The following is a 109,655-nucleotide window of genomic DNA, read 5'->3' on the forward strand; positions in this document are numbered from 1 at the left end:
AACAAAAGGAGAAGAATAATACATATTCATAAATAGAAAAAAATTTCTTGTGATGAGACCTCTTAAGATTTATTCTCTGAAACAATGTTCATCTATAATGTAAAGCAGTGTTAATTACCTCTGTCATGTTGTTTATAATTTAGTAGTTATTCATCTAGAGCTGAAAGTTTGGTGCTGGGAAAACTGGACAGCTGCATATAAAAGAATGAAATTAGAATATTTTCTCAAACTATATACAAAAATAAATTAAAAACAGATTAAAGACCTTAATGTAAGACCAGAAACCATAAAACTCCAGAAGAATACATAGACAGTGCACTCTTTGACATGTCTTAGCAATATTTTTTAGAACTTTCTCCTCAAGCAAGGGACACAGAAAAATAAAACAAATGGAACCTAATTAAGCTTAAAAGTTTTTGTACAAAAGGAAAGACAATCTACTGAATGGAAGAAAATATTTGCAAATGATATGACCAAAATGCGTTAATATTCAAAATAAACAGTTCATATAACTCAATTAAAAAAAAATAAACCTGATTTATGAAAGGGCAGAAGAACTGAATAGATGTTTTTTCCAAAGAAATTATACAGATGACAAACAGGCTTAGTATCCTTTTTTTAAAAATTTCCCCAGGTATCTTATTTAAAGTCTTTTCACTCATTTTTTATTTTACTTATTGGAGTCTTCTTTTTTTTTCTTAATTAATCTTGTCTGGCTAAGTGAAAGAAAGTGAAAGTGAGAGTCACTCAGTTGCATCTGACTCGTTGTGACCCAAGGGAATTCTCCAGGCCAGAATATTGGAGTTAGCCTTTCCCTTCTCCAGGGGATCTTCCCAACCCAGGGATCCAACCCAGGTCTCCCACATTGCAGGCAGATTCTTTACCAGCTGAGCCACAAGGGAAGCCCAATAACACTGGAGTGGGAAGCCTATCCCTTCTCCAGGGGATCTTCCACACCCAGGAATTGAACAGGGTCTCCTGCATTGCAGGCAGATTCTTTACCAACTGAGCTATTCAGTTTAGTCGCTCAGTCGTGTCCAACTCTTTGCCGTCCCATGAATTGCAGCACGCCAGGCCTCCCTGTCCATCACCAACTCCCAGAGTTCACTCAGACTCACGTCCATAGAGTCAGTGATGCATCCAGCCATCTCATCCTCTGTCGTCCCCTTCTCCTCCTGCCCACAATCCCTCCCAGCATCAGAGTCTTTTCCAATGAGTCAACTCTTCGCATGAGGCGGCCAAAGTACTGGAGTTTCACCTTTAGCATCATTCCTTCCAAAGAAATCCTGGGGCTGATCTCCTTCAGAATGGACTGGGTGGATCTCCTTGCAGTCCAAGGGACTCTCAAGAGTCTTCTCCAACACCACAGTTTAAAAGCATCAATTCTTCGGCACTCAGCCTTCTTCACAGTCCAACTCTCACATCCATACATGACCACAGGAAAAACCATACCCTTGACTAGATGGACCTTTGTTGGCAAAGTAGTGTCTCTGCTTTTGAATATGCTATCTAGGTTGGACATAACTTTCCTTCCAAGGAGTAAGCGTCTTTTAATTTCATGGCTGCAGTCACCATCTGCAGTGATTTTGGAGCCCCCCCAAAAAACTGAGCTATTAAGGTCTGGCTAAGTACTTCCAAATTTTGTCTTTTTTAAAAATCTCACTCATTTTTTGGTTAATTTTTTTCATTGTTTTTGTTTTCTGCTCTGCACCCCATTATTTCCTTCCTTTTGCTTTGAGTTTAGTTTATTCTTTTTGTACTTCGTTGATTCAGTTCAGTTCAGTTGCTCAGTTCAGTCAACTCTTTGCCATCCCATGAATTGCAGCACACAAGGCCTCCCTGTCCATCACCAACTCCAAGAGTTCACCCAGACTCACATCCATCGAGTTAGTGATGCCATCCAGCCATCTCATCCTCTGCCATCCCCTTCTCCTCCTGCCCCCAATCCCTCCCAGCCTCAGAGTCTTTTCCAATGAGTCAGCTCTTCGCATGAGGTGACCGAAGTATTGGAGTTTCTGCTTCAGCATCATTCCTTCCAAAGAAAACCCAGGACTGATGTCCTTTAGAATGGACTGGTTGGATCTCATTGCAGTCCAAGGGACTCTCAAGAGTCTTCTCCAACAACACAGTTCAAAAACATCAGTGCTTCAGTGCTCACCAATTCTCACATCCATACATGACCACAGGAAAGACCATAGCTTTGACTAGATGGACCTTTGTTGGCAAAGTAATGTCTCTGCTTTTGAATATGCTATCTAGGTTGGTCATAACTTTCCTTCCAAGGAGTAAGCATCTTTTAATCTCATGGCGGCAGTCACCATCTGCAGTGATTTTGGAGCCAAAAAAAAAAAAAAAATCTGACACTGTTTCCCCATCTATTTCCCATGAAGTGATGGGACCAGATGCCATGAGCTTCGTTTTCTGAATGTTGAGCTTTAAGCCAACTTTTTCACTCCCCACTTTCACTTTCATCAAGGGGCTTTTTAGTTGCTCTTCACTTTCTGCCATAAGGGTGGTGTCATCTGCATATCTGAGGTTATTGATATTTCTCCCAGGAATCTTGATTCCAGCTTGTGCTTCTTTCAGCCCAGCGTTTCTCATGCTGTAGTCTGTATATAAGTTAAATAAGCAGGGTGACAATATACAGCCTTGACATACTCCTTTTCCTATTTGGAACCAGTCTGTTGTCCCATGTCCAGTTCTAACTGTTGCTTCCTGACCTGCATACAGATTTCTCAAAAGACAGATCAGGTGGTCTGGTATTCCCATCTCTTTCAGAATTTTCCACAGTTTATTGTGATCCACACAGTCAAAGGCTTTGGCATAGTCAATAAAGCAGAAATTGATGTTTTTCTGTAACTCTCTTCCTTTTTCCATTATCCAGCGAATATTGACAATTTGATCTCTGGTTCCTCTGCCTTTTCTAAAACCAGTTTGAACATCTGGAAGTTCACGGTTCACGTATTGCTGAAGCCTGGCTTGGAGAATTTTGAGCATTACTTTACTAGCATGTGAGATGAGTACAATTGTGCAGTAGTTTGAGCATTCTTTGACATTGCCTTTCTTACATTAAATTATTTGATTTTTTTTAATTTTAGAGATTTTTTAGTGTAGTCTTTTTTAACTATCGACTGAGAGACTAACACTTTCATTTTCTTTCCATTTTATCTGCCTGCAAGGCAGAAGATTGGGGTTCAATCCCTGGGTCGGGAAGATCCCCTAGAGAAGAGAACAGCAACCCACTCCAGTGTTCTTGCCTTGATGATCCCAAGGACAAGAAGAGCTTGACAGGCTACAATCCATCAGGTTGCAAAGAGTTGGACATGACTGAGTGACTAACATTTTCACTTTCTTTTATAACTATGAACTTCCCTCTTAATACTGCTTAGACATAGATGTAATAATCCTCAGTCAAATTCTAGCATGTCATAAAACTGTACACTATGACAAAATGGGATTTACCCCTGGGATACAAGGTTGATTCTATATACACAGATCAATCAATGTGATACAATATAACAGAATGCAATATTTAAAACAAAAAGATCACCTCAATAGGTGCAGAAAAAGCATTTGACAAAATTCCACATCCATTCAGACTTTAAAAAAAAAGAAAAATTCCAAACAAAATAGATATAGAAGGAACTAAACACAATAACTAAACACAGGCAGGACTTTCCTGGGGGCTCAGACAGTAAAGTGTCGGTCTACAATTCAGGAGACTCGGGTTTGAGCCCTGGTTAGGAAGATCCCCTGGAGAAGGAAATGGCAATCCACTCCAGTACTATTGCCTGGAAGATCCCATGGACAGAGGAACCTGGTAGGCTACAGCCTACAGGGTCACAAAGAATCAGACATGACTGAGCCACTTAACTTTCACTTTCACTTTTCAAACACAATAAAGGCCATATGTGAAGAGCCCACAGCTAGCATTATAATTAATAGGAAAAAGCTTCTTCTTAAAGATCCTGAAAAAGGCAAGCATGCCCACTCTCTCTCTTTTATTCAACATAGTCATGAAAGTACTGGCAATAGAAATTACACATGAAAAAGGTAAAGCTCTCCAAGTCACAGTGGAAAAGTAAAATTGTTTCTATTCCCAAATTGCGTATTCTACATGTAGAAGACCATAGACTTCACCAAAAAACTTCTAGAACTCATAAATGAATTATATAAATTTTCAAGATAAAAAACCACAAAAATCAGTACCATTTCTTTACAATAACAGCAAAATATCTAAAGAAGAAATCAAGAAAACAATCCTATACATTTAACCAAGGAGATAAAATATCTATATACTGAAAACTACAAAGTATTGATGAAAAAATTTAAGAAGACACAAATAAGTGGAAAAAATATGCACATGGATTGGAAGAATTGATAGTGTAAAATGGTCATATTACCCAGAGTAATCCAAAGATTCAATGAAATGCCTATTAAAATCTCATGGCATTTTACATAGAAATAGAAAAATCAATGCTAAAATTTGTATGAAACCGGAAGACATCAAAGAGCCATAGCAATCTAGAGCAAGAATAAAATGGAAGTGTTTTATTGATTTCTTGATTTCAAATTATACTAATCCAAACAATATGCAGCTGTCATGCAAACTAACATATAGACCAATGAAACAGAATGAAAGGTCCAGAAATGAGCACATGCATATAAGGTCAACTAATTTTTAGCAATGGGGAAAGAACAGTCTTTTCAAAAGTGTTGGAAAAACTGTACATTCACATGAAAAAGCATTAAATCGAAAATAATACAATCTACCTGTAAATGGCAATGGCAAATGTGATGGATGTTTGTCCATATAAATGATGTAGTCATTCAGGATGATAATAGTATGTATGATAGAGATAAGAGGCAGAAATAAAATCTGTGAAATAATCTATGAGAAGCAAATTGAAAATTAGTCTACTCACCTTTCTAGAACACAAACACAAATTTTCTTAATTATTCTGACATTTAGATAAATGCAGAATATTTTTCTTTTGTTTTCCAGTGATCAAAACAGAGAGAGCAGGTGAGTAATATTTTTCTTTAGTGAGCCCCAATGATTATCAGATTCTTTGAGATATTGAGATGAGAGGTGTTGAGGCATTAAGATTTTCAAATGAGAAGTACTGATGTATGGACCCTGCAGTCACTGCTATTTGTAGAATCTTTTGCAAAGCATTCTAAATTTTAGATACCTATTGCAATTTCTCGGAGAAGGCAGTGGCATCCCACTCCAGTACTCTTGCCTGGAAAATCCCATGGACGGAGGACCCTGGTAGGCTATGGTCCATGGGGTCGCCAAGAGTCCGACACACGGAGCGACTTCACTTTCACTTTCACTTTCATGCATTGGAGAAGGAAATAGCAACCCACTCCAGTATTCTTGCATGGAGAATCCCAGGGATGGGGGAGCCTGGTGGGCTGCCGTCTATGGGGTAGCACAGAGTGAAGCGACTTAGCAGCAGCAGCAGCAGCATTGCAATTTCTGATACAGAATTTCCTTGAAGCACTCATTTTAATTTTTCCAAATCTTTGAGGAGCCTACTACTACTACTACTAAGTCGCTTCAGTCGTGTTCGACTCTGTGCGACCCCATAGATGGCAGCCCACAAGGCTCCCCCTTCCCTGGGATTCTCCAGGCAAGAACACTGGAGTGGGTTGCCATTGCCTTCTCCAATGCAGGCAAGTGAAAAGTGAAAGTGAAGTCTCTGAGTCTTGTCTGACTCTTAGAGACCCCATGGACTGCGGCCCACCAGGCTCCTCCATCCATGGGATTTTCCAGGCAAGAGTACTGGAGTGGGGTGCCATAAAGAGGCTAATAAATTTCTTTTTGGTGGCTATTACTTTAGAGAAATCCTTTTTAACTGACATTCTCAAGAAATCTTTATTAACATCTCTAAATATCAAAGTTTTAATTTCTCCTTTGTCATTCTGTCATTATTGAATGTGCCCATTTACAATTTGTCAGACGACCTTGCTTTGGGAACTTGTAACACCAAACTGAATAATTTATCTGCTTCCTAATTGTATTGATTGAATTCAATCTTTCTTACACAGGTTTGTCAGGAAATTGCTCGGAAGCAAAAGAAGGTAAGTTTCATTACCCTTTTTACATCTACTTATTCACTACTGCTATTTTTTTACCTTTTCAATTTTTCCCTTGGACTTTCACCTTCCACTGCATTCTTTCATGATCCTAGGCATATTGCTAAGTCGCTTCAGTCATGTCTGACTGTTTGAGACCCCATGGACTGTAGCCCGCCAGGCTGTCTGTCCATGGGCTTCTCCAGGCAACAATACTGGAGAGGGTTGCCATCTCCTCCTCCAGGGGATCTTCCCCACCCTTGGTTCAAACTCATGTCTCCTGCATTGGCAGGCAGGTTCTTTACCATTAGAGCCACCTGGAAAAATTTCTCTCTCAGATTGAAGCTTGCATGTGCTCAATCATGTCCAACTCTCTGTGACTCCATGGACTGTAGCCTGCCAGGCTCCTCTGTCCCTGGAATTTTCCAGACAAGAATACTGGAGTGGGTTGCCATTTCCTACTCCTGGGAATCTTCCTGGCCCAGAGACCTAACTCGTATCTCCTCCATTGGTAGGTGGATTCCTTATCACTGTGTCACCTGAGAAGGCGTACAAATATATTTAAATTTGTCTCTCAGTTTGAAGCCTACACAATTTTTAAATGTACCTTTCTTCCACACATTGCCTTCTTTTTTCTTCACACCTCCTCTGATTCTGACATTCCACCTCTATCTTTCACTTGATCCTTGTGACTGCATTTGACCCACCAAGAGAATCAAAGATAACCTCCCCATCTGGATGTCTTTAGCTTAATCACATTTGCATAGTCCCTTTTGCTATGTAAGGTAACATACTCCAGAATCCAAGGATTAATTAGTATGTCAGAATTTTTAGAAGACCATTATTCTTTCTATCACAAAATATACTTCTGCTCATTCTCAACAGTATATGGAGATGTTTTATAGATTTTGTGCTTTACTCTCTGCAAATTTTAAATTCTATTTCCTTTTGCTGTTTTGATTGGGTGCCATAAAAAGTCTCTGCAAGTTTTCTTTCCTAATTTAGTCCTCTATGGCTAAATTAAATTAACCAACCATTCATTGGCCAAACATAGCTGATGTTAAAAAACATGTTTTTGTTTTTTTGAACAAAGAGACAACTCTTAAACTCCTACAGATGGGAGAAGAAAAATGAAAGTGGATTATTTGGGGATGCAAGGGGTCAAAAAATGAATATTGAATTTAACTGTACATGTCTATATTTTGTTTTTCAGAAAAATTTTCATGGAAAGATATAACTTTAATTGTGTTTGGAATCGGAATAATTGTCCTAATAATAATAATTGCATTTCTCTGTTATTGCATAAAAAGATACAAAGAACGGGGTAAGATATAAAAAATCAATGCAATAAATTATAACAAAGCCCAACAAAATAATTGGGAAAATAAAAATAAGGAAAGAGTAATATCAATTTTTTCCTGTGTTATTTAGGTAAAAAAAAAGAGATTCCCTGGGAAGGAAAAAAATTCCCCCACTCTCCTTTTGTTTTTTAGCTAGTCTAATAATTAAGTTGACACAGGTAAATTAGCAAGATAAAAAAATTAATTTTGTCCATACAGAGATCTCATAGGTGTAAAAACTAAGAAGTCATCAAAGTAGGATTTTATATACTTTTTAAACAAAGAAAATAAATTTGTGAAGAAATGACAGGGTAAAAAAACCTGAGGCTTTGGTACTAATTAATGAGGAAGAAATTATTTTGGAAATATACATTATCATATTTTGGAAATACACATTATCATATTTTCTCATTTTTAAATTATTCTTATTCTGATCAAAACTTACTTGTTCAAGAGGTATAATTTCTTCATATATTGTCATATAAGGTTAACTAAATTTTTGATGTGAACTTTGCATTCATACTTATAAATCTCATTTATTCCATAATAATTCTTTTCTCAGGTTTATAGGATGTTCTAAATAAATTTCATGTAAATTTGGCCAAGGCCAATAAAATATCAAGCTTTACTTAATTTAGCTATTAATGAATATATTTTTGAAAAACTATGAGAATTGAAAACAGTAGGATTTAAAAGCTTTACACACATCATAATGACTGAAAATAGTTTTTCTGAAAATTATTAAGCAACTATATAATCATATAAAAAACTATAACATTTTGACTTTTTTATAACATAAAATATTGATTTAATATTATGCTTCTGCTCTCTATTCCCCATCAATCTAAGAGGCCTAATGAAAGATTCCCTTCCCTTTCAGGTTTTTACCAAGGACACTCAGGTAAGATTGAAATATTAATCCCCCCAATAGAAATAATTAAATTACTTAAGCATAAAAATAAGATAATATTATAAACTATAACTTGGTGCTAGTGATAAAGAATCTGTGTGCCAATGTAGGAGACACAGGAGACCAGGGTTTGATCCCTGGGGTTTGGAGAAGGGAATGTCAACCCCCTCTAGTATCCTTGCCTAGAGAATTCCATGGACAGAGGAGTCTGTTGGGCTACAGTCCCTGAGGTCGCAATGAGTCAGACACAACTGAGCACATTTTCCTCCTTTCAGAGTTTATTTATGAAGATTTGCTTATTAGTTACTAAAGCTTCCATAACAAATTGGATAGGTTAAGTAACAGAAATTAATTGTCTTATAATTCTGGAGAATATAACTCTGGGATCAAGAGACAGTAGTGTCCAACAATCATAGTTGTGCACATTATTGATTTGCCACAAAACGAACATACCTATGTCACCAACAGTGAGATCAGGAATAGAACATCAACACACACAGAAAGCTTCCTTCTTGCACCTCCCAATTATAGCCCCCTTATCCACAAAGAACCACTATTCTGACATCTATTAGCACTATAGATGATTTTTTTAAACCATCATAATTTAGTGCATCTATAGAAATAAAAATGTCAGAAAATGAATTTCATGTATATAAGGTCAACTGCTAGATGAATAGTGACATTTAACTGATATATAGAAGAGACATACATTTGTAATAGAGTGTAAATTAAGAATTTTATTATATTCTTTGTGTTTTTCAAATATTCAACAGTATGAGTTGTTTGTATATTTGGAAAATTAAGCCTTTGTAGGTTCTATCATTTGCAAATATTTTCTCCCAGTCTGTAGGTTGTTTTTCATTTTGTTTACCAAAGGAAACTTTGTGACTGCAGCCATGAAATTAAAAGATGCTTACTCCTTGGAAGGAAAGTTATGACCAACCTAGATAGCATATTCAAAAGCAGAGACATTACTTTGCCAACAAAAGTTCGTCTAGTCAAGGCTATGGTTTTTCCTGTGGTCATGTATGGATGTGAGAGTTGGACTGTGAAGAAGGCTGAGCACCAAAGAATTGATGCTTTTGAACTGTGGTGTTGGAGAAGACTCTTGAGAGTTCCTTGGACTGCAAGGAGATCCAACCAGTCCATTCTGAGGGAGATCAGCACTGGGATTACTTTGGAAGGAATGATGCTAAAGCTGAAACTCCAGTACTTTGGCCACCTCATGAGAAGAGTTGACTCATTGGAAAAGACCCTGATGCTGGGAGGGATTGGGGGCAAGAGGAGAAGGGGACGATAGAGGATGAGATGGCTGGATGGCATCGCTGACTCGATGGATGTGAGTCTCCGTGAACTCCAGGAGTTGGTGATGGACAGGGAGGCCTGGCATGCTGCGATTCATGGGGTCACAAAGAGTCAGACACAGCTGAGCGACTGATCTGATCTTGCTGTGCAAAAGCTTATAATTTTGATTAGAGAGATACAGGTTGGATCCCTGGGTCAGGAAGATCCTTTGGAGGAGGAAATGGCAACCTACTCCAGTATTCTTGCTGGGGTAATCCTATGAAAAAAGGAGCCTGGCAGGCTGTAGCCCATGAGGTCACAAAGAGTCAGACATGATTGAGCAACTGAGCATGCATGCATCTATTTGTTTATTTTTACTTTTATTTCCTTCTGGAGATTCTCTTGTGGCTCCACAGTAAAGAATCTGACTACCAATTAGGAGAAATGTGTTCAATCCCTGGGTTGGAAAGATCCCTGGAGAAGGAAATGGCAACCCACTTCAGTATTCTTGCCTGGAAAATCTCATGGGCAGAGGAGACTGATGGGCTACAGTCCATGGGGTCATAAAAGAGTCAGACGTGACTTAGCAACTAAACAACAGTGCTCTTGATGGTACACACTTATTGTTAAAATCCCTATTTATTTGTCTTAGGAAACTGATCTAAGAAAATATTGCTATCATTTATGTCAAGAATGTTTTGCCTATGCTCTTTTCTAGGAGTTTTATGGTGTCAAGTCTTATATTTAAGTATTTTAGGCATTTGGATTTTCTTTTTGTGTATGCTGTTAGGGTATGTTCTAACATAACTGATTTACATGTGACTGTGTAGCTTTCCAAAAAGGCTGTCTTTTCTCTATTGTATATGCTTCCTTGTTTTATCAAAGATTAACTGACTATAGGCACATGGGTTTATTTCTGGGTTCTTAGGCATATGGGTTTCTTTCTGGGTTCTCTATTCTCTTCCATTGATCCATATGTCTGTTTTTCTGCCAATATCATACTGTTTTGATTACTGTAGCATTGTAGTATTGTCTCTGTTATGGAAGGCCTATGCTTCCAGCTTTGTTCTTTTGCTTCAGTATTGCTTTGGCAATTCTGGGTCTTTTGTGGGTCTATAAACATTTTAGGATTATTTTTTCCTAGTTTTGTGGAAAAGGTCACAGCAATCAAAAAATGGGAATAAGAAAAAAAGTAGGCATAGGACCTAAATAGATATTTATCCAAAGAAGATATACTAATGGCCAAAAAGGAACAAGAAAAGATGCTCAATATTGCTAATTATTAAAGGAAATACAAATGAAAGCTATAGTGAGGTATCACCTCACACTTGTCTGAAAGGCCATCATCAACAAGTCTACAGATAATAAATGTTGGAGAGAGGGTGGAGAAAAGGAAACCTCATGCACTGTTAGTGAGAATGTAAACTGTAGCAACCACTATTGAAACAGTATGGATTTTCCTTAAAAACATAAATATAGAGTTGTCATATGATCCAGCAACCCCATTCTTGGGATAACTGGAAAAGAAAAAAATTCTAATTTGAAAAGTTACATGTACCCCAATGTTCATGGTAGCACTATTTACAATAGCCAAGACATGGAAGCAACCCAGTTCAGTTGGGTTCAGTCACTCGTTTCCAACTCTTTGCAACCTCATGGACTGCAGCACACCAGGCTTCCCTGTCCATCACCAACTCTTGGCGATTACTCAAACTCATGCCCATAGAGTCAGTGATGTCATCCAACCAACTCATCCATTGTCATCCCCTTCTCTTCCCCCCTTCAATCTTTCCCAGCATCAGGGTCTTTTTTAATGAGTCAGCTCTTCCTAGCAGGTGGCCAAACTACTGGAGTTTCAGCTTCAACATCTGTCCTTTCAATGAATATTCAGGACTGATTTCCTTTAGGATGGACTGGTGGGATCTCCTTGCAGCCCAAGGGATTCTCAAGAGTCTTCTCCAACACCACAGTTCAAAAGCATCAATTCTTCAGCACTCAGCTTTCTTTATAGCCCACAACTCTCACATCAATACAAGAATACTGGAAAAACCATAGCCTTGACTAGACAAACCTTTACCCTTGTGCAAGCAGATTTTAATCTGTTTTCCACATCATTACTATGGTACTTTCCATTTTATTTTTTAGCTCAACTTTTGCAAACACCTGGTAATGTTTGTTCTTCAAGCACTCTGCTACTTTGCCTGTTAGAGATTTTTTTCCCATTTCCACTCTATCATTTTGTTTCTTTTGCCTTTTACTTTCTCTTATTCCTATTTCGTTTCCAACATGTCATACTATGTTTCTACTTTCAGGTCTACTCCATGTTCTGTTTCATTCTTTCCCCTTCTCCCTTTCTCTTCCCTTCCTTCATTCTCTTTCCTTTTGCTTATTATCTTCACTTTGTGCTTCAGAAGTATTCTGTATCTTCATGATCAGGTTGTTGAATAACAGATTAAAGGATCCACTGCCACGATCATCAGGGTCATTTTCTGGATAAAAGCTCCAAAATTTTCTTCTTTACAATCTGTTTGATTCTAAGTTGATATGTCCCTATCTGGGCACATTATATTCTTTCAACTATCCTGAGAGAGGAGTGCATATTTCCTCTCTAAAGTTTATTCGTTTTCCCATAATCATTCCTAAGAAAATATCTATAAAAGCCATCAGAGAACGTCATTTTCAATTAGTTCCCTGATCCTGGGTTTGAGTAAAATCCCATCTATATATTTTTCAGAAAATATGACACTGACAACAACCTATGATTATTCCGATTGAATAATCAACTAAATAAATTAATATTTCTCTATGTTTTTCAGATGCGGTAGCAGTAGAAAATGGTAAGTTCCATTAGCCATTTTACACTGTGCACATAGTCTTTGGATCTTCTGTCCTTGTTGCCTTGTTCCTTGTTGTTTTACTGTCCTTGAAACAACATGTTCCTTATATGCTGTATGACTTAAATTTACATTATTGTGCCTTATTTTTTCTCACTCCAAATGAAGTCAACAAAGTTGTTTCCATTTGCACTTAAACACTATGGCATTTAAATTATTCATGCTACAAGTTGTTCTCTGTTAAAAAATAGACATACATGAACCATATTTGATAATGAATTCCATTAATTATACACTTCTGAATTTCTGGAATTTTTAAGTGGAGGAAATATGCACTTTGTCTAAAATCTCAGAGAATTTGCTTTTTAAACCACTATACAAATTAAGTAAAGTTTATTTTACCTCTTATTGCAGATGTGTAGAATTAATTACCTTCTATTAGAAGGAATATTAGGTAATAAATAATCTTTTGTTCTCAGTGAGTAACATCAGTAAAAGATAAAAACTGAGGAAACGGGAAAAAGTACTAATTGGACAAATTATGGGGGGAATGAACTCTTACTTTTCATCTCTATTTTTTTGAAGACATGGGTTCATAGTATCAATACTGAGTATTAAGCTGATGAAAATTTTTGAGTGGAGGTTTCCCTGCAGAAATAAAATGGCCATGGGAAATTTGAACAAACTATAATTCAATAATTTCCTTGTATTGAGCTAAGAACACTTATGTGAGATATAATAAAAGTTTATGTGTACAATGCAATGTTGTTTATTATAGATACAATGCTGTACAGAAAATCTCTAGAATTTACTTCTCTTACTTAACTGAAACTTCATGCCCATTCATTAATAATTTCCTATTTGACCATCAGCCTGGCCCTTGACAATCCTCACGTCACATTTTTATTCTATGAATTTGACTGTTGTAGCTACTAGATTTATGTGGAATCATGCTGTGTTTGTCTTTTTGTGGCTGGTATATTGGCTTATAAATTACTTTTCTTGTGGTTTTTGTATTAGATTTCTTTTCTTCTGTGGTTTTGGCATTAGGATGATGCTGGCCTCATAAAATGAGCTTGAAAGTTTCCTCTCCCCTTCTTTTTTGAAAGAATTTGAGAAAGTTTGGCATTCAGTTCAGTTCAGTTCAGTAGCTCAGTTGTGTCCAACTCTTTGCAAACCTGTGAACCACAGCACGCCAGGCCTCCCTGTCCTTCACCAACTGCCAGAATCTACCCAAACCCATGTCCATTGAGTTGGTGATCCCATCCAACCATCTCATCCTCTGTCGTCCCCTTCTCCTCCTGCCCTCAATCTTTCCCAGCATCAGGGTCTTTTCAAATGAGTCAGCTCTTCATATCAGGTGGCATTAGTTTTTCTTAAATATTTCATAGTAAAAGTACAAAGAAAATAGAGAATTCTGAAAGAATCAAGAGAAGAGAGAAACCCATATGCAAGAATACCCTCATAAAGCTATCAATGGATTTCTCAGAAGAAACTTTGTAGGTCAGAAGAAACTTGGGTGATATACTCAAACTACTGAAAGAAAAATAACTGCCCACCAAGTATATTATATCTCCAAAACTAAACTCCAAAAATGAAAAAGAAAGAAAGAGTTTGCAGACCAAAAAGCTGACTCATAACCCCTAAACCTGCTTTACAAGAAATGTTAAATGAAGTTTTTCAAGTTGAAATGAAAGGATATTAATTAGTAACATAACATTTGAAAATATGAAGCTCACTGGTGAAGTTATGTAATCAAATTCAGAATACTTTGATATTGCAATGGTACATAAATCACTTTTACATAAATGGTACACAGATCACTTTTAACTCTAGTTTTAAAAAAGTTAAAAGACAAAACTGTTTAAAACAAATAAAGAAGCAAACAGATAGCTAGTGGGAAACTGCTGTATAATACAGGGAGCTCAGCCTTGTGCTCTGTGATGAACTAGAGGGGTGGGATAGGGGCTAGGAGGGAGGCTCAAGAGGGAGGGGATATGTGTATACTTATAGCTGATTCACATTGTTCTACAATAGAAGCCAACACAATATTGTGATGCAATTAGCCTCCAATTAAAAATGAATTAAAAAATAATAATTTGTTAATAGATATGCAATGCATAAACAGGTAAATTGTGACATCAATAACATAAAATAGAAGAATAAATGGAAATTTTCTTTCAAACTTATACAAAATCAACTCAAAATGGATTAAAGACTTGAATTTCAGACTTAAAACTATGAGAAGAAAATCTCTTTGACATTCTTTGACATTAGTCTGGGCATATTTTTTATATGACTCCAACAGCACAGGCAATAAAAATTTTTTGAAAACAGACCAATGGGATTTCACCAAAAGCTTCTGCACAGCAAGGGAAATGACCAACAAAGTAAAGAGACAACCTAGAGAATAGAAGAAAATATTCACAAACCATGTATCTGAAAGGGTTAATATCCAAACTATATAAAGAATTCAACTCAATAGCAAAAACCAAATAACTCAAAATGGCAAAAACCAAAAAACCATTTTACTCAAAACAGCAAAAACCAAATAAGTCAATTAAAAATGGACAAAAATATTGAATAAACATTTCTCCAAAAAGACATACAAATGGCCAATAGGTTTGTAAAACAAATTTTTTAAAATGTTCCAAATCACTACTCATCAGTTCAGTATAGTTCAGTCACTCAGTCGTGTCCGAATCTTTGCAACCCCATGGACTGCAGCACGCCAGGCCTCCCTGTCCATCACCAACTCTCGGAGTTCACTCAGACTCATGTCCGTTGAGTGAGCGATACCAACCAACCATCTCATCCCCTTCTCCTCCCACCTTCAATCTTTCCCAGCATCAGGGTCTTTTCCAATGAGTCAGTTCTTCGCATCAGGTGGCCAAAGTATTGGAGTTTCAGCTTCAACATCAGTCCTTCCAATGAATATTCAAGACTGATATCCTTTGGGATGGACTGGTTGGATCTCCTTGCAGTCCAAGGGACTCTCAAGACTCTTCTCCAACACCACAGTTCAAAAGCATCAATTCTTTGCCACTCAGCTTCAGGGAAATGCAAATAAAAGCCACAATAAACTATCACCTGATAGCTGCTGAAGGGGCTTCCCTGGTGACTCAGACAGTATGGAACCTGCTCGCAATGGGTGAGACCCAAGTTCAATCCCTGGGTCGGGAAGAATTCTGCAGAAGGGAATGGCTACGCACTACAGTATTCTTGCCTGGAGAAATCCATGGACAGAGGAGCCTGGTGGGCTACAGTCCATGGGATCGCAGAGTCAGACACCACTGAGCAACTAACACCATCATAGCTGCTGAACAGCTTTATCAAAAAGACAAAAATTCAAAAAGAAAAAAAACGAAAAGTTTGGCAAGATGTGGAGAAAAGGGAACACTGTTGCTAAGAATATAAACTGATACAGTTATTGTGGAAAATGCTATGTAATTCCTTCAAAAATTATAACTAAAATTACCATATGATCCAGCAATCTTACCTCTGGATATAAATCCAAAGCAAATATAATCAGCCAAAGATCTAAATAGACATTTCTCCAAAGAAGACATACAGATGGCTAACAAACACATGAAAAGATGCTCAACACCACTCATTATCAGAGAAATGCAAATCAAAACCACTATGAGGTACCATTTCACACCAGTCAGAATGGCTGCGATCCAAAAGTCTACAAATAATAAATGCTGGAGAGGGTGTGGAGAAAAGGGAACCCTCTTACACTGTTGGTGGGAATGCAAACTAGTACAGCCACTATGGAGAACAGTGTGGAGATTCCTTAAAAAACTGGAAACAGAACTGCCTTATGATCCAGCAATCCCACTGCTGGGCATACACACTGAGGAAACCAGAAGGGAAAGAGACACGTGTACCCCAATGTTCATCGCAGCACTGTTTATAATAGCCAGGACATGGAAGCAACCTAGATGTCCATCAGCAGATGAATGGATAAGAAAGCTGGGGTACATATACACAATGGAGTATTACTCAGCCATTAAAAAGAATACATTTGAATCAGTTCTAATGAGGTGGATGAAACTGGAGCCCATTATACAGACTGAAGTAAGCCAGAAGGAAAAACATAAATACAGTATACTAACGCATATATATGGAATTTAGAAAGATGGTAATGATAACCCTGTATACGAGACAGCAAAAGAGACACTGATGTATAGATCAGTCTTATGGACTCTGTGCGAGACGGAGAGGGTGGGAAGATTTGGGAGAATGGCATTGAAACATGTGAAATGTCATGTATGAAACGAGATGCCAGTCCAGGTTCAGTGCACGATGCTGGATGCTTGGGGCTGGTGCTCTGGGACGGCCCAGGGGGATGGTATGGGCAGGGGGGAGGGAGGAGGGTTCAGGATGGGGAGCACGTGTATACCTGAAATTTTTTTAATTAAGAAAAAAAAAAAAAAGAATACTGGAGTGGGTTGCCATGTCCTTCTCCAATGCATAAAAAAAATAAATAAATAAATGGCAATAAATAAATAAATAAATCTCCTCAATTATTAAAAAAAAAATTAAAAAAAAAAGAGATATCTACACTCCTGTGTTCACTGCAGCATTATTCACAAAAGCCAAGATATGAAAACAACTTCTGTGCTCAGCAATAAAAGAACACATAAATATATGGAATGTATATATCGAGAATAGATATATAGAATACTATAGAATGTTATTGTATTCTATTGTAATATAGAATATTGTAGAATATTATTTCTTTCTAAAAAAGAAAGAAATTGTCATTTACAATAACATGTATAAACCTAGATGACATTTTACTAAGTGGAAATAAGCCAGAAACATAAATATAACACATGATCTCACTTATACTTTTTAGTTTAAATCAGAATGGCAAAAATGTATTGCTTTGATCTTCCAAATCTTATGAACTACAAACCCAAATATGACACAAGAAATTTTAAAAATTGTTTTCACCAGCCTTCTCAACCCCAAAGGGGGTTAAAAAGTAGTAATGTAAAATGTTAAGGTCAAGTTGCCTTACCTTGTTGTTCACTCTCTAAGTTATGTCCAACACTTTGTGATCCCATGGCCTTCAGCATGCCAGGCTTCCCTGTCCTTCACCATCTCCCAGAGTTTGCTCAAACTCATGTCCAATGAGTCAGTGATGCCAACCAATGATCTCATCCTCTGTTATCCCCTTCTCCTCCTGCCTTCAATCTTTCCCAGCATTAGGATCTTTTCCAATGAGTGGGCTCTTTGTATCAAGTTGCCAAATTATTGGAGCTTCACCTTCAGCAGCAGTCTCTCCAATGAACATTCAGGGTTGATTTCCTTTAGGATTGACTGGGTTGGTCTCCCTGTAGTCCAAGGGACTCTCAAGAATCTTCTCCAGAACCACAGTTTGAAAGCATCAATTCTTCAGCACTCAACCTTCTTTAGAAGAGCCTACTGGTGGCTCAGACACTAAAGAATCTTCCTGCAATGCAGGAGGCCTTGGGATTGATCCCTGTGTCAGGAAGATCCCCTGGAAAAGGGAATAGCAACCCACCCCAGTATTCTTGCCTGGAGAATTACATGGACATAGGAGCCTGGCAGGCTTCAGTCCATGGGTCACAAAGAATTGGACATAACTGAAAGAGTAACACTTTCAGCCTTCTTTATAGTTCAACTCTCACATCTATACATGACCACTAGAAAAACCAAAGCTTTGACTGTACAGACCTTGGTTGGCAAAGTGATGTCTCTGCTTCTGTTAGGTCCTTGCTGTTTCTCTGTGTGTGTGTTTGGGAGGGGTGGGGGGTGGCGGTGGGCATGTATATATATGTATATATACATTTTGTTACTCTAGGAAATCTCATTAATAACATGCCTCAAAAGTCTAAGGCTAGCTCTAAGATTCTTCTGAAACACTTTTCAGTATCATAACACAAGAATTATTTAAACCTTCGTATCTCTAGATATCAAATGATGTTCTTTAAATTGTAGTGATATGTTCAATGGAATAGATTTTAGAAATCTACCTCTTTAATTATGGAATGGATGTGACAAAAATGTTGCAGAAAAAAACTATTAGAAGAAGAGCTTTGTTGCAGCTTCTTTATAATGTTCATATATGTGTGTTTAGATATTTTCTCTCAGAGAGGAGGTGGCACACTAAAAGCATGGTTGCTGAGAAGCAAAAACTCTCTCAGAGAACCCATTTCTTCCTCTCTCCTGGATTCAGCACCCATGTGATTGCCTTCAGATAATTTCACTTACCCATGAGTTAAAAGAATACACAGAAGAACTATACAAAAAAGATCTTCATGTCCCAGATAATCACTATGGTGTGATCACTGACCTAGAGCCAGACATCCTGGAATGTGAAGTCAAGTGGGCCTTAGAAAGCATCACTACGAACAAAGCTAGTGGAGGTGATGGAATTCCAGTTGAGCTCTTTCAAATCCTGAAAGATGATGCTGTGAAAGTGCTGCACTCAATATGCCAGGAAATTTGGAAAACTCAGCAGTGGCCACAGGACTGGAAAAGGTCAGTGTTCATTCCAATCCCAAAGAAAGGCAATGCCAAAGAATGCTCAAACTACTGCACAATAACACTCATCTCACATGCTAGTAAGGTAATGCTCAAAATTCTCCAAGCCAGGCTTCAGCAATATGTGAACCGTGAACTTCCTGATGTTCAAGCTGGTTTTAGAAAAGGAAGAGGAACCAGAGATTAAACTGCCAACATGTGCTGGATCATGGAAAAAGCAAGAGAGTTCCAGAAAAATATCTATTTCTGCTTTATTGAATGTGCCAAAGCCTTTCACTGTGTGGATCACAATAAACTGTGGGAAATTCTGAAAGAGATGGGAATACCAGACCACCTGACCTGCCTCTTGAGAACTCTGAATGCAGGTCAGGAAGCAACAGTTAGAACTGGACATGGAACAACAGACTGGTTCCAAATAGGAAAAGGAGTACGTCAAGGCTGTATATTGTCACCCTGTTTATTTAACTTATATGCAGAGTACATCATGAGAAACGCTAGACTGGAAGAAGCACAAGCTGGAATCAAGATTGCTGGGAGAAATATCAATAACCTCAGATATGCAGATGACACCACCCTTATGGCAGAAAGTTAAGAGGAACTAAAAATCCCCTTGATGAAAGTGAAAGTGGAGAGTGAAAAAGTTGGCTTAATGCTCAACATTCAGAAAACGAAGATCATAGCATCCGGTCCCATCACTTCATGGGAAATAGATTGGGAAACAGTGGAAACAGTGTCAGACTTTATTTTTCTGGGCTCCAAAATCACTGCAGATGGTGACTGCAGCCATGAAATTAAAAGATGCTTACTCTTTTGGAAAGAAAGTTATGTCCAACCTAGATAGCATATTGAAAATCAGAGACATTACTTTGCCAACAAAGGTCCATCCTGTCAAGGCTATGGTTCTTCCTGTGGTCATGTATGGATGTGAGAGTTGGACTGTGAAGAAGGCTGAGCGCCGAAGAATTAATGCTTTTGAAATGTGGTGTTGGAGAAGACTCTTGAGGGTCCCTTGGACTGCAAGGAGATCCAACCAGTCCATTCTGAAGGAGATCAGCCCTGGGATTTCTTTGGAAGGAATGATGCTAAAGCTGAAACTCCAGTACTTTGGCCACCTCATGCGAAGAGTTGACTCATTGGAAAAGACTCTGATGCTGGGAGGGATTGGAGGCAGGAGGACAAGGGGATGACAGAGGATGAGATGGCTGGATGGCATCACTGACTCGATGGACATGAGTCTGAGTGAACTCCGCGAGTTGGTGATAGACAGGGAGTCCTGGCGTGCTGTGATTCATGGGGTCACAAAGAGTCGGACATGACTGAGTGACTGAACTGAACTGAACTGATGAGTTAAAAGAGAAATTCAAATACAACAAGGTTACAAATTAATCACTGGCACTAAAGAGGCACCCAGAAACCTGACAATGTATTACCTATCCAAAAGTGTTTCAGTATTCCCTTATACAGTGTTTGTGGCAACTTTATACAATGTAGCTACTGCAATCATGAGAATGGATTTATACATGTAAAAACAGCCAATGACCATACTAAAGCTAACAAACAGGACAACAGAAGCCTAAATATTGCCAAAGGGATCAAGAATATTTTTTACAAATTAACCACCAGAATATTTCTGAAAATTTTGTCAATTAATTAAATTGATTGCATTTCCCCTTTTTTCATTTACTATAGAATATGTGGGCAATATTGACTTCTGAACCAATTTGTGTGTGTATGTGTGTGTGTGTGTGTTTATCTGAAACTGGATAGGATTCATTTTAGATATGAACTTTTCAGTAAATTTTCATTCTTTTTGTAGTTCTGTCTCATGAAGCTAACATTTATCTTTCCTTTTTTTTTTTTTTTTTTTAGAAGAACCTTGGAAAGAACTAGCTAACATTTTTGTTCTCATTACTCTTGATACCCTTTAAAATGACTGGTTCATCATTTAATATTGCCTGACTTCTTGTCTGAATGTCTTGTGTTGGCTTGCCTCCTCCTCAAGTCTACTAGTTCCACCCCAATATTTTGGTGTTTAATTTCTCTCATTTTAATTCTGATCATTTATGTTTCTCTACCTTCTCTACTTTTCCATTTCTTCTTTTTTCACTTCATACCATGCCATCCCTTTAAAGACTGGTTTCTCTTCTCTTACAAGGACTTCCCATGGTGTCATTAGGAAGCTGGTAACATAAAAGGCATGAGGCTGAGAAGGTTTCTATTCACATATATATTCTTGGAAACCATACATACATAGTATCTTTGTCAGCTATTTCAAGTTTGAGGATACTTATGACACAATCAATACTTCTTTTAAAACATAAATGATGAGAGAAGACAAAAAATGCTGGGTTAATCTTCTCTATTCATTGCCCTTTCAAAATCTAAATAGTCAGATCAGATCAGTTGCTCAATCGTGTCCAACTCTGCGACCCCATGAATCACAGCACGCCAGGCCTCCCTGTCTATCACCAACTCCCGAAGTTCACTCAGACTCATGTCCATCGAGTCAGTGATGCCATCCAGCCATCTCATCCTCTGTCGTCCCCTTCTCCTCCTGCCCCCAATCCCTCCCAGCATCAGAGTCTTTTCCAATGAGTCAACTCTTCGCATGAGGTGGCCAAAGTACTGGAGTTTCAGCTTTAGCATCATTCCTTCCAAAGAAATCCCAGGGCTGATCTCCTTCAGAATGGACTGGTTGGATCTCCCTGTAGTCCAAGGGACCCTCAAGAGTCTTCTCCAACACCACATTTCAAAAGCATCAATTCTTCAGTGCTCAGCCTTCTTCACAGTCCAACTCTCACATCCATACATGACCACAGGAAGAACCATAGCCTTGACAGGATGGACCTTTGTTGGCAAAGTAATGTCTCTGCTTTTGAATATGCTATCTAGGTTGGTCATAACTTTCCTTCCAAGGAGTAAGCATCTTTTTATTTCATGGCTGCAGTCACTATCTGCAGTGATTTTGGAGCTCCGAAAAATAAAGTCTGACACTGTTTCCACTGTTTCCCCATCTATTTCCCATGAAGTGATGGGACCGGATGCCATGATCTTCGTTTTCTGAATGTTGAGCTTAAGCCAACTTTTTACTCTCCACTTTCACCTTCATCAAGAGGCTTTTTAGTTCCTCTTAACTTTCTGCCATAAGGGTGGTGTCATCTGCATATCTGAGGTTATTGATATTTCTCCCAGCAATCTTGATTCCAGCTTGTGCTTCTTCCAGTCTAGCGTTTCTCATGATGTACTCTGCATATAAGTTAAATAAACAGGGTGACAATATACAGCCTTGACGTACTCCTTTTCCTATTTGGAACCAGTCTGTTGTTCCATGTCCAGTTCTAACTGTTGCTTCCTGACCTGCATACAGGTGTCTCAAGAGGCAGATCAGGTGGTCTGGTATTCCCATCTCTTTCAGAATTTCCCACAGTTTATTGTGATCCACACAGTGAAAGGCTTTGGCACATTCAATAAAGCAGAAATAGATGCTTTTCTGGAACTCTCTTGCTTTTTCCATGATCCAGCACATGTTGGCAGTTTAATCTCTGGTTCCTCTTCCTTTTCTAAAACCAGCTTGAACATCAGGAAATTCACAGTTCACATATTGCTGAAGCCTGGCTTGGAGAATTTTGAGCATTACCTTACTAGCATGTGAGATGAGTGTTATTGTGCAGTAGTTTGAGCATTCTTTGGCATTGCCTTTCTTTGGGATTGGAATGCAAACTGACTTTTTCCAGTCCTGTGGCCACTGCTGAGTTTTCCAAATTTCCTGGCATATTGAGTGCAGCACTTTCACAGCATCATCTTTCAGGATTTGGAATAGCTCAACTGGAATTCCATCACTCCCACTAGCTTTGTTTGTAGTGACGCTTTCTAAGGCTCACTTGACTTCACATTCCACGATGTCTGGCTCTAGGTCAGTGATCACACCATTGTGATTTTCTGGGTCGTGAAGATCTTTTTTATACAGTTCTGTGTATTCTTGCCATCTCTTCTTAATATCTTCTGCTTCTGTTAGGTCCATACCATTTCTGTCCTTTATCGAGCCCATCTTTGCATGAAATATTCCTTTGGTATCTCTGATTTTGGCCTTGGAATACAGAATGAAGCAGGGCAAAGACTAATAGAGTTTTGCCAAGAGACTGCACTGGTCATAACAAACACCCTCTTCCAACAACACAAGAGAAGACTCTATACATGGACATCACGAGATGGTCAACACCGAAATCAGATTGATTTATATTCTTTGCAGCCAAAGATGGAGAAACTCTATACAGTCAGCAAAAACAAGACCAGGAGCTGACTGTGGCTCAGACCATGAACTCCTTATTGCCAAATTCAGACTGAAATTGAAGAAAGTAGGGAAAACCACTAGACCATTCAGGTATGACCTAAATCAAATCCCTTATGATTATACAGTGGAAGTGAGAAATAGATTGAAGGGCCTATATCTGATAGGTAGAGTGCCTGATGAGCTATGGAATGAGGTTTGTGACATTGTACAGGAGACAGGGATCAAGTCCATCCCCATGGAAAAGAAATGCAAAAAAGCAAAATGGCTGTCTGGGGAGGCCTTACAGATAGCTGTGAAAAGAAGAGAAGCGAAAAGCAAAGGAGAAAAGGAAAGATATAAGCATCTGAATGCAGAGTTTCAAAGAATATCAAGAAGAGATAAGAAAGCCTTCTTCAGCGATCAATGCAAAGAAATAGAGGAAAACAACAGAATGGGAAAGACTAGAGATCTCTTCAAGAAAATCTAAATAGTATATGATATTATTCATTGGTCAAGTGTGAACTTGGACATCACTCTTACACTGTACTTGAACATAGGAACAAAGTGTTCCCAGGTATCTAAATATATTACTGAAGGTTTCCTGTTTTATTTTTAACAAAATCCAACCTTACTAATTGTTCTTTATACTTTTTTATTATTTAAATCATAATATTTATTAATACTTTATTAATTATTTTCTCTATCTTGATAGAGATCTTCTAATTTTAAAATTTGGAAGATTGGTAATGTGAATATTTCAAAGCTTTTTTGTTTTGTTTTGTTTGTTTTGTTTGATTTTTTGTTTTATTTTATTTTAAACTTTGCAATATTGTATTGGTTTTGCCATATATCAACATGAATCTGCCACAGGTATACATGTGTCCCGCATCCTGAACCCTCCTCCCTCCTCCCTCCCCCCTCCCCGTACCATCCCTCTGGGTCATCCCAGTGCACTAGCCCTAAGCATCCAGTATCGTGCATCAAACCTGGACTGGCGACTCGTTTCATATATGATATTTTATATGTTTCAATGCCATTCTCCAAATCATCCCACCCTCTCCCTCTCCCACAGAGTCCAAAAGACTGTTCTGTACATCAGTGTCTCTTTTGCAGTCTCGTATACAGGGTTATTGTTACCATCTTTCTAAATTCCATATATATGTGTTAGTATGCTGTATTGGTGTTTATCTTTCTGGCTTACTTCACTCTGTATAATAGGCTCCAGTTTCATCCATCTCATTAGAACTGATTCAAATGTATTCTTTTTAGTGGCTGAGTAATACTCCATTCTGTATATGTACCACTGCTTTCTTATCCATTCATCTGCTGATGGACATCTAGGTTGCTTCCATGTCCTGGCTATTATAAACAGTCCTGGATGAACATTGGGGTACACGTGTCTCTTTCAATTCTGGTTTCTTCAGTGTGTATGGCCAGCAGTGGGATTGCTGGATCATAAGGCAGTTCTATTTCCAGTTTTTTAAGGAATCTCCACACTCTTCTCCATAGTGGCTGTACTAGTTTGTATTCCCACCAACAGTGTAAGAGGGTTCCCTTTTCTCCACACTCTCTCCAGCATTTATTACTTGTAAATTTTTGGATCACAGCCATTCTGACTGGCGTGAAATGGTACCTCATAGTGGTTTTGATTTGCATTTCTCTGATAATGAGTGATGTTGAGCATCTTTTCATGTGTTTGTTAGCCATCTGTAGGTCTTCTTTGGAGAAATGTCTATTTAGTTCTTTGGCCCATTTTTTGATTGGGTCATTTATTTTTCTGGAATTGAGCTGTAGGAGTTGCTTGTATATTTTTGAGATTAGTTGTTTGTCAGTTGCTTCATTTGTTATTATTTTCTCCCATTCTGAAGGCTGTCTTTGCACCTTGCTTATAGTTTTCTTTGTTGTGCAGAAGCTTTTAATTTTAATTAGGTCCCATTTGTTTATTTTTGCTTTTATTTCCAATATTTTGGGAGATGGGTCATAGAGGATCCTGCTGTGATGTATGTAGGAGAGTGTTTTGCCTATGTTCTCCTCTAGAAGTTTTATCGTTTCTGGTCTTATGTTTAGATCTTTAATCCGTTTTGAGTTTATTTTTGTGTATGGTGTTAGAAAGTGTTCTAGTTTTATTCTTTTACAAGTGGTTGACCAGTTTTCCCAGCACCACTTGTTAAAGAGATTGTCTTTAATCCATTGTATATTCTTGCCACTTTGGTCAAAGATAAGGTGTCCATATGTGCGTGGGTTTATCTCTGGGCTTTCTATTTTGTTCCATTGATCTATATTTCTGTCTTTGTGTCAGTACCATACTGTCTTGATGACTGTGGCTTTTAGTAGAGCCTGAAGTCAGGCAGGCAATTCCTCCAATTCCATTCTTCTTTCTCAAGATTGCTTTGGCTTCGAGGTTTTTTGTATTTCCATACAAATTGTGAAATTATTCGTTCTAGCTCTGTGAAGAATACCGTTGGTAGCTTGATTAGGGTTGCATTGAATCTATAAATTGCTTTGGGTAGTATACTCATTTTCACTATTTTAATTCTTCCGACCCATGAACATGGTATATTTCTCCATCAATTAGTGTCCTCATTGATTTCTTTCACCAGTGTTTTATAGTTTTCTATATATAGGTCTTTTGTTTCTTTAGGTAGATATATTCCTAATTATTTTATTCTTTCCCTTGCAATGGTGATGGAATTGTTTCCTTAATTTCTCTATTTTCTCATTATTAGTGTATAGGAATGCAAGGGATTTCTGTGTGTTGATTTTATATCCTGCAACTTTACTATATTCATTGATTAGCTCTAGTAATTTTCTGGTGGAGTCTTTAGGGTTTTCTATGTAGAGGATCATGACATCTGCAAACAGTGAGAGTTTTACTTCTTCTTTTCCAACTCGGATTCCTTTTATTTCTTTTTCTGCTCTGATTGCTGTGGCCAAAACTTCCAAAACTATGTTGAATAGTAGTGGTGAAAGTGGGCACCCTTGTCTTCTTCCTGACTTTAGAGGAAATGTTTCAACTTTCCACTGTTGAGGATAATGTTTGCTGTGGGTTTGTCATATATAGCTTTTATTATGTTGAGGTATGTTCCTTCTATTCCTGCTTTCTGGAGAGTTTTTATCATAAATGGATCTTGAATTTTGTCAAAGGCTTTCTCTGCATCTATTGAGATAATCATATGGTTTTTATTTTTCAATTTGTTAATGTGGTGTATTACATTGATTGATTTGCAGATATTGAAGAATCCTTGCATCCCTGGGATAAAGCCCACTTGGTCATGGTGTATTATCCTTTTAATGCGTTGTTGGATTCTGATTGATAGAATTTTGTTAAGTATTTTTGAATCTATGTTCATCAGTGATATTGGCCTGTAGTTTTCTTTTTTTGTGGCATCTTTGTCAGGTTTTGGTATTAGGGTGATGCTGGCCTCATAGAATGAGTTTGGAAGTTTACCTTCGTCTGCAATTTTCTGGAAGAGTTTGAGTAGGATAGGTGTTAGGTCTTCTCTAAATTTTTGGTAGAATTCAGCTGTGAAGCCATCTGGACCTGGGCTTTTGTTTGCTGGAAGATTTCTGATTACAGTTTCAATTTCTGTGCTTGTGATGGGTCTGTTAAGATTTTCTATTTCTTCCTGGTTCAGTTTTGGAAAGTTGTACTTTTCTAAGAATTTGTCCATTTCTTCCATGTTGTCCATTATTGGCATAAAGTTGCTGATAGTAGTCTCTTATGATCCTTTGTATTTCTATGTTGTCTATGGTGATCTCTCCATTTTCATTTTTAATTTTATTGAATTGCAATTTATTTACATAATTATCAAAACATCAGCCACAAATCTCATTAAATATTTTTGGAAGAATTGTGTATCTTAAACGAAGTTAAAAAATATCTCTCCATACTGAAAACATTAAGTAAAGGACACAAGCACTATTGTCTTGCAAGCTTTCAAAAGAAAACCTAATAGATTCATTCAAACTTTAATATTCTTCCTTTCTTATAACAATTCAAATTACATTCTTGCTTTGGAGGAATGTATCTTAGAAATATACGACTTTAATGAATATAGCTAATATAGATTAGCTATGACAACCTAAACAGTGTATTGAAAAGCAGAGGCATCCGTGTACTGACAAAGGTCTATATAGTCAAGGTTATGATTTTTCCAGTAGTCATGTATGGATGTGAGAACTGGACCATAAAGAAAGCTGAGCACCAAAGAAATGACGCTTTCAAACTGTGGTGCTGGAGAAGTCTGCTGAGAGTCCCTTGGTCTGCAAATAGATCAAACCAGCCAATCCAAAAGGTAATCAATCCTGAATATTCACTGGAAGGACTGATGCTGAAGCTGAGGCTTCAGTATTTTGGCCACCTGATGCAAAGAGCTGACTCACTGGAAGAGACTGTGATGCTGGGAAAAATTGAGGGAAAGAGGAGAAGGGAGAAACAGAGGATGAGACGGTTGCATGGCATCACTGATTCAATGGACTTGAGTTTGAGCAAACTCGGGGAGATAGTGATGGACAGAGAAGCCTGGCGTTCATGGGATTGCAAAGAGTCAGACATGACTTACCAACTGAACAACAACAATGAATATAATAAATCTCACACGACTATGGCCACAAATTCAGTTTGGCACAAATACATGCCTTCTCTGTATTCTTCCTCACTATTTAATAAGTACCTGTCTTGTGCATGTGTGTACATTTCCATTTTAAAGTGAAAAAGAATGTCCCAATGAAAGAAGAATGGCTGATATTGTACATCCCAAAAGAATTCCCACCCTAACTCTCCTTAATGGTTTCATTTCCTAATTTAGTTTCTTTTGCACTAAGGGGTGGAATGATGTAAAATGACACTGTCTCTGACTGATGAGGTATCCTTTGCAACCTTATGGCTCCAGTTTTCACAAATATGGGTCAAGTTGTACCACGGAGTAAACTATGAAAGGAATCCCATTTTTGTTCTCCTTTTTTCCCAACAATATGCTTTTATTTGGAATTAATTTTTATTTCTTCCTTTTATTTTTCAGGGAAGAGTGAACAGAAAAGAGGCAAGTACCAATAAGTTTTCCGTTGTGTACTTTGCTATTCTCTTATCTATTTCCTGTACCTTTGAAACTCTTAATATTGAAAGTTCTGCTGATCAGCTGCCATATGTCAAACAGTGACATGTTTTTACATGATTTTATGGCAGTATCTTAACTTTCAACTCAGTTACCTAAGTGTCATTTGCAATTCAGTTCATGCCATTATTACCTCTTTCATATTTCTATCTATATCAAGAAGGCAAGGCCCCTGAACAGAATTTTAGCATCAAGATATGTGTCAGATTTGAGTAAAGTTCTGACCTGTCAGTTTTCCCCAAGATAGGCTTTTTCAATTTCGATCTCTCTTCATTTCCACATAACATCTCTTTTCTATTCCTCTTCTACCCTATTTGCTTTGGAAGGATGAGTTTTTCTTCACAGTAATGTATATGAGATTACATTATTCTCCCCTTTTTTAAGTTAGGAAGTATATCCTAAAAGACATCTAAATTTAGGAAGGTTATAACTTGAGAGGCAGAGGTGAGTATTAATAGATATTTTAGTCTAGTGAACACAGGAGAGATGTGGGAAAGACCACACAGTGGATTAACACTGCCAGGGAGCTTTCCTCCAAAAGTAGGACAAGGAACAATGTGCACAGTGCCAACACCTTGAAACCTATAAATCACAAGGACTCCCAAACACTGTCTTTTAACAAAATGTCAATTTCTATAAATGAGCTAATCTCTTGAAATTTATACGAAAGCTTTATAAGTGACTTCAATATAGCCCAGAGTCACATTATAGAAAGAGATAAAATTAGTGCTTAAAGTACAGTCTTCTAACACTTTGCTTTGATTATATGGTATAATCACAGCATTTGTTTTCCACCATTGACTCAGTGCTGAAGATTATATTTCCCCCAAATACACAAATCAGTCATCTACATCAATTTTTCCATTTATTTTCTGTTTGTAAAAGATTTGTTTGCTGAAAATTCTTGATAATGAAAGTGGAGAAGTATGGAAAGAATTTGGTTAGAACCATGTCATTCAATTTTTTTTTACTTTCAGAAGTAAATGATAAAATAAGAAAGTATAGGCTTTCAAAGCTAATTTGGAAGTCCTTCTATTGACCACTAATTTATCCCAGTTTTATTAAGTGTAAACAATCAGAAACCAACAGACTTGCAAAAACATTGTACCCAAACATATAGTCATTAATTTTCTCAATGGCCGTGGCATCTTGTAAAAATACCTTTTCAGGACTTATACATGTGTTTCGTGGCTCAGACATAAAGAATCTGCCTGCAGTGCAGGAGACCCGGGTTCAGTCCCTGGATTGGGAAGGGAGCAGCAACCCACTCCGGTATTCTTGCCTGGAAAATTCCAAAATGGATAGAAGAAACTTGTGGGCTACAGTCCATGGGGTTGTAAAGAATCAGACCCAACTAACACTTTCACTTTCACCCTAATCATACAAATGACATTTTCTGTTATAGATATCTTGTTTAATCTGAAATAGTCAGAAATATTTGAAAACTAAAAATCAATTTTGGTAAACTACTACCAAAATAAAATTATTGTTGCAAAATTATTTTATTCTTTTATCAAACAGGTATCTTGGTTTGAAATACTTATATCCTGTAAAACTCTCCATAAATAAAACATGTATGATATGAAATCCTGGTTTTTATTCTTCCTACACATTTCCCATGGTTCTTTTATTAAGTCAATTGAGAAATTGATTCCCTTTCTTAACTTTTCCAAGTGCTTCCTTACTATATTTTTTCTTTCTTTGTTTTATGAGCAAGGGGGGTGTTTTTGTTTGTTTTTTTTCCTTAAATTACATTCTTCCTACCAATTTTACATAAAGTGAGAACATTCGAAATATTTCCTTTTTTGTTTGCTGGTGTTCTTTGACATCTACATGAGTTTTTTTCTTTCTTTAATTAATTAATTTATTTTAATTGGAGAATAATTACAATATTGTGGTGATTTTTGCCATACATCAACATGAATCAGCCAAAACCTTTCATAATTACTTCAGTATTAAATGAGTAACTTCTTTCTGACTTTTTAATGGATATATTTCCTAGAAATATTTTTCTTTGTTTTGTTTCCTTCCTTTGGTATATTCTTGGGCTTCTATCTTCCAAACAATTACCAAATTTTCCTCATAAGCTTGTTGACATGAATGGGATTAGACTTAGAAGAATGTGGTTTTCTCCATTTAATAGAAAGCTTTCTTTAGCCTGGGCTCTCCAAATGCCTTCTGAGATGGAATACCCATTGTTTTGTACTTGATATTGTTCCTGTTTTAAGGGAAGACTTCAGACTTCCAACCTGGTGAGAGAGAAAACTTTTCCTTTTGATTTACACACTTTGTCTATCACTGATATCAGGAGTAAACGTAAGACTTGCTAGTCTACTTCTCTTGACCACACCCTCAAGTGATCCAATGTATGTAAATATTTTGCCAGATATGGCCTAGTTATTTTCTTTTTTCTTTTTTTTTTTTCTTTCTTTTTTAACTTATTTATTTTAATTGGAGGCTAATTACCTTACAATATTGTAGTAGGTTTTGCCATACATTGACATGAATCAGTCATGGGTGTTCATATGTTCCCTATCCTGAACCCCCCTCCCACTGCATTCCCCATCCCATCCCTCAAGGTCATCCCAGTGCACCAACCCAGAGCACCCTGTCTCATGCACCAAAACTGGACTGGTGACCTGTTTCACATATGATAATATACAGGTCTCAGTGCTATTCTTTCAAATCATCCCACCCTCGCCTTCTCCCACAGAGTGCGAAAGACTGTTCTATATATCTGTGTCTCTTTTGCTGTTTCGCATGTAGGGTCATCATTGCCATCTTTCTAAATTCCATATTCATGTGTTATTATACTGTATTGGTGTTTTTCTTTTTGACTTACTTCACTCTGTACAATAGGCTCCAGTTTCATGCACCTCATCAGAACTGATTCAAATGTATTCTTTTAATGGTTGAGTAAATAGGAAAAAGAGTACGTCAAGTCTGTATACTGTCACCCTGCTTATTTAACTTCTATTCAGAGTACATCATGAGAAACGCTGGGCTGGAAGAAGCACAAGCTGGAATCAAGATTGCCTGGAGAAATATCAATAACCTCAGATATGCAGATGACACCATTCTTATGGCAGAAAGTGAAGAGGAACTAAAAAGCCTCTTGATGAAAGTGAAAGAGGAGAGTGAAAAAGTTGGCTTAAAGCTCAACATTCAGAAAACGAAGATCATGGCATCTGGTCCCATCACTTCATGGGAAATAGATGGGGAAACAGTGGGAAAAGTATCAGACTTTATTTTGGGGGGCTCCAAAATCACTGTAGATGGTGACTGCAGCCAAGAAATTAAAAGACGCTTACTCCTTGGAAGGAAAGTTATGACCAACTTGGATAGGATATTGAAAAGCAGAGACATTACTTTGCCAACAAAGGTTCGTCTAGTCAAGGCTATGGTTTTTCCAGTGGTCATGTATGGATGTGAGAGTTGGACCGTGAAGAAAGCTGAGCGCCGAAGAATTGATGCTTTTGAACTGTGGTGTTGGAGAAGACTCTTGAGGGTCCCTTGGACTGCAAGGAGATCCAACCAGTCCATTCTGAAGGATATGAGCCCTGGGATTTCTTTGGAAGGAATGATGCTAAAGCTGAAACTCCAGTACTTTGGCCACCTCATGTAAAGAGTTGACTGATTGGAAAAGACTCTGATGCTGGGAGGGACTGGGGGCAGGAGGAGAAGGGGACGACAGAGGATGAGACGGCTAGATGGCATTACGGACTCGATGGACGTGAGTTTGAGTGAACTCCGGGAGTTGGTGATGGACAGGGAAGCCTGGCATGCTGCAATCCATGGGGTCACAAAGAGTCGGACACGACTGAGTGACTGAACTGAACTGAATATTCTATTGTGTATAAGTACCATAGCTTTCTTATCCATTAATCTGCTGATGGACATCTAGGTTGCTTCCACGTCCTGGTTATTGTAAACAGTACTGTGATGAACATTGGGGTACACGTTATCTTTTAATTCTTGTTTCCTCGGTGTGTATGCCCAGCAGTGGGATTGCTGGGTCATATGGCAGTTCTATTTCCAGTTTTTTAAGGAATCTCCACACTGTTCTCCATAGTAGCTGTACTAGTTTGCATTCCCACCAACAGTGTAAGAGGGTTCCCTTTTCTCCACACCCTCTCCAGCATTTATTGCTTGCAGACATTTTGATAGCAGCCATTCTGACTGGCATGAGATGGTGCCTCATTGTGGTTTTGATTTGCATTTCTCTGCTAATGAGTGATGTTGAGCATCTTTTCATGTGTTTGTTAGCCATCTGTATGTCTTCTTTGGAGAAATATCTGTTTAGTTCTTTGGTGCATTTTTTGATTGACTCGTCTGTTTTTCTCGAATTGAGCTACAGAAGCTGCTTGTGTATTTTTGAGATTAATTCTTTGTCAGTTGCTTTGTTTGCTATTATTTTCTCCCATTCTGAAGGCTGTCTTTACACTTTGCTCATAGTTTCCTTCATTGTGCAAAAGCTTTTAAGTTTAATTAGGTCCCATTTGTTTATTTTTGCTTTTATTTCCAATATTCTGGGAGGTGGGTCATAGAGGATCCTGCTGTGATTTATGTCGGAGAGTGTTTTGCCCATGTTTTCCTCTAGGAGTTTTATAGTTTCTAGTTTTACATTTAGATCTTTAATCCATTTTGAGTTTATTTTTGTGTATTGTGTTAGAAAGTGTTCTAGTTTCATTCTTTTACAAGTGGTTGACCAGTTTTGCCAGCACCACTTATTAAAGAGATTTTCTTTTCTCCATTGTATATTCTTGCCTCCTTTGTCAAAGATAAGGTGTCCATAGGTGCGTGGGTTTATCTCTGGGCTTTCTATTTTGTTCCATTGATCTATATTTCTGTCTTTGTGCCAGTACCATACTGTCTTGATAACTGTGGCTTTGTAGTAGAGTCTGAAGTCAGGCAGGTCAATTCCTCCAGTTCCATTCTTCTTTCTCAAGATTGCTTTGGCTATTCGAGGTTTTTTGTATTTCCATACAAATTGTGAAATTATTTGTTCTAGCTCTGTGAAAAATACCGTTGGTAGCTTGATAGGGATTGCATTGAATCTACAGATTGCTTTGGGTAGTATACTCATTTTCACTATATTGATTCTTCCGATCAATGAACACGGTATATCGGTATATTTCTCCATCCATTAGTGTCCTCTTTGATTTCTTTCACCAGTGTTTTATAGTTTTCTATATATAGGTCTTTTGTTTCTTTAGGTAGATATATTCCTAAGTATTTTATTCTTTTCGTTGCAATGGTGAGTGGAATTGTTTCCTTAATTTCTCTATGTTCTCATTATTATTGTATAGGAATGCAAGGGATTTCTGTGAGTTAATTTTATACGCTGAAAATTTACTATATTCATTGATTAGCTCTAGTAATTTTCTGATGGAGTCTTTAGGGTTTTCTATGTAGAGGATCATGTCATCTGCAGTGACAGTTTTACTTCTTCTTTTCCAATTTTGATTCCTTTTATTTCTTTTTCTGCTCTGATTGCTGTGGCCAAAACTTCCAAAACCATGTTGAATAGTAGTGGTGAAAGTGGGCACTCTTGTCTTGTTCCTGACTTTAGGGGAAATGCTTTCAATTTTTCACCATTGAGGATAATGTTTGCTGTGGGTTTGTCATATATAGCTTTTATTATGTTGAGGTATGTTCCTTCTATTCCTGCTTTCTGGAGAATTTTTATCATAAGTGGATGTTGAATTTTATCAAAGGCTTTCTCTGTGTCCATTGAGATAATCATATGGCTTTTATTTTTCAATTTGTTAATGTGGTGTATTACACTGATTTGTGGATATTGAAGAATCCTTGCATCCATGGGATAAAGCCCACTTAGTCCTGATGTATGATCTTTTCAATGTGTTGTTGGATTCTGATTGCTAGAATTTTGTTAAGGATTTTTACATCTATGTTCATCAGTGATATTGGAGTGTAATTTTCTTTTTTTGTGGCATCTTTGTCATGTTTTGGTATTAGGGTGATGGTGGCCTCATAGAAGGAGTTTTGAAGTTTACTTTCCACTGCAATTTTCTGGAAGAGTTTGAGTAGGATAGGTGTTAGCTCTTCTCGAAATTTTGGTAGAATTCAGCTGTGAAGCCGTCTGGACCTGGGCTTTTGTTTGCTGGAAGATTTCTGATTACAGTTTCAACTTCCGTGCTTGTGATGGGGCTGTTAAGATTTCTATTTCTTCCTGGTTCAGTTTTGGAAAGTTGTATTTTCTAAGAATTTGTCCATTTCTTCCATGTTGTCCATTTTAATGGCATATAATTGCTGATAGTAGTCTCTTATGATCCTTTATATTTCTGTGTTGTCTGTTGTGATCTCTCCATTTTAATTTATAATTTTATTGATTTGATTTTTCTCCCTTTGTTTCTTCATGAGTCTGGCTAATGGTTTGTCAATTTTATTTGTCCTCTCAAAGAACCAGCTTTTGGCTTTGTTGATTTTTGCTATGGTCTCTTTTGTTTCTTTTGCATTTATTTCTGCCCCAATTTTTAAGACTTCTTTCCTTCCACTAACCTTGGGGTTCTTCATTTCTTCCTTTTCTTGTTGCTTTAGGTGTAGAGTTAGGTTATTTATTTTACTTTTTTCTTGTTTCTTGAGGTATGCCTGTATTGCTATGAATCTTCCCCTTAGCACTGCTTTTACAGTGTCCCACAGGTTTTGGGTTGTTATGTTTTCATTTTCATTCATTTCATTCGTTTCATTCATATTTTGATTTCTTTTTTGATTTCTTCTGTGATTTGTTGGCTATTCAGCAGAGTGTTGTTCAGCCTCCATATGTTGGAATTTTTAATAGTTTTTCTCCTGTAATTGAGATCTAATCTTACTGCATTGTGGTCAGAAAGGATGCTTGGAATGATTTGAAGCATTCTAAATTCAAATTCTTTGAATTTGCCAAGGTTAGATTTATGGCCCAGGGTGTGATCTACCCTGGAGAAGGTTCTGTGTGCACTTGAGAAAAAGGTGAAATTCATAGTTTTGGGGTAAAATGTCCTATAGACATCAATTAGGTCTAACTGGTCTATTGTATCATTTAAAGTTTGTGTTTCCTTGTTAATTTCTATTTAGTTGACCTATCTATAGATGTGCATGGGATATTAAAGTCTACCTCTATTATCACGTTATTGTTAATTTCCCCTTTCATACTTGTTAGCATTTGTCTTACATATTGAGGTGCTCCTGTGTTGGGTGCATATATATTTATAATTATTATATCTTCTTCTTCGATTGATCCTTTGATCATTATGTAGTATCCTTCTTTGTCTCTTTTCACAGCCTTTGTTTTAAAGTCTATTTTATCTGATATGAGTATTACTACTCCTGCTTTCTTTTGGTCTCTATATGCGTGGAATATGTTTTTCCAGCCCTTCACTCTCAGTCTGTATGTGTCTCTTGTTTTGAGGTGGGTCTTTTGTAGACAGCATATATCGGAGTCCTGTTTTTGTATCCATTTAGCCAGTCTTTTCTTTTGGTTGGGGCATTCAACCCATTTACATTTAAGATAATTATTGATAAGCATGATCCCATTGCCATTTACTTTGTTGTTTTGGGTTTGAATTTATACACCCTTTTTGTGTTTCCTGTCTAGAGAAGATCCTTTAGCATTTTTGAAGAGCTGGTTTGGTGGTACTGAATTCTCTCAGCTTTTGCTAGTCTGTAAAGCTTTTGATTTCCCCTTCATATTTGAATGAAATCTTAGCTGGGTACAGTAATCTGGGCTGTAGGTTATTTTCTTTCATCACTTTAAGTATTTCCTGCTATTCCCTCCTGGCTTGAAGAGTTTCTATTGAAAGATCAGCTGTTATCCTTATGGGAATCCCCTTGTGTGTTATTTGTTGTTTTTCCCTTGCTGCTTTTAATATTTGTTCTTTGTGTTTGAGCTTTGTTAATTTGATTAATATGTGTCTTGGGGTGTTTTGCCTTGGGTTTATCCTGTTTGGGACTCTCTGGGTTTCTTCTACTTGGGTGATTATTTCCTTCCCCATTTTAGGGAAGTTTTCAACTATTATCTCCTCAAGGATTTTCTCATTGTCTTTCTTTTTGTCTTCTTCTTCTGGAACTCCTATGATTCGAATGTTGGGGCATTTAACATTGTTCCAGAGGTCTCTGAGATTGTCCTCATTTTTTTTAATTCATTTTTCCTTTTTCCTCTCTGATTCATTTATTTCTACCATTCTATCTTCTACCTCATTAATCCTATCTTCTGCCTCCATTATTCTACTGTTGGTTCCCTCCAGAGTGTTTTTGATATCATTTGTTGCATTATTCATTATTGATTGACTCTTTTTTATTTCTTCTAGGTCCTTGTTAAATCTTTCTTGCATCTTCTCAATCCTTGTCTCCAGGCTATTTATCTGTGATTCCATTTTGTTTTCAAGATTTTGGATCATTTTTATGATCATTATTCTGAATTCTTTATCAGGTAGAATCCCTATCTCTTCCTCTTTTGTTTGGTTTGGTGGGCATTTATCATGTTCCTTTACCTGCTGGGTATTCCTCTGTCTCTTCATCTTGTTTATATTGCTGTGTTTGGGGTGTCCTTTCTGTATTCCAGCAGTTTGTGGAGTTCTCTTTAATGTGAAGTTTCCTCACTGTGGGTGGTGTTGTACGGGTGGCTTGTCAAGGTTCCCTGGTTAGGGAAGCTTGTATCAGTGTACTGCTGGTGGAGCTGGATTTCTTCTCTCTGGAGTGCGATGACATGTCCAGTAATGAGTTATGAGATGTCAATGGGTTTGGAGTGACTTTGGGCAACCTGTATATTGAAGCTCAGGACTATGTTGCTGTGTTGCTGGAGAATTTGCATGGTATGTCTTGCTCTGGAACTTGTTGGCCTTTGGGTGGTCCTTGGTGTCGGTGTAGGTATGCAGGCGTTTGATGAGTTCTTATCGATTAATGTTCCCTGGAGTCAGGAGTTCTCTGGTGTTCTCAGGATTTGGACTTAAACCTCCTGCTTCTGGTTTTCAGTCTTATTCTTACAGTAGCCTCAAGATTTCTCCATCTATACAGAACCATTGATAAAACGTCTAGGTTAAAGATGAAAAGTTTCTCCACAGTGAGGAACACCCAGAGAGGTTCACAGAGTTACATGGAGAAGAGAAGAGGGAGGAAGGAGATAGAGGTGACCAGGATGAGGTGAGGTGGAATCAAAAGAGGAGAGAGCAAGCTAGCCAGTAATCACTTTCTTATGTGCGCTCCACAGTCTGAACCACTCAGAGATGTTCACAGAGTTATACAGCGAAGAGAAGATGGAGGAAGGAGACAGAGGTGACCAGGAGGAGAAAAGTGGGAATCAAAAGGAGAGAGGCAGATCCAGCCAGTAATCAGTTCCCTAAGTGTTCTCCACCGTCTGGAACACACAAAGAGATTCACAGAGTTGGGTAGAGAAGAGAAGGGGGAGGGAGGAGAGAGAAGTGACCTGGTGGAGAAAAAAGAGAGTCAAAGAGGGACAGAGCAGTCAAGCCAATAATCTCATTCCCAAGTAAAAATGGGACTGAAGATTGGGTTCTTAAAGGTACAAAATTGATAACAAATACCAAAAAGCAAAGATTTAAAATCTATAGTAGAGGTTGGATTTTCAAAAACACAATCTTAAAGGGAAAAAAAGTCACAAAAATTATAATATATATATATAAAGTTTGCTTTAAAAAATAGGGTCTCTCCCTTTTTTTGGCATAGTAATAGTAGGTTATAAAAATTAAAATTAAAGGAGTAATAGGGGGACTTAAAATTGAAAATTTGTTTTTTCAAGTTAAAGAAGAATAATAAAAATAGTAAAAATATATCTGTGACTTTCTCTGGTGTTGTTGTGGACAGTGTGGGGTCAGTTCATTTTCGGATAGTTCCTTCATCTGGCTTATATTTCTCAAAATCTATAGGCCCCTTCCTATGTAGTTGGTACTAACTACAGGGTTTAATCTATTGCACCTGTCACTTCCAAGAGGGTCCCTCTGTTTTAGCTTCTTCTGTTTGCTGGTCTCTTCAGTGTCTAATTTCCGTCCTGACACAAGGGGGCGGTGGTGGACACGTTTTTAGGCTCACTTGTTCAGCCGTGCTGTGGGGAGGAACACTGCAAACAAGTAATACTGGCTTGTGCTCACAGTGTCTTGGCCACACTGGGTTTGCTCCTGCTCACAGCATCTGGTCCCATCACTTTATGGGAAATAGATGGGGAAACAGTGGAAACAGTTTCAGACTTTATTTTGGGGGGCTCCAAAATCACTGCAGATGGTGACTGCAGCCATGAAATTAAAAGACTCTTACTCCTTGGAAGAAAAGTTATGACCAACCTAGATAGCATATTGAAAAGCAGAGACATTACTTTGCCAACAAAGGTCCATCTAGTCAAGGCTATGGTTTTTCCAGTGGTCATGTATGGATGTGAGAGGTGGACTGTGAAGAAAGCTGAGCACCAAAGAATTGATGCTTTTGAACTGTGGTGTTGGAGAAGACTCTTGAGAGTCCCTTGGACTGCAAGGAGATCCAACCAGTCCATTCTGAAGGCAATCAGCCCTGGGATTTTTTTGGAAGGAATGATGCTAAAGCTGAAACTCCAGTACTTTGGCCACCTCATGCGAAGAGTTGACTCATTGGAAAAGACTCTGATGCTAGGAAGGATTGGGGCAAGAGGAGAAGGGAACGACAGAAGATGAGATGGCTGGATGGCATCACTGACTCGACAGACATGAGTCTGAGTGAACTCCAGGAGTTGGTGATGGACAGGGAGGCCTGGCGTGCTGCGATTCATGGGGTCACAAAGAGTCGGACACGACTGAGAGACTGAACTGAACTGAACTTAATGGCGTGTGTGCTTTCCCTGTCTACACTGCTTAGGCTCTAGGTTGCTCTGCCAGGATCTGTCTGAGGCCAGCCCTGGGTTGTATGAACTTCCCAGATCTAAGCCACTCAGGTTCAGGTACCTGGGAAGTCCTCAGAGGTGGAGACTCGGTTGTGCCTGCGTTTTGTGCTCTTCCCAGGTCCGAGCGGCTCAGGTGACCAGGTGTTTGGTGAACGTGGTCACTGCGACTTATCGCCTGCCCCGTCCCTGCTGCTTGGTTTTCTGGGTGTGCAACCAGTGCACCTTCTCAGGCAGATGTTGACTGTCCAGAATCCCAAGAAGTCTTGGTTAGCAACGAAGCCTGCTTGCAGTTTGGTAGATAATGCCTCTCTGGGGCCATGATTATCCCCTTCCGGCTCTGGCTGCCTTTGCCTGCCTGTCACCAGAGGAGGATGGGCCAGTGTGTAGCTGGCTAGCTCTGCTCAGATCTTTGTTCTGTGAGCGGGCCTGGCAGTGTCTTAGGTTAGGGCTTTTCACATGGTAGCTATCCCACAGTCTGGTTTGCTATCCCAAGTTGGTTCCCTCACATTGCCCTCGGGGCATTCAGGCCTGGTCCTTACTCTAAGCAATGCAGCCCGTGCCTCGCTGCCCCGCCCCTGCTTGCTAGTGGCGGATGCAGGCATCTGCGCTGCTTCTTCACTGGGGGAGTTACCATTGGGCACGTAATCTGTGGGTTTTAATTATTTATTTATTTTTCCTCTCAGTTATGTTGCCCTCTGTTGTTCCAAGGCTCACCATAGACTCGGCAGTGAGAGTCTTTCCTGGTGTTTGGAAACTTGTTTCTTTTTTAAGACTCCCTTCCTGGGATGGAGCTCTGTCCCTACCTCTTTTGTCTCTCTTTTTATCTTTTATATTTTTTCCTACTTCCTTTTGAAGACAATGGGCTGTTTTTCTGGGTGCCTGAAGTCCTCTGCCGGCATTCAGAAGTTGTTGTGTGGAATTTACTCAGTGTTCAAATGTTCTTTTGATGAATTTGTAGGGGAGAAAGTGGTCTCCCCATCCTATTCCTCCACCATCTTAGTAAATTATATTCTTATATTCAAAATGAAGAACATCTCAATGAATTATCCAATACTACAGATTAAGAAAGTTTTGAAATGAGCAAAATAAACCCAAAGCAATTCAGAAAAGATAAATAGTAAATATAATATGAGAAATCAATGATATTAAAAGCACAAAAACAATAAAGAAAATTAATGAAATTAAGTTTGTTCTTTGAAATAACAATGCAACTGATCAACCTCTAGCCAGACTGGTGAGTATTTAAAAAAAAAAAAAAACCCAGAAGACACAAATTACCAAGTTTCTGTTTTTATATGGAAAATGGCAAAAGATTCAAAGTACTGAGGAAAGGGAACAAATAATGTCAAAGGAAAAGTTAAGCAGAAATGATAGAGTAAGAAGGAATAAGAAAGAAGTATAAGACAGCTGAGGCTATTTGGGGATTTAGAAAGTCATGGCACCCCACTCCAGTACTCTTGCCTGGAAAATCCCATGGATGGAGAAGCCTGGTGGGCCACAGTCCATGGGGTCGCTAAGAGTCGGACAAGACCCAGCGACTTCACTTTCACTTTTCACTTTCGTGCATTGGAGAAGGAGATGGCAACCCACTTCAGTGTTTTTGCCTGGAGAATCCCAGGGGCGGGGAGCCTCGTGGGCTGCCGTCTATGGGGTTACTCAGAGTCGGACACGACTGAAGTGACTTACCAGCAGCAGCAGTACTTACTAATCCATCCGTGGTGGAATATAAGGCTATGTTATTGTAACACAGTGGAAATTAATGTTACTGAAAACAGAAAAATCAGTGGTTGTTAATTTCTTCTTCTTCACCCTCAACTTGCTACCTTTACCCTTGTGAAAGCAGATTTTAAGATTTTAATCTGTTTGTTTCCCACATTATTAACATGGTACTTTCCATTTTATTTTTCAGATCAACTTTTGAAAACACCTGGTAATGTTTGTTCTTCAAGCACTCTGCTACTTTGCCTGTTAGAGATTTTTTCCCCTTGTTTCCACTCTCTCCTTTTGTTTCTTTTGCTTTTACTTTCTCTTACTCCTACTTCGTTTCCCACATGTCATACTAGGTTTCTCCTTTCAGGTCTACTCCAAGTTCTGTTTCATTCTTTCCCCTTCTCCCTTTCTCTTCCCTTCCTTCATTCTCTTTCCTTTTGCTTATTATCTTCACTTCTGAAGATACTTCTGAAGAATACTTCTGAAGAAGTATTCTGTATCTTCATGATCAGGTTGTTGAAAAACAGATTAAAGGATACACTGCCACGATCATCAGGGTCATTTTCTGGATAAAAGCTCCAAAATTTTCTCCTTTACAATCTGTTTAATTCTAAGTTGATATGTCCCTATCTGGGCACATTATATTCTTTCAACTATCCTGAGAGAGGAGTGCATATTTCCTCTCTAAAGTTTATTCGTTTTCCCATAATCATTCCCAAGAAAATATCTATAAAAGCCATCAGAGAAGGCCATTTTCAATTAGCTCCCTGACTCTGGGTTTGAGTAAAATCCCATCTATATATTTTTCAGAAAATATGACACTGACAACAACCTATGATTATTCGGATTGAATAATCAACTAAATAAATTAATATTTCTCTCTGTTTTTCAGATGCAGTAGTAGTAGAAAATGGTAAGTTCCATTAGCCATTTTACACTGTGCACATAGTCTTTGGATCTTCTGTCCATGTTGCCTTGTTCCTTGTTGTTTTACTGTCCTTGAAACAAACATGTTCCTTATATGCTGTATAACTTAAATTTACATCATTGTGCCTTACTTTTTCTCACTCCAAATGAAGTCAACAAAGTTGTTTCCATTTGCACTTAAACACTATTGCATTTAAATTATTCATGCTACAAGTTGTTCTCTATTAAAAAATATACATACATGAACCATATTTGATAATGAATTCCATTAATTATACACTTCTGAATTTCTGGAATTTTTAAGTGGAGGAAATATGCACTTTGTCTAAAATCTCAGAGAATTTGCTTTTAAAATCACTATACAAATTAAGTAAAGTTTATTTTACCTCTTATTGCAGATGTGTAGAATTAATTACCTTCTATTAGAAGGAATATTAGGCAATAAATAATCTTTTTTTCTCAGTGAGTAACATCAGTAAAAAGTAAAAACTGAGGAAATGGAAAAAAGTATTAGTTGACAAATATGGGAGGAATGAACTCTCACTTTTCATCTCTATTTTTTTGAAGACACGGGTTCAGAGTAGCAATATTGAGTATTAAGCTGATGAAAATTTTTGAGTGAAGGTTTCCCTGTAGAAAGAAAATGGCCATGGGAAATTTGAACAAACTATAATTCAATAATTTCATTGTATTGTGCTAAGAACACTTATGTGAGATATAATAAAAGTTTATCTGTACAATGCAATGTTGTTTATTATAGATACAATGCTGTACAGAAAATCTCTAGAATTTACTTCTCTTGCTTAAATGAAACTTCAAGCCCATTCATTAATAATTTCCTATTTGACCATCAACCTGACCCTTGACAATCCTCACTTCACATTTTTATTCTATGAATTTGACTGTTGTAGCTACTAGATTTACGTGGAATCATGCAGTATTTGTCTTTTTTGTGGCTGGTATATTGGCTTATAAATTACTTTTCTTGTGGTTTTTGTATTAGATTTCTTTTCTTCTGTGGTTTTGGCATTAGGATGATGCTGGCCTCATAAAATGAGCTTGAAAGTTTCCTCTCCCCTTCTTTTTTGAAAGAATTTGAGAAAGTTTGGCATTCAGTTCAGTTCAGTTCAGTCGCTCAGTTGTGTCCAACTCTTTGCGAACCTATGAACCACAGCACACCAGGCCTCCCTGTCCATCACCAACTGCCAGAGTCTACCCAAACCCATGTCCATTGAGTTGGTGATCCCATCCAACCATCTCATCCTCTGTCGTCCCCTTCTCCTCCCACCCTCAATCTTTCCCAGCATCAGGGTCTTTTCAAATGAGTCAGCTTTTCACATCAGGTGGCATTAATTTTTCTTAAATATTTCATAGTAAAAGTACAAAGAAAATAGAGAATTCTGAAAGAATCAAGAGAAGAGAGAAACCCATATGCAAGAATACCCTCATAAAGCTATCAATGGATTTCTCAGAAGAAACTTTGTAGGTCAGAAGAGACTTGGATGATATACTCAAATTACTGAAAGAAAAATAACTGCCCACCAAGTATATTATATCTCCAAAACTAAACTCCAAAAATGAAAAAGAAAGAAAGAGTTTGCAGACCAAAAAGCTGACTCATAACCACTAAACCTGCTTTACAAGAAATGTTAAATGAAGTTTTTCAAGTTGAAATGAAAAGATATTAATTAGTAACATAACATTTGAAAATATGAAGCTCACTGGTGAAGTTATGCAATCAAATTCAGAGTACTGTGATACTGCAATGGTACATAAATCACTTTTACATAAATGGTACATAAATAAATTTTAACTCTAGTTTTAAAAAAGTTAAAAGACAAAACTGTTTAAAACAAATAAAGAAACAGATAGCTAGTGGGAAACTGCTGTATAATACAGGGAGCTCAGCCCTGTGCTCTGTGATGCACTAGAGGGGTGGGATAGGGGCTAGGAGGGAGGCTCAAGAGGCAGGGGATATGTGTATACTTATAGCTGATTCACATTGTTGTACAGCAGAAACCAACACAATATTGTGATGCAATTAGCCTCCAATTAAAAATGAATTAAAAATAATAATTTGTTAATAGATATGCAATGCAAAAACAGGTAAATTGTGACATCAATAACATAAAATAGAAGAATAAATGGAAATTTTCTTTCAAACTTATACAAAAACAACTTAAAATGGATTAAAGACTTGAATTTCAGACTTAAAACTATTAGAAGAAAACCTGGAGAAAAATCTCTTTGACATTAGTCTGGGCATATTTTTTATATGACTCCAACAGCACAGGCAATAAAAATTTTTTGAAAACATACCAATGGGATTTCACCAAAAGCTTCTGCACAGCAAGGGAAATGACCAACAAAGTAAAGAGACAACCTAGAGAATAGAAGAAAATATTCACAAACCATGTATCTGAAAGGGTTAATATCCAAACTATATAAAGAATTCAACTCAATAGCAAAAACCAAATAACTCAAAATGGCAAAAACCAAAAAACCATTTTACTCAAAACAGCAAAAACCAAATAAGTCAATTAAAAATGGACAAAAAATTTGAATAAACATTTCTCCAAAAAGATATACAAATGGCCAATAGGTTTGTAAAACAAATTTTTTAAAATGTTCCAAATCACTACTCATCAGTTTAGTTCAGTTCAGTCACTCAGTCATGTCCAAATCTTTGCAACCCCACGGACTGCAGCACGCCAGGCCTCCCTGTCCATCACCAACTCTCGGAGTTCACTCAGACTCATGTCTGTTGAGTGAGTGATGCCAACCAACCATCTCATCCCCTTCTCCCACCTTCAATCTTTCCCAGCATCAGGGTCTTTTCCAATGAGTCAGTTCTTCGCATCAGGTGGCCAAAGTATTGGAGTTTCAGCTTCAACATCAGTCCTTCCAATGAATATTCAAGACTGATATCCTTTGGGATGGACTGGTTGGATCTCCTTGCAGTTCAAGGGACTCTTAAGAGTCTACTCCAACACCACAGTTCAAAATCATCAATTCTTTGTCACTCAGCTTCAGGGAAATGCAAATGAAAACCACAATAAACTATCACCTGATAGCTGCTGAAGGGGCTTCCCTGGTGACTCAGACAGTACGGAACCTGCTCGCAATGTGTGAGACCCAAGTTCAGTCCCTGGGTTGGGAAGAATCCTGCAGAAGGAAATGGCTACCCACTACAGTATTCTTGCTTGGAGAAATCCAAGGACAGAGGAGCCTGGTGGGCTACAGTCCATGGGATCGCAGAGTCAGACACCACTGAGCAACTAACACCATCATAGCTGCTGAACAGCTTTATCAAAAAGACAAAAAATTCAAAAAGAAAAAAATGAAAAGTTTGGCAAGGATGTGGAGAAAAAGGAACACTGTTGCTAAGAATGTAAACTGATACAGTTATTGTAGAAAATGAAATGTAATTTCTTTCAAAAATTATAACTAAAATTACCATATGATCCAGCAATCTTACCTCTGGATATAAATCCAAAGCAAATAAAATCAGTGTCTCAAAGAGATATCTGCACTCCTGTGTTCACTGCAGCATTATTCACAAAAGCCAAGATATGAAAACAAGTTCTATGCTCAGCAATAGAAAAACACATAAATATATGGAATGTATATATCAAGAATAGATATACAGAATATTATAGAATGTTATTGTATTCTATTGTAATATAGAATATTGTAGAATATTAAGAAAGAAATTGTCATTTACAATAACATGTATAAACCTAGATGACATTTTACTAAGTGGAAATAAGCCAGAAACATAAATATAACACATGATCTCACTTATACTTTTTAGTTTAAATCAGAATGGCAAAAATGTATTGATTTGCTCTTCCAAATCTTATGAACTACAAACCCAAATATGACACAAGCAATTTTAAAAATTGTTTTGACCAGTCTTCTCAACCCCAAAGGAGATTAAAAAGTAGTAATGTAAAATGTTAAGGTCAAGTTGCCTTAACTTGTTGTTCACTCTCTAACTTATGTCCAACACTTTGTGATCTCATGGTCTTCAGCATGCCAGGCTTCCCTGTCCTTCACCATCTCCCAGAGTTTGCTCAAACTCATGTCCAGTGAGTCAGTGATGCCAACCAATGATCTCATCCTCTGTTGTCTCCTTCTCCTCCTGCCTTCAATCTTTCCCAGCATTAGGATCTTTTCCAATGAGTCGGCTCTTTGCATCACGTTGCCAAATTATTGGAGCTTCACCTTCAGCAGCAGTCTGTCCAATGAACATTCAGGGTTGATTTCCTTTAGGATTGACCGGTTTGATCTCCTTGTAGTCCAAGAGACTCTCAATAATCTTCTCCAGAACCACAGTTTGAAAGCATCAATTCTTCAGCACTCAGCCTTCTTTAGGAGAGCCTACTGGTGGCTCAGACAGTAAAGAATCTTCCTGCAATGCAGGAGGCCTTGGGATTGATCCCTGTGTCAGGAAGATCCCCTGGAGAATGGAATAACAACCCACCCCAGTATTCTTGCCTGGAGAATTACATGGATATAGGAGCCTGGCAGACTTCAGTCCATGGGTCACAAAGAATTGGACATGACTGAATGAGTAACACTTTCAGCCTTCTTTATAGTCCAACTCTCACATCCATACATGACTACTAGGACAGCCAACAGACCTTGTACAGACCTTGGTCGGCAAAGTGATGTCTCTGCTTCTGTTAGGTCCTTGCTGTTTCTGTGTGTGTGTGTGTGTGTGTGTGTGTGTGTGTGTGTATGTATATATACATTTTGTTACTCTAGGAAATCTCATTGATAACATGCCTCAAAAGTGTAAGGCTAGTTCTAAGATGCTTCTGAACCACTTTTCAGTATCATAACACAAGAATTATTTAAATCTTCATATCTCTAGATATCAAAGATGTTCTTTAAATTGTAGTGATGTTTTCAATGGAATAGATTTTAGAAATCTACCTCTTTAATTATGGAATGGATGTGACAAAAATGTTGCAGAAAAAAACTATTAGAAGAAGAGCTTTGTGGCAGCTTCTTTATAATGTTCATATATGTGTGTTTAGATATTTTCTCTCAGAGAGGAGGAGGCACAGTAAAAGCATGGTTGGTGAGAAACAAAATCTCTCTCAGAGAACCCATTTCTTTCTCTCTCCTGGATTCAGCACCCATGTGATTGCCTTCAGATAATTTCATTTACCCATGAGTTAAAAGAGAAACTCAAATGCAACAAGGTTGCAAATTAATCGCTGGCAGTAACATTGTGAAAAGAGGCACCCAGAAACCTGACAATGTATTACCTATACCAAAAGTGTTTCAGTATTCCCTTATACAGTGTTTGTGGCAACTTTATACAATGTAGCTACCGCAATCATGAGAATTTATTTATACATGTAAAAACAGTCAATGACTATACTAAAGCTAGCAAACAGGACAGTTCAGTTCAGTTCAGTTCAGTTGCTCAGTCGTGTCCGACTCTGCAACCCCATGGACTATAGCACACCACACCTCCCTGTCCATCACCAACTAACAGGACAACAGGAGCCTAAATATTGCCAAAGGGATCAAGAATAATTTTTACAAATTAACGACCGGAATATTTCTGAAAAGTTTGTCAATTAATTAAATTGATTGCATTTCCCCTTTTTTCATTTACTATAGAATATCTCTGGGCAATATTGACTTCTGAACCAATTTGTGTGTGTGTGTGTGTGTGTGTGTTTAGCTGAAACTGGATAGGGTTCATTTTAGATACGAACTTTTCAGTAAATTTTCTTTCTTATTGTAGTTCTGTCTCATGAAGCTAACATTTATCTTTCCTTTATTTTTTTTTTTTTTTAGAAGAAGAACCTTGGAAAGAACTAGGTAAAATTTCTGCTCTCATTACAATTGATCCCCTTTAAAATGACTGGTTCATCATTTAATATTGCCTGACTTCTTGTCTGAATGTCTTGTGTTGGCTTGCCTCCTCCTCAGGTATACTAGTTCCACCCCAATATTTTGGTGTTTAATTTCTCCCATTTTAATTCTGATCACTTCTGTTTCTCTACCTTCTCTACTTTTCCATTCCTTCTATTTTCACTTTATACCATGCCATCCCTTTAAAGACTGGTTTCTTCTCTCATGCAAGGACTTCTCGTGGTTTAATTAGGAAGCTGGTAGCATAAAAGGCATGAGGCTGAGAAGGTTTCTATTCAGATATATACTGTTGGAAACCATCCATACATAGTACCATACATAGCTGGTGTTCTTTGTCAGCTATTTCAAGTTTGAGGATACTTATGACACAATCAATACTTCTTTTAAAATATAAATGATGAGAGAAGACACCAAAAATTCTGGGTTAATCTTCTCTATTCATTGCCCTTTCAAAATCTAAATGGTATATGATATTATTCATTGGTCAAGTGTGAACTTGGACATCCCTCTTCCACTGTACTTGAACATAGGAACAAAGTGTTCCCAGGTATCTAAATATATTACTGAGGGTTTCCTGTTTTATTTTTAACAAAATCCAACCTTACTAATTGTTCTTTATTCTTTTGCAATTTATTTACATAATTATCAAAACAGCCACAAATCCCATTAAATATTTTTGGAAGAATTGTGTATCTTAAATGAGGTTAAAAAATATCTCTCCATACTGAAAACATTAAGTGAAGGACACAAGCACTATTGTCTTGCAAGATTTCAAAAGAAAACCTAATAGATTCATTCAAACTTTAATATCCTTCCTTTCTTATAACAATTCAAATTACATTCTCGCTTTGGAGGAATGTATCTTAGAAATATACGACTTTAATGAATATAGCTAATATAGATTAGCTATGACAAACCTAAACAGTGTATTAAAAAGCAGAGGCATCAGTGTACTGACAAAGGTCTATATAGTCAAGGTTATGATTTTTCCAGTACTCATGTATGGATGTGAGAACTGGACCATAAAGAAAGCTGAGCACCAAAGAAATGACGCTTTCAAACTGTGGTGCTGGAGAAGACTGTGGAGAGTCCCTTGGTCTGCAAGGAGATCAAACCAGCCAATTCAAAAGGAAATCAATCCTAAATATTCACTGGAAGGACTGATTCTGAAGCTGAAGCTTCAGTACTTTGGCCACCTGATGTGAAGAGCTGACTCACTGGAAGAGACTGTGATGCTGGGGAAAATTGAGGGCAAGAGGAGAAGGGGGCAACAGAGGATGAGATGGTTGCATGGCATCACTGATTCAATGGACTTGAGTTTGAGCAAACTCCAGGAGATAGTGATGGACAGAGAAGCCTGGCGTTCATGGGATTGCAGAGTCAGACATGACTTACCAACTGAACAACAACAACAATGAATATAGTAAATCTCACACGACTATGGCCACAAATTCAGTTTGGCACAAATACATGCCTTCTCTGTATTCTTCCTCACTATTTAATAAGTACCTGTCTTGTGCATGTGTGTACATTTCCATTTTAAAGTGAAAAAGAATGTCCCAATGGAAGAAGAATGGCTGATATTGTAGATCCCAAAACAATTCCCACCCTAACTCCCCTTAATGGTTTCATTTCCTAATTTAGTTTCTTTTGCACTAAGGGGTGGAATGATGTAAAATGACACTGTCTCTGACTGATGAGGTATCCTTTGCAACCTTATGGCTCTAGTTTTCACAAATATGGGTCAAGTTGTACCACGGAGTAAACTATGAAAAGAATCCCAATTTTTGTTCTTTCTTCGCTACAATATGCTTTTATTTGGAATGAATTTTTGTTTCTTCCTTTTGCTTTTCAGGGAAGAGAAAACAGAAAAGAGGCAAGTACCAATAAGTTTTCCGTTGTGTACTTTGCTATTCTTATCTATTTCCTGCATCTTTGAAACTCTTAATGTTGATACTTCAGGTGATCACCTGCCATATCTCAAACAGCGACATGTTTTTACATGATTTTATGTCCGTATCTTAACTTCCAACTCAGTTACCTAGTGTCATTTGCAATTCAGTTCATGCCATTATTACCTCTTTCATATTTCTATCTATATCAAGAAGGCAAGGCCCTTCTGTGAACAGAATTTTAGCATCAAGATATGTGTCACATTTGAGTAAAGTTCTGACCTGTCAGTTTTCCTCAAGATAGGCTTTTTCAATTTTGATCTCTCTTCATTTCCACATAACATCTCTGTTCTATTCCTTTTCTACCCTATTTGCTTTGGAAGGATGAGTTTTTCCTCACAGTCATGTATACAAGATTACATTATTCTCCCCTTTTTTAAGTTAAGAAGTATATCCTAAAAGACATCTAAATTTAGGAAGGTTATAACTTGAGAGGCAGAGGTGAGTATTAATAGATATTTTAGTCTAGTGAACACAGGAGAGATGTGGGAAAGACCACACAGTGGATTAACACTGCCAGGGAGCTTTCCTCCAAAAGTAGGACAAGGGACAGTGTGCACAGTGCAAACACCTTGAAACCTATAAATCACAAGGACTCCCAAATACTTTTTAACAAAATGTCAATTTCTATAAATGAGCTAATCTCTTGAAATTTATACGAAAGCTTTATAAGTGACTTCAGTATAGCCCAGTCACATTATAGAAAGAGATAAAATTAGTGCTTAAAGTACAGTCTTCTAACACTTTGCTTTGATTATATGGTATAATCACAGCATTTGTTTTCCACCATTGACTCAGTGCTAAAGATTATATTTCCCCCAAATACACAAATCAGTCATCTACATCAATCTTTCCATTTATTTTCTGTTTGTAAAAGATTTGTTTGCTGAAAATTCTAGATAATGAAAATGGAAAAGTATCATTTTTTTTACTTTCTGAAGTAAATGATAAAATAAGAAAGCATAGGCTTTCAAAGCTAATTTGGAAGTCCTTCTATTGACCACTAATTTATACCAGTTTTATTAAGTGCAAATAATCAGAAACCAAAACTAAAAAAAAAAAAACTAAAAATCAATTTCTGTAAACTATTCCCAAAATAAAATTATTGTTGCAAAATTATTTTATTATAAAAGACGCTTAATTTTGGAAGGAAAGTTATGACCAACCTAGATAGCATGTTGAAAAGCAGAGACATTACTTTGCCAACAAAGTTCTGTCTAGTCAAGGCTATGGTTTTTCCTGTGGTCATGTATGGTTCAGTTCAGTTCAGTCGCTAATCCTGTCTGACTCTTTGTGACCCCATGAATCACAGCACGCCAGGCCTCCCTGTCCATCACCAACCCCCGGAGTTCACTCAGACTCACGTCCATCAAGTCAGTGATGCCATCCAGCCATCTCATCCTCTGTCGTCCCCTTCTCCTCCTACCCCTAATCCCTCCCAGCATCAGAGTCTTTTCCAATCAGTCAACTCTTCACATGAGGTGGCCAAAGTACTGGAGTTTCAACTGTAGCATCATTCCTTCCAAAGAAATCCCAGGGCTGATCTCCTTCAAAATGGACTGGATGGATCTCCTTGCAGTCCAAGGGACCCTCAAGAGCCTTCTCCAACACCACACTTCAAAAGCATCAACTCTTCGGCGCTCAGCCTTCTTCACAGTCCAACTCTCACATCCATACATGACCACAGGAAAAACCATAGCCTTGACTAGATGGACCTTTAAGTCTCTGCTTTTCAACATGCTATCTACGTTGGTCATAACTTTCCTTCCAAAAGTAAGCATCTTTTAATTTCATGGCTGCAGTCACCATCTACAGTGATTTTGGAGCCCAAACACATAAAATCTGACACTGTTTCCACTGTTTCCCCATCTATTTCCCATGAAGTGATAGGACCAGATGCCATGATCTTCGTTTTCTGAACATTGAGCTTTAAGCCAACTTTTTCACTCTCCTCTTTCACTTTCATCAAGAGGCTTTTTAGTTCCTCTTCACGTTCTGCCATAAGAGTGGTATCATCTGCATATCTGAGGTTATTGATATTTCTCCAGACAATCTTGATTCCAGCTTGTGCTTCTTCCAGCCCAGCATTTCTCATGATGTACTCTGCATAGAAGTTAAATAAGCAGGGTGACAATATACAGCCTTGATGTACTCCTTTTCCTATTTAGAAGCAGTCTGTTGTTCCATGTCCAGTTCTAACTGTTGTTTCCTGACCTGCATAGAGATTTCTCAAGAGGCAGGTCAGGTGGTCTGGTATTCCCATCTCTTTCAGAATTTTTCACAGTTTATTATGATCCATACAGTCAAAGGCTCTGGCATAGTCAATAAAGCAGAAATAGATGTTTTTCTGGAATTCTTGCTTTTTCCATGATCCAGTGGATGTTGACAATTTGATCTCTGGTTCCTCTTCCTTTTCTAAAACCAGCTTGAACATCAGGAGTTTCACAGTTCATGTATTGCTGAAACCTGGCTTGGAGAATTTTGAGCAGTACTTTACTAGCATGTGAGATGAGTGCAATTGTGAACTAGTTTGAGCATTCTTTGGCTTTGCTTTTCTTTGGGATTGGAATGAAAACTGACCTTTTCCAGTCCTGTGGCCACTGCTGAGTTTTCCAAATTTGCTGGCATATTGAGTGCAGCACTTTCACAGCATCATCTTTCAGGATTTGAATTAGCTCAACTGGAATTCCAACACCTCCACTAGCTATTAAACAGGTATCTTGGTCTAAATTTGAAATACTTATATACTGTAAAACTCTCCAAAAATGAAACATGTATGATATGAAATCCTGGTTTTCATTCTACCTAGACATTTAGCATGGTTCTTTTATTAAGTCAATTGAGAAATTGATTCCCTTTCTTAAATTTTCCAAGTGCTTCCTTACTATATTTTTTCTTTCTTTGTTTTTTGAATAGGGAGGTTGTTTTTGTTTATGTTTTTTCCTTAAATTACATTCTTCCTACCAATTTTACATAAAGTGAGAACATTCAAAATATTTCCTTTTTTGTTTGCTGGAGTTCTTTGACATCTATACGAGTTTTTTTCTTTCTTTAATTAATTAATTTATTTTAATTGGAGGATAATTACAATATTGTGGTGATTTTTGCCATACATCAACATGAATCAGCCAAGACCTTTCATAATTACTTCAGTATTAAATGAGTAACTTCTTTCTGACTTTTTAATGAATATATTTCCTAGAAATATTTTTCTTTGTTTTGTTTCCTTCCTTTGGTACATTCTTGGGCTTCTATCTTCCAAACAACTACCAAATTTTCCTCATAAGCTTGTTGACATGAATGGGATTAGACTTAGAAGAATGTGGTTTTCTCCATTTAATAGAAAGCTTTCTTTACCCTGGGCTCTCCAAAGTGTCTTCTGAGATGGAATGTCCATTGTTTTGTACATGATATTGTCCCCATTTTTAAGGGAAGGCTTCAGACTTTCAACCCGGTGAGAGAGAGAACTTTTTCCTTTTCGTTTACACACTTTGTCTCTCACTGATATCAGGAGTAAACGTAAGACTTGCTAATCTACTTCTCTTGACCACACCCTCAAGTGATCCAGTGTATACATATTTTTGCCAGATATGGCCTAATTATTTTCTTTTTTTTTCTTTTTTCTTTTTTAATTAATTCATTTTAATTGGAGGCTAATTACCTTTCAATATTGTAGTGGATTTTGCCATACATTGACATGAATCAGTCATGGGTGTACATGTCTTCCTTATTCTGAACCCCCCTCCCACTGCATTCCCCATCCCATCTCTCAAGGTCATCCCAGTGCACCAGCCCTGAGCACCGTGTCTCATCCATCGAACCTGGACTGGTGATATGTTTCACATATGATAATATACAGGTTTCAGTGCTATTCTCTCAAATCATCCCACCCTCGCCTTCTCCCACAGAGTCCAAAAGACTGTTCTATATATCTGTATCTCTTTTGCTGTTTCTCATATAGGGTCATCGTTACCATCTTTCTAAATTCCATATACATGCGTTATTATACTGTATTGGTGTTTTTCTTACTGACTTACTTCACTCTGTACAATAGGCTTCAGATTCATCCACCTCATTAGAACTGATTCAAATGTATTCTTTTTAATGGTTGAGTAATATTCCATTGTGTATATGTACCAGAGCTTTCTTATCCATCCCTCTGCCGATGGACATCTAGGTTGCTTCCATGTCCTGACTATTGTAAACAGTGCTGCGGTGAACATTGGGGTACATGTGTATCTTTCAATTCTTGTTTCCTTGGTGTATATGCCCAGCAGTAAGATTGCTGGGTCATATGGCAGTTCTATTTCCAGTTTTTTAGGGAATCTCCACACTGTTCTCCATAGTGGCTGTACTAGTTTGCATTCCCACCAACAGTGTAAGAGGGTTCCCTTTTCTCCACACCCTCTCCAGCATTTATTGTTTGTAGACGTTTTGATACCAGCCATTCTGACCGGTGTGAGATCGTACCTCATTGTGGTTTTGATTTGCATTTCTCTGATAATGAATGATGTTGAGCATCTTTTCATGTGTTTGTTAGCCATCTGTCTGTCTTCTTTGGAGAAATGTCTGTTTAGTTCTTTGGTGCATTTTTTGATTGGCCCGTCTATTTTTCTCCAATTGAGCTGCAGGAGCCTCTTATGTATTTTTGAGATTAATTCTTAGTCAGCTGCTTCGTTTGCTATTATTTTCTCCCATTCTGAAGCCTGTCTTTTCACCTTGCTTATAGTTTCCTTCATTGTGCAAAAGCTTTTAAATTTAATTAGGTCCCATTTGTTTATTATTGCTTGTATTTCCATTACTCTGGGAGGTGGGTCACAGGTGGAGGATCCTGCTGTGATTTATGTCAAAGAGTGTTTTGTCTATGTTCTCCTCTAGGAGTTGTATAGTTTCTAGTCTTACATTTAGATCTTTAATCCATTTTGAGTTTATTTTTGTGTATGGTGTAGAAAATGTTCTAGTTTCATTCTTTTACAAGTGGTTGACCGGTTTTCCCGGTACCACTTGTTAAAGAGATTGTCTTTTCTCCATTGTATATTCTTGCCTCCTTTGTCAAAGATAAGGTGTCCATACATGCGTAGATTTATCTCTGGGCTTTCTATTTTGTTCCATTGATCTATATTTCTGTCTTTGTGCCAGTACCATACTGTCTTGATGACTGTGGCTTTGTAGTACAGCCTGAAGTCAGGTAGGTTGAGTCCTCCAGTTCCATTCTTCTTTCTCAAGATTGCTTTGGTTATTCGAGGTATTTTGTATTTCCATACAAATTGTGAAATTATTTGTTCTAGTTCTGTGAAAAATACGGTTGATAACTTGATAGGGATTGCATTGAATCTATAGATTGCTTTGGGTAGTATACTCATTTTCACTACATTGATTATTCCGATCCATGAATATGGTATATTTCTCCAACTATTGTGTCATCTTTGATTTCTTTCATCAATGTTTTATAGTTTTCTATATATAGGTCTTTTGTTTCTTTAGGTAGATTTATTCCTAAGTATTTTATTCTTTTCATTGCAATGGTGAATGTAATTGTTTCCTTAACTTCTCTATTTTCTCATTGTTAGTATATAAGAATGCAAGGGACTTCTGTGAGTTAATTTTATATTCTGCAAATTTACTATATTTAGTGATTACCTCTAGTAATTTTCTGGTGGAGTCTTTCTGTTTTCTATGGAGAGGATCATGTCATCTGCAGTGACAGTTTTACTTCTTTTCCAATCTGGATTCCTTTTATTTCTTTTTCTGCTCTGATTGCTGTGGCCAAAACTTCCAAAACTATGTTGAATAGTAGTGGTGAGAGTGGGCACCCTTGTCCTGTTCCTGACTTTAGGGGAAATGCTTTCAATTCTTCACCATCAAGGATAATGTTTGCTGTGCATTTGTCATATATAGCTTTTATTATATTGAGGTATGTTCCTTCTATGGCAACCCACTCCAGTACTCTTGCCTGGAAAATCCCATGGGCGGAGGAGCCTGGTCGGCTGCAGTCCATGGGGTCATGAAGAGTTGGACACAACTGAGCGACTTCACTTTCACTTTTCACTTTCATACACTGGAGACGGAAATGGCAACCCACTCCAGTGTTCTTGCCTGGAGAACCCCAGGGATGGCGGAGCCTTGTGGGCTGCCACCTATGGGGTCGCACAGAGTCGGACATGACTGAAGCGACTTAGCAGCAGCAGCAGCATGTTCCTTCTATTCCTGCTTTCTGGAGGACTTTTGTCTTAAATGGTTGTTGAATTTTGTCAAAGGCTTTCTCTGCATCTATTGAGATAACCATATGGTTTTAATCTTTCAATTTGTTAATGTGGTGTATTACATTGATTGATTTGTGGATATTAAAGAATCCTTGCATTCCTGGGATATAGCCCACTTGGTCGTAATGTATGATATTTTTAATATGTGGTTGGATTCTGTTTGCTAAATTTTGTTAAGGATTTTTGCATTTATGTTCATCAGTGATACTGACCTGTAGTTTTCTTTTTTGGTGGCATCTTTGTCTGGTTTTGGTATTAGGGTGATGGTGGCCTCATAGAATGAGTTTAGAAGTTTACCTCCCTCTGTAATTTTCTGGAAGAGTTTGAGTAGGATAGGTGTTAGCTCTTCTCTAAATTTTTGGTAGAATTCAGCTGTGAAGCCGTCTGGTCCTGCCTTTTGTTTGCTGGAAGATTTCTGATTACAGTTTCGATTTCCATGCTTGTGATGGGTCTTTTAGGATTTTCTATTTTTTCCTGGTTCAGTTTTGGAAAGTTATACTTTTCTAAGAATTTGTCCATTTCTTCCAAGTTGTCGATTTTATTGGCATATGGTTGCTGATAGTAGTCTCTTATGATCCTTTGTATTTCTGTGTTGTCTGTTGTGATTTCTCCATTTTCATTTCTAATTTTGTTGACTTGATTCTTCTCCCTTTTTCCTTCATGAGTCTGGCTAATGGTTTGTCTATTTTAATTATCTTCTCAAAGAACCAGCTTGTAGCTTTGTTGATTTTTGCTATCATCTCTTTTGTTTCTTTTGAATTTATTTCTGCCCTAATTTTTATGATTTCTTTCCTTTATTAACTGGGGGGTTCTTCATTTCTTCCTTTTCTAGTTGTTCTGGGTGTTCACTTCAGTTCAGTTGCTCAGTCGTGCCTGACTCTTTGCAACCCCATGAATCGCAGCACGCCAGGCCTCCCTGTCCATCACCAAGTCCCGGAGTTTACTCAAACTCATGTCCATTGAGTCAGTGATGCCATCCAGCCATCTCATCCTCTGTCGTCCCCTTCTCCTCCTGCCCCTAATCCCTCCCAGCATCAGAGTCTTTTCCAATGAGTCAACTCTCTTCGCATGAGGTGGCCAAAGTATTGGAGTTTCAGCTTTAGCATCAGTCCTTCCAAAGAAATCCCAGGGCTGATCTCCTTCAGAATGGACTGGTTGGATCTCCTTGCAGTCCAAGGGACTCTCAAGAGTCTTCTCCAGCACCACAATTCAAAAGCATCAATTCTTCAGCACTCAGCTTTCTTCACAGTCCAACTCTCACATCCATACATGACCACTGGAAAAACCATAGCCTTGACTAGATGGACCTTTGTTGGCAAAGTAATGTCTCTGCTTTTCAACATGCTATCTAGGTTGGTCATAACTTTCCTTCCAAGGAGTAAGCGTCTTTAAATTTCATGGCTGCAATCACCATCTGCAGTGATTTTGGAGCTGAAAAAAATAAAGTCTGCCACTATTTCCACTGGTTCCCCATCTACTTCCTATGAAGTGATGGGACCAGATGCCATGATCTTAGTTTCCTGAATGTTGAGCTTTAATCCAAGCTTTAGCTGTAGAGTTAGGTTATTTATTTGACCTTTTTCTTGTTTCTTGAGTTAAGCTTGTATTGCTTTGAACCTTCCCCTTATCACTGCTTTTACTGAGTCTCATAGGTTTGGGGTTGTTGTGTTTTCATTTTCATTTATTTCTATGAATACTTTGATTTCTTTTTTGATTTCTTCTGTGATTTGTTGGTCATTTAGAAGCGTGTTGTTTATCCTCCATATGTTGGAATTTTTAACAGTTTTTTTCCTGTAGTTGATATCTAATCTTACTGCATTGTGTTCAGAAAAGATGCTTGGAATGATTTCAATGTTTTTTTAATTTACCAAGGCCAGATTTATGGCCCAGGATGTGATCTATCCTGGAAAAGGTTCCGTGTGCACTTGAGAAAAAGGTGAAATTCATTGTTTTGGGGTGGAATGCCCTATAGATATCAATTAGGTCTAACTGTTCTATTGTATCATTTAAAGTTTGTGTTTCCTTGTTAATTTTCTGTTTAGTTGATCTATCCATAGGTTTGAGTGGGGTATTAAACTCTCCCACTGTTATTGTGTGACTGTTAATTTCCCCTATCATACTTGTCAGCATTTGCCTTACATATTGCAGTGCTCCTATGTTGGGTGCATATATATTTATAATTGTTATATCTTCTTCTTCTATTGATCCTTTGATCATTTTGTAGTCTCCTTCTTTGTCTCTTTTCACAGCCTTTATTTCAAAGTCTATTTTATCTGATATGAGTATTGCTACTCCTGCTTTCTTTTGGTCTCAATTTGTGTGAAATATGTTTTTCCAGCCCTTCACTTCAGCCGGTATGTGTCCCTTGTTTTGAGATGGGTCTTTTGCAGACTGCATATATAGGGGTCTTGTTTTTGTATCCATTCATCCAAGCTTTGTCTTATGGTTTGGCCATTCAACCCATTTACATTTAAGGTAATTATTGATAACATGATCCCATTTCATTTACTTTGTTGTTTTAGGTTTGAGTTTATACACCCTTTTTGTGTTTCCTGTCTAGAGAAGATCCTTTAGCATATTTGAAGAGCTGGTTTGGTGGTGCTGAATTCTCTCAGCTTTTGCTTGTCTGTAAAGCTTTTGATTTCTCCTTCATATTTGAATGAGATCTTTGCTGGGTATAGTAATCTGGGCTGTAGGTTATTTTCTTTCATCACTTTAAGTATGTCCTGCCATTCCCTCCTGGCCTGAAGAGTTTCTACTGAAAGATCAGCTGTTATCTTTATGGGAATTCCCTTGTGTGTTATTTGTTGTTTTTCCCTTGCTGCTTTTAATATTTGTTCTTTGTGTTTGATCTTGTCCGACTCTTTGTGACCCCATGAATTGCAGCACGCCAGGCCTCCGTGTCCATCACTAACTCCCGGAGTTCACTCAGACTCACGTCCATCGAGTCAGTGATGCCATCCAGCCATCTCATCCTCTGTCATCCCCTTCTCCTCCTGCCCCCAATCCCTCCCAGCATCACAGTCTTTTCCAATGAGTCAACTCTTCGCATGAGGTGGCCAAAGTACTGGAGTTTCAGCTTTAGCATCATTCCTTCCAAAGAAATCCCAGGGCTGATCTCCTTTATAATGGACTGGTTGGATCTCCTTGCAGTCCAAGGGACTTCCAAGAGTCTTCTCCAACACCACAGTTCAAAAGCATCAATTCTTCGGCACTCAGCCTTCTTCACAGTCCAACTCTCACATGCATACATGACCACTGGAAAAACCATAGCCTTGACTAGACGAACCTTTGTTGGCAAAGTAATGTCTCTGCTTTTCAATATGCTATCTAGGTTGGTCATAACTTTCCTTCCAAGAAGTAAGCGTCTTTAAATTTCATGGCTGCGGTCACCATCTGCAGTGATTTTGGAGCCCAGAAAAATAAAGTCTGACACTGTTTCCACTGTTTCCCCATCTATTTCCCATGAAGTGGTGGGACTGGATGCCATGATCTTAGTTTTCTGAATGTTGAGCTTTAAGCCAACTTTTTCACTCTCCACTTTCACTTGTCCATAGGTGCATGGATTTATCTCTGGCCTTTATGTTTTGTTCCATTGATGTATATTTCTGTCTCTGTGTCAGTACCATAGTGTCTTGATGACTGTGGCTTTGTAGTAGAGCCTGAAGTCAGGCAGGTCAAATCCTCCAGTTCCATTCTTCTTTCTCAAGATTGCTTTGGTTATTCGAGGTATTTTGTATTTCCATAAAAATTGTGAAATTATTTTTTCTAGTTCTGTGGAAAATACCATTGGTAGCTTGATAGGGATTGCATTGAATCTATAGATTGCTTTGAGTAGTATACTCATTTTCACTATACTGATTCTTCCGATCCATGAACATGGTATATTTCTCCATCTATTAGTGTCCTCTTTGATTTCTTTCACCAGTGTTTTATAGTTTTCTATATATAGGTCTTTTGTTTTTTATGTAGATAGATTCCTAAGTATTTTATACTTTTCATTGCAATGGTGAATGTAATTGTTTCTTCAATTTTTCTTTCTCATTATTTTCTCATTATTATTGTATAGTAATGCAAGGGATTTCTGTGAGTTAATTTTATATCCTGCAAATTTATTGTATTCATTGATTAGTTCTAGTAATTTTCTGGTGGAGTCTTTAGAGTTTTTTATGTAGAGGATCATGTCATCCACAAACAGTGAGAGTTTTACTTCTTCTTTTCCAATTTGGATTCCTTTTATTTCTTTTCCTGCTCTGATTGCTATGGCCAAACTTCCAAAACTATGTTGAATAGTAGTGGTGAAAGTGGGCACCCTTGTCTTGTTCCTGACTTTAGGGGAAATGCTTCAATTTTTCACCATTGAGGATAATGTTTGCTGTGGGTTTGTCATATATAGCTTTTATTATGTTGAGGTATGTTCCTTCTATTTCTGCTTTCTGGAGAGTTTTTATCATAAATAGATGTTGAATTTTGTCAAAGGCTTTATCTGCATCTATTGAGATAATCATATGGCTTTTATTTTTCAATTTGTTAATGTGGTGTATTACACTGATTGATTTGCAGATATTGAAGAATCCTTGCATCCGTGGGATAAAGCCCACTTGGTCATGGTGTATGATCTTTTTAATGTGTTGTTGGATTCTGATTGCTAGAATTTTGTCAAGGATTTTTGCATCTATGTTCATCAGTGATATTGGCCTGTAGTTTTCTTCTTTTTTTTTTTTTTTTTGGCATCTTTGTCAGGTTTTGGTATTAGGGTGATGCTGGCCTCATAGAATGAGTTTGGAAGTTTACCTTCCTCTGAAATTTTCTGGAAGAGTTTGAGTTGGATAGGTGTCAGCTATTCTCTAAATTTTTGGTAGAATTCAGCTGTGAAGCTGTCTGGACCTGGGCTTTTGTTTGCTGAAAGATTTCCAATAACAGTTTCAATTTCCGTGCTTGTGATGGGTCTGTTAAGATTTTCTATTTCTTCCTGGTTCAGCTTTGGAAAGTTGTACTTTTCTAAGAATTTGTCCATTTCTTCCACGTTGTCCATTTTACTGGCATATAATTGCTAATAGTAGTCTCTTATAATCCTTTGTTTTTCTGTGTTGTCTGTTGTGATCTCTCCATTTTTGTTTCTAATTTTATTGATTTGATTTTTTCTCCCTTTGTTTCTTGATGAGTCTGGCTAATGGTTTGTCAATTTTATTTATTGTTTCAAAGAACCAGCTTTCGGCTTTGTTGATTTTTGCTATGGTCTCTTTTTTTTCTTTTGCATTTATTTCTGCCCTAATTTTTAAGATTTCTTTCCTTCTGCTAACCCTGGGGTTCTTCATTTCTTCCTTTTCTAGTTGTTTTAGATGTAGAGTTAGGTTATTTATTTGACTTTTTTCTTGTTTCTTGAGATATGCCTGTGTTGCTATGTATATCCCTTAGCACTGCTTTTACAGTGTCCCACAGGTTTTGAGTTGTTGTGTTTTCAAAACGTGTTTTCATTTTCAATCATTCCTATGCATATTTTGATTTCTGTTTTGATTTCTTCTGTGATTTGTTGGTTATTCAGCAGAGTGTTGTTCAGCCTCCATATGTTGGAATTTTTAATAGTTTTTCTCCTGTAATTGAGATCTAATCTTACTGCATTGTGGTCAGAAAAGATGTTTGTAATGATTTCAAGAATTCAAAATTCAAATTTTTTGAATTTACCTAGGGTAGATTTATGGCCCAGGATGTGATCTATCCTGGAGAATTTTCCATGTGCACTTGAGAAAAAGGTGAAATTCATTGTTTGGGGCTGAAATGTCCAATAGATATCAATTAGGTCTAACTGGTCTATTGTATCATTTAAAGTTTGTGTTTCCTTGTTAATTTCTGTCTAGTTGATCTATCCATAGGTGTGAGTGGGGTATTGAAGTCTCCCACTGTTATCGTGTTATTGTTAATTTCCCCTTTCATACTTGTTAGCATTTGTCTTACATATTGAGGTGCTCCTATGTTGGGTGCTTATATATTTATAATTGTTATATCTTCTTCTTGGATTGATCCTTTGATCATTATGTATTGTCCTTCTTTGTCTCTTTTCATAGCCTTTGTTTTAAAGTCTATTTTATCCGATATGAATATTGCTACCCCTGCTTTCTGTTGATGTCTATTTGCGTGGAATATCTTTTTCCAGTCCTTCAGTCTCAGTCTGTATGTTTCCCTTGTTTTGAGGTGGGTCTCTTGTAGATAGCATATATAGGGGTCCTGTTTTTGTATCCATTTAGCCAGTCTTTGTATTTTGGTTTGGCCATTCAACCCATTTACATTTAAGGTAATTATTGATAAGTATGACCCCATTGCCATTTACTTTGTTGTTTTGGGTTTGAGTTTATGCACCCTTTTTTGTTTCCTGTTTAGAGAAGATCCTTTAGCATTTTTGAAGAGCTGGTTTGGTGGTGCTGAATTCTCTCGGCCTTTGCTTGTCTGTAAAGCTTTTGATCTCTCCTTCATATTTGAATGAGATCCTTGCTGGGTACTGTAATCTGGGCTGTAGGTTATTTTCTTTCATCACTTTAAGTATGTCCTGCCATTCCCTCCTGGCCTGAAGAGTTTCTATTGAAAGATCAGCTGTTATCCTTATGGGAATCCCCTTGTGTGTTATTTGTTGTTTTTCCCTTGCTGCTTTTAATATTTGTTCTTTGTCTTTGATCTTTGTTAATTTGATTAGCATGTGTCTTGGCGTGTTTCACCTTGGGTTTATTCGATTTGGGATTCTCTGGGTTTATTGGACTTGGGTGATTATTTCCTTCCCCATTTTAGGGAAGTTTTCAACTATTATCTCCTCAAGTATTTTCTCATGGTCTTTCTTTTTGTCTTCTTCTTCTGGAACTCCTATGATTAGAAAGTTGGGGCGTTTAACATTGTTCCAGAGGTCTCTGAGATTGTCCTCATTTCTTTTAATTCGTTTTTCTTTTTTCCTCTCTGATTCATTTATTTCTACCATTCTATCTTCTACCTCACTAATCCTGTCTTCTGCCTCCATTATTCTACTGTTGGTTCCCTCCAGAGTGTTTTTGATATCATTTACTGCATTATTCATTATTGATTGACTCTTTTTTATTTCTTCTAGGTCCTTGTTAAACCTTTCTTGCATCTTCTCAGTCCTTGTCTCCAGGCTATTTATCTGTGATTCCACTTTGTTTTCAAGATTTTGGATCATTTTCACTATCATTATTTGGAATTCTTTATCAGGTAGAATCCCTATCTCTTCCTATTTTTTTTTGGTTTGGTGGGCATTTATCCTGTTCCTTTACCTGATGGGTATTCCTCTGTCTCTTCACCTTGTTTATATTGCTATGTTTGGGGTGGCCTTTCTGTATTCTGGCAGTTTGTGGAGTTCTCTTTAATGTGAAGTTTCCTCGCTGTGGGTGGGGTTGTATGGGTGGCTTGTCAAGGTTCCCTGGTTAGGGAAGCTTGTGTCAGTGTTCTGCTGGTGGAGCTGGATTTCTTCTCTCTGGAGTGCAATGACATGTCCAGTAATGAGTTATGAGATGTCATTGGGTTTGGAGTGACTTTGGGCAACCTGTATATTGAAGCTCAAGGCTATGTTGCTGTGTTGCTAGAGAATTTGCATGGTATGTCTTGCTCTGGAACTTGTTGGTCCTTGAGTGGTCCTTGGTGTCAGTGTAGGTATAGAGGTGTTAGATGAGTTCCTGTCAGTTAATGTTCCCTGGAATCAGAAGTTCTCTGGTGTTCTCAGGATTTGGACTTAAGCCTCCTGCTTCTGGTTTTCAGTCTTGTTTTTACAGTAGCTTCAAGTCTTCTCCATCTATACAGAACCATTGATAAAACATCTAGGTTAAAGATGAAAAGTTTCTCCACAGTGAGGGACACCCAGAGAGATTCACAGAGTAACATGGAGAAGAGAAGAGGGAGGAAGGAGATAGAGGTGACCAGGATGACATGTGGTGGAATCAAAAGAGGAGGGAGCAAGCTAGCCAGTAATCACTTCCTTATGTGCGCTCCACAGTCTGAACCACTCAGAGATGTTCACGGAGTTATACAGAGAAGAGAAGACGGAGGAAGGAGACAGAGGTAACCAGGAAGAGAAAAGGGAGAATCAAAAGGAGAGACAGATCCAGCCAGTAATCAGTCCCCTAAGTGTTCTCCACCCTCCAGAACACACAGAGATTCACAGATTTGGGTAGAGAAGAGAAGCGGGAGGGAGGAGAGAGAGGCGACCTGGTGGAGAAAAAGGAGAGTCCAAAGAGGGAGAGAGCAGTCAAGCCAGTAATCTCGCTCCCAAGTAAAAATGGGTACTGAAGATTGGGTTCTTAAAGGTACAAAATTGATAACAAATACCAAAAAGCAAAGATTAAAAATCTAGAGTAAAGGTTGGATTTTCAAAAATACAATATTAAAGGGAAAAAAATCACAAAAATTATAAAATATATATATATGAAGTTTGCTTTAAAAAAATAATTACTTTTTTGAAAAAGTAATAGTAGGTTACAAAAATGAAAATTAAAGAAGTAACAGGGGACTTAAAAATTAAAAAAAAAATTTTAAGTTACAGAATGATAGTAAAAATATATCTAAGACTTTCTCTGGTGTTGTTGTGGACAGTGTGGGGTCAGTTCATTTTCGGATAGTTCCTTGATCCGGCTTATATTTCTCAAGATCTATAGGCCCCTTCTTATGTAGTCAGTACTAACTACAGAATTTTAATCTATTGCACCTGTCACTTCCAAGGACGTTCCCTCTGTTTTAGCTTCTTCTGTTTGCTGGTCTCTTCAGTGTCTAATTTCTGTCTTGACACAAGGGGGCGGTGGTGGACACTTTTTTAGGCTCACTTGTTCAGTCGTGCTTGGGGAGGGACACTGCAAACAAATAATACTGGTGTGTGCTCGCAGTGTCTTGGCCACACTGGGTTTGCCCCTGCTCATGGCGAGTGTTCTTTCCCTGTCTACACTGCTTAGGCTCTAGTTTGCTCTGCCAGGATCTGTCTGAGGCCGGCCCTGGGTTGTACGCACCTCACAGGTCTAAGCCACTCAGATTCAGGCACTCGGGTAGTTCTCAGAGGCACAGACTCCGCTGGACCTGCTTTTTGTGCTCTTCCCAGGTCTGAGCAGCTCAGGTGACCAGGTGTTTGGTGAACATGGCCACTGTGACTTATCGCCTCCCCTGTCCCTGTGGCTCGGTTTTCTGGGTGTACAACTGGTGCACTTTCTTAGGCGGATGTTGACCGTCCAGAATCCCAAGAACTCTTGGTTAGCAATGAAGCCTGCTTGCAGTTTGGTAGATAATGCCTCTCTGGAGCCATGATTGCCCCTTTCCAACTCTGGCTGCCCTCACCTGCCTGTCAATGGAAGAGGATGGGCCGGTCTGTAGCTGGCTAGCTCTGCTAAGTCCTTTGTTCTGTGAGCGGGCCTGGCAGTGTCTTAAGTTAGGGCTTTTCACATGGTAGCTATCCCACAGTCTGGTTTGCTATCCCAAGTTAGTTCCCTCAGATTGCCCTCGGGGCATTCAGGCCCGGTCCTTACTCTAAGCAATGCAGCCCACGCCTCCCTGCCAGCCCCCGCTTGCTAGTGGCGGATGCAAAAGTCTGTGCTGCTTCTCCACTGTGGAAGTTACCACTGGGCATGTAAACTGTGGGGTTTAATTATTTATTTATTTTTCCTCTCGGTTATGTTGCCCTCTCTGGTTCCAAGGCTTGCCACAGACTCGGCAGTGAGAGTGTTTCCTGGTGTTTGGAAAGTTCTCTTTTAAGACTCACTTCCCGAGAAAGAGCTCTGTCCTACTCTTTTGTCTCTCTTTTTATCTTTTATATTTTTTCCTACCTCCTTTCAAAGACAATGGGCTGTTTTTCTGGGTGCCTGATGTCTTCTGCCGGCATCCAGAAGTTGTTTTGTGGAATTTACTCAGTGTTCAAATGTTCTTTTGATGAATTTGTTGGGAGAAAAGTGGTCTCCCCATCCTATTCCTCCCCCATCTTAGTAAATTATATTCTTATAATATGAAGAACATATCAATGAGTTATCTAATACTACAGATTAAGAAAGTTTTGAAATGAACAAAATAAACCCAAAGCAATTCTGAAAAGATAAATAATAAATATAATATGAGAAATCAATGATATTAAAAGCAAAAAAACAATAGAGAAAATTAATAAAACAAAGTTTGTTCTTTGAAAAAATAATGCAATTGATCAATCAGACTGGCAAGTATTAACAAAAAAATGAGAAGACACAAATTACCAAGTTTCTGTTTTTATATGGAAAATGGCAAAAAATTCAAAGTACTGAGGAAAGGGAACAAATAATGTCAAAGGAAAAGTTAAGCAGAAATGATAGAGGAAGAAAGAATAAGAAAGAAGTATAAGACAGTTGAGGCTATTTGGGGATTTAGAAAGTCATAGTACTTACTAATCCATCCGTGGTGGAATATAAGGCTATGTTATTGTAACACAGTGGACATTAATGTTACTGAAAACAGAAAAATCAGTGGTTGTTAATTTCTTCTTCTTCACCCTCAACTTGCTACCTTTACCCTTGTGAAAGCAGATTTTAAGATTTTAATCTGTTTGTTTCCCACATCATTAATATGGTACTTTCCATTTTATTTTTCAGATCAATTTTTGCAGACACCTGGTAATGTTTGTTCTTCAAGCACCCTGCTACTTTGCCTGTTAGAGATTTTTTCCCTTGTTTTCACTCTCTCCTTTTGTTTCTTTTGCCTTTTACTTTCTCTTACTCCTACTTCGTTTCCCACATGTCATACTAGGTTTCTCCTTTCAGGTCTACTCCAAGTTCTGTTTCATTCTTTCCCCTTCTCCCTTTCTCTTCCCTTCCTTCATTCTCTTTCCTTTTGCTTATTATCTTCACTTCTGAAGATACTTCTGAAGAATACTTCTGAAGAAGTATTCTGTATCTTCATGATCAGGTTGTTGAAAAACAGATTAAAGGATACACTGCCACGATCATCAGGGTCATTTTCTGGATAAAAGCTCCAAAATTTTCTCCTTTACAATCTGTTTAATTCTAAGTTGATATGTCCCTATCTGGGCACATTATATTCTTTCAACTATCCTGAGAGAGGAGTGCATATTTCCTCTCTAAAGTTTATTCGTTTTCCCATAATCATTCCCAAGAAAATATCTATAAAAGCCATCAGAGAAGGCCATTTTCAATTAGCTCCCTGACTCTGGGTTTGAGTAAAATCCCATCTATATATTTTTCAGAAAATATGACACTGACAACAACCTATGATTATTCGGATTGAATAATCAACTAAATAAATTAATATTTCTCTCTGTTTTTCAGATGCAGTAGTAGTAGAAAATGGTAAGTTCCATTAGCCATTTTACACTGTGCACATAGTCTTTGGATCTTTTGTCCATGTTGCCTTGTTCCTTGTTGTTTTACTGTCCTTGAAACAAACATGTTCCTTATATGCTGTATGACTTAAATTTACATCATTGTGCCTTACTTTTTCTCACTCCAAATGAAGTCAACAAAGTTGTTTCCATTTGCACTTAAACACTATTGCATTTAAATTATTCATGCTACAAGTTGTTCCCTGTTAAAAAATAAACATACATGAACCATATTTGATAATGAATTCCATTAGTTATACACTTCTGAATTTCTGGAATATTTAAGTGGAGGAAATATGCATTTTGTCTAAAATGTGCTCAGAGAATTTGCTTTTTAAACCACTATACAAATTAAGTAAAGTTTATTTTGCCTCTTATTGCAGATGTTTAGAATTAATTACCCTCTATTAGAAGGAATATTAGGTAATAAATAATCTTTTGTTCCCAGTGAGTAACATCAGTAAAAGGTAAAAACTGAGGAAATGTAAAAAAGTACTAATTGACAAGTTATGGGGGAATGAACTCTCACTTTTCATCTCTATTTTTTTGAAGACACGAGTTCAGAGCAGCAATACTGATCATTAAGTTGATGAAAATTTTTGAGTGAAGGTTTCCCTGTAGAAAGAAAATGGCCATGGGAAATTTGAACAAACTATAATTCAATAATTTCATTGTATTGTGTTAAGAACACTTATGTGAGATATAATAAAAGTTTATGTGTACAATGCAATGTTGTTTACTATAGATACAATGTTGTACAGAAAATCTCTAGAATTTATTTCTCTTGCTTAACTGAAATGTCATGCCCATTCATTAATAATTTCCTATTTGACCATCAGCCTGGCCCTTGACAATCCTCACTTCACATTTTTATTCTATGAATTTGACTGTTGTAGATACTAGATTTAGCTGGAATCATGCAGTATTTGTCTTTTTGTGCCTGGTATATTGGCTTATAAATTTCTTTTCTTGAGATTTTGTATTAGATTTCTTCTGTGGTTTTGGAATTAGGGTGATGCTGGCCTCATAAAATGAGCTTGAAAGTTTCCTCTCCCCTTCTTTTTTGAAAGAATTTGAGAAAGTTTGGCATTAATTATTCTTAAATATTTCATAGTAAAATACAAAGAAAATAGAGAATTTTGAAAGGATCAAGAGAAGAGAGAAACCCATATACAAAAATACCCTCTTAAAGCTATCAATGGATTTCTCAGAAGAAACTTTTTAGGTCAGAAGAGACTTGGATAATATACTCAAACTATTGAAAGAAAAACAACTGCCCAACAAGTATATTATATCTGGCAAAACTAAACTCCAACAATGAAAAAGAAAGAAAAAATTTGCAGATCAAAAAGCTGACTCATAACCACTAAACCTGCTTTACAAGAAATGTTAAATGAAGTTTTTCATGTAGAAATGAAAGGATATTAATTAGTAACATAACATTTGAAAATATGAAACTCACTGGTGAAGTTATGCAGTCAAATTCAGAATACTGTAGTACTGCAATGGTACATAAATCACTTTTACATAAATCGTACATAAATCACTTTTCACTCTAGTTTTAAAAAAGTTAAAAGATAAAACTGTTTAAAACAAATAAAGAAACCAACAGATAGCTAGTAGGAAACTGCTATAACACAGGGAGCTTGGCTCGGTGCTCTGTGATGAACTAGAGGGGTAGGATAGGAGCTAGGAGGGAGGCTCAGTAGGGAGAGGATATGTGTATACTTATAGCTGATTCACTTTGTTGTACAGCAGAAACCAACACAATACTGTGATGCAATTAGCCTCCAATTAAAAATGAATTAAAAAATAATAATTTGTTAATAGATACTCAATACAAAAACAGGTAAATTATGACATCAATAACATAAAATAGAAGAATAAATGGAAATTTTCTTTCAAACTTATACAAAAATCAACTCAAAATGGATTAAAGACTTGAATTTCAGACTTAAAACTATTAGAAGAAAACCTAGAGAAAAGTCTCTTTGACATTAGTCTGGGTATATTTTTTATATGACTCCAACAACACAGGTAATAAAAAATTTTTGAAAACAGGCCAATGGGATTTCATCAAAAGCTTCTGCACAGCAAGGGAAAGGACTAACAAAGTAAAGAGCAACCAAGAGAATGGAAGAAAATATTCACAAACCATGTATCTGAAAGGGTTAATATCCAAACTATATAAGGAATTCAATAGCAAAAACCAAATAACTCAAAATGGCAAAACCCAAAAAACCATTTTGCTGAAAACAGCAAAAACCAAATAAGTCAATTAAAAATGGACAAAAAATTTGAATAAACATTTCTCAAAAAAAACATACAAATGGCCAATAGGTTTGTAAAACAAACAAAAATGTTCCAAATCACTAATCATCAGTTCAGTTCAGTTCAGTCGTTCAGTCACGTCCAACTCTTTGCAACCCCATGGACCGCAGCACGCCAGGCCTCCTTGTCCATCACCAACTCCCAGAGTTTACTCAAACTCATGTCCATTGAGTCAGTGATGCCATCCAACCATCTCATCCTGTCATCCCCTTCTCCTCCCACCTTCAATCTTTCCCAGCATCAGGGTCTTTTCCAATGAGTCAGTTCTTCATATCAGGTCCCCAAAGTATTGGAGTTTCAGCTACAACATTAGTCCTTCCAACACTAGTCCTTCCTGGCCCAGTTATTTTCAATTTCCAACCATAGTTATGAATCCTCTTTCATTTTTATTTTTACTCATTTGATTGTTAATTTGCCAAATCGCTCTTCCTTTTGGATCCTATTTTTTTTTTTTCACTCAAATGTCATTGATAATAAATCACTAAAGTCTAAAGTTATGTCCTGAGATAATTACACAGTTCTTTTTAATATTCTAGCACAAAATTATTTATAATTCTATATCTCTACATATCACATGATAGTGTTCTTCAGATTGTAGTGATATTTTCAGTAGAATGGGTTATAGAGATGTACCTCTTTAATTACAAAAAGAACATGACTTGAAAATGTCGCAGAAACAATCATTAGGAGAGGTAGAGCTTTGGTTGCAGCTTTATAATGTTCAGAAAACCTGTCTTATATTGTGTGTTTAGATATTTTCTCTCATAGAGGAGTAGAAACAGTAAAAAGCATGGTTGTTGAGAAACAGAATCTCTCTCAGAAAACCTACTCCTTTCTCCTGGATTCAGCACCCATGTGATTGGGTTAAGTTTCATTCATGCATGAATTAAACAGAAACTCACATACAACAAGGTAGAAAATTAATTGGTGGCAATAACAGTTGTAAAAAGAGCACTCAGAAACCTGACAGTATATGATCTATGCCAACAGTGCTTCGTTATTCCTTTAAACACTGTTTGCGGCAACTTTATACACTGTAGCTACTACAATGATATGAATTGACTAATACATCTAAAAACATCCAATGACCATACTAAAGCTAATGAACAAGACAATAGGAGCCTAAATATTGCCAAAGGGATCAAGAGTCATTTTACAAATTAACCACCAGAAGTAATAATCCTAAAACATTTGTCAACTAACTACATTAACTCCATTTCTCCTTTCTTCATTTACTGTAGCATATCTCTGAACAATACTGACCTCTGAGTCAATTTCTGTGTGTGTGTGTTCATCTGAAACTGGATATGGTTAATATTAAATATGAATTTTCCAATAAATTTGCATTGTCTTTGTAGTTTTTCCCCATGTCATTTACACTTATTTTCCTTTTTTTTTTTTTTTTTTTTTAGAAGTACTTCGGAATAAACTAGGTAAATTTTCTGATGTTTCATTAGTCTTGATCCCCTTTAAAATGATTGATGCAACATTTAACATTGCCTGACTTCTCATCTGTATTCCTTGTTATTGGCATGCCTTTCTCCTGCGTGTCTATTAGTTCCGCCCTAATATTTTGGTGTGGGAATTCTCCCATTTTAAATCTGTCCGTTTCTGTTTCCACACCTTCTCTAGTTTTCCATTCCTTCTCTTATCACTTCATACTGTGCATTCCCTATAAAGACTGGCTTCTTCTGCCTTGCAAGGACTTGCAAGTTTCATTAAGAAGTTGGTGAGATGAAAGGCATGAAGTTGATAGGTAGATGGTTTCTATTCTATATATGTTTTCTAGAAAACATTCAATGATGTAAGTTAATAGGAATGGAAAGAATTTAGTTAGAGCCATGACACTCAATTCTTTGGCTTTCTTCAGTAGATGATAAAACCAGACACTATAGGCTTTCACAACTGATTTTGAAAGTCCTTCAGTTGACAACTAAATTAAATATATTGCAGTTGTGTTAAGTGTAAAGATTTGGAAACCATCTGCCTTACAAAAATATTGTACCCCAACTTATTACAGCCATTCACTTTATCAATGTTTGTGACATCTTCCTGAAAGACTTTTTCAGGACTTACATATTTACCCTAAATATACAAATGATGTTTGTACTTAATGATATCCTGCTTAATCTGATATATTTAGAAAGATTTGTAAAATTAGAAAATCAATATCACTACACTACAATGAAGATAACATTCACTCTAAGATTATTTTATTAAGTATATTTTTGATCAAAAATTTTAACTACTTATATCCTTAAAACCATGCATAAAAAAAATATGTACCAGATCAAATCCTAGTTAGTTTCTGTCAACACCTTAGCCATTCTTCTTATTTAGTCAATTATGGAATTCATTTCTTTTTCTCACTTTTCTAAGATAGAAGTGGAATTCCTTGCCATTTTCCCATTTTTGTATTGTTTTGTTTTGTTTTGTTTTCTGATTACATTCATCCTACCATTTTCTGTGAACTGGAAATTTTCTGTGAACTGGAAATTTTCTGTGAACCAGCTTATTTTCATTTTCTGTGTTGTTTTCCCTTGACACTTATTTGAGTTTCTTCCATTTTACTTTTCAGGGGAACTTCAGAATGAAATTGGTAACTGTTATTTTTACAGCCTTTTGGTGATGTAATTTCTAGAAGCACACTTTCTTTGTTTCCCTTCCTTCCTCTGATATAATCTTCAGATAATGATCATAATTTCATCATAAGCTTATTGACATGAAAGGGATTAGGCTAGAAGAATATGGTTTTCTCCATTAATAATAAATTTTCTTTAAAATGTGGTTTTCCCCATTTAATAGAAAGTTTTCCTTAACTTGGGTTCTCCAAGTTGTCCTCTGAGATGCAAGGCCCATTGTTTTGTACATGATATTGTCCCAGTTCTTAGAAGGCTGAACTCAGGCTCCAAACCTGGTGAGTGAGAGTTCATCCAGAAGGACTTTGTCTATTGATAACAAATGTAATCTTAAGACTTGCTAGTGAACTTCTCTTGACCATATTCTCAAGACACCAAGGTATATAAATGTTTTTCTTGATTTTGCCTTGTTATTTTTGTTTCCTATCATAGCTATTATTCTTCTTTCATATTTGCTTTGATTAATTCAATTATTCAACAAATTGTTCATCCTTTAGCATCTTTTGTATTGCATTTAGACTCAGAGAAACTTCATTGATAATATATTCCTAAATTCTAAAATGATTTTATAAGATATTCCAATTCAATTTTAGTAACCTATTATAAGAATTATTTATATCCTCATCATTCTACATGTCAAACTGTATTCTTCATACTCTAGTAAATGTTTCATATGGAATGAACTTTAGAGATTTCTGTCATTATTTTTGAATGAGCAATACCTGATCAGTATGCAAACACAAACATTGGCAGATGTGTGGCTTTAACTGCCTCTTCCTTATGATGTTAAGAAATCCTGTCTCATATATGTGTGTTTCTATATTGTCTCTCAGATAAGAGGAAAGCTCAATACAAACATGGTGAGTAATGCTTAGCTCTCAGAAAACTCCATTCTTGTGTCTATCTTGAGTCTTGTCTCTAGTGCAGTAGGATAGGATGGGAAAACAAAATAAAAATGTCTGTAGTCAGCAAAGAAGAATTTCTAACACTACCTTCTAAATTCTGTAATTTCAGTGAATTGTCTTTGAAGGGTAAATGATGAGTGATTCAGCATATTTTTTCTCCTTTCTTCCTTTCTTCCTTCTCATCTTTACTTAATCTTCCTCACCCTCCTCCAATATCCTTCTGATCTTTTGTTGCTGCTTTATTTCTACCTTTCCTACACCTGACCACTTTTATTTTCATGTTTGAAAAAAACAGAATATGAAGATAATACAGGATAGAAAGAGAAAGCCCAAGGGATTCAAAACAAGAAAGGGAATAAAGAAAACAGAAAAAGAAAACAATAGTAAGAGAAATCTGGTAAGGAAAAAAAAGGTAAAGGGTTTCCTATTTTGTTCTTTTGCAGCCTGGAGGAATGTACCATTATACCCTGGTGAGTTACATAGACCCTGCTGAAGAAAATTCTATGATCAAAAATATTTTAAATGAACATCTACTGTGTGTAAAACATATACTGAAAATCAAAGAAACTCCAAAGCATACATAACATGAATTCCATAGATTACTCATATGATAAGAGATAATAATGTGTGTGAAATGCTAAATTTTAGCAGACTTTTTAATTGTCTTGCATTCTATATAAAGTGGTTTTCACTGGCTAAAATCTGAGGAAACTAATGTGAACAACAAGCTATTTTGTCAGAAACACCACATTCCCTATTTTCTCTCAAACACTGTAAATAAAGTCTAGATATTTATCCTGCAGGAATGTCAACTTAGAGGGTATAGGTATGGGTCAAGTCTCAAGTCAGACATAATTTAGAAGAATGTTTTAAAAAACAGTTTAACTTATAAAAGGGCATTTTCTTTTATTGCTATTATTCTTGAATTAATCCTAGGGAGTTTATATTCATAGTATTTTTGACAGACAGGCAGCTTTGTTTTTCAGATGGTAGGTTCTCATGTTCACTTGTCCCTTGTAGATTGGAGGAAAGAAGAATTCAAAGCTGGTGAGTATGTGATGATCCACAAGGGACCTTTTTCTTTGTGGGACAGTCTGGAGGAATGTTGGGTGGAAGCGAGCTGATTTACCCAGGGTTAAAGGAGTCCTTACAGAATGAGAACCCTCTGTCCCAGGTCTACTGATACCCTTCCCAGAAACATGATGGTCTGCTTGTCTTTGCAGTAAATATGACCCTGGATGCAGCCACTGCTCATCCTGCCCTCCTCCTGTCTGAAGAAGGGAGACAAGTTTCCTGGCAAGAAAGATGTCAAGAAATTCCCAGCTCCTCAGAGAGATTCAGCTCCATTCCCTGTGTGCTGGGTCAATTGTGCATCATCTCAGGGAGATACTCCTGGGACATAGAGGTTGGGGACGCCTGTTCCTGGGACCTGGGAGTTTGTAGGGATAATGTAACAAGGAAGGGTAGGGTCACAATGTCCCCAAAGAATGGTTTCTGGGCCATTAGGTTCTATGAGGGGGAGTATTGGGCCCTCACCTCCCCAGAAACCCCTCTTATTCTAAGAGAAAAACCCGTTATTGTGAGGGTATTTCTGGATTATGAATCTGGAGATGTATCTTTCTATAATATGACAGATGAATCCCACATCTTCACCTTTCCCCAGAACCCATTCTATGGTGTCCTAAAACCACTTTTCAGACTTTGGTCCTCTGAGTCAGGCTCCCTAACCATCTGTGTAGGTGAAGAATGTGCGATGTTGTAATTCATATGTCTACCCCACTCCATGAGAAATGATTACTTTGATCCCCGATGAAAATCACAATTCTCCCCCAATGAGATACAAATAGATATTTTTCTTATTCCTTACTTGTTCATTCTCAAGATGAAGCTCTGGACACAGACTGATGATTGCCTCATATCAATTCCCCCTTCCTCTTTATTTTATCCTTCTTTATTTATTTATCCTTCTTAAATCTTCTTTATTTATCCTTATTATTATACTTTCCTATGACAGCTAATATAATATAAATATTAGATTTCCTTATCTCTCTACTGAAAGTGAATAAATGATGATGCTGTATATCAGCTGAATTATAAGGATGTGTCCTTAAAGGTAAATTGTGCGTTTCTATTCTTCTTTACTTTCTGCTGACTGTAATATATCATGATGGCTAGAACTCTGTGGGGAGTGAGCTCCTCCCGTGCCAAAGGTCATGAGGAAGGAGGCTTGGCATACGCAAAGGTGGGATCAAGCCTCAGGAGTCCCCCTGGAAATTCTCGAGCATCTACCCCCAAAACCAAAGTCTGCCTACTTTCTGCCTTGTGCTTTCACCTACACCTCTGACTTTACGGGGGGCTGTCCCCCACTACCTCTCTCTGAAAAAAGAGTTAGCTTACAGCTCCAGTTAACAATTCCTGGGTGTGACAGTGTTTCAACCTACAAACTCCTTTGGAAATCCTCTAGCCTGCCTGAATAGGTTTTTCCAGCCACATGTGATTGCTCAGAGCCTCCCAACTGTGAGAGGCATGAGATGTTCTAAACTGTCTAAATACAGATTCCTTTGAGCAGTTAAAAGATTGATTAGAAATTGTATTGGTGAAGGGTTTTTCACTTGTTGGGCCAATGTTTGCTGCTAAGTCTCCATATCCCTTACCTGCTGTGTCCCTGGCAGTGTATTGATTAATATAATTGGTGTAAATAGTAGCTTTAATGTTTGTAACCTGGGACCCTTGAGTTAATTCTTTTTCTTGTTATAGCCCACCACACCTTTGCTCTGTAGGAATGCAACTTTATCTAATGCTTTTGGAGGGTGGCGCTTGACTAATCACCTTTAGAGAAAAATAAGTTTTCTGAAGAAAAGGTCTTAAAATGTTAACAGGCCTCTGGGCCAGAAGATGATGCAAATCACCTAAACTTCTGCATATGATAAGTTTGCAGGAAGAAAGCCTGGCTTACTGCAAGACTCTACCCCTTCCCCCATTATCCTCTATGCATAACTTAAGGTATAAAAACTACTTTGGAAAATAAAGTGCGGGCCTTGTTCACCGAAACTTGGTCTCCCCATGTCGTTCTTTCTCTCACCTTCTGGCTGAATTATTCAGCCTCTTTTCTCCACTGAATTTCCTCACTGAGCTATCCTTATTTCAGCCTCTTTTCTCCACTGAATTTCCTCACTGAGCTATCCTTATTCTATTACTCTTTATATCCTTAATTAAAGTTTAATTAAGCAGTTGTTTCCTGATCCTCGCCGACGCCGTCCCCGCTTCGAATTCCCTGGATCCACCGGGGCTGGACGCCGGCAGAACTCGAAAACTATATGACATGTAATATGACATGGATGGTGGAGAAATTAAAATGAACTGGGTTTTTGACAATTTCATGGGGCTACTCTATTACCCAGTTCTAGAATTCTTTTCTGTGAGACATAAACGTATATCTTTAATCAACTTATATGTTGGATATTTGTCACTTGTGATTCTTCCCCTTACTGATGCACTCTCCTTTTTAAGTTTGGCAGCAGATGACACCCACAATTGAATATGCAGGTGAAACTGGAGGTGTAAAGTTCTGTACTTGATCACTTAACTACTCCTACTTACCTCCAGTGTGTCAGTCTCATTAAGCCCCTTTATTTCTTCTAATTCATCAGTCACTCCTAACTTCATACCCTTTCCTATTTATGTATCATGGCTAATAATTTCAAGTATGTTCTTATTAATATATAAAACTCTTGTTGTCTTTGTCCTGTCACATCAACCTGGCAAAATTCCAAATATGAATTGATCTAATTATCCACTTCTTATGTTGGTAATTTATCGTGCGATAACAATTCATGCAAATGAGTAGATTGTTTTCCTTATACATGTGTAATCACCTATCAACTCTTACACACTAGGATTATCTGGTAATGCTCCTTTGCATCTCTAGCTATTTGCAATTCCTTATTTTGCAATCAATTTCATTAAAAAGGGCAGGGATAGATATAGTTATGAATGATTTGCATTGTATGGCAGAAAACCAACACAACATTGTAAAGCAGTTATCCCTCAATTAAGGAGTAAATAAATAAAATAAAAATACAAACACCTACTCAGCAATATCTCCTAGGGAATAATATAAATGAAAAATATTTTGACAATAAATACAATAAAAATTCTAATTAAGACTGACAAAAAATTTTTATTAAAATTTCCCTTTCTTTAAACTTCTAAGTCTTATTGTTGTTTAGTCACCCAGTCATTTCTGGCTCTTTGTGACCCCATGGACTGCAGCATGCCAGGCCTCCCTGAACCTCACCATCTCCCAAAGCTTGCCCAAGTTCATGTCCATTGCATCAGTGATTCCATCCATCCATCTCATTCTCTGATGCCTTCTTTTCCTCCTGCCCTCAATCTTTCCCAGCACCAGGGACTTTTCCAATGAGTCAGGCTGTTCACATCAATGTGACCAAAATACTGGAGCTTCAGCTTTAGCATCAGTCCTCCCAATGAGTATTCAGGGTTGATTTTCCCTTAAGATTGACTGGTTTGATCTCCTTCCTAGCCAAAGGACCCTCAGGACTCTTCTCCAGCCCCACAGTTCAAAGGCATCAATTCTTTGGGGTTCTGCCTTCTTTACAGTCCAGCTCTAACAATCATATGTGACCACTAGAAAGACCATAGCCTTAACTATACAGACATTTGTCAACAGTTATGTCTCTGCATTTCAACACACTGTTTAGGTTTGTCATAGCTTTCCTGCCAAGAAGCAATCAACTCCTGATTTCAAGGCTGCAGTCACCATCCACAGTGATTTTAGAGCCCAAGAAGAGGAAATCTCTCACTACTTCCACCTTTTCCCCTTCTATTTGCCTTGAAGTAATGGGACCAGATGCCATGATCTTAGTTTTTTTAGTATTTCGTTTTAAGCTGACTCTTTCACTCTCCTCCTTCACTCTCATCAAGAGGCTCTTTAGTTCTTTTTCACTTTCTGACATTAGAGTGGTTTCATCTGCATATCTGAGGTTGTTGATGTCTCTCTCTATTTTGATTCCAGCTTGTAACTCATCCAACCTGGCATTCCTCATGAGGTGCTCAGCATATAGCTTAAATAAAGAGGGTGACAGCAGACAGCCCTGTCATACTCCTTTCTCAGTCGTTAACCAATCAGTTGTTCCATACAGGGTTTAACTGTTGCTGCTTGACCTGCATACAGGTTTCTCGGGAGACAGGTAAGACAGTCTGATATTCCCATCTCTTTAAGAGCTTTTCACAGTTTGTTGTGATCCACAGAGACTTTCTTCACAGTCCAACTCTCGCATCCATACATGACCACTGGAAAAACTATAGCCTTGACTAGACAGACCTTTGTTGGCAAAGTAATGTCTCTGCTTTTCAATATGCTATCTAGGTTGGTCATAACTTTTCTTCCAAGAAGTAAGCGTCTTTTAATTTCATGGCTGCAGTCACCATCTGCAGTGATTTTGGAGCCCAAAAGATAAAGTCTGACACTGTTTCCACTGTTTCCCCATCTATTTCCCATGAAGTGATGGGACCAGATGCCATGATCTTCATTTTCTGATGTTGAGCTTTAAGCCAAATTTTTCACTCTCCATCTTCACTTTCATCAAGAGGCTTTTGAGTTCCTCTTCACTTTCTGCCATAAGGGTGGTGTCATCTGCATATCTGAGGTTATTGATATTTCTCCCGGCAATCTTGATTCCAGCTTGTGCTTCTTCCAGCCCAGCGTTTCTCATGATGTATTCCACATAGAAGTTAAATAAGCAGAGTGACAATATACAGCCTTGACGTACTCCTTTTCCTATTAGGAACCATTCTGTTGTTCCATGTCCAGTTCTGTTATGAAGAAAGCTGAGCGCCGAAGAATTGATGCTTTTGAACTGTGGTGTTGGAGAAGACTCTTGAGAGTCCCTTGGACTGCAAGGAGATCCAACCAGTCCATTCTAAAGGAGATCAGCCCTGGGTGTTCTTTGGAAGGAATGATGCTAAAGCTGAAACTCCAATACTTTGGTCACCTCATGCCAAGAGTTGACTCATTGGAAAAGACTCTGATGCTTGGAGGGATTGGGGGCAGGAGGAGAAGGGGACAACAGAGGATGAGATGGCTGAATGGCATCACCGACTCGATGGACATGAGTTTGAGTGAACTCCGGGAGATGGTGATGGACAAGGAGGCCTGGCATGCTGCGATTCATGGGGTCGCAAAGAGTCGGATACAACTGAGGGACTGAACTGAACAGAGGCTTTACCATAGTCAATGAAGCAAAGGTAGATGTTTTTCTGGAGTTCCTTTGCTTCTTCTATGATCTAGAGAATGTTGGAAATTTGATCTCTGGTTCTTCCTTTTCTAAACCCAGCGTGGCCATCTGAAGTTCTTGGTTCATGTAATGCTGAAGCCTAGGATGCAAGATTTTAAGCATGACCTTACTAGCATGGGTGATGAGTGCAACTGCCTGATGTTTTGAATGTTCTTTAGTACGAGCCTTCTTGGGAATTGGGATAAGGATTGACCTTTTCCAGTCCTGTGGCCATGCTGGGTCTTCCAGATTTGCTGACATATTGAGTGTAGCACTTTGATAACATCATCCTTTAGGGTTTTTAACAGCTCTATTGGAATTACATCTCATCAACTAGCTCTATTAACAACAGTGCTTCCTAAGACCAACTTGACTTCACACTCCAGAATGTCTGGCTCTGAGTGACTGACCACACCATAATAGTTATCCAGTTAATTAAGATCTTTTTTGTATAGTTCTCCCATGTATTCTTTCCATCTCTTTAGCGTCTACTAGATAGACATTGTTTCTGTCCTTTAATGTGCCCATCTTAGGGCGAAATGTTCTCTTGATATTTCCAATTTTCCTGAAGAGATCTCTAGTCTTTCCCCTTCTGTTGTTTTCCTCTATTTTTATGCACTATTCATTGAAGAAGTCTTTCTTGTCTCTCCTTGCTATTCTTTGGAATTCTGCATTTAGTTGGATGTACCTTTCCCTTTCTCCCTTGCTTTTCACGTCTCTTCTTTCTCCAGCTATTTGTAAAGCCTCCTCAGATAACAACTTTGCCTGCTTGATTATCCTTTTCTTCAGGATAGTCTTGTTCGCTGCCTCTTGTACAATATTATGGACCTCCATCCATAGTTCTTCAGGCACACTGTTTACTAGATCTAATCCCTTGAATCTGTTCATCATCTCCACTGCATATTCATAGAAGATTTTATTTAAGTCATACCTGGCTGACCTAGTGGCTTTTCTCACTCTCTTTAGCTTAAGCCAGAATTTTGTTATAAGAAGCTGATGATATGAGCCACAGTTAGCTTCAGGTCTTGTTTTTGCTGACTATATACAGCTTCTCCATCTTCAGCTACAAAGAATGCAATCAATTTGATTTTGGTATTGATCATTTGGCAATGTCCATGTGTAAAGTCATCTCTTGTGTTGTTGAAAAAGGGTTTTGCTATGACTAGTGCTACTGTGGGCAGGAATCCCTTAGGAGAAATGGAGTAGCCATCATGGTCAACAAAAAGTCCGAAATGCAGTACTTGGATGCAATCTCAAAAACGACAGAATGATCTCTGTTCATTTCCAAGACAAACCTTTCAATATCACGGTAATCCAAGCCTATGCCCCAACCAGTAACACTAAAGAAGCTGAAGTTGAACGGTTCTATGAAGACCTACAAGACCTTTTAGAACTAACACCCAAAAAAGATGTCCTTTTCATTATAGGGGACTGGAATGCAAAAGTAGGAAGTCAAGAACACCTGGAGTAACAGGCAAATTTGGCCTTGGAGTACGGAATGAAGCAGGGCAAAGGCTAATAGAGTTTTGCCAAGAGAATGCACTGGTCATAGCAAACACCTTCTTCCAAAAACACAAGAGAAGACTCTACACATGGACATAACCAGATTGTCAACACCTAAATCAGATTGCTTATATTCTTTGCAGCCAAAGATGGAGAAGCTCTATACAGTCAGCAAAAACAAGACCAGGAGCTGACTGTGGCTCAGACCATGAACTCCTTATTTCCAAATTCAGACTTAAATTGAAGAAAGTAGGGAAAACCACTAGACCATTAAGGTATGACCTAAATCAAACCCCTTATGATTATACAGTATAAGTGAGAAATAGATTTAAGGGACTAGATCTGATAGACAGAATGCCTGAGGAACTAGAGGCGGAGGTTTGTGACATTGTACAGGAGACAGGGATCAAGACCATCCCCAAGAAAAAGAAATGCAAAAACACAAAATGGTTGTCTGAGGAGGCCTTACAAATAGCTGTGAAAAGAAGAGAAGCAAAAAGCAAAGGAGAAAAGGAAAGATATAAACATCTGAATGCAGAGTTCGAAAGAATAGCAAGGAGAGAGAAGAAAGCCTTCCTCAGCGATCAATGCAAAGAAATAGAGGAAAACAGAATGGGAAAGACTAAGGATCTCTTCAAGAAAATTAGAGATACAAAGGAAACATTTCATGCAAAGATGGGCTCAATAAAGGACAGAAATGGTATGGACCTAACAGAAGCAGATGATATTAAGAAGAATTGGCAAGAATACACAGAAGAACTGTACAAAAATATCTTCACAACCCAGATAATCACGATGGTGTGATCACTCACCAAGAGCCAGACATCCTGGAATGTGAAGTCAAGTGGGCCGTAGAAAGCATCACTATGAACAAAGCTAGTGGAGGTTATGAAATTCCAGTTGAGCTATTTCAAATCCTGAAGCATGATGCTGTGAAAGTTCTATACTTAATATGCCAGCAAATTTGGAAAACTCAGCACTGACCACAGGAATGGAGAAGGTCAGTTTTCATTCCAATCCCAAAGAAAGGCAATGCCAAAGAATGCTCAAACTACAGCACAATTGCACGCATCTCACACACCAGTCAAGTAATGCTAAAAATTCTCCAAGACAGGCTTCAGCAGTACGTGAAGCGTGAACTTCCAGACGTTCAAGCTGGCTTTAGAAAAGACAGAGGAACCAGAGATCAAATTGCCAACATCTGCTGGATCATCGAAAAAGCAAGAGAGTTCCAGAAAAACATCTATTCTGCTTTATTGACTATGCCAAAGCCTTTGACTGTGTGGATCACAATAAACTGTGGGAAATTCTGAAAGAGATGGGAATACCAGACCACCTGACCTGCCTCTTGAGAAACCTATATGCAGGTCAGGAAGCAACAGTTAGAACTGGACATGGAACAACAGACTGGTTCCAAATAGGAAAAGGAGTACGTCAAGGCTGTATATTGTCACCCTGCTTATTTAACTTCTATGCAGAGTACATCGTGAGAAACACTGGGCTGGAAGAAGCACAAACTGGAATCAAGATTGCCCGGAGAAATATCAATAACCTCAGATATGCAGATGACATCACCCTTATGGCAGAAAGTAAAGAGGAACTAACAAGCGTCTTGATGAAAGTGAAAGAGGAGAGTGAAAAAGTTGGCTTAAAGCTCAACATTCAGAAAACGAAGATCATGGCATCTGGTCCCATCACTTCATGGGAAATAGATGGGGAAACAGTGGAAACAGTGTCAGACTTTATTCGGGGGTGCTCCAAAATCACTGCCGATGGTGATTGCAGCCAGGTAATTAAAAGATGCTTACCCTTTGGAAGGAAATTATGACCAATCTAGATAGCATATTGAAAAGCAGAGACGTTACTTTGCCAACAAAGGTCCGTCTAGTCAAGGCTATGGTTTTTCCAGTGGTCGTGTATGGATGTGAGAGTTGGACTGTGAAGAAGCTGAGCGCCGAAGAATTGATGCTTTTGAACTGTGGTGTTGGAGAAGACTCTTGAGAGTCCCCTGGACTGCAAGGAGTTCCAACCAGTCCATCCTAAAGGAGATCAGTCCTGGGTGTTCATTGGAAGGACTGGTGCTAAAGCTGAAACTCCAATACTTTGGCCACCTCATGCGAAGAGTTGACTCACTGGAAAAGACCGTGATGCTGGGAGGGATTGGGGCCAGGAGGAGAAAGGGACGACAGAGGATGAGATGGCTGGAAGGCATCACCAACCCGATGCACATGAGTTTGGGTGAACTTCAGGAGTTGGTGATGGACAGGGAGGCCTGGCATGCTGCGATTCATGGGGTCGCAAAGAGTCAGACACGACTGGCGACTGAACTGAATTCTGTAAAGACTTCAAGTTTAAACTTGAATCACATAAGCATGGGAAAATAATATACATGTGAAGTCACGTCACTCAGTCGTGTCCGACTCTTTTTGACCCCATGGACTGTAGCCTACCAGGCTCCTCCATCTATGGGATTTTCCAGGCAAGAATACTGGAGTGGGTTGCCATTTCCTTTTCAGGAGATCTTCCCGACCCAGGGCTTGAACCCAGGTCTCCAGCATTGTAGGCAAACACTTAATGTCTGAACCACCAGGGAAGTTCATTGATAATTTAAATGAATAGTGTTAGTCACTCAGTCATGTCTGACTCTTTGTGACCCTATGAATGTAGGCTGCCAGGCTCCTTTGTCCATGGGATTCTCCAGGCAAGAATAAGGAGTAGGTTGCCATTGCAACCTCCAGGGGACCTTCCCAATCTAGGAATCAAACTCAGGTCTCCTGCATTACAGGCAGATTCTTTACCATCTGAGCCACCAATAATTTCAGTAGACATCTAAAATGGACCAAATAGGGACTTCCCTGGATGTCCAGTGGCTAAGGCTCCATGCTCCCAGTGCAGAGAGACCAGGTTCAATCCTCAGCCAGGTAACTAGATCCCACATGCCCCCAACTAACAGTTTATATGCCACAATTAAAAGATCCTGTATTTTTAAACAAACATCAAAGATCCTGTAGGACACAACTAAGACCTAGGACATCCAAATAAATAAAATAAATAAATATTAAAAAAAGAAATGGACTTAATAAACCCCAACTCCTGTTATTCATACCTTCGAGCAATCCCCTCCCACATCATACCAAGATTGGTTTATCACTTCCAAGATTTGACTTTTTTTTTCTTTGTAATTTATTTATTTTAATTGCAGGCTAATTACTTTACAATATTGTAGTGGTTTCTGCCATCAGTTCAGCTCAGTTCAGTCGCTCAGTTGTGTCCGACTCTGTAACCCCATGAATCGCAGCACGCCAGGCCTCCCTGTCCATCACCAACTCCCGGAGTTCACTCAGACTCACGTCCATCGAGTCAGTAATGCCATCCAGCCATCTCATCCTCTGTCGTCCCCTTCTCCTCTTGCCCCCAATCCCTCCCAGCATCAGAGTCTTTTCCAATGAGTCAACTCTTCGCATGAGGTGGCCAAAGTACTGGAGTTTCAGCTTTAGCATCATTCCTTCCAAAGAAATCCCAGGGCTGATCTCCTTCAGAATGGACTGGTTGGATCTCCTTGCAGTCCAAGGGACTCTCAAGATTGGAGAAGAACAGTTCAAAAGCATCGATTCTTCCACGTTCAGCTTTCTTCACAGTCCAACTCTCACATCCATACATGACCACTGGAAAAACCATAGCCTTGGCTAGACGGACCTTTGTTGGCAAATCAGCCATGGGTGTACATGTGTTCCCCATCCTGAACCCCCCTCCCACCTTCCTCCCCATCCCATCCCTCACAGTCATCCCAGGGCACCTGCCCTGAGCACCCTGTCTCATGCATCAAACGTGCACTGGCAATTTATTTCACATATGATAATATACATGTTTCAATGCTGTTCTCTCAAATTATCCATCCCTCACCTTTTCCCAAAGAGTCCAAATGTCTGTTCTTTACATCTGTGCCACTTTTGCAGTCTCGCATACAGGGTCATCATTACCATCTTTCTAAATCCCATATATATGTGTTAATATACTGTATTGGTGTTTTTCTTTCTGACTTACTTCACTCTGTATAATAGGCTCCAGTTTCATCCACCTCATTAGAACTGATTCAAAGGCATTTTTTTAATGGCTGAGTAATACTCCACAGAATGTTGATGATGAATTGATGCCGAAGAATTGATGCTTTTGAACTGTGGTGTTGGAGAAGACTCTTGAGAGTCCCTTGGACTGCAAGGAGATCCAACCAGCCCATTCTAAAGGAGATCAGCCCTGGGATTTCTGTGGAAGGAATGGCGCTAAAGCTGAAACTCCAATTCTTTGGCCACCTCATGGGAAGAGTTGACTCATTGGAAAAGACTCTGATACTGGGAGGGATTGAGGGCAAGAGGATAAGGGGACTACACAGGATGAGATGGCTGTATGGCATCACTGACTCGATGGACGTGAGTCTGAGTGAACTCCGGGAGTTGGTGATGGACAAGGAGGCCTGGCGTGCTACGATTCATGGGGTTGCAAAGAGTTGGACACGACTGAGAGACTGAACTGAACTGAACTGAATATTCCATAGTGTATATGTACCACAGCTTTCTTATCCATTCGTCTGCTGATGGACATCTAGGTTGCTTCCATGTCCTGGCTATTGTAAATAGTGCTGCAATGAACATTGGGGTACACATGTCTCTCTCAATACTGGTTTCCTCAGTGTGTATGCCAGAAGTGGGATTGCTGGGTCATATGGCAGTTCTGTTTCCAGGTTTTTAAGGAATCTCCACACTGTTCTCCATAGTGGCTGTACTAGTTTGCATTCCCACCAACACTGTAAGAGGGTTCCTTTTTCTCCACACTCTCTCAGCATTTATTGCTTGTAGATTTTTGGATAGCAGCCATTCTGGCTGGCATGAAATGGTAACCTCATTTTGGTTTTGATTTGCATTTCCCTGATAATTAGTGATGTTGAGCATCTTTTCATGTGTTTGTTATCCATCTGTATGTCTTCTTTGGAGAGATGTCTGTTTAGTTCTTTGGCTCATTTTTTGATTGGCTCGTTTACTTTTCTGGAATTGAGCTGTAGGAGTTGCTTGTGTATTTTTGAGATTAATTCTTTGTCAGTTACTTCATTTGCTACTATTTTCTCCCATTCTGAAGGCTGTCTTTTCACCTTGCTCATAGTTTCCTTCATTGTGCAAAAGCTTTAAAAGCAAAAATAAACAAATGGGACCTAATTAAAATTAAAAGCTTTTGCACAACGAAGGAAACTATGAGCAAGGTGAAAAGACAGCCTTCAGAATGGGAGAAAATAGTACCAAAGGTCCCATTTGTTTATTTTTGCTTTTATTTCCATTACTCTGGGAGGTGGGTCATAGAGGATCCTGCTGTGATTTACATTGGATAGTGCTTTACCTATGTTTTCCTCTAGGAGTTTTATAGTTTCTAGTCTTACATTTAGATCTTTAATCCATTTTGAGTTTATTTTTGTGTATGGTGTTAGAAAGTGTTCTAGTTTCATTCTTTTACAAGTGGTTGACCAGTTTTGCCAGCACCACTTGTTAAAGAGACTGTCTTTTCTCCATTGTATATTCTTGGCTCCTTTGTCAAAGTAAGGTGTCCATAGGGGCATGGATTTATCTCTGGGCTTTCTATTTTGTTCCATTGATCTATGTTTCTGTCTTTGTGCCAGTACCGTACTGTCTTGATAATTGTGGCTTTGTAGTAGAGCCTGACTCAGGCAGGTTGAGTCCTCCAGTTCCATTCTTCTTTCTCAAGATTTCTTTGGCTATTCAAGGTTTTTTTGTATTTCCATACAAATTGTGAAATTATTTGTTTTAGCTCTGTGAAAAATACCATTGGTAGCTTGATAGGGTGGAGAAGGCGATGGCACCCCACTCCAGTACTCTTGCCTGGAAAATCCTGTGGGTGGAGCCTGGTAGGCTGCAGTCCATAGGGTCGCGAAAAGTCAGACACGACTGAGCGACTTCCCTTTCACTTTTCACTTTCATGCATTGGAGAAGGAAATGGCAACCCACTCCAGTGTTCTTGCCTGGAGAATCCCAGGGACTGGGGAGCCTGGTGGGCTGCCGTCTATGGGGTCACACAGAGTCGGATATGACTGAAGTGACTTAGCAGTAGCAGCTTGACAGGGATTGCATTGAATCTATAGATTGCTTTCAGTAGTATACTCATTTTCACTATATTGATTCTTCTGATCCATGAACATGGTATATTTCTCCATCTATTTGTGTCATCTTTGATTTCTTTGATCAGTGTTTTATAGTTTTCTATATATAGGTCTTTTGTTTCTTTAGGTAGATATATTCCTAAGTATTTTATTCTTTTCATTGTAATGGTGAATGGAATTGTTTCCTTAATTTCTCTTTCTGTTTTCTCATTGTTAATATATAGGAATGCAAGGGATTTCTGTGTGTTAATTTTATATCTGGCCACTTTACTATATTCATTGATTAGCTCTAGTAATTTTCTGGTAGGGTTTTTAGGGTTTTCTATGGAGAGGATCATTTCATCTACAAACAGTGAGAGTTTTACTTCTTTTCCAATCTGGATTCCTTTTATTTCTTTTTCTTCTCTGATTGATTACTGTGGCTAAAACTTCCAAAACTATGTTGAATAGTAATTGTGAGAGTGTGCACCCTTGTCTTGTTCCTGACTTTAGGGGAAATGTTTTCAATTTTTCACCATTGAGGATAATATTTGCTGTGGCTTTATCATATTTGGCTTTTATTATGTTGAGGTATGTTCCTTCTATTCCTGCTTTCTGGAGGGTTTTTATCATAAATGGATGTTGAATTTTGTCAAAGGCTTTCTCTATGCCTATTGAGACAATCATATAGTTTTTATCTTTCAATTTGTTATTGTGGTGTATCACATTGATTGATTTGCGAACGTTGAAGAATCCTTGCATCCCTGGTTAAAGCCCACTTGGTCTGATGTATGATCTTTTTAATATGTTGTTGGATTCTGTTTGCTAGAATTTTTTTAAGGATTTTTGCATCTATGTTCATCAATGATATTGGCCTGTAGTTTTCTTTTTTGTGGCATCTTTGTCTGATTTTGGTGTCAGAGTGATGGTGGCCTCATAGAATCAGTTTGGCAGTTTACTTTCCTCTGCAATTTTCTGGAAGAGTTTGAGTAGGATAGGTGTTAGCTCTTCTCGAAATTTGTGGTAGAATTCAGCTGTGAAGCCGTCTGGTCCTGGGCTTTTGTTTGTTGGAAGATTTCTGATTACAGTTTCGATTTCCGTGCTTCTGATGGGTGTGTTAAGATTTTCTATTTCTTCCCGGTTCACTTTTGGAAAGTTATACTTTTCTAAGAATTTGTCCATTTCTTCCAAGTTGTCAATTTTATTGGCATATAGTTGCTGATAGTAGTCTTTTACGATCCTTTGTAATTCTCTGTTGTCTGTTATAACTTCTCCATTTTCATTTCTAATTTTGTTGATATGATTCTTCTCCCTTTGTTTCTTGATGAGTCTGGCTAATGGTTTGTCTATTTTATTTATCTTCTCAAAAAACCAGCTTTTAGCTTTGCTATGGTCTCCTTTGTTTCTTTTGCATTTATTTCTGCCCCAATTCTTAGGATTTCTTTCCTTCTACTAACCATGGGGTGCTTCATTTCTTCGTTTTCTAGTTGCTTTAAGTGTAGAGTTAGGCTATGTATTTGATTTTTCTCCTGTTTCTTGAGGTAGGCTTGCAATGCTATTAACCTTCCCCTTAGTACTGCTCTTACTGAGTCTCATAGGTTTGGGGTTATTGTGCTTTAATTTTCATTCATTTCTATGCATATTTTGATTTCCTTTTTATTTCTTCTGTGACTTGCTGGTTATTCAGAAGTGTGTTTTTTAGTATTGGAGCTTCAGCTTTAGCATCAGTCCTTCCAATGAACACCCAGGACTGATCTCCTTTAGAATGGACTGGTTGGATCTCCTTGCAGTCCAAGGGACTCTCAAGAGTCTTCTTCAACACCACAGTTCAAAAGCATCAGTTCTTCGGCACTCAATTTTCTTCACAGTCCAACTCTTACATCCATACACGACCACTGGTAAAACTATAGCCATGACTAGATGAACCTTTGTTGGCAAAGTAATGTCTCTGCTTGTAGAGTTAGGCTATTTATTTGACTTTTTTCTTGTTTCTTGAAGTATGCCTGTATTGCTATGAGCCTTCCCCTTAGCACTGCTTTTACAGTGTCCCATAGGTTTGGGGTTGTTGTGTTTTCATTTTCATTCATTTCTATGCATATTTTGATTTCTTTTTTGATTTCTTCTATGATTTGTTAGTTATTTAGAAGTATGTTGTTTATTCTCCATATGTTGGAATTTTTAATAATTTTTTCCTGTAGTTGATATCTAATCTTACTGCATTGTGAATCAGAAAAGATGCTTGGAATGATTTCAATTTTTTTTTAAATTAGCAAGGCTAGATTTATGGCCCAGGATGTGGTATATCCTGGAGAAGGTTCCTTGTGCACCTCAGAAAAAGGTGAAATTCATTGTTTTGGGGTGAAATGTCCTATAGATATCAATTAGGTCTAACTGGTCCATTGTATCATTTAAAGATTTTATTTCCTCGCTAATTTTCTAGTTAGTTGATCCATCCATAGGTGTGAGTGGGGTATTAAACTCTCCCACTATTATTGTGTGACTGTTAATTTCCCCTTTCATACTTGTTAGCATTTGCCTTACATATCACAGTGCTCCTATGTTAGGTGCATATATATTTATAATTGTTATATCTTCTTCTTGGATTGATCCTTTGATCATTATGTAGTGTCTTTCTTTGTCTCTTTTCACAGCCTTTACTTCAAGCTCTATTTTATTTGATATGAGTATTGCTACTCCAGCTTTCTTTTGGTCTCCATTTGCATGAAATATGTTTTTCCAGCCCTTCACTTTCAGTCGTATGTGTCCCTAGGTTTAAAGTGGGTATCTTGTAGACAGCATATTGGGGTCTTGTTTTTGTATCCATTCAGCCAGTCTTTGTCTTTTGGTTGGCGCATTCAACCCATTTACATTTAAGGTAATTATTGATAAGTATGATCCCGTTGCCATTTACTTTATTGTTTTGGGTTAGAGTTTATACACCCTTTCTATGTTTCCTGTCTAGAGAAGATCCTTTAGCATTTGTTGGAGAGCTGGTTTGGTGGTGCTGAATTCTCTCAACTTTTGCTTGTCTATAAAGCTTTTGATTTCTCCTTCGTATTTGAATGAGATTCTTGCTGGGTATAGTAATCTGGGTTGTAGGTTTTACTCTTTTATCACTTTAAGTATGTCCTGCCATTCCCTTCTGGCTTGAAGAGTTTCTATTGAATGATCAGCTGTTATCCTTATGGGAATCCCCTTGTGAGTTATTTGTTGTTTTTCCCTTGTTGCTTTTAATATTTGTTCTTTGTGTTTGATCTTTGTCAATTTGATTAATATGTGTCTTGGGGTGTTTCACCTTGGATTTATCCTGTTTGGGACTCTCTGGGTTTCTTGGACTTGAGTGGCTATTTTCCTTCCCCATTTTAGAGAAGTTTTCAACTATTATCTCCTCAACTATTTTCTCATGGCCTTTTTGTCTTCTGGGGCCCCTATGATTTGAATGTTGGAGCGTTTGACATTGTCCCAGAGGTCTCTGAGCTTGTCCTCATTTCTTTTAATTATTTTTTGTTTTTTCCTCTCTGCTTCATTTATTTCCACCATTCTATCTTCCACCTCACTTATCCTATCTTCTGCCTCAGTTATTCTACTGTTGGTTTCCTCCAGAGTGCTTTTGATCTCAGTTATTGCATTATTCATTGTTGATTGACTCTTTTTAATTTCTTCTAGGTCCTTGTTAAACTTTTCTTGCATGTTGTCAATCCTTGTCTCTGGTCTATTTATCTGTAACTCCATTTTGTTTTCAAGATTTGGGGTCATTTTTACTATCATTATTCTGAATTCTTTTTCAGGTAGACTCCCTGTTGCCTCCTCTTTTGTTTGGTTTAGTGTGCTTTTATCATGTCCCTTTACCTGCTGAATATTTCTCTGCCTTTTCAACTTGTTTAGGTTGCTGTGTTTGGAGTGGTCTTTCTGTATGCTGGAAGTTTGTGGTCCCTCTTTATTGTGGAGGTTCCTCCCTGTGTGTGGGGTTGGATGCGTGGCTTGTCAAGGTTTCCGGGTTAGGGAAGCTTGCATCAGTGCTCTGGTGGGTAGAGCTGGATCTCTTCTCTCTGAAGTGCAAGGAAGTGTCAAGTAGTGAGTTTTGAAGTGTCTGTGTGTTTGGTGTGACTTTTGGCCACCTGTACTTTGGTGCTCAGGGTTATGTTCCTATTTTTGTTGGAGAATTAGCTTGGTATGTCTTTTCTGAAACTTGTTGGCTTTTGGGTGGATCTTGGTTTCAGTGTAGATATAGAGGCTCCTGGATGAGCTCTTGTCAATTAATGTTCCCTGGAGTCAGGAGTTTTCTGGTGTTCTCAAGTTTTGGATTTAAGCCTCCTGCCTCTGGCTTTCAGTCTTATTCTTACAGTAGCCTCAAGACTTTTCCATCCATAGAGCACCAATGATAAAACATCTAGGTTAGTGGTGAAAAGATTCTCCACAGTGAGGGATACCCAGAGAGGTTCACAGAGTTACATGGAGAAGAGAAGAGGGAGGAGGGATATAGAGGTGACCAGGAGGAGAAGAGGGAAAATCAAAAGGGAATAACGCAATCTAGCCAGGAATCAATTCTCTATTTGCTCTCCACAGTCTGGAACACTCAAAGAGGTTCACAGAGTTCTACAGAGAAGAGAAGAGGGAGGAAGGAGATAGAGGTGATCAGGAGAAGTGGAGGGGGAATCAAAAGGAGAGAGACCAATCTAGCTAGTGATCAGTTCCCTAAGTGTTGTCCACAGCCTGGAATACCCACAGATTCACAGGGTTAATTAAGTAGAGAAGAGAAGGGGGAGTGAGGAGATAGGGGTGACCTGGGGGAGAAAAAGGAGAGTCAAAAGAGGAGAGAGTAATCAAGCCAGTAATCACACTCTTAAGTAAAAATGAGTATTGAAGATTGGATTCTTAAAGGTACAAAATTGATAACAAATACCAAAAAGCAAAGATTAAAAATCTAGAGTAGAGATTAGACTCCCAAAAATACAATAAAAACAATACAAAATCGCAAAAATTATAAAAATATATATATATGAAATTTTCTTTAAAAGTAGGATCTTTTTTTTTTTTACAAGGTAATAGTAGGTTTTAACGGGGAAGGCGATGGCACCCCACTCCGTACTCTTGCCTGAAAAATCCCATGGTTGGAGGAGCCTGGAAGGCTGCAGTCCATGGGGTCGTGAAGAGTCACACACGACTGAGCGACTTCACTTTCACTTTTCACTTTTCACTTTCATGCATTGGAGAAGGAAATGGCAACCCACTCCAGTGTTCTTGCCTGGAGAATCCCAGGGATGGGGGAGCCTGATGGGCTGCCATCTATGGGGTCGCACAGAGTCGGACACGACTGAAGCGACTTAGCAGCAGCAGCAGCAGGTTTTAAAAATGAAAATAAAGGAGTAATAAAGAACTTAAATTTTTTTAATTTTTAAAAATTAAAAAATGATAATAGTAAAATATATCTAGGAATTTCTCTGGAGCTGTTGAGGGCAGTGTGGGGTCAGTTCAGTTTCAGATAGTTCCTTGTTCCATCTTATACTTCTCAAGGTCTATAGGTCCCCTCCAATGTAGTCAATGCTAACTACGGGGTTTTAATCTGTTGCACCTGTCACTTTCAAAGCAGTTCCCTCTTCTTTGTTTATTTTGGCTTCTTCTGTTTGCAAGTCTCTTCAGTATCTAACTTCCACCCTGACACAAGGGGGAGAAGGTGGTCATTTATTTAGGCTCACTTGTTCAATTGTGCTGTGGGGAGGGAGGAACACTGCAAACAAATATCACTGGCGTGTGTGGGGAGTGTTCACAGTGTCTGGGCCACACTGGGTTTTCCCCTGCTCCCTGCATGTGTGCTTTCCCCGTCAACACTGCTCAGGCTCCAGGTTGCTCTGCAGGGGAACTGTCTAATCTGGGCCCTGGGTTGCGTGCACTTCCCAGGTCTAAGCCACTTGGGTTAAGGCTCCTGAGTACCCCACAAAGGCACAGACTCAGTTGGGCCTGTGTTTTGTGCCCTTCCCAGGTCCGAGCAGCTCAGGCGACCAGGTGCTTGGTGAGCTCACTCTCCTCAGGTCGGGCAGTGCGTCTTATTACCTCCCCGGTCCCGGCCGCTCGGTTTCCCAGGTACGCAGTGGGAGCACCATCTCAGGTGTGTCGTGTGTCTCCTCTGGGGAGCTGATCTCTGGCTGTGACCCTCCTGGTGGATGTCAACCGTCCAGGATCCCAGGAAGACTTGGTTAGCAACTAGGAGCCTGCTTGCAGTTTGGTAGGGGATGCCATCTCTGGGGCCGAGTTTGCCCCTTGCCTTCCAGCTCTGGCTGTCGCCTGCCTGCCTCTCTGCCTCTGTTAGAGGATGGGCCGGTCCGCTGCCGGCTAGCTTTCCTCTGGTATTCCCTTGTTCCTTTGTTCTGTGAGCGGGCCAGGCAGTGCCTTAGGTTAGAGCTTTTCGTGGGAAAGTTCTCTCTGTCTCTTTCTTCTTCTTCTTTTTTTTTTCTCTCTCTCTCTCTTTCTCTCTGGCTATCCCACAGTTTGGGTTGCTTTCTTACATTAGCTTCCTCAGATTGCCCTCAGGGCATTCAGGCCTGGTCCTTGCCCTAAGCAATGCAGTCTGCGCCTCCCTGTTCAGCCCCTACTTGCTGGTGGCAGACGCCAGCATCTGGGCTACTTCTCCACTGGGAGTTGCAGTCAGGCGCATAATCTCTGGGGTTTATTTATTTTTTCCTTCCAGTTATGCTGCCCTCTGAGATTCCAAAACTCCCCACAGACCCGCCAGTGAGAGGGTTTCCTGGTGTTTGGAAACTTTTCTTTTACAACTCCCTCCCCGGGTGGGTCTCCGTCCCTACCTCTTTTTATTTTTTATATTTTGTCCTTCCTCCTTTTGAAGACAATGGGCTGTCTTTCTCGGTGCCTGGTGTCCTCCACCAGCATTCAGAAGTTGTTTTGTGGTGTTTACTCAGTGTTCAAATGATCTTTCGATGAATTTGTTGGGGAGAAAGTGGTCTCCCCGTTCTATTCCTCCACCATCTTAGGACCTCCCCTCCCCACCAAGATTTAATTTTAAAAGACAGTGAGGCCTTTGTCTTATTGCTCTCTTAGTCTCTCTCTTGGATCACCCACAGAAGAAAACCAGCTATCATGTCATGAGCAGCTCTCCAAAGGAAGCCCACATAGCAAGCAATCAAAGCTTTCTGCCAACAGCCATGAGTAAGATATCTTGGAAACACATCTTTCAGACCTGATCAAGGCTTCAAATGACTACAACCCCAGTCAACAGCTTGACTGCAATTGCATAAAAGAACTTAAATAAGAATCACCCAGCTAAGCTACTCTTACCTTCAGAAAAATGTTTTTAACCCTCAGAAAATAAGTGAGATAATAAATGTTTGTTGTCTTGAGCTGCTGAATTTTGGGGTAATTTGTTTCTTCTCAATAGATGTGATAATAAGACCAGACTCTCGGATAAAATAGTTAAGTAAATTCACAATGAATGAAGTCAGTTCAGTTCAGTTCAGTTGCTCAGTAGTGTACAACTTTTTGTGACCCCATGAACTGCAGCACGCCAGGCCTCTCTGTCCATCAACAAATCCCAGAGCCTGCTCAAACTCTGTCCATTGAGTCGGTGATGCCATCCAACAATCTCGTCCTCTGTCATCTCCTCCTCCTGCCCTCAATCTTTCCCAGCATCGGGGTCTTTTCCAGTGAGTCAGTTCTTCACATCAGGTGGCCAAAGAATTGGAGCTTCAGCTTCAGCATCAATCCTTCCAATGAATATTGAGGACTAATTTCCTTTAGGATTGACTGGTTTGATTTCCTTGCAGTTCAAGGGACTCTCAAGAGTCTTCTCCAACACCACATTTCAAAATCATCAATTCTTTGGCACTCAGCTTTCTTTATGGTCCAAGTCAATCATCTTTAATGTCATACCCTCTAAGCACTACCTCATAATCCAACAACAGGCATGTTCAAAGAATACATGCAGCTGGAACTCCTATACACTACCTGTGGGAGTGTAAATTATTGTAGCCACTTTTGAAAACTATTTGGTAAGTATCTACTTAAGCTAAACATAGCCTAGCTATGACCCAGCAATTTCACTTTCAGATAAATACCCAACAGAAACTGGTGCAAATACTTATCAAACAACATGTACGAGTGCTCATAGAAACTTTGTTTATAAGAACCAAACATTATATATATAACTCAAATGTTCATGCACAGAAGAATAGATAAATAAGTTGTAGTATATTTCTTAAATGGAATATTTTGCAGCAATGAAAAAGAATAAACTACAGCTGCAAGCACAACAACATGGATGAATCTCACCTCATAATTTTAAGTTAAAGAAGCCAGACAGCAAAGAGTATATAATCTATAATTCCATTTATATAAAGTCTAAGAACAGAGAAAACCAACCCTTGCATAGAAATCAAACCATAAGTACTTTTAGTAGGGGTTATATGGAAAGGGAACAAAAAAGAACTTTCTAGAGGGCTAAAAGTGTTCTATATCTTGATCTAGGTGAAGTATAACTGATATACCTTCACATAAAAATACATTAAGCTGTGCACTTAAGATTTGTGCACTTTCCTGCACATATATTAGATTTAACAATAAACTCTGAACTTTTAACATGGCTAAGACCCAGTTCCAGAATTACCAGAAGGAAATTTTTTTCTTTTCAGCTTTATGATTGTCTATAATTTTTATTTTAATAAAAAGTATGCATCTTTTTTAATTTAAAAATGTCAGCTCAAAAAAACTGTACATTACATTTTAGCTGTCATTTATTACAACTATGAAATAGCCAAAAGACTAGGAGAAAAGACACTGAAATGTTAAATGATTTTTCTCTCCAGAAAAAGGAGTAATTAATTTTTTATTATTTTTTTTGTTTCTTTATTTTCATCATGCAGTGTTGAGCATGAATTGCTTTTACAAGAGGGAAAAATGTTTAAAGATTGACTGGCAGAGATGTCCTTTGCCATAACTGTTACCAGGAGCACCAGGATAGGAAGATGAGCCAAAACAGTATTTCTGAGGAATTTGTGGAAGAGTTTACTGACAGAGGGTTACATTTTTCAAGGTTTGTATTAGATTTTAAAATATGTTATTTCATGTCATTTTAAATAGGTATTACTTGACCTATAGAACGTTGCATGCAGTAAGTATGGAGTAAATATTTACTTTATCAATTAACAGGAGCATTAAAGAAGTCTGTCGGCTCATGTGCATCATACATATTATGTACCACTATAATCTACCAAAATGATAAAGTCAACTGTTGTAGCCTAGTGAACCACTGTGAATAGAGTCTCCAAAGGCCACTCATCCCAGAGCAACCTTCTTATGCAAAGACTTTCCCTGCAACACTCTAGGCAACTTTGGCCTATCCAGGCAGACACAAAACATAAAATCAAGCAGAGAAGACTATAAATGTTTCCTTGTGAGAAATTTTATGTATCTATCTTTACTTATGCATTTATCTACGTACTACATTTATTATTTAAAAGGTAAAGCAAAATCACTGTATAGAGGAAGCGGTCCTAAGATGGCAGAGGAATAAAATGGGGAGACCACTTTCTCCCCCACAAAGTCATCAAAAGAACATTTGAACACTGAGTAAATTCCACAAAACAACTGAATGCTGGCAGAGGACATCAGGCACCCAGAAGAGCAGTCCATTGTCTTTGAAAGGAGGTAGGAAAAATATATAAAAGATTAAAAAAAGAGACAAAAGAGGTAGGGACGGAGATCAGTCCCAGAAAGGGAGTCTTTTAAAAAGAGAGAAGTTTCCAAACACCAGGAAACACTCTCAATGGCGAGTCTGTGGTGAGCCTTGGAACCTCAGAGGGCAACATAACTGGGAGGAAAAATAAATAAATAATTAAAACCCACAGATTACATGCCCAATGGTAACTCCCAACGGAGAAGCAGCGCAGCCACCCACATCCACCACTAGCAAGCTCCCAACGGAGAAGCAGCACAGCCACCCACATCCACCACTAGCAAGCAGGGTCTGGTCAGGGAGGTGCGGGCTGCATTGCTTAGAGTAAGGACTGGGCATGAATGCCCCGAGGAAAATCTGAGGGAACTAACTTGAGATAGCAAACCAGACTGTGGGATAGCTACCCCGCAAAAAGCCCTAATCTAAGGCACCACCAGGCCTGCTCACAGAACAAAGGACTGAGCAGAACTAGCCGGCTGAGAACCAGCCCATCCCCTGCCGGAGACTGGCAGGTGAGGGCAGCCAGAGCTGGAAGAGGGCAATTGTGGCCCCAGAGAGGCATCATCTACCAAACTAAAAGCAGGTTTCATTGCTAATCAAGACTTCTTGGGATTCTGGATGGTCAACATCTGCCAGGAGGGTTGCAGCCAGAGATTAGCTCCCCAGAAGAGACACATGCCACACCTGAGAAGGTGTGCTGATTGTACACCCAGAAAACAGAGTGGCAGGGATGGGGAGGCAATAAGTCACAGTGACCGTGCTCGCCAAACACCTGGTCACCTGAACTGCTCGGACCTGGGAAGGGCACAAAACACAGGCCCAACCGAGTCAGCACCTCTGAGGACTACCCAAGTACCTGAACCTGAGTGGCTTAGATCTGGGAAGTGCACACAACCCAGGGCCGGCCTCAGACAGTTCCCAGAAGAGCAACCTAGAGCCTAAGCAGTGTAGACAGGGAAAGTCCCCATGAGCGGGTGCAAACCCAGTGTGGCCGAGACACTGTGAGCACACGCCAGTGTTATTTGTTTGCAGTGTTCCTCCCTCCCCACAGCACGACTGAACAAGTGATCCTTAAAAGTGTCCACCACCGCCCCCTTGTGCCAGGGCAGAAATTAGACACTGAAGAGACCAGCAGACAGAAGAAGCTAAGAGGGAACCGCCTTGGAAGTGACAGGTGCAAAAGATTAAAACCTTGTACTTAGCACTGACTACACAGAAAGGGGCCTATAGATCTTGAGAAGTATAAGCCGGATCAAGGAACTATCTGAAAATGAACTCACCCCACACTGTCTACAACAACACCAGAGAAAGTCCCAGAAAATATTTTTAATATTATCATTCTTTAAAATTTTTTTAATTTTTTTTATTTTTAAGTCCTCTATTACTCCTTTAATTTTCATTTTTATAACCTACTATTATTTGCAAACTAAAAAGACCCTAATTTTTAAAGCAAACTTCATATATATATATATTTTATAATTTTTGTGACTTTAATATTGTATTTTTGAGAATCCAACCTCTACTATAGATTTTTAAATCTTTGCTTTTTGGTATTTGTTATTAATTTTGTACCTTTAAGAACCCAATCTTCAGTACACATTTTTACTTGGGAGCGAGATTACTGGCTTGACTGCTCTCTCCCTCTTTGGACTCTCCTTTTTCTCCACCAGGTCGCCTCTCTCTCCTCCCTACTCCTTCTCTTCTCTACCAAAATCTGTGAATCTCTGTGTGTTCTGGACGGTGGAGAACACTTAGGGAACTGATTACTGGCTGGATCTGTCTCTCCTTTTGATTCTCCCTTTTCTCCTCCTGGTCACCTCTGTCTCCTTCCTCCATCTTCTCTTCTCTGTATAACTCCGTGAACGTCTCTGAGTGGTTCAGACTGTGGAGTGCACATAAGGAAGTGATTACTGGCTAGCTTGTTCTCTCCTCTTTTGATTCCACCACATGTCATCCTGGTCACCTCTATCTCCTTCCTCCCTCTTCTCTTCTCCATGTAACTCTGTGAATCTCTCTGGGTGTCCCTCACTGTGGAGAAACTTTTCATCTTTAACCTAGATGTTTTATCAATGGTGCTGTATAGATGGAGAAGACTTGAAGCTACTGTAAAAATAAGACTGAAAACCAGAAGCAGGAGGCTTAAGTCCAAATCCTGAGAACACCAGAGAACTCCTGACTCCAGGGAACATTAATTGACAGGAGTTCATCAAACGCCTCCATACCTACACTGACACCAAGGACCACTCAAGGACCAACAAGTTCCAGAGCAAGACATAACATGCAAATTCTCTAGCAACACAGCAACATAGCCTTGAGCTTCAATATACAGGTTGCCCAAAGTCACTCCAAACCCATTGACATCTCATAACTAATTACTGGACATTTCATTGCACTCCAGAGAGAAGAAATCCAGCTCCACCCACCAGAACATCAACACAAGCTTCCTTAACCAGGAAACCTTGACAAGCCACCCATACAACCCCACTCACAGTGATGAAACTCCACAATAAAGAGAACTCCACAAACTGCCAAAATACAGAAAGGCCACCCCAAACACAGCAATATAAACAAGGTGAAGAGACAGAGGAATACCCATCAGGTAAAGGAACAGGATAAATGCCCACCAAACCAAAAAAAAAAAAAAAGAGGAAGAGATAAGGATTCTACCTGATAAAGAATTCCAAATAATGATAGTGAAAATGATCCAAAATCTTGAAAACAAAGTGGAATCACAGATAAATAGCCTGGAGACAAGGATTGAGAAGATGCAAGAAAGGTTTAACAAGGATCTAGAAGAAATAAAAAAGAGTCAATCAATAATGAGTAATGCAGTAAATGATATCAAAAACACTCTGGAGGGAACCAACAGTAGAATAACAGAGGCAGAAGATAGGATTTGTGAGGTAGAAGATAGAATGGTAGAAATAAGTGAATCAGAGAGGAAAAAAGAAAAATGAATTAAAAGAAATGAGGACAAGCTCAGAGACGTCTGGAACAATGTTAAACGCCCCAACTTTCTAATCATAGGAGTTCCAGAAGAAGAAGACAAAAAGAAAGACCATGAGAAAATACTTGAGGAGATAATAGTTGAAAACTTCCCTAAAATGGGGAAGGAAATAATCACCCAAGTCCAATAAACCCAGAGAATCCCAAATCGAATAAACCCAAGGTGAAACACGCCAAGACACATGCTAATCAAATTAACAAAGATCAAAGACAAAGAACAAATATTAAAAGCAGCAAGGGAAAAACAACAAATAACACACAAGGGGATTCCCATAAGGATAACAGCTGATCTTTCAATAGAAACTCTTCAGGCCAGGAGGGAATGGAGGACATACTGAAAGTGATGAAAGAAAATAACCTACAGCCCAGATTATTGTACCCAGCAAGGAGCTTATGCAAATATGAAGGAGAAATCAAAAGCTTTACAGACAAGCAAAAGCCGAGAGAATTCAGCACCACCAAACCAGCTCTTCAAAAATGCTAAAGGATCTTCTCTAGACAGGAAACACAAAAAGGGTGTATAAACTCAAACCCAAAACAACAAAGTAAATGGCAATGGGGTCATACTTATCAATAATTACCTTAAATGTAAATGGATTGAATGGCCAAACCAAAAGACAAAGACTGGCTAAATGGATACAAAAACAGGACCCCTATATATGCTATCTACAAGAGACCCACCTCAAAACAAGGGACACGTACAGACTGAGACTGAAGGACTGGAAAAAGATATTCCATGCAAATAGACACCAAAGGAAAGCAGGAGTAGCAATACTCATATCAGATAAAATAGACCTTAAAACAAAGGCTGTGAAAAGAGACAAAGAAGGACACTACATAATGATCAAAGGATCAATCCAAGAAGAAGATATAACAATTATAAATATATATGCACCCAACATAGGAGCACCTCAATATGTAAGACAAATGCTAACAAGTATGAAAGGGGAAATTAACAATAACACGATAAGAGTGGAAGACTTTAATACCCCACTCACACCTATGGATAGATCAACTAGACAGAAATTAACAAGGAAACACAAACTTTAAATGACACAATAGACCAGTTAGACCTAATTGATATCTATAAGACATTTCAGCCCAAAACAATGAATTTCACCTTTTTCTCAAGTGCACACGGAAAATTCTCCAGGATAGATCACATCCTGGGCCATAAATCTACCCTTGGTAAATTCAGAAAAATTGAAATCATTCCAAGCATCTTTTCTGACCACAGTGCAGTAAGATTAGATCTCAATTACAGGAGAAAAACTATTAAAAATTCCAACATATGGAGGCTGAACAACACGCTGCTGAATAACCAACAAATCACAGATGAAATCAAAAAGAAATCAAATTTGCATAGAAATGAATGAAAATGAAAACACAACAACCCAAAACCTGTGGGACACTGTAAAAGCAGTCCTAAGGGGAAGGCTCATAGCAATACAGGCATACCTCAAGAAACAAGAAAAAAGTCAAATAAATAACCTAACTCTACATCTAAAGCAACTAGAAAAGGAAGAAATGAAGAACCCCAGGGTTAGTAGAAGGAAAGAAGTCTTAAAAATCGGGGCATAAATAAATGCAAAAGAAACGAAAGAGACCATAGCAAAAATCAACAAAGCCAAAAGCTGGTTCTTTGAAACAATAAATAAAATTGACAAACCATTAGCCAGACTCATCAAGAAACAAAGGGAGAAAAATCAAATCAATAAAATTAGAAACAAAAATGGAGAGATCACAACAGACAACACGGAAATACAAAGGATTGTATGAGACTACTATTAGCAATTATATGCCAATAAAATGGACAACTTGGAAGAAACGGACAAATTCTTAGAAAAGTACAACTTCCCAAAGCTGAACCAGGAAGAAATAGAAAATCTTAACAGACACATCACAAGCATGGAAATTGAAACTGTAATCAGAAATCTTCCAGCAAACAAAGGCCCAGGTCCAGACAGCTTCACAGATGAATTCTACCAAAAATTTAGAGAATAGCTGACACCTATTCTACTCAAACTCTTCCAGAAAATTTCAGAGGAAGGTAAACTTCCAAACTCATTCTATGAGGCCACCATCACCCTAATACCAAAACCTGACAAAGATGCCCAAAAAAAAGAAAACTATAGGCCAATATCATTGATGAACATAGATGCAAAAATCCTTGACAAAATTCTAGCAATCAGAATCTAAAAACACATTAAAAAGATCATACATCATGACCAAGTGGGCTTTATCCCAGGGAAGCAAGGATTCTTCAATACCTGCAAATCAATCAATGTAATACACCACATTAACAAATTGAAAAATAAAAACCATATGATTATCTCAATAGATGCAGAGAAAGCCTTTGACAAAATTCAGCATCCATTTATGATAAAAAAAAAAAAAAAAACTTTCCAGAAAGCAGAAATAGAAGGAACATACCTCAACATAATAAAAGCTATATATGACAAACCCACAGCAAACATTATTCTCAATGGTGAAAAATTGAAAGCACTTCCCCTAAAGTCAGGAACAAGACAAGGGTGCCCACTTTCACCACTACTATTCAACATAGTTTTGGAAGTTTTGGCTACATCAATCAGAGCAGGAAAAGAAATAAAAGGAATCCAAATTGGAAAAGAAGAGGTGAAACTCTCACTGTTTGCAGATGACATGATCCTCTACATAGAAAATCCTAAAGACTCCACCAGAAAATTACTAGAGCTAATCAATGAATATAATAAATTTGCAGGATATAAAATTAACTCACAGAAATCCCTTGCATTACTACACAATAATAATGAGAAAATAATGAGAAAGAGAAATTAAGGAAACAATTACATTCACCATTGCAATGAAAAGTAAAAAATACTTAGGAATATATCTACATAAAAAACAAAAGACCTATATATAGAAAACTATAAAACAGTGGTGAAAGAAATCAAAAAGGACACTAATAGATGGAGAAATATACCATATTCATGGATCAGAAGAATCAATATAGTGAAAATGAGTATACTACTCAAAGCAAAAATCAACAAAACCAAAACCTGGTTCTTTGAGAGGATAAATTAAGTTGACAAACCGTTTGCCAGACTCATCAAGAAACAAAGGGAGAAAAATCAAATCAATAAAATTAGAAATGAAAATGGAGAGATCACAACAGACAACACAGAAATACAAAGGATCATAAGAGACTACTATCAGCAATTATATGCCAATAAAATCGACAACTTGGAAGAAATGGACAAATTCTTAGAAAAGTACAACTTTCCAAAATTGAACCACGAAGAAATAAAAAATCTTAACAGCCCCATCACAAGCACGGAAATTGAAACTGTAATCAGAAATCTTCCAGCCCAGGTCCAGACGGCTTCACTGGAGAAGGCAATGGCACCCCATTCCAGTACTCTTGCCTGGAAAATCCCATGGACAGAGGACCTGGTAGGCTGCAGTCCATGGGGTTGCTAAGAGTCGGACACGACTGAGTGACTTCACTTTCACTTTTCATGTTCATGCATTGGAGAAGAAAATGGAAACCCACTCCAATGTTCTTGCCTGGAGAGTCTCAGGGACGGGGGAGCCTGGTGGGCTGCCATCTATGGGGTCACGCACAGTTGGACATGACTGAAGTGACTTAGCAGCAGATGGCTTCAAAGCTGAATTCTACCAAAAATTTAGAGAAGAGCTAACACCTATCCTACTCAAACTCTTCCAGAAAATTGCAGAGGAAGGTAAACTTCCAAACTCATTCCATGAGGCCACCATCACCCTAATACCAAAACCTGACAAGCATGCCTCAAAAAAAGAAAACTACAGGCCAATATCATTGATAAACATAGATGCAGAAATCCTTAACAAATTTCTAGCAATCAGATTCCAACAACACATTAAAAAGATCATACACCATGACCAAGTGGGCTTTATCCCAGGGACGCAAGGATTCTTCAATATATGCAAATCAATCAATGTAATACACCACATTAACAAATTGAAAAATACAAGCCATATGATTATCTCAATAGACACAGAGAAAGCCTTTCACAAAATTGAACATCCATTTATGGTAAAAACCCTCCAGAAAGCAGGAATAGAAGGAACATACCTCAACATAATAAAAGCTATATATGACAAACCCACAGCAAACATTATCCTCAATGGTGAAAAATTGAAAGCATTTCCCTAAAGTCAGGAACAAGACAAGGGTGCCCACTTTCACCACTACTATTCAACAGAGTTTTGGAAGATTTGGCCACAGCAATCAGAGCAGAAAAAGAAATAAAAGGAATCCAAATTGGAAAAGAAGAAATAAAACTCTCACTATTTGCAGATGGCATGATCCTCTACATATAAAACCCTAAAGACTCCACCAGAAAGTTACTAGAGCTAACCTATGAATATACTAAAGTTCCAGGATATAAAATCAACACACAGAAATCCCTTGCATTCCTATGCACTAGCAATGAGAAAATAGACAAAGAAATTAAGGAAACAATTCCATTCACCACTGCAACAAAAGAATAAAATACTTAGGAATATATCTACATAAAAAACAAAAGACCTATATATAGAAAACTATAAAACACTGGTGAAAGAAATCAAAAAGGACACTAATTGATGGAGAAATATACCGTGATCATGGATCAGAAGAATCAATGTAGTGAAAATAATATACTACCCAAAACAATCTATAGATTCAATGCAATCCCTATCAAGCTACCAACGGTATTTTTCACAGAGCTAGAACAAATAATTTCACAATTTGTATGGAAATACAAAAAAAAAACTCAAATAGCCAAAGCAATCTTCAGAAAGAAGAATGGAACTGGAGGAATCAACCTGCCTGACTTCAGGCTCTACTACAAAGAAACAGTCATCAAGACAGTATAGTACCGGCACAAAGACAGAAATATAGATCAATGGAACAAAATAGAAAGCCCAGAGATAAATCCATGCACCTATGGACACCTTATCTTTGACAAAGGAGGCAAGAATATACAATGGAGAAAAGACAGTCTCTTTAACAAGTGGTGCTGGCAAAACTGGTCAACTACTTGTAAAAGAATGAAACTAGAACACTTTCTAACACCATACACAAAAATAAACTCAAAATGGATTCAAGATCTAAACGTAAGACCAGAAATTATAAAACTCCTAGAGGAGAACATAGGCAAAACCCTCCCCGACAAAAATCACAGCAGGATCCTCTATGACCCACCTCCCAGAATATTGGAAATAAAAGCAAAAATAAACAAATGGGACCTAATTAAACTTAAAAGCTTCTGCACAACAAAGGAAACTATAAGCAAGGTGAAAAGACAGCCTTCAGAATGGGAGAAAATAATAGCAAATGAAGCAACTGACAAAGAATTAATCTCAAAAATACACAATCAACTCCTGCAGCTCAATTCCAGAAAAATAAGCGACCCAATCAAAAACTAGGCCAAAGAACTAAACAGACATTTCTCCAAAGAAGGCTACAAATGGCTAACAAACACATGAAAAGATGTTCAACATCATTCATTATCAGAGAAATGCAAATCAAAACCACAAGGAGGTACCATTTCATGCCAGTCAGAATGGCTGCTATCCAAAAATCTACAAGCAATAAATGCTGGAGAGGATGTGGAGAAAAGGGAACCCTCTTACACTGTTGGTGGGAATGCAAACTAGTTCAGCCACTATGGAGAACAGTGTGGAGATTCCTTTAAAAACTGGAAATAGAACTGCCATATGACCCAGCAATCCCACTGCTGGCATACACAGTGAGGAAACCAGAATTGAAAGAGACACATGTACCCCAATGTTCATCACAGCACTGTTTATAATAGCCAGGACGTGGAAGCAACCTAGATGTCCATCAGCAGATGAATGGATAAGAAAGCAGTGGTACATATACACAATGGAGTATTACTCAGCCATTAAAAAGAATACATTTGAATCAGTTTTAATGAGGTGAATGAAACTGGAGCCTATTATACAGAGTGAAGTAAGCCAGAAAGAAAAACACCAATACAGTATAGTAATGCATATATGTGGAGTTTAGAAAGATGGTAACGATAACCCTGTATGTGAGACAGAAAAAAGAGACATGGATGTATAGAACAGTCTTTTGGACTCTGTGGGAGAGGGTGAAGGTGGCATGATTTGGGAGAATGGCATTGAAACATGTATATTATCATATGTGAAATAAATTGCCAGTCCAGGTTCAATGTATGATACAGGATGCACTGGGATGACCCAGAGGGATGGGATGGGGAGGGAGGTGGGAGGGGGATTCAGGATGGGGAACCCATGTACACCCGTGGCAGATTCATGTCAATATATGGCAAAACCACCACAATATTGTAAAGTAATTAGCCTCCAAATAAAATAAATAAATTTATATTAAAAATAATAAAAAACCACTGTGCAAACACAGAAAATATTAGAAAATACAAAAAAATCTTCATAATAACACAATGAAAGATCATTATTATTAATTTAATGCATGTTTTGACTTTCAGATTCATTTGTATTTTAATTTATTTGAGCTTTTTTTTCCCATGTAACTAATTATATCATGTGCTCTTCCCATGTCATTAAAAATTCTATAAAAACATGCTTTTCTGTGTTGTGTAATATATACAATAATTTATCAAACAATCCCTTTGTTTTAACACATTTAGGTTTCTCTTTCTTTTTTTTAATTTCCCACACTGTACACTTCACCCTTTTGACTCATTTTGTAACTAGAAGCTTGTACCTCTTAATTTCACTCATCCCCACATCCTCTTTCCCTCCAGCAACCACTTGTTTTTCCTCTGTATCTATGTTTCTGTTTCTATTTTCATATGTTTGTTCATTTGTTTTGTATCTAAATTTCACATATAAATGAAATGATATGGCACTTTTCTTTCTCTGCATGACATTTAACTTAGCATAATACCCTCTAGTATAATGAGGCTAGTGAAAATCCTGGCTTAAAACTCAACATTCAAAAAACTAGATCATGGCATCCAGTCCCATCACTTCATGGCAAATAGATGGGGAAACAATGGAAATAGTAACATACTTTATTTTCTTGGGCTCCAAAATCACTGTAGATGGTGAGTACAGCCATAAAATTAAAAGACGTTTGCTCCTTGGAAGAAAAGCTATGACCAACCTAGACAACATATTGAAAAGCAGAGATTACTTTGCCAACAAAGATCCATTTGGTCAAAGCTATGGCTTTTCCCAGAGAAGGCAATGGCACCCCACTCCAGTACTCTTGCCTGGAAAACCCGTGGACGGAGGAGCCTGGTGGGCTACAGTCCATGGGGTTGCGAAGAGTCAGACACGACTGAACGACTTCGCTTTCACTTTTCACTTTCATGCATTAGAGAAGGAAATGGCAACCCACTCCAGTGTTCTTTCCTGGAGAATCCCAGGGACAGGGGAGCCTGGTGGGCTGCCGTCTATGGGGTCACACAGAGTTGGACATGACTGAAGCGACTTAGCAGCAGCAGCAGCAGCATGGCTTTTCCAGTAGTCATGTATGGATGTGAGAGTTGGATCATAAAGAAAGCTGAGAGCCAAAGAATTGATGTTTTTGAACTGTGGTTTTGGAGAAGACTCGAGAGTCCCTTGGACTGCAAGAAGATCAAACCAATCAATCCTAAAGGAAATCAGTACTGATTATTCATTGGAAGGATTGATGTTGAAGCTGAAGCTCCAATTCTTTGGCCACCTGATGTGAAGAACTGACTCACTGGAAAATACCCTGATGCTGGGAAAGACTGAAGGCAGGAGGAAAAGGGGACAACAGAGGATGAGATGGTTGTATGGCATCACCAACTCAATGGACATGAGTTTGAGAAAGCACCAGGAGTTTGTTTTGGATAGGAAAGCCTGGCCTGCTGCAATCCATGGGACTGCAAAGAGATGGACACAACTGAGTGACTGAACTGACTGAACACCCTCTAGGTCAATCCAGTTGTTGAAAATGGAAAATTTTCATTCTTTTACACGGTTGAGTAATAGTCTACTGTATATATGTATACCACATCTTCATTATCCATCTATCAATGAATAACAACTTAGATTGGCTCCATAGCTTAGTTTATTGTGAACAATGTTACAATGAACTTGAGTGCATATTCCATCTCGAATTACTGTTCAATCTCTGGGTTGGGACATGTCTCCTGCATTGGCAGGCAAGTTCTTTGCCACTGCACCCTCTGGGAAGGGCTGGCAATAGTAACATTAAATTTTCTCATCTCATCCAATGCCTAAAGTAAAGGACAAGTATGCCTTTAAGATGTAATCTTTGATTATCAATGTTAAGCAAACAAAGTGTACAGATCAAAGGTGACACTTGTTATTCATTATTGTACATTTCTTAAACTGCAAACTCTAACAAATCAAATCCATTGAAAGTTGCATATCTGAACTCTTTCTACATTATTTCTTTCTCCTTGTTAGTGTTTTAGAATTCCTTTTGTGTGTGGTCAGTTTTCTAAAATAGATCAAATGTTCCCCACACCCACTGGAAGTATACAAAGGGCCCATATGTAATTTTTTTAACATGTACACTACATCATATTGACAATAATAAGACATTTAGCACAGGGGTATATTAGTATTCTCCAGAGAAACAGAACAAATAAAGTATTAATATATCTAGAAAAAGAGATTTATTGTAAGGCATTGGCTCACAATTGTGACGGCTTGCAAGTCTGAAATCTTAGGGCTGGTGAGTAGGCTATAAGAGCACAAGAGAGTTGATATTGCAGTCTTGGGTTTGAAATCCACAGGGAAGGCCAAGCAAGTTGGAAACACAGGCAAAGTTTCTATGATGCATTCTTGAGGCATAATTCTTTTTTCTTTAGGAAATCTCAGCCTTTGCTTTTAAGGCCTTCAGCTAATTGGATGAGTCCCAGCCATATTATGAAGAATAACCTGCTTTACTTAAAGTCTTGTGATTGTAAATGTGTATCACATCTAAAATATACCTTCATAGCAACATCTAGACTACTCCTTGACCAAATAACTGGGCACATAGCCTGGCCAAGTTGATATATAACATTAACCATCACAAAAGGCGTTTAGGTTTGTTTGGTTTAGTTGAGTTTGGGTTCAGATTTATGATGGCAGGAGTAGTATAATGGTAATATCAAGGAACTATAATGTTTCTCCATTAGAATTTTTCTGCATTTTCACATTTAGGCTATGGTAAGATAGCTGCAATTCAGAAACCAGGCTGCTGAGATATTAAGCTATTTTGCAAAATGTTATGCAATCAAATTCTATATAATTCTATTATGGTATGCTATTAACATAGTCAAAAATATGGTTAATATTTGTAGTTGACTATTGGATTTACAGTGGTTCTGATAACTTTGTGATATAACTAGAATTAATCTATGTCAGACCACCTGACCTGCTTATTGAGAAACCTATATGCAGGTCAGGAAGCAACAGTTAGAACTGGACATGGAACAACAGACTGGTTTTAAATAGGAAAAGGAGTATGTCAAGGCTGTATATTGTCACTCTGCTTATTTAACTTATATGCAGAGTACATCATGAGAAACGCTGGGCTGGAAGAAGCACAAGTTGGAATCAAGATTGCCAGGAGAAATACCAATCACCTCAGATATGCAGATGACACCACTGTTATGGCAGAAAGTGAAGAGGAACTAAAAAGCCTCTTGATGAAGGTGGAGAGTGAAAAAGTTGGCTTAAAGCTCAACATTCAGAAAACAAAGATCACGGCATCTGGTCCCATCACTTCATGGCAAATAGATGGGGTAATAGTGGAAACAGTGTCAGAGTTTATTTTGGGGGGCTCCCAAATCACTGCAGATGGTGACTGCAGCCATGAAATTAAAAGACGCTT

At 38.2% G+C, this 109,655-nt stretch overlaps 1 protein-coding gene across 1 annotated transcript; it reads left to right on the forward strand.

Moving 5' to 3' along the window:
• Positions 1-4,977: 4,977 nt before the first annotated feature.
• On the forward strand, positions 4,978-77,302 carry LOC100847986 (butyrophilin subfamily 1 member A1-like). The gene is made up of 18 exons (XM_024983890.2): positions 4,978-5,026; positions 6,058-6,090; positions 7,298-7,408; positions 8,305-8,325; positions 12,435-12,455; positions 28,263-28,283; positions 41,126-41,146; positions 41,819-41,839; positions 47,674-47,697; positions 49,607-49,627; positions 66,556-66,576; positions 67,249-67,269; positions 71,045-71,065; positions 72,211-72,231; positions 73,105-73,131; positions 73,620-73,646; positions 74,197-74,223; positions 74,400-77,302. The coding sequence occupies exon 18, from the start codon at positions 74,405-74,407 to the stop codon at positions 74,936-74,938; it is 534 nt and encodes a 177-aa protein (XP_024839658.1). The 5' UTR covers positions 4,978-5,026; positions 6,058-6,090; positions 7,298-7,408; positions 8,305-8,325; positions 12,435-12,455; positions 28,263-28,283; positions 41,126-41,146; positions 41,819-41,839; positions 47,674-47,697; positions 49,607-49,627; positions 66,556-66,576; positions 67,249-67,269; positions 71,045-71,065; positions 72,211-72,231; positions 73,105-73,131; positions 73,620-73,646; positions 74,197-74,223; positions 74,400-74,404; the 3' UTR covers positions 74,939-77,302.
• Positions 77,303-109,655: the final 32,353 nt, after the last annotated feature.

Source organism: Bos taurus, chromosome 23, assembly GCF_002263795.3.
Source record: "Bos taurus isolate L1 Dominette 01449 registration number 42190680 breed Hereford chromosome 23, ARS-UCD2.0, whole genome shotgun sequence".
NCBI lineage: Eukaryota > Metazoa > Chordata > Mammalia > Artiodactyla > Bovidae > Bos > Bos taurus.

Excerpts from the sequence above, each read along its gene's own strand:
- LOC100847986 (XM_024983890.2), top strand. The coding sequence starts at position 74,405 with ATGACCCTGGATGCAGCCACTGCTCATCCTGCCCTCCTCCTGTCTGAA.